Below are 141,720 nucleotides of genomic sequence, written 5' to 3' on the forward strand. Positions count from 1 at the left end.
AAAAAAATAAAAATTTTTGAGGGTTTGCAACGATAGTGGCGGGGAAAGAAGGATTTGAAGGAAGAGATCATGTCATGAGAGGCAGTCCTATCAATTGTTTTCCTTCTTTTTTTTTGCAACACATGGCCCTCTAAGACGGAGAATAGGTGAGCATGGTCTTCTGGGTTTGGGATTCAAAGAAGAATTGTTGAGGTCAACAAGGGCTGATGGCGTTTTGGGGTGCAGGATAAAATAAAGAAATAAAGCAATGGTTGAATTAAAGTTAAAGAAAAATCAATGAGATCGAACGAGACCGGGCGGACGGCCGACGGCTATAGCAGCCGTCCGCCGGAGAACGAAATCAACATTGTTGTGGTCAGGCCCGGATTGGATCTTCTTGCTCTGATACCATGAAGAATTTTGGAGATTTTCACTTATCTTGGATGACTTACAATAGAGCTCAAGGTGTGCTTATATTAAGCACATACATGATAAACATAGAAAGAGATCAAGCAGACTATGGAAAGAGATAATGATGGAATATTCTAATCTAATCTACTTACTAATTAAATCTAGTTGCCTATTCTAGTGGGTTGCCTCATTAACCAACTTGCCTAATCTCCCACAAGAAGATCTAACGGTGAGATCTACACCTAATCCAACGGTGGATCTCACATATTCTAACAAGGTTTATCCTCTGGAAATGATTTTTGGGGCACAAACCATTTACATTGTGTTCCACCACATGGACGGTTTGGATCATCCTATGACGTGGACCGTACTGTACTCTTTGAAAAATAAGGGACTATAAGGGCTTACACCATATAAAAGCTCATAAAAAGCTGTCAATTATAAAAGCGTTTAATAAAGCGAGTTTTATCGGAACACACCATATAAAAAGCTATCAATTATAAAAGTGTTTAATAAAGTGTTAATAAAGTGTTTAATAAACCGTTTGATCTCTTTTAACACCTTCTTAGGTAATTGGAAAAGTTTAGAAAAAAGTTGGGGGTGCCTATATCATTTTCTTTATTTATTGCATAAGAAACAATATAAAATGGCTAATAAAACCACCGGATTGTGGTTTATTTTGGTATTGGCACTCTGGCTTATTATTAGTGATTATTGCTTTTCAGTCCAGCTCTTTGGTGTTTGCCTTGTTTTTTAATTCCATGCACTCGGGTGTAAACGGATCGAATTCGGAGCGGATATGGCTATATCCGAATTCGATTACAGTATACACTATCCGAATTCGGATTCAGATTCGAATTCGACGGATATTTAATATCTATTACCGAATTCGTATCCGTCGGATATTGTTCGAATTCGGATATTATCCGTATCCGTTTATCCGGTAAATTCGAACATTTTATTGCAACACTTTATCTTTTTTCTCCTACTTACTCGAATGAATTTTCCAAACCTTAAAACTAGACCTCTACATTATCTTCACAAAATTAACTCTCAAATCCTAAAATATATGAGATCCTCTTCTTCCTTTTAAAACAAAGGCAGAGAGAGAGAGGGAGGCGATGGGGATGGATGATAGTGTTGGTAGTGGTCTTTGGGTTTTTCCTTTTTTTTTTTGTATATGATGGAATGAGTTTGGGCTATTTTGATGGAATGGGTTTGGGCTATTTTTGTTTTTATATTTTTTTTCTAAAAGAATATTCACATTTCTTATAGAAACAAAAGATAGTGTGTCATTACTAAAAATAAATATTAATGATATTATTAATAATAAATAAAAAGGATTTACTTCTCGGATTCGGATGTTAAACGGATCGGATATACCATTTACCAGATTCGCATCCGCTAAGAGCCGGATATCTCATAAACGGATTTGGATAATATCCGCTTGAAACGGATTCGGATAATATTCGCTTTAAACGGATTCGGCTGCGAACGGTAATTGAATTTCCGAATATCCATTTACACCCATGCACACAGCTAACTTTCTTGCCTGAATGATGCATAATACATAATGTTGATATATCTTTAAAGATTATTAATGGTTGCTGATATCCGCACTACTATTTTGATAATGGGGCGAACTCACCTTGTCTTTTATTATTTAAACAGCTGTCATAGGTTATTGTAATTCCTAAAAAGCTCTCAGAAGCCAATTAAAAAGAAAAGGCATGGTGAGTTCGTCCCATTATCAATCATGGTAGTGCAAATATCAGCACCCTTGATAATAATATCTTGTCAGTTGATACACTCAAAATATATAGTATATTACGAGGAGAGGTCTTTGTTTAATGATCCCAATCATTTATTTGTTAGGGACCATCTTATGTGGAAGCCATTTAATAAAGTGTTTTTAATTGAAAAGATACTCCTACTTTGCTACACTTGTTTGGAACAATTCTAAAACACGTGTCTTCATGTCATTATAATTTGAGATTTGGCATATAGATTGACAATTAAAATGAAAATGTCCCACATTTCAAATTCATTTTATTCTATTTCCTCTTCCATATTTGAAAAAATTTCACAGTTTGCATTTTTTCTCAGTCATTTAACTGTATCAAGAGTTTGAATCTATTCGTGGTAAATTCATCTATTTTATGTGATGAAAAAATAAGAGAAAGTTCTACAATCAGCTCTTGTATTTATGAGGATATTGCTCCAAAATTTATATAAAGGAGCCTTCAATTACTAAAGTACACAGAGTTCCCTACCAAATACACAGATAATATACATTTAGTAAATAATTAAGAGAGTGACTAATTTTTATGAATTCTGTCAATAGAAATTTGATTATTTGAAACTAAAATGCAAGTACTGAAATTGTTCACTCAGAAGATTTGTTTCTGTTTATTTGAAATTGCAGATTCAATCGCACTGGAATTTACAAGGCATTCATGTTTGGAAGCCCAACCATTATGGTTACAATACCAGAAACTTGCAAGCAAGTTCTTATGGATGATGAACACTTCATACCAGGTTGGCCAAAATCAACATACAAACTCATAGGAAGGAAATCATTTGTCGGAATTTCATATGAAGAACACAAGTGGCTCCGTCGGCTTACGTCGGCTCCTGTCAACGGCCATGAAGCACTTTCTTTATATCTCAAGTTTATTGAAGAAGTTGTAAAATCTACCTTGGAGAAATGGGCAGTGATGGGGGAAATTGAGTTCTTGACTGAGCTTAGAAGGCTTACTTTCAGGATAATTACATATATATTTCTCAGCTCTGAGGGAAATTCTGTAATGGAGGATCTAGAAAGAGAATATACAGCTCTGAACTATGGAGTAAGAGCAATGGCCATTAATCTACCTGGATTTGCTTACAACAGAGCTCTCAAGGTGAGTTCTAGGCTTCTTTTACATTTGTACTATTTCTTTTCTACAAAGTTAACCAGTAAATCATTTAGTTAATCCTTACTTAGAAAATACCAGTAGTATTTCAGTTTTAGAGAAGATGGGGTGTTGCTCAAAAGTAGAGCAATTCAGTATCCGACATCACTATACATATAAAACATATTCATTGAAAAGAGTCCTATGAAGTTATTTATTTTTAACCAAATTTCAAAAGTCTCTCTCAAACTTGAATTTTCAAGGCTATTGGACCTTCACTACTAATTAGTTTAGCTAATTTTCTTCTGTGATCTTCTATGATCCATCTTTAAGATTTTTGTTCCACTTTGGGTAAGCGAAAGCAAACTCACCTCATGATACATTGGAGTTAAAAAAGATTTGAACTTCCCACATTCTGTCAGTGTATGTGAAATATCAGCCCATCTTCAAGGGTACAGAGTACAGACATTCCAATCTGGATCTTTCAAATAACTCACACAAATCAGGTTGAAATTATTCAAATAATAGAACTTTGTTTAAGCTTCTGAAAACGAAATCCACGGGTTTTTGTGAAGAAGAAACTGAGCATCAAATGAGCTCCAAAACACCAGAATCACATAGATCGGCATTACTGGACTCCTATCTTCTCACATAAGATTCAGAGGTTCATTAATTCATAATTACGCCACCCATTCCCTTGCGGTACTCCTAATGTTGAAATGTGACAGTCACTACAGTTATATTTTCTGCCTGTATTATTTTTGTCGTTAAAAATCCGAACACCCAGAAACAAAAATATTATACTACTTGGGCACCAATATGTAGGAAACACCAGGAAAAAGAGGTCTCACAAAGGAGAAGTGGAGGTAGTTTGTGGAGAGAGATCCCAAAACGTGATTAAGGCTACCTTCCTTCATTAATGAGTATTTCTACTTGTGGTTTACAAGTATTACACAATATTACAAGTATATCATCTAGTTTCTTTACACTGGACACAACAAAACATCAATAAATAACCCTGATATGTAACCTGCAGAAAAAGAGTAGAAAAACAATGTTAATGATTTGTCAAGTACTTGTAGGCTAAGCTTCCAATGGCCCGAGTGTTAGTTAAATGAACGTACATGGATCTTAATAATGTCTTAGTAATGTGGATTAGGACGACAGGCAACTGAACTTATCTTTTGCCCAGTAATATGTCAATTTTCTCTTGGACAATGTTTTTTGTTTTCTGTGGGATTTAATTTGCAGTTTCTTGATTTTTAGGCTCGGAAAAAGTTGGTCGCGATTCTTCAATCTGTTGTTGATGAAAGAAGGGAGAAGAGGGCAGGAAATGTACCAATGGCAAAGAAAGACATGATGGATGCTCTAATAGATGCTGAAGACGAAAATGGCCGGAGATTGACAGATGAGGAGATCATCGATGTTTTGGTTATGTACTTAAATGCTGGCCATGAATCTTCTGGCCATATCACCATGTGGGCTACAGTCTTCCTGCAAGAACATCCAGAAACTTACGAAAAAGCCAAGGTGTTTTTGGACTCCAGCACATATTAAAGCAACTTTGGTTCCTTTTCTTAAGATTTTTGGTGGCACTTCCTAACTGCATCTTTCCACTTGATTTCAGGTAGAGCAAGAGAAGATACTGAGGAAGAGACCAGCCACGCAGAAGGGACTAACTCTTAAGGAAGTTAAAGAAATGGACTACCTTTCAAAGGTTTTTTGCTTCAATAACAATTATCCAATAGGCCATGAGGCTCTTATTTAGAATGTTGGCACTAAAGGCATTGCTTTTGATTTTGAAGGTGATTGATGAAACTTTACGCATTGTTAATATCTCATCAATGGTTTTCCGACAGGCAACTTCAGACGTCAATGTCAGCGGTAAGTTTATCCTTAAACTATGTAGCAACTGTTTATTTATTGATTGAAGCCATGCTATTAAGGAGTGGTTCAAAGATTAAGTGATGATTTTGTGTTTCCTTCTCAGGTTATACTATACCCATGGGCTGGAAAGTTCTCATTTGGTTCAGGAATGTTCACATGGATAGTGAAGTTTACCCTGATCCAAAGGAGTTTAAACCATCCAGATGGGATGTATGTACAATGATATTTCTACAGCATGTGTGTTTATGTTAGCATATATGTAGTTACAATCTTATATATTACCGAACCCCCAAAAAAACTTATATATTATATGCCTAAATTGGTCCAGGAATACGTGCCCAAAGTAGGATCTTTCATTCCCTTTGGAGCAGGAAGCAGGTTGTGCCCAGGAAATGATCTTGCCAAGATGGAGATCTCTATATTCCTCCACTATTTTCTCCTCGATTATCAGTGAGTTATATTATAAACTTTACTCTTTGTTCTTCCGAATGACAGGATTATTCAAATTATTACCTAGCTTGCCATGGCCAAAACATTATCTGGTTTTTTTCTTGATTAAAAATACTGATTATTTAAGAAAAAATAAAAAATCAATGGCAGATTCATCATTCCTGTGGAATTCAAGTTTATGCAATATGTCCTATCATAACTAACCACTGTAGAAAAATATTTAATTTTCACCGATGCTATCTGATGTATTATACTATTATTCCATTTGTAATGTGATACTATTCCTATTTTTTGTCATATTTAGCATTTGACTGTTCAAATGCAGGGTCAAGCGGGTTAACCCGGAATGCCCAACAAGGTACTTACCGCATCCGAGGCCCACAGATAATTGTCTTGCAAGAATTATGAAGCTATCAGCGCCATTTGTGTAAAAACAAAAGATGCCAAAAAGTATTGTAATAAAAAAAGACTTCAGCCAATGTAGACTTCGTCATCTCAAAAGTTTGCGATAAAATTCATGATATGCTGGTTTTACTCCTTTTGTGGATGTGCTGTAGTTACAAATTAGTTATTAGATAGTTACTTATGCTAGGGTTGTGGTGTTAGTTTTTATTGTGTGTAATGTTAGTGGGTAAATGGGTTGATGATGCGGCACTCTCTTTGTGCTTGTATTTAAGTATCTGTATTTCAATGAAAATGAGAAGAAGATAATTTTACAGCAACAAAGGAAACTTTGTTCTTGGAGAGTCATGGTTCCTCTCAAATCGAGCCATTAGGAGCTCCGGTTGCCTCGAATCAACCCCTCTCCCCCTCTTTTTCTATTTTCCGTTTGTTTGTTTGTGTTACGGCCAATTAGGCATGTAACAAATTGGTACCAGAGCCGTCGATGCCGCGCCATGGCTAAAACATGGGAGATTTTGGATTCAATGCGTGACGATTTTCGAAAGATCAAAGCACTCGTTTTGGAATTGATGGATGGTCAACGACAATTTATGGAGGGATTGAACAAAGACGATCAAGGAATTTCGCAAAGACGAACAAAAGTTGAATCTTGAGAAGGTTGATCTTGTGGTGGAGAAAAATGCCAGAATTGATGACGACGAAGATACTGTTGGATATTTTAATCATTTAAAGCTTTTATGACTTTTGACTTTTTGAATCAAAATTCAAACGTTTTTGCTAGCTTTTATTATTCTTTAATATTTTATACATTTTGCATTTTGTTGTTATTTATTGCAATGAATTGGTTTTAATGAGAGAGACGTTGAGGTGTTGATTGGCCATATACCCTTCTTTGGTGTATATAAAGCAAGACATTCTTCCTCTTGTGAGATGCACACAGTCTCTTCTCCTTTTTTTTAAAAAAAAACTACTGTTCACTTCTTCTTGATTGGTAATTTTAAAAGTTTTAAGCTTTCAAGACTTTGCAAGCTTTGGTTTCATTTGGGCAATTTGTTCGGCATAGATTGTGTTCGCAAGGTCCGAGCCGGTGCATGCACACCGTCAATGACAAAGATAGTGGTGTTGTATCCTGGAGATAGGTCGTAAGAGATCCCGATTGCATACCAAGCGTGGTGGGGGCGATAATCTATCTTAAGGGTAGCGTTATTCTGTAACGTGCCTCTACCACTAAACTCTTTTAAATTTCTTTCATATTTGCTTTGATCTTTGCGTACTATTTACGGGTTCCTTACAAGATCATCAAAGGTAACTCTTTCTTTATTCCATTTCAATTACATATATCACTAGTTTTGTTGAACTAATCTATTTGACCCAAACTTTTATCCAACAATCTTAAGATAGATTATCGGATTAGTTCAACATGGCCGGTGAAGATTACACTCGTCCCGAGAAGTTTGATGGATTGAACTTCAAGCGTTGGCAACAACGCTTATTCTTTTGGCTTTCAACTCTTAAAATTGCCTATGTCTTGACCACACCCAAGCCTAGTCCCGAAGAGCATGAACCCGCTCAATCCGAGGTTACTCAAAGATGGGAAAATGATGACTTTTTGTGTCGTGGTTACATAATTAGTGCCATGATGAATTCCTTGTATGACGTGTATTGTGGAATGAAGACCGTAAAAGAAATGTGGGAAGCTTTAGATAAAAAATACAAGACCGAGGATGCCGGAGTGAAAAAATTTGTAGTTGGAAACTATCTTAGAATTGAGATGGTAGATGGAAAACCCGTCTTAGGACAAGTTCATGAATTCCAACTCCTATTGAATGAGATCCTAGCGGAAGGAGAATCAAAATTGATGACCGTTTCCATTCGGCGGCCATTATTGATAAACTTCCACCTTCATGGAAGGAATTCGGAAAAAGTCTTAAACATAGAAAAGAGGAATTATCTTTAGAAGATCTCCTAGTAACACTCCGAATTGAAGAAGAACATAGGAATCGTAATAAAATGACAAAGAATCAGAACTCCTTTTTAAGGCCAATCTTGTTGAGACTAGTGAGAAGAAAACAAATAAAAACTTTGGGTCTCATCAAAACAAGAAGAAGATGGAGAACCGAAACCACTTCAAAAGTAACAAAAAGATAGACAAAAATAAGAAGAAAGAGGGTTGTTTCAATTGCGGAAAACTTGGACACTGTGCTAGACAATGTTGACATCGAAAGGGGAAAGACACTTCCCAAAATATCAAAAACTCTCAAGCGAAACCCACTCCTCAAGCCAATATGGTGGAATCCGGAACTGTTATTCACGGAACCGAAGTGAAAAAGCTTATAACCGTAGACTCTGAAGTGAACATGGTGTTCAATGTGAGTGATTGGTGGGTAGACACTGGAGCCACTATACATGTCTGTTGTGACATAAGTGCGTTTGTCACCTATCATCAAGTAGATGAAAGCGAAATGCTTTTCATGGGTAACTCCTCAACGGCTAAAGTCATGGGGAAAGGGAAGGTTGATCTCAAACTTACTTCCGGCAAGATTGTCACACTGCACCAAGTTCTCTATGTTCCAGAAGTCAGGAAGAACTTAATTTCTGGCTACTTGTTGAACAAGCACGGTTACAAGCTTGTCTTTGAATCTGATAAGTTTATTCTTACCAAGGGTGGGATGTTTGTGGGAAAGGGTTATGCTTGTGGGAGTTTATTCAAGCTCAATGTATCTATGAATGAAATCAATAAAATTTCTGATTTTTCTGCTTATATTGTTGAATCTTATGATATGTGGCATGGTAGATTAGGACATGTAAATTCACAATCTATAAAAAGAATGGTGAACTTAGGTATGATTCCAAATGTTTCTATTGAACAAAAACCAAAGTGTCAAATATGCGTTCAATCAAAATTTAGCAAAAAACCATTTAAATCAATAGAAATAAATTTAGAAATCCTAGGACTAGTACATAGTGATGTATGTGACCTAAAGAACACTATTACTAGAGGAGGAAATAAATATTTTATTACCTTCATAGATGACAAATCAAAATTTGCAATGGTATATCTTCTTAAATCTAAAGATGAAGCTTTAGAAAAATTTATAACCTATAAAACCGACATGGAAAACCAGTTAGAAAAAAGGATTAAAATACTTAGATCAGAATCGAGGTGGTGAATACACCTCAAATAAGTTTTCTGAATATTGTAGAAAATATGTAATTATTCATGAGGTGACGACACCTTATTCAACACAACAAAATGGAGTTGCAGAAAGAAAAAATAGAACTCTAATTGACATGGTAAATGCTATGTTAAATAGTTCAGGGTTACCACTCAACATGTGGGGGGAAGCCTTGTTATCAGCTTATCATATACTAAACAAAATACCCTATAAAAATGAAAATGGAACTCCATTCGAGTTATGGAAAGGTAGAAAACCAAGTCTTAAATACCTTAAAGTGTGGGGGTGTTTAGCTAAAGTAAGCTTACCTCCCCCTAAGAAAACTAAGTTAGGATCTAAAACAATGGATTGTGTATTCATAGGGTATGCACAAAACAATGCAGCTTATAGATTTCTAGTGGTGAAATCTGATCATAATTCCATAGATGTAAACTCTATATTAGAGTCCAGAGGTGCAGAATTTTTTGAGGAGATGTTTCCTCTTAAACAAACTAGTGTGAGTCAAACTGTAATACCTCCAACAGAAGTTGCATCTAGTAGTCGTCCTCAAACGGAAAACCAAGAATCTAAAGGAAGAAAACGAGGTAGAGAAGAAGGTAACCTAGAGGTAGAACCTAGAAGAAGTCAAAGAGCAAAGAAAGCTACTGACTTTGGCTCTGACTTTTATACCTTCTTGGTAGAGGATGATCCATCTACTTTTAAGGAAGCTATGTCTTCTTTAGATGCAAACTTCTGGAAAGAAGCTATAAATAGTGAAATAGAATCCATTATGTCAAACAACACATGGGAGTTAACTGATTTACCTCCAGGGTGGAAACCAATAGATTGTAAATGGATTTTAAAAAAGAAACTTAGAACCGATGGATCCATAGAAAAATTTAAGGCTAGATTAGTAGCCAAAGGTTTTAAACAGAAAGAAGGGATGGACTTTTTTGACACCTATTCTCCTGTGACTAGGATTACAACTATAAGAATGTTGATAGCTATATCGACTATCTATAACTTAGAAATACATCAAATGGATGTTAAAACAGCTTTCCTGAACGGAGAATTAGAAGAAGAAATTTACATGGAACAACCCGAGGGATTTGTTGTCCCTGGTCAAGAACAGAAAGTGTGTAAACTTATAAAAATCCCTTTATAGTTTAAAACAAGCGCCAAAACAATGGCATGAGAAATTTGATAAGGTAGTGTTATCAAATGGTTTCACCATAAATGATTCTGATAAATGTGTATACAATAGATTTGAAGGTAATTCTGGAGTCTTAATCTGCCTGTATGTCGATGATATATTAATCATCGGTACGAGTATAAATGTTATAAATGACACCAAGAATCTTTTGTCAAAGAACTTTGACATGAAAGATCTTGGATTGGCAGATGTAATCTTAGGGATTAAAATAATTAGAAATTTAGAAGGAATTAATTTAACACAATCTCATTATGTTGAAAAGATCCTTAGAAAATTTAACAAATTTGATAGTACTCCCTTGAGTGTACCATATGATCCTAGTTCAAAACTTAAGAAAAATACTGGAAAAAAGTATATCCCAATTAGAATACTCCAGGATTATAGGCAGTTTAATGTATCTAATGAATTGCACTAGACCAGATATAGCTTACTCAGTTGGTAGGCTAAGTAGATACACTAGTAACCCTAGTCAAGAACACTAGAATACACTTATCAGAATTTTAAGATATCTGAATGACACAATGGAGTTTGGACTCCACTATAGTTGTTATCCCGCTGTATTAGAAGGATATAGCGATGCAAATTGGATTTCAGATTCAGAAGAAACTAAATCCACAAGTGGATATGTTTTCACTTTGGGTGGTGGTGTTGTCGCTTGGAAATCTACCAAGCAGGCCTGTAGAGCACGTTCCACCATGGAATCTGAATTTATTGCTTTAGATAAAGCAGGTGAAGAAGCGGAATGGCTTAGGAATCTGTTAGCAGATATTCCTCTGTGGTGCAAGCCAATTCCAGCTATTTCTATTCATTGTGATAGCCAAGCTACAATAGCAAGGGCTAAGAGCAGAACATATAATGGTAAATCCAGACACATACGTCTGAGGCATAATAATGTGAGGCAATTGCTTTTAGATGGAGTGATTGCAATTGACTTTATAAGGTCAGAGAGAAACTTGGCAGATCCACTGACCAAGGACTAGCTAAAAAGCTAGTGGCTGAAACATCAAGAGGGATGGGGCTAAAGCCTATCAAATAGAATCACCGATAACGGCAACCCAACCTATATGACTGGAGATCCCAAGAACTAGGTTCAATGGGAAAAACAAGTTATTCGAGTGATCGGTGAAAGCACTCTACTTAAATTTTTAAGAGAATGAAAATCTTCTCTTGGCCTATCCCTAAGATGTAAATAGTGCTAACTGTAACGATATGGAGGAAGAGCTTTGCTCTGAATGAGTCTATAGCTGTTTATAAGCGGGGTGCGTGGTTACAAGTACCCTTGATAGACTCACCTATATGAGTGTGGAAGTGGGGCCGCTTCCTATGAGAATTAAGGCTTATTCTCTAGAGCGCTCATGAAACAGGATCAGTGCATGGCCGAAATGTGCTACCCCGATAGAACACGGTTACATTGCCGGTATCGTGTGTGTAATATGTGAAGGTCTATTACTCAAAGTTCTTTGTTCAAGACGTAGTTCACTTGGAATCTTTATAGACTGGAATATATGAACACTAAGTGAAGGTTCAAGTCCACAAGACACCTTCGCACATTGCATGATATTACAAATTTGCCCATATTTAATTTGATTTGAATTTTGATTCATGTGGGGGATTGTTGGATATTTTAATCATTTAAAGCTTTTATGACTTTTGACTTTTTGAATCAAAATTGAAACGTTTTTGCTAGCTTTTATTATTCTTTATATTTTATACGTTTTGCATTTTGTTGTTATTTATTGCAATGAATTGGCTTTAATGAGAGACGTTGAGGTGTTGATTGGCCATATACAGTTCTTTGGTGTATATAAAGCAAGACATTCTTCCTCTTGTGAGATATACACAGTCTCTTCTCCTTAAAAAAAAAAAAAAACCTACTGTTCACTTCTTCTTGATTGGTAATTTTAAAAGTTTTAAGCTTTCAAGACTTTGCAAACTTTGGTTTCATTTGGGCAATTTGTTCGGCATAGATTGTGTTCGCAAGGTCCGAGCCGGTGCGTGCACACCGTCAACGACAAAGATAGTGGTGTTGTATCCTGGAGATAGGTCGTAAGAGATCCCAATTGCATACCAAGCGTGGTAGGGGCGATAATCTATCTTAAGGGGAGCGTTATTCTGTAACGTGCCTCTAGCACTAAACTCTTTTAAATTTCTTTCATATTTGCTTTGATCTTTGCGTACATATTTACGGGTTCCTTACAAGATCATCAAAGGTAACTCTTTCTTTATTCCATTTCAATTACATATATCACTAGTTTTGTTGAACTAATCTATTTGACCCAAACTTTTATCCAACAGATACTTTAGTTGAACACCATGCCTAGTCATTCGATGAATCTATCGTTTCGATGTGCCTTCACGAAAAATCACTTTTCTTTCCAACTTTGTTGACAATGGATTCTGGAGGGATTCAAATGATGGCGGTCATTATGATTTGGACCCTGGTTGATTATAAGTATTTTCTCCGACAAATCAACCTTGAGGACAAGGTTGTTTGTAAGGGGGAAGGAATGATACATACTTACTACTTAGTATGGTGTATGTGAATTAGTTATAAAGTAGTTATTGCAGGATTTTGCATTTTAAATTTGTGGATGTTAGTTATTTGCTGGGTGTCATGTAAGTGGGTGTTGGTTACTTTGTTATGGGTTATGTAAGTGGGTTAATGGGGTAGTGATGTGGCACTCCTTCATGCTTGCATTTAAGAAGTGTATTGTAATGAAAATGAAGGGAGGAGAAATTTTACAGCACAAAGGAAGTTCTGCATTTTCATATTCTTGTTCAAAAAAATGCATGATTGATAAAAGCTTGTTGGCAACTCTGTTTAATTCTCTGCAATGCAGCATGTTTAAGAAAATAGTGGATGTTAAAGGGCAATGACAATGCAAAAGTCTATGGAAAACCCATTATACCAACTTGAATACCCTTTAACGACATTAGGAATTGATTTATTATGTATTTTATGAAGTTTGGAACTTTCACTTGATTAACTTCTTAAAATTTAGCTTCTAACAAGGCAGGGGTTTGCAAAAATCTGTACAGCATCTGCTTAAAATGTTTGAGCTGAAGTAGAGAATCCCATATTTTCCAATTATGTTCCTATTCAACCTTGTTTTAGTTTTTGTGTTACGACTAGGCTAGGTTGAAAATCTACATTAGAAGGGCAAAAAAAGTAGGCAATTGCAGCTGAAAAAGAAAGGGTAGAGTAAAACAACATAGGGATTTAATAACATGAAGGATAACATTTCCTGTTATCCAACGCAAAGGGAGTGAACAGAGGACAACAAAAAGATTAAAAGTAGACAGGAAAAAAAAAAAGCAAACACAGAGATACAAGGAAAAGGGGAAAGGACAAAAAAAGAAAGGTGAATGGCTTCATGCCTTCAATCATTAATAGCCTCATTTGGCAAATATTTTCAACTTAGGGGCGGTCCAAAACCAGTTAGCGAGACAAGATACCAAAGCCATATTTTTATCTAATGAGCAGCATCTTCTTCCTCGCAAAATTTTGTATATTCTTTTGAACCCATTAAAGAATCCAGTTCTGATGGGGCAGTAGGCCGCACCTTGATCATCCATCCCTCATCATATGGCCTTGAATTGATCTGAACAAAAGAAATGATGAATTACCATTTTGATGAATAAATTATTCTGTGACAGCATTTGAACAGAGAGAGAGAGAGAGAGAGAGAGAGAGAGAAGAAGAAGAAGAAGAAGAAGAAGAAGAAGAAGAAAACACGGTAATGCCAAATTAAGAAACCTATTAATGAGCTGCAAGCAGGCGAAAATGATTGTTTCTTAAGTACATGATGAGATCCCCACTTGGGGAAAGCTCTAATTTTTCAAAATTGCTACTAAATGAAGGGATATTAGCTTTGGAGCTAACTTTGAATGAAATATTTACAGTTAGCTAACTTTTCTCCAAAGCAGTGAATTACTTTATTTCAAAAGTTAAGGTTTAATTTCAATGCCCTAGTCAGCTACAAAAGCGATACACCAGAATAACTTAGGAATGTAGCTGCAAAGTTCAGTAACAACAAAGAAAAAAAAATGAAATTTCATTGGGGCTGTGATGTGGAATTACCAAACCAGGTGTTTCACTGAGCTTAGTATTGACCTCAACAACCTCACCAGAAACAGGGGAATTAACATCACTGGTTGCTTTCACACTCTCCACAGCTCCAAAGCTGCCGCCTTTCGAGACTGAAACACCCTTTTCTGGGAGCTCCACAAACACAACCTCTCCGAGATGGTCCTGTTGAAAATTCAAATGAATATATGACTAAAGATGAAATAAATAGCAATGACAAACCTAAAACTGTTATGATGGCTTCTCTTAGTTCTCATGTGTAGTTCCAGAACTGTGACTGACGAAACTAAAATGAGAAAAGGGTACTGAGACAGTTGTGGTTGGGACGACAATAAGGATCTATAATGCAGTTTACCATAATGATCCAAATGATATCATGGTATCAGAACAAAATTGGTGAACAGCAGACGAGATAATTTCAAAATAAATTTATCCAAGTAATATAGCAAATCCCAAGAAAAGCTTATCCAAGGATTGTTATCCCTAACATATAGACCATAAATTTGTCCTAGGTCCACTTTCAACATGTGTATGGAGACCTGACTCTCAGATCTCAGGGTGCCATAGTTTGAAACACACCACAAGTAGATACACAAGAACTCAAAGATTAAAAAAAAAAGGCATAATAATGTTTAAAAAGTTACCTTTTAAAAAAAAATGTTAAAAAGTAGAAAAAAAAAAATCATTGATTTCCTTTTGGATGGTGAAGAAAGAATAACCTGAGCATGGTGACTGATGCCAATAGTAGCCACTGGACCCTCATGCTTCACCCATTCATGGGAAGAGGTATATTTCAACCCATCTAAAACTGCAAAAAATGAAAAACAAATACATAAATATACTAAAAATGCTATTTTACATTCTTTCCTTAAATTATGTTGAAATTAACAAGACAAAAACAGAGTTAATTATATATAAATCTAGAAAAAATAAATGCAAAATTCTCACAAAAAACCAATACAATTAGAAAGAAAAAATCCAGTGTAACAGAGTCAACAGACTCTACAAAGAACAAAAAAATACCCACATAAAAAACCCTAAATAAAACAGAATGCAAAATGACTTAAAAATCTGGATAGCTAAGGAGAAGGACAGAAGAGACCTACATAACAAAAACTAAGCAAACCCAATTGCAATATAAAAAATTTAAGAAGACCCATTAAAGTGAAGCTAAGAAGATGAGAGAAGAATACCAGTAGAGAAGCATTTAGAGAGAGAAAAAGTGGGAGAGAGAGAAGTTTTAGAGGCACAAGCGATACTAAGTGCATTGGCTGTTGAGGATGCCCACAGTCTCATTGCCATTATCTTCTTTTCTATCTTGTTTCTCTTTGGTTGGCTGAAGCTAAATGCAAAGAGAGAGTTGAGATGGGTCCTTTTATGTTACACATATTTTCTCGAGTGGATTACATGGATGAGTTTGGACGATTGGTGGACATTGAGAACCTCATCCTTAAACCTGACATCCTTTTCTTTTCATGGTAAAATTTCGAATTTCCCTTGCGTGGATTCGCGAATGACTGAGATTAAATTCATCAATGTAAAAAAATATTCAACTATTATTCTACCGGCATATATGTTTTTAATCTCACGAGAAGTTACCAAAATGCATCACATAATAACTCGCCCGAGTTGACTCATTTTACATTGGCTGTGTTCCTGATTGAGTTCGTGTTTTTTCCGACTAAGTCAAACAAAACTCATTTGACTCTCCCCAGTTATGACTGCATCGACTAGCAGTGCAACTTGGGTCGGGTTTGGGTTGAGTCCAATTCATATTTTTACAAAAGTTCAACACGACCTGACCCAAGTTGCACCCCTAGCATCAACCAAGTACTCGACTCCGACAATCTAGTATTCGATTGTGTTGTGCTGAGTTGACTAGGGATTTGCCTCAGTTGCATTTTGGCCAACATCCGTATTTTAAAACATCGATTTATCAGCTATTCCAATATGGGTAAAACTACATGGGTTGCATCTAAAATTTTGGACCTTGACTGGCCTAAGCAAAATCGCCAGTGCAATTGAAAAGCTATTGTGTATGGACTCCCACATTGCAAAAGCCTCTAGGTTGAGCTGTGCCCAACCTCTATTTCCACACATCAACTGAAACGATTTCATCCAGTAGAGGAGATCCAACCTCTATTTCCACACATCAACTGAAACGATCCATCAGAAAGTTGAACATGACTGGAGGCCAACATCCTATAGGTTGTGCGAAGTCTTTTCCCACACAACAAAGGAGTGCTTCCCCAAAGACAAGGAGACCAAGCCAAAGCAGGAATGGAAAACAGTAACTCCATCGACCCCATTTCAGAAGGTGAGGTTAGCAAATCCAAAAATGAGGATAGAAAGATGGATAGCAAAACAAATCAATCATGGCAAAATGACCAAGGAGAAGGTGGCGAAAGCATCGCCCCTTAAGATATTAAATTGAAAATTGCCATTCAATATTAGAAGACAGTGAAAGATGGCCCATAACTGGAGGAATCCATTGTATCGCACATAATTATAAGAAAAGGGCAAGGAAAAGATAGGAGGAGCGGAGTCACCCTCCCAAGCAAGTCTTGAGGGGGAAACTACGGGGAGAGAAGTGGATAGATCCAGGTTCAAAAATGCCTCAGAAGAAGAATTATCAACGAACCACAACGACTCCGAAGGTGAACCATGGTAGAAGGTCCCAAAAATGAAATACCGCTGCATTCCTTGCCTAAGACAACTCCCAAACATCCCAACATGCACCCATCAAGCTAGTTGATTATATAACTCAACACTCATCTATCGAGTATTGAGATACATCCACAACATATATTGGATCATTTGGACATCAATTGTTTTCCTTGTTTCCCCTAATTACTCTCTCTAGGGTTAGTTTGAAAATTTTGGATCGCCTCTTTTGTTATGATCCCTAGGAATTTAGCGTGGTGCTTTGTGCCCGTGATTGTAATATCTTTCTTTTCTACGTAGGGTTCCTGCCTCTATTTGTTTGCTTATGTTGGGAAAGTTGCCTTATTTCCCACCATGGTCGGTGGGAACATGGTTTTAAATTTCGGTTGAAACGTTTCGTTTCGGCCGAAATATTTCGGTTTCGGTGAAAAACGAAACGAAATTCACAGTGAGTAGGAAAAGTACCAAATTTCGCCGAAACGTTTCGGAAATTAGATTTCGGCCGAAATTTCGTACCGAAACCGAAACGTTTCGATTTCGGTGATGACCGAAACTGAGATTTAAAACCTTGGGTGGGAAGGCATAAGGCAAAAACGGCATGTGAATGTCGTTGAAAGGAAAATGCCAAAAATAGAAAAGCAAGCTATTTTGGGTTTTTTGAAAGTCATATGAGAGAAGGGTTTCTCCAATAGGCAAAAGGCAAGAGGTGTGTAGGCTGCCTCTTGGGATAAAGAGAGTGAGGAGAGAGAAAAAGAGAAGGGAAGAGAGAGAGAGAGATAAAGGGAGAAGAAGAAGAATAGAGGGTTTTCTATTCGGATTTTCTTCTTGGGGTATTCTCTTGGGTTTCTCTTGGTGTTTTCTCTTTGGTTTCTCTCGGTATACGGTCTTGAGTTTGAGAAGCAAGGAAATGATTGCGGGTTTGATATTAATCCATTGTAATCCTTGTATTTTGTTTATCTCATATTGGAAGATTGTATTTCTCGCCCGTGAAGTAGGCTTTGCTGAACCACGTAAAATCTCGTTGTTCATCTTGTGGCTTGTTTATTTTACTTTTTTGTTATATTTGTGCACGATCGGATCGGATTGCCCGACGGATTTTCTCAACAGTTTACTTAGATAGAAAAAGGGCGATGATATTTTCACCCCCTTGCAGTACGCATTCGCCCCTTTTTATCGTGATTTGACATTAAAAAGCGTTAAAGTTGCCCATTGTTCACGTTATAAGGGAGCGAATGCGTACCGGAGAGCGGGTGGAAATATCATCTTCCTAGATAAATTGTATCACCTACAAAAAATGGAGGGCCATCGGATGATCCTAAACCATTAGGCCATGTCTAGTGAGAGAGGGGTAGTGCAGATCATCCCACGATTCATGTGGGCCCCACAGTCCTATATCAATATTAGGGCTGCAACTAATCCCGACCCGAAAATGACAAGGGTTCGGTTTAGAAATCATGGAACCGATCTTTGGTAGGGCCCGGTTTAAAGAGCAAAAACCTGAATCCTGACTCGACTCATATGGGTGTACTGTGACTTTCTTAAATATCTTTTGAATAACATAGAAAATTATTTTCCAATATATTGATACAATTGTTTTCGTTGAGGTGATCACGTCAAATTTAGAGATTTTTGGTGTAAAGATTTGTTTTTTATGCAATCTTTAAAATTAGTCAATGTACTATGGTTAAAAAATGAAAACCCGACTAGGTCCAACCTAACCTAAGAAACTATCTTGCGTAGGGTCGGGTTTTTGAACCTCGGGTTTTCGCAAAAAAATTAGACTCGACCCGACCCCCCGACCCGACCCGAGACGAGACGAGATGAGATAATTATCACGTAGGGTAGGGTTTTGGAAAACCAGAGCTGCACCCAATATTTTATAAAATCCCACGTATAAAATTCAAACGCAAATCGAGCAAGAAGTTCTCCCGTTTAAAATTCCATGAGAGAGAGATTTTTAGGAGGAGAAGTATAAGCTGAGTTTAGAGACGGATTCTAGGGCGGGTGCAGAAGCAAGAAAAGGAAATAAATGGCAGCCGAGAAAGAGGTCGAAATTACCCTCAAAACCATAGGCCCTATTCGTCCTTCTCGCCTTCTTGTCCCTTCTTCTATCAAAGTAAGCCCATCTTTATCTTTCTTAATATTACTCTCATCCTCTCTATCTCCCCACTCCTTTGTCTTCCGATCTTGGATCCTTAACGAATTGGGTTTCTCGTTTGAGAAACCTAATCACTTATTGTTTTTAAAAGAATTAGGTTTCTCATTAACAATTGTATTGATAATCACTTTTTTTGTTCTTATAGAAACTCCACATAGAATGAATTGTTGTTTATTAATACAACTATTTTTTAGGTGCATGATTTGAGAAAACTGATTGCTAAGGATGGTCATCAACCGATGGAGCAATTAAAGCTTGTTTTGCGGGGTAAAATATTGCTTGACCAGGAAAGTGGGGATGAAGTGTGTCTCAGACTAAAACAAGGAGGTACTTCTTGATTCCTCTCTATATCATAGCGCGTTTGGTTGTACACTACAGAGAAATTATCGAAGTATTTGTCGATGTTATTCATTTCTAATTTATTAGTAATGCCGTAGGAACAATATGTTCTTTAGATTAATCTCAAGTTCATGCTGAAGGAAAAAAAAATTCCTATATATAGGGTATCTACTTGCGGAGGGCCAATCGGGCTCGCAATGTAACCTGTGATCCTGTACTGTAATTGTACAGGACCCATATTTGGGTGTTTCATTTTCTAGCCTTAGCTGTGATTAAGTCTGGCCCATTGACAACCCTGCAATATGTTTACTATTTTGTTTATTAGAGTCTAGAGAATGACAGGAATAGAAGCCAATGTCAAATACTTTCTGTAATCATGATTTAGCCTCCATAACTAATGGCAATGGAAACAAATTCAAGAGGCGGGATGAACTTATCGGATTGAGGCATGTGTTAGACACACTGTCCTGAAGGTAGATTTTGATTCCTCTAGGTAGAAATCCTCATGCAAAAGGGCTCTGTAGTGTACCTCCCAAGATGCATCAACCCATGATGGTGAAGTGTGCAGTCACAAGTTCATCATGGAATAAATACATATATGATCTGTACACTTGAGACTGCCTTTAAAGAATGACAGTTCTAAATAACAGAGAATATAGAAGCTTTTGTGTTGTGGAAAAGTAAGATGTTATGCATCTCTATCTTTTTGCAAAATAGGAGTCTTGCTTTTAGACTTCAAAGTCCTAACTAACTCCACTACTACAGGATTGGAAAATGGTTAAAAATGGCTAGTAAATGGGGTCACTCAATTAAGATAAGCTAATAATTAAATAAGTTAATAAATAGTATTGCCATTAAAAAAAGTTAATAAATAGTATTAAAAATATAAATTTACATAATGTTAAAAAGAATCAAACGAAAAGAGGGACGTGCGCTAAGCCAAGCCACATGAACACGCCACACCATGTCCATAGCCTGGCTTGGCTTGGCTTAGCTCAGCGAGCACGCACGGTGTAAGGATTTACCCGAACAACGAGGCACTTCTTTCTCATGGGTTCCCATCCATAAGGAATCACACCCATATAAAAGTTCTCTAAGTTCAGTCTCCCAAACCGATGTGGGACTTAATTTTTGAGTCGCAACAATAGAAAAAGTAAAATGAAAGTGAAAATTAAAAACCCCCCATTTAAAATTTTAGAACAACAACTACTTTATAGCCTTATAACAAAGGGAAGAATTAATAAACTCGTTTACAAAAAACAAATGAAATAAACTATCAATATTCACCTTACAATAGAATGAATTAGAGATTCGGAGATAGGTTACCTTATGCCATCTTTTTTCAAGTTTCTTCTTGTGTTAACTACTATCCTTTTTTTTTTTTTTGGAGATTGGTGACCGGATTTCATTAAGAATGAGACTGTACAAAGACATAAATCTGCCAAGAAAATTATGAAAAGGGTAGAGATTGGCCCTCCATGGGCATTGGCGACTAACTCCAGCTTGGTCTACGAGTCAGCAATCTCGTAAGTCTTTCTAACAGTATGAGTAAATGAGCAATTGTCTTCTCTGATAATGTCAACGATTGCGTTAGGCCCAATCTCCCGGTCCACTGCTATTTTGATATCCTCACCATACTGTGTTTTGAGAGCCCCCTTCCACCACAAATCTTGATTTGCATATCTTTAGACTGCTTAGCAGTGTTTCAGCTTCTGCATCATTGGAGTTAGTGGCACCAATGGGATTAGAACACTCCCACAATTACGATCCTTGAACATTACCCCAATCTTTGCTCGTCTGGGGTTGCCCATGTTTTGAGAAGGGGCGGAACCCATGGAGCCAATTCTCCATGAACACATGACCTTTCCACCCACTTTCTTATGCACCTCTCACTAATGCAAGAATGGTAGCACCGTGGTCTGAAATCAACCTTATAATGGCTATCTAATCGCACCCAGGATAGTTCTCTTCCGAATTTTTTGAGATGAGAAATCTATCATGTTGTGCTAGAATTGGGTTTGTTCTACTACTAAACCAAGTGAATTTTCACTCTTTGAGTGGGATTTCAATAAGTTCATCGCTCTTTGCTTTCTTGGATTGCCTGGTGCCTCATGCCCCTCACAAGATTAATGACTTTTGTTGGACGACGTGTCTTGACAAGATTCTCCCTATGGTTCACATTCGCAGTAGATAGATGATTATTTTGAATCATTATGCTCTATGCTTAACTGATGTTGAGTATGTTGATCAACTTTACTCCATTACAGTTTTATTCATGGGGTTTGGCATTTTATTCTTGGTCTCTTTGGGATAAGAGGTTCTTCCTGGACTTGTAGATCATTTTGAATCCTGGGCCTTTACTTCGTGGCCTCCCAGAGATAGAAATCTTTGGAACCTATTTTTTGTTACTTGACTTTTGCTGGTTTGAAAGGAAAGAAATATGAATGCCCTTAAAGTGGTCTCTAGAGGTGCTCACAGCATTTAGAGGGAAATCTTCTCTGTGGTTGCCCGATGGGTGACGACCCTGCCTACTTTCAGTGGTATTTCCTTGAATTTTTTAACAAGTCCCAAAGAAGAAATTCGGGTGAGCAGGTGTAGTAAGAAGCATCCTTGCCCTAGCTAGGGCCCTCCACCTCCTGGGTTTTTGAAGCTAAATTTCAACAGATCGATTCTTGGCAATTTGGTTCTGATTGGTAGTGAGGAACTTCATAAGAATTTCCATGAGAGAGGTTAGATGGGGTTTTTCTGGGCCTATCAGTGAGAACTCTAACGTCGTGCAGGTCCAGGCGCTCCTTAGTGGAGTTCATCTCATGGATCATTCTCAGTTATTTTAACAAGGGGATGAGTTAGTAGGTTAGGGTTTTAGAACTTTCTAGGCTCTTTTCATTTACTAAATATGTAGGCCTCAATGCTACCTCTGTCACATGTTATGTTATGAATGCACTTTCAACCTCTTGCTTATGGTGAAATATTCTGCTCTTTTGATCTTAATGCGATGTCTTGACCGCCCTTTGGTATAAGGCCTTCGATCCAAAGGTGTGATGCCAATGGGTTTATCCTTTTTCCTTCCTCATGATCCAATGGTGGGATCCCCATAGTCATGGTTGGCATCAATTAAGTTAACTCCTAATTGTGAAATTCGAGCCATATTGGAGGGTTAGATTTGAGCATTTTTTAAAAGTATCTATAATCTAATCTAGCCTCATAATTGGGTAATTTACATAATAATAAGATTGATTTGGTGTTCCAAAAAAGAAAAAGAAAAAAAAGAGAAAGATTGATTTGGTTTCCCTCTATTAATCCTTCACCAATCATCGCATATGGGTTAAATGTGGTTTTAATAGGCTTTATTAGTCGTATGTCCTTCCAGTGGCTGTGAAGATCATTCTCTAATTGGATTATTTAGAATTTCTTTGGCTATGTATATATATTTTTTTTAATCCAAGCAACACGAGTTCATACTCAATTTTCAAACCATCTTTTATTTCTCGTTCTTATTTTAAGATGGTTGTACTTTATTTTCTTCAGTTCTTAAAGAATATTTTTGCATCTCCCAGATTCTTTGATTGTAGCTGTCACACCAAAGCCACCTGTTAAGCATATTCGTGATGGTGATGATGATGACGACGACGACGACGACGATCTGGTTAGGATGGGCTCTATGGTTCCATGGAACTGAGTCAATACTTCTCTTTTATTTATTTGTTTAACCGATAAATATTTACCACATCTTTGGCTTTACTTTTTTTTTTAATGTTTTGGATATTTAGAAGTTCCAGATTCCACAATCTGCAAATCGGTGGAAGAAGAAACTTTTCACTCTTCTCCATGACAAATTTAGGCTCCCTGGTAAGCATTTATTTTGAATTTAGTTTGTGTGCTCAAAGATGCTTTGCGGATTTGATGACTATTTTTTTCTTTTCATTAACATCGATAGATATCCTGTTGATGGCAATTTTCTCTATCAGTCTAAAGGCATGGATTGCCATCGTTCTGTGGTTTATATTGTCTCCTGTGGCATACAAAATGGACGTTGGTCCGCTATACGTGAGTAGACCTATTTCTCTTCTTTTGTTATTGTCCATATTATGAATAAAAATTCATTTAAATTAGTGGATGTGCGAGCTTGCAACTTACATGATAATGTTGAGGAAGAGCGACTGTCTTTTAACAGATTCAGTGGCTACTAGTTTATCCATTCTTACCTAATCATTAACCACAAAAAGCATCCAAATTTTGTCACTTAATGTTGTTACTGTTTAATATTATTTACATATTCCTTGTTACTGTTTGATATTTACTCAGATACTCGCAACTGGGTTTTCAATTATACTTCTAAATCTTGGAAAGCGGCCACATGGTGATCTCAGGTACATCAGCACCTTGATGTTGTGGCATTAAGTTTTCCTTTTTGGCTCTCTCATAAAAACATAGGTTTCATGTTTCAGATTATTCTTAGTCTGATTGAGAACTACCCGATTGTTGTACTTCATACCTCTCCTTGATATTGGTTTTTTTTTTTTTTTTTTTGAGGTTTACTTCTGTTTTAGATTCATTTGCTTGTTTCATGTTTCTTTTTTATTTCCGAAATGGCCTGTTTCATTTTCTTAGGCGTTGAATATCATTTCAGTATAGAGGTTACATTAGTTTTCTTGCAGTCCTGAGAATGCAAAGGAGTTGAGCAACGTGATTGTTCACAGTGTGTGTTTATATGATGCCTTAGGCGGCACTTTCTCCACCTAATGTTTACATGCACAGAAGACACTCACCCCCAAATGTGATTTCCATTAGTTTTTTGAATAACTTTACTGGATATGGATCCCATTATTCAGCTTTCTAGTTCATCATCTAACCTTCTTTACCTTGTCAATTCAATCCATCATAGAATTTCATAATATCGCACATGCCCTATGCACAGCGGATGACACTCTTGTAGCCCACTTCCCTTTACCACCTTAACATCACTACATCCACTGGATTCTTGGTCACAGTCCTATCAGGATTCCCCACTTAGCCACTTGACAATTTCAACAAATGACAGCGCACAAAGCCGTCAGGATGACATTGTGACACATGTGCACAATTCTTTCTCACGTGCCAATCCTTGTGTGTTCTGACTGTTAGAAAGTATCTGGGGCTGAATCTCTACATGTGCTGTGTCATAGCAATGGCACAACTCCTCATTGGGGAGGACAAGTTTTGGCTGACCAACATGATGCGTGAAACGTGTGCGGATGCCTCCCCACGGGGTCGAACAAAATAAACCAATTGTCCTTACAACTAATCATGATGTGCAGTGAGCTGGACTTGGAAATAATATGATGAGTGATATGCCTGTGAATCCCTTCCTGTGTGAAATGATAGATAATACAAGTACATGTGAGGGTATTTTAGTCATTTGTGATGTATTGTGTAGAAGTCTTCTCTCTAAAAAAAATTGTATATAAGTCCTGTTCAGTTTGTTCTTCTCTATTTCATCTCTTCCTATTTTTGGAATCCCTACTTTTCTTCCTCTTTCTTTCTTCATAATCGTATCCATTCTTCATTTTTTTTGAAATGGTAAAATTATATATTGAAGGAAGAGAAACCGAGATGGTTCTCAATGATTACATTAAAAGATTAACAACAAAATAAAATGACTCAAGGCGGAAAATAGTCGAACCATTCCAGACCCAACCTAGGCACACCCAATCTAGCTAGAGCATCTGCTTCACCATTAGCAGATCTCCTTATATGATTAAAAGCTATAGAAGATCCGAAGGTTAAGTCTGAGATCTCATCAAAGAAGGAGAGAAACCTCCAAGGAGGGTCAACCTTTCCCGAAAGCCAACTGATCACATTTAAGGAATCCCCTTCTACAACCACCTTATTATAGGACTCTTTATTCAGATGCTTGATGCCATGGAAAGCCGCCCTAACCTTCGCTTCACTAGAATCACATCTTCCAATAGGACCAGAATAGGCCCACATAACCAAACCAGAAGAATCTCTGCATAGACCCCCAACACCTGAAGGACCCGGATTGCCTAAACAAGAACCATCAAAATTTAGTTTAATAAAATCATTAGGAGGGGCTTCCCACTTTTGAACATTCATGGATCTTCTCTCCCTATCATTGCACACTATCCGCCAACCCTCCCAGAGATCAAAAGCCGATACAAATCTAAACAAAGGGGTACTTCTAGCCCACAATATGGAGACCGCAATAATTTTTATTTAAAGACTATACGGAGATTTAGCCACCCCATCAAACACCCTAGAATTCCTTTCTTTCCACATAACCCACCAAGAGGCCAAAAGACAAATCTTCCATAAAACCTTCCCTTTCTTCTTCCAAGGGTTCGACTCCCAACTCTTAATCACCTCGGGGATAGATTTCGAAAAAACCCAGCATATTCCAAACCGCAATAGAATAAGGCCCCAAACCTCTCTAGTAACCCTGCAGTGGATAAAAAGATGATCTATAGACTCTCCATCTTCCAAACATACGGGGCAATGGTCCACTAACCACATCCCTCTTTTTCTAAGAAAATCCATAGTTTGAATGCGACCATGACTCACTGCCCAACCCAAAAAAGGAAACCCTAGGAGGGCACTGAAATGACCATACCTTGGTTGAAATAGAAGGTAAACCGCAGGGCACAAGTTGAAAGTAAAAAGATTTAACTGAAAAGAAACCCGATGGATTCCAGATCCAGATTCTTCTATCAGACCCAGACCTCTTGATATAACACCCTTCAATCAACTTTCGCACTTGAGCTAAGCCAACTCTCTAACAAAGAAATTCCTTCTGAAACTCGGATTCCAGACCACCCCAAGCTCAGACCGATCAAAACAATCGGCAACCAACGCATTCTTTTGAGAAGCAACCATAAATAGATCTGGAAAGAGCTCCTTAAGCGGCTCAGCCGAGCACCACGGGTCCAACCAAAATCTGATACGATCACCCAAATAAACTTTCAACCGAATACCTTTCTCAAACTCATGACTCAGCCTTCGAATATCTCTCCAAATTGTCAACTTTTTATTTTCAAAACACAGGCAGATTGCTAGTTCCCATTCAGAAAACCATACTTGCTCCCAACCACCTTAACCCACAAAGAGGATTGCTCCACTCCAAGACGCCAAAGCCATTTACCTAAGAGAGCATGATTAAATTCTTTTACTCTTCTAATACCCAAACCTCCACACTTGATCGGAAGACAAACCGATTCCCACTTCACCAGAGGGATGCCTTTCTTTTTATCAGAGCCTCCCCAAAGAAACCTACGCTGGATTTGCTCAATTCTCAACACCACACTCGCAGGACATTTAAACAAAGAAAGATAATATGCAGGAATATTAGCCAACACTGCCTTAACCAAAGTCAACCTTCCTCCTTTAGATACTAAATTTCTTTTCCAAGTTTCCAGTCTTCTCTCAATTCTTTGTACTATAGGATCCCATAAAGATTTATGCGGTCTACCAACCCCCAAGGGAAGACCTAAGTAAGAAGAGGGCAGGGAATCCAAAGCACAACCCAAAATCTTTGCAAAGCCACAAGCAACAGATGGAGAGGTGTTAAGAGCTTACAACCTAGACTTTAGAAAGTTGGAGCGTTGGCCAGTAATCATTTCATTACATCTAAGAGTTGCCTTAAGGTTTAGAACTTGACTAATATCAGGAGCACAGAAGAGGAGCATATCATCTGCAAACTGTAAGAGAGACACTTCCACTTTATCTTTCCCAATAAAGAATCCTTCAAACAAACCCATCCTGCTTCCTTTATACATCAATATACTCAGAGTCTCAGCAACAATAACAAATAGAAAGGGGGAAAGAGGGTCCCCCTGCCTTAAGCCCCTAGATGACTTGAAGAAACCCTTAGGAGAGCCATTAATTAGAATAGAGAACCAAGCTGAAGAGATGCATTTCCTCATCCATCCTCTCCACCGACAACCAAAACCCATTTTCCCAATTAAGTAATCCAAGCAATTCCAATCCACCCTATCATAGGCTTTCTCCATATCAAGCTTACATAACACCCCACCCTTACCACTATTTAAGTAAAAATCAATAGCTTCATTAGCAATTAGGGAGCAATCCAAAATTTGTCTCTTACTTACGAAAGCACTCTGACTATACGAAATAATAGAAGGAAGAACCATCTTAAGGCGCTCAGCCAAAACATTTGCTAGCACTTTATAGAGGCACCCCACCAAGCTAATCGGGCGAAAGTCAGACACCTTCGAAGCACCCTCCACCTTAGGTACCAACGCTATGAAGGTAGCTCCTGTTCCTCGATCAAGAGACAATCCCTCGAAGAAATCTTTAAAAAATATTAGAATATCATCTTTAACAAAAGCCCAACAAGATTGAAAGAAGACTAAGCTAAAACCATCAGGGCCAGGGGCCTTGTCTTTAGCTAGAGAGAATACTCCTCTTTCAATATCTTCTTCCTCAAAAGGCCTCTCTAAGATATTATTTTCTTCCAAACTCAGATTACCAAAAGCCACCTCTTCCGGAATAGGACGGGTAATGTCATCAGCGGAATACAAAGACTTAAAAAACTCAAGGATAGCCTTTGAAACATCTTCCTTACCAGACAATATTTTTCCATTCTCATTGAGGAATTCAATTCTATTCCTCCTCCTTCGAGCACTCGCCATAGCATGAAAATATGCAGTGTTTTTGTCACCTTCAGCCAACCACTTCAGCCTTGATTTTTGCCGCCAAGAAATCTCCTCATGAAGAAGCACATCTTTATATTCTAGCTTAACCCTCCCAAACTCCTCCCCATCCTCCTCTGAATCCAGACCACTCTCCTCTAAAGCAACCAACTCCAATATACGTTTCTCCAATCATTGTTTTCTCCCAAAAGATTGTAACTTCTTTTACCTTAACCCACTCTTTTAGCTTTTTCTTCACATATCTTAACTTCTTACCAATCACCACATCAGCCGGGCCCTCCGCGTGACAAGAAGCCCACCAACCTCCCAAATTTTCCTCCATACAAGGATCTCTAAGCCAAGCAATTTCAAATCTAAACGGCAGAGGACCCCATGATTCCAATCTGGGGTCAAGAACAAGTGGACAATGATCAAAGACCGAATGAGCAAGAACTTTCTGATAAACTTTCGGAACCGCCTCAACCCAATCTTGGCTGAGAAGAAAACGATCAAGTCGACTTCGACTTCGACTCTGACGTCTAGACCAAGTAAAGGATGCACCTGATAATGGTAAATCTACTAATTCGAACATAGCTATGAAATCAGCAAAATCTCTCATATACTGATTAGCCCTCCTGCAACCCAGGCGATCCCCCACTTCTTTCGTTTCATTGAAATCCCCCCCCCCCCCCCCTATACACCAGGGGAACGAGCACAAGTCCCTCAGCTTCCCCAGCTCCTCCCAAAATAACCCTTTCTCTGATTTAAGAACAGGACCATAAACACCAGAAAATAGCCACATCGAGTTGTCCATCACTTTTCGAAGAGACACAGATAATGAAAATTTACCCCGCCATTCCTCCTGTTTCTTCCAACTGATTTTATCCCACAAGATCAGAATACCACCTGAAGCACCTGATGAAGCTACAAACACGAAATCCCAATCTGCTTTAACCCCCAAACTTCTTATAACAAGCCAATTTATAACCTCTAACTTGGTTTCTTGTAAACAAATAAGATCATGTTTCATCCTCCGTACAAGTTCTTTTACCTGGATTCTTTTTTCCTGAGACCCCAACCCATTAATATTCCATGACAATATCTTCATAGATCACCAATATTTCTGGTCTTCCTCCCCCTCCTAACACTCTTTTTCCGACCCACAGACTTAGGTGATGAGCCATTACCATTCACAACAGCATCATAATTTATATCCGACTTCAATCTATGGAGTTCCCTGGCTCTTTTTCTGGCACTCTCCTTTGGACAGTTTACTGGCTGTCCAGAACCTTCAGACTCCCTTAACTCAGCAGCCATGATTTCAGATCTGAATTCCTCTTCAGGGCCTGCATAAATCAGACCCAGCTTCTTACTAACACCTAGAGTATGACTGACAAAGAAATCACCAGCTTCTTCAGAAGGATCCTCCCACTGCTTAAAGCAATCATAGACCTCCTCAGAATCTGAAGTATAATTTTGCAAAATAACCTTATTCTTAGGGAGACCAAGCCCCACTTGGCGGCTAGAATCGGGGGCTGCTACCACAACAACTGCCCGAGAAACTAACTGCTGCCTAGAGAAATTTGGAGGCTGGTGCCCTCCCAAGAACTTCCCCACTACTTCAGACAAACCCAAAAAACTCCTACTCCCTGCCAGCAAGCCATCAGAGTCCAAAGAAGAAGATCAAATCCCCAACGAAATCTTCACAAGATTATCGAAGGACCACACCATAAGATGATTCCGGATTGCCCAACTCTCCCCCGAACTATCACATAGGTTCAAAGAAATCTTCCTCAAACCACAATAGAAAGTAAAATAAGACGAGTGCGAGCTGTGGCAAGAAACATGACCGGACCCACCACTGAAAATAGAAACCTCTTTCCTGGAGCACCAATTTATTTCAGAGCAACAATTTGCCTGGATATCAACCGCAGACAGGACATCAGGATCTTCCATGTTACTGAAATCCAGATGAGAAACAATACCACTCCGAACCATCCTAAGATGAAGGCTCTCCCTCCTGCTACCCCTCCCCAAAGAGTCTTGATCCACAGTCTCCGCAGATGCAAAAGTTGAAGACCAAAAAGAACCATCGTCAACCCCCACAGATAAAACCCCAAAAATGCGAGCCTGATCCAGAGGTGAAGAAAAAGATCCTTCCTTAAAACTTCTAACTGAGAATATCATAGTAGGGTCTTCAAAATAACACTCGCTGGGCTGGTATCCAAGCCCACCGCTACCATCCGAATGGTCAAAAATCCTGGGCCCGCTATCAATTTCTAAATGGGCTGAGGCCCAGATCTGCAAGATTCCTTCCATGTTGCCATTTGGGGATAGAGAAGGGTCCACTAACGTTGAATTCTGACCATCAGGGGTTGGCTCCACCGATGGACCGACAGACCTCGGAGAGATCGCCTGCAATATATCATAAAAACTATTTATAGCAACAGTGGGGCCCACAACATCAGAGGTAGAGCCATCTGCACCACACATACTCCATCTGTACCCCAACTGGGGACACAGAGTTTTGAATTTCAAAAAAGTTGCCAGATGGGCCACTACTATCTTGCACCACATGCAGCACAGGATAAAGACAATTGCTATCATGAGCCAACGGTTCCATCACCACCTCCGGCAAGACGCCAATCTCGACTCCGGCCGCCTCACCCCCCGAAGGCACCTCCACACCCAACTCCAACTGCCCACCAATAGACCCATCATACACAAGGCCTCTTCTCTCTTCGGTCCACTCCTCGGTACCACTTTCTGAGACGCTGCAAAGACTCTTTGAGCAAGACTCACCACCGACCACCTCTTTTTTCAAAAGGACCCATCTAACAGATCCATCCATAGAAATTTGTATGGAAATTTCATTTCCTACTTCACCTGATGAGATTATTGACAATCTAGCAGAGGAGTATCCCGCACCAGCTTGACAAGAAGGATCCAGATCTGCAACTTTACCAATTTTTTCCCCTGTTCTTCTAAAATTGTCTTCACACCAAGCTTCCGGAGGCACCCCAAAAATACTCCACCAGAAAGGATTGCCCTTCTTCGGGAATTTAGAATCCCACAAAAGCAGATCAACGAAAGGGGAATTCGATGCAGACTTCCATGATGACATAAGTTGAAACCTATTTACGCCGATGGAAGGGGTAATAAGCACCTCCAGCTCGGAAATTTTATACACCACCACCTCGCAGGAAACAATACTTTTCTTTACAAGCCATCTCTCAAGAGCTGCCAAATCTCCAGGCCATCCTGGTTTGATGCTACCCCAGATTCCAATATCCGCATTGCTAATGGATTTGATAGGCACCACTTCAATATTAAAAGCAACTCCTTCCGATGTTAACGGCAAAATCATGCCTCCTCTCGGAGCCAATGGATTCTGCACTCTATTTTTAGAAACTTCTATTCTACTCTTGTTTGCTGGGTTTAATGGAGGAAAGTTGAAATCCAGATTTGACCAGATCTTCTCAGCACAAAGCCCTTTTTTGGAAATTCCTGAAACCACACCGACAACACCTCGAATCCCCAAGGGATCCAGCCCTCCTTCTTTGAATAACTCTATCAATTCTTTTTTCTTTCCTATTCTTTGCAAAGGACCACCGATTCTCTAGAACGACTCTCCTACGAGAATTTTCTCCACCTGAGACTAAATTAGCACTATTATCTGCAAAAAGGATTCTTCAAAACCTCCCAAAGGCACCGCATTAGCCCTAGACGCCACACACATTTCAACCCTACCGACATCTCCACTCTCCCGGTTTTGGCAAGACCATCCCTCCGAACGAATCTGCAAAACCCCTAAAGGAACAAGATTTGCACCACTCGCCCACCGGGGAACACAACGATCATCGCTGTCAAACACCATTCTTAGGCAAACACCACCCCGGTCCGAAGCCTTTTTTCTGAGAAGGAGCCAAAAACAAAAACTACCCTGAGAAGAACCCAATCCCCAAAGCCCTCTCCAAATCAAACCCAAATCTCAAAAGCTTCCAAAAAACTTCCTCGAGCAAACCCTAAATCAAGGAACACTTTCCCCTGACTAAAACCCAAATCGCCAAAATACTCCTCTAGAGAAACCCCAAATTAACAAAATCCAAATCACCAAACCCCATTATCAGAGAGAATAAAAGACAAATACCCAAAACCAAAATCAGAAAACTCACTTCCGAGCGGACCCAAAATCATATACCTCTTTACTGAGCGAAACCTAAATCCCCAAACTAACTAAATCTGCAGCCCTTTTCTGCAAAGCACATAAACTATTCCTTGTTGAAGAGGAATCATATGACGAGATTAGGGGTGATGAGTAGAACCCGACCAAAGGATGCACTGACCCAATGCCGGAGATTTCTGTACACGCCATTGCTAGAGCAGAAGCATTACTCTCCTAATATTTCGCCTGGTTGGAGGGAAGCCGTCGGAGGGAAGCGCCCAAACCATACCAGACGAGAGGGGTTTGGAGGCGAGAATGAGGAAAACGATGAAACCCTAGATTTCTAAGCCAGTCCCTCCTATAACAGACGTTGCCCAATCTTCTCTAGAGACTCCGTGCATATTGTATCCATTCTTCATCTCACCTTTAAAAGCCTAATTTCTCTCTTTTCTTTCATCCAAAATCTTTTTTTTTTGAATGCTTGGTGCCTTCATCTCCACCGTCACAAATTTACTAGTTTTTCTTTTTCTCATTCTTTCATCTGATTTCTTTTCGTTTCCTCCTCTCTAATGTGCACCTCACTTATTGCTCATGTTAGCATTTAACTTCAGTAGGTGCTTTAAAACACAAAGATAGACCCCACCTCACTTAAGTTATGTGCATTTTAGCATCCTACTTAAATAAAAAGTTGTGTTAGCACCCTCTCGCCTTCTCAACGAAAAATAGCCAAACCCCACAAAAAAATAGACAAACAAAAACCCTAGGTTATTCTTCATTCAAATTCTCCTAATCCCATTTTTCCTCCAAGTTTCAAATCTTAACTCTTCCTTCCTACTTTGCTTGATAGATCTCTTCCCCCTCTTTCTTCTCATATCCATTTTGTTCATATACTCTCATGGCCTCATTTCTCTCATTTCCTTCTTCATCTCTTATAGCTACTCCTTCCACCATTCTCCCTCTCCCTCATCCATTGGCAATCAAGTTCATCAATGATAATTACATTTTTTTTGGAAAGGCCAAACACTCTTTGATTGAATGTGCTCTGGGCAATCAAAACCTGATGAGTATGTGAAGAAAGGAGGAGGAGAGAGTTCTTTAGACGGAGCAACTTATTATTGGGACAAAAATAATGCTTATGAAGCGTGAGTGCGTTACATATGAAAGATAAATATGTGATTTCTCAGTTATACTCTACCTTGTCTCCAGGATTTATAGGCCATGTTCTAGATATCGCATTGGCACAGGAATTATGGAAGCATCTTGAAGAAACCTTTTCCCAGCAGTTCGAATCTCGCATTGTGCAACTTTGAGCCAAAGTATATAACTGCCAGAAGGGTAATATCCCTACTCAAATTCCTTCTGAAGATGAAAAATATATGATCAGTTCGCTTCCATTCGAAAACCACTTGATGAACAGGATAAAGTTAGATATGTTTTAAATGGTTTGGGAGATGACTAAAAGGTGTTCACTACTTATTCGGAAGGCTTTTTCCACTTTCTTTGAGGTAATGATTTTGTTCTTACAATATGATGGATTCATTTCCTCCACATCATCTGTCTCCAGAAAATTCATCAGACTCCTCAAACATGTTTGAGGAGCTTTATACACCATGGTCTTTTGTAATAATCAAGGCAGAGGTTGTGGTGGACCACACTACTACCTGTAGGGCTTTTGGAACCCAAGGTCTAAGCCTCCGTAACCTTGTCCTACATATGGACGGTCCCATCACGGGTTTTTCTTACACCATCCTCTACTGGATATTCTACTTAGTTTTGAGGTATTCCTCTTGCCCTAGGTACTACTCAGTGTTTGAGTAATAGCAATGAGATTCTCCAATACCATGCTAAGCTAGGATTTCCAAAAGAAGATGCCATTAGTTTTTTGAGAAATAAAAAGGCATATTGAAAATTCGAGTGGCTGAAGCTGAAGCAGCTACTTTCGAAGTAACAGATAGAAAAGCAACGACTTGGGAGAGTCAGAGTCGAAAAGAGGATTACTCTCTTCCTTCTCTCATTCAAAACCGTGCATGAGACTTTCATATATGTGGCTCACCTCATCATACAATTATTACATGTGCTTGTTTTTCTTTTTACCACATCTCCTAGAAGTCTCCTTTTTACCACAATTTTATAGTTGTGCTTGTCGTTCCACTCGAAAACCATGAGATGATTAGGCTCTCTGTATCCTGTGCAATTAACTGGGATATTTTTTTTATTTGGATTGTTCCCTCTTAATAGACTTAATAATTGCCTTTGGTAGCTATGGATGAATCAACACTTACAATGAAGCGTGCACCAAAAAACCGAACGACTAGCAGAAGACAGTGAGATGGAAGGGACAGAACATCCATGACTAAGCAGAAGATAGTGAATCAGCAAAGCTAGTAAGCTCCTTAACTACCCACTTCAAAACCCGATTTCCAGACTGAACCACAATTAGTTACTCTGTGCCCAATCCAAAAATGTGCATCTTCTGCCTAACTAAACCCCATGTGTTAACCTTTCTTTGAGGACCATCATACAGCAGTCTGTCTAACCTTTCTGGCTACGCCCTTTCTATGTTGGGGCCCAACAAATGAACGGCTCAGATCACCCAACAATGTGTGCCCTCCAATTTGTAGAGGTTTAAAATGGATGGTACAGTATAGAAACCTCCACGAATCGGAGGGTTAGGATCATCCTATGGATAGAAATTTAGGAGCACGGCTTATCTACGTTGGGGCCCAACAAGTGAATGGTTTAGGTCACCCAATAATTCGGGCCCTATTATATATTGTTTTTGGCTGCACGCACATGCACAGCTGTCCACCATTATAAAAACTCCGTCTTATACTGCTCTGTAAGAGCCTGACAAGTTATGGACAAGTTCAGTCTTCTTTCAGCTAAAAGGCCTCTTGTTACTGGTGCCAAAATGACAAGCTTATGATGCTTGCCTTGGATTGATTAAGTTAAATGATCCTAAATGGCATGAAACATTCTCATTTTTTGTTAAACATCTTGTCACAGACCTTGTTCTTGAGCCTTTGGGACAAACTGATGGTTTCCTGTTAATCTTCGAAGGGGGGTTGAACAGATAAATATTCTAAATCCCTGTTCGTTAGAGATTGTGGCAACCGATTGTCACCTCCAACCCGATTATTGGACCCAAAATTAATGTAATTTTGGGTCCAATAATCGGATTGGGGGTGGCAGTCTGTTGTCATAATCCCAAACGAACAGGGCATAATTGTATGCTTGAAAACTGAAAAGATAAATGGAATAGAACAAAGCGAGGGAAATACTGTGACATCAACCAGACACCAAATTTGTTCTAGGGACATTCTCTGGACATGAAGGATCAAAGAAAGTGTAGGATAACATAATGGATGAAACCTCTACAAGAATAAACTATTATATAATAGATAGTCTAATATAAATGCCCAATTATTCTCTAGCTCATTATGCTTGCATTACGGGGCAACAGCTGAATCTTCCTTTCGTTACCTCATGTGAAGGACAGTTTAGTTATTTTAGTTCACTTTTTATACACTGTTCTCTTTCTCTTTGATTTTTTTTACCATGTAAATTTGAATTTCCTCCTCTATACATAGAAGTACATAGAAGTAAAAGAAGACAGTGAGTCCTTTGTATCTTTTCTGTTCTGTTGTGGAGTGACTGCTCAAGCACTCTGTTTGTTTGCGTGCAGCGCATATTCGATCTTCAATGAAGGGTTCAGGGAACTTCCCGGCACGCTCAATGCGGAACGGCTCGATAGGGACATAAGGGCAGGTCAGTTTTGAGTCCCTTTAGACATCCTGGATGTTTTAATCATCGTGGATGGTGGCATGTGCATAGATATAAAGCTGTGAACTGAAAGCTTGTTCAGTATATGTTTTTTTTTTTTTTTTTTCATTTTGCTCCCCAAGTTCTGCTATTTGATACATGATGGTGAATGGCGATTGATTCCAATAGTTCTGAAGAATCCAAACAATATAAGCCATTTATCTGAAAGATTTTATGAGTATAACCCAAAAGCCAAGTTGCTTTTAGCGATCTCTTCCTCTTGATTCCTAGTAAACTTTAAAAGGGTAGTTGCAAACTTGCAATACATGGTTGTATGAATTTTCTCAAAGGCTGTGTGAGAATTTCATTGTTATTGGGAGTTTTTGATCAATGCATGGCATATGGGAAAGAATTTTTTTGAAAAAACTAGGCATATCATTTGAGTTATGAACCATCCTAAGCCAGTGAAGAATTTTGCACCATTGCCTACCTTGCTACTTTTTGAACTGTCCATTTTAGGAACGTTGAAACCGACTGTTAGGGGTTCCCACTGCCACGTGTACTATGAGATCACAACTCCGGCCAATTGTTCTTGATCCCACCCTCATCGGATGAATCCGGACCTTTGATTAAGCATAATGAAAATCATTCTAAAAAAAAAAGCATAATGAAAATGCTCTTAAGCTGTTGAATTTTTCACACCTCAATCTTGAGGACGAGATATCCGTTCAACATCAGATGTGGACCCACTGGGTCACCCCGTGGATGATCCATTAGATCAACAGTCCCGATCACAAAGCGCATGTGCCATGGCCATTGGATCATGGTTGTTTTCGTTCATCAAGATGAGATCATCTTGCTAGTCAATGTCAGGGATTTGCTAGGGACCTTTGCAGTAGGCATTTCGTGGGCCGGATGTTGCACGAGAGAGCAGCCACATAGGCTTACTTTTGAACAGATTTTGTCTAATTCACTAAATTCATCTGAGATGGCTGCTCTCTCATGCAACAGCTGACCCTCATCTGATGAAAGATTTTAAAATAACAGAAAGATGGGTTTAGCAGTAAAAAAAAGGGGTGTCAATGTCAATCAGGGACTTAACTATTAAGGAGTGTGGGGAGATAATGCAACGATGCCTGTGTCATGGAGTAGAGGGAAATATTATCTGTAAAGAGCACCGGTGGTCCATTCTCTGTATCAGAGTGTTGACCCTTGTTGTATTCTTGTAGAGAGAGAGAGAGAGAGAGAGAGGAATTGTGATTCAGTGCTGACCATGCAGAAGTTGACTTGGTCAGATGTCACGAGCAGTTGATATCCACAGCTGCTTTCATATACTATACCCAAGCCCCACGTCTCGAAAAAAAAAATAAAAAAAATTCTTCCATCTCAAGGCTTAGAGCATGTTTGGCCGCCATGAAAGCTTTTTCCATGGAATATTGATTTATCAAGTGGTGGCAGATGGGGAAAGGAGTGTAAGAGGGTGTTCGATAGATGTCATATTGGTACTATGGCCCACTAGGATCATATACTGCCATGTGTAGTGCATTATTAGTTAGTACAATAATTAAATTTTGATTTCGTAAACAAGAATTATAATATCCGTAGAGAGTAGATACTGATGGCGTATCAGGCTACCATATCCCTTTATTTAATGAAAAGCAGAATTGAAAAAAAAAGAAATGTAAATGTTAGGGCACGTAATAAATAATATTTATTTTATTGAAGTTGTTCTGCACCTACTCTAATACCTGGTTGCATCTCACACGTAACTCCGTGAATGATGCCTGCACATATTTTATTTCTCGGTAGGTAAAGTGGCTTCAACCCACAAGCTCCTTGTTGTGACGTACGAAGCACATGTAATTCAAACCTTGGATACCACTTGTCAACCCAATTTGGTAAAACACTTATTTTACCTTTCATATTAACAATTCTTATTGGGCCCCACTTTTGCCTCGTTTACCTGCTTGGATTCGTTGCTCAAAACGACAAAAGTCCGGCCAATGTCATTGACACACCACACCACACCGCCTTCATCCAGATTATCCTAAACTCCTTATCTATAAACCCTCGACAACATTTGGTTTGAATCTATGTAGTATTGAAGTAGAAGGAAAGAAAACATGGAAATTTTTAGATTTTGGACAAAATTTCGAGGGAAAATGAGTCAGAAAGAGGTTAGAAACTCACTTCCCCAAAATTATTTCTCAAGTAAATATTTTCCTATAATCCTATACCCAAACATTGCACTGGAGAGTGTAGGAGGGTGGAAGTTTGGCTTACCTTTATAAAAGGATTTTTATTTTGAGAGGAGAAAAGCCCCTAAATATTGTTTATGTGGGGTTTTGGTGCCTTTTGACTATCTCATGTATGGGTGAAATATTGATCGTTTTTTCTTTTCATGGCATGTGGCCTTATTAGGTTTTCTGGGGAAAGAATAAGAAAGACTTTGAATGTGTGTGACCCTCGAGCTGCATAGCATAAAAGCTTGGGATTTGCTAGGCAATTTCGCAGAAAGTCATTGTGTGGCTGAACTATGCAGAGAGAGAGAGAGAACTCTAAATTAGCAAATTACTCCAAAAGCTTAAGCAGAGTTGGTGTTATTTAATCAATTATACTTCAACACTCCCTCTCACGTGTGATCCCTTTTTTTTTGTTGGCTGTACATGTGGATTTTTAATATCAAGCAGTTGTTGGGTTTTCCACTCAAGACCTTCCGCGACGGGCATGCGTAGCTCGCATTTGGTTGTACGGAGCAGGCCCCGGGACCTGACTCACAAGGGACCGAAACAAGCAATTCCGCAGTTAGAGTTGTCAATGATCTTTTCAAGGTTCCGGAACCCGTTTCTTCCGCGCAATAGCTTTGATACCATGTGAAACAACCAATTACTTCAAAACCTTAATTAAGCTATTCGAGTTGGTGCTATTTAATCAATCATAATTCAACAGGAACAACCACCTCAGATGAATCAAATGAATAGGCTGAGGCCCTTGCAAAAACCCAATTGCAAGGGCAACCCGACCGTTGGGTCTACGCCATCCAATTGTATTTATTATTTTTTAGTTATTGCAAAGGCGCCCTTGTATATAGGTAATTCCAAGGGGCCCTTCAATTTAGCATCTTTCTCTATGTATAACCTGAAAATTGAGGTTGGCATGGCTCATACATATACTAGAGGGGCTGTCCCAAGTAAGAAAAGGTGGCCATTATAGAAAATATGAAAATTCCTCTTCATTTCGCACTCACATGACCCCACCCTCTCTCTCTCTCTCTCTCACGTAAGCCCTAGCTCTCTTTCAATTCATGGTAGACTTTTTCCTTCACTCATGCACGTAGGACAAACAGACGTGGTGTGAAACCTAATTTAAAGCTCTCTAAACAGGCCTTGACTACGTGCCCTAATTCCAAATCAGGTAATTCAAAGTCGTCAATTCGTAGCCCTAGATCTCCGCAGATTTTAATCCAGAAAATCTAGAAAGTGGAAGATTCTTTATTATAATATAATTAAAATAATATTTACGTAGGCGAGGAAAAATAATAACATAATTAGTAAGAAAAAAGAGTAGGAGTCTTCTCCGCAAATAAAGAAAGAAAAGTAGTTGTCCTAACCGTGACGTCATGTCTTCAAGGTTTCTTTTGGTCGGGACCCACACCTCTGTACCTGTCACCCGTTCGTTGACTGGGATGATGGTACTGGGACCCACCTCATTAAAAGTAGGATTAAGTGGGAATTTTTTAGTAATAATCCATGGTTAAAACTTAAAGAGAAAGGATTAGGGGGAGTGGATGAGCATCGTCTCTCTTCCGTCACTGCACAGAAGATGTGTTTTGTCGTGTTTTGTGAATTACAAGGAAAATTGAAAGACAAGGGTGTGCATTGACTTGCACTCTTTTTCTCTTTTCACGGTTTCAATAATTAAAGAGACTTTGGATTTTGACTGAGTGGGAAAGCATTCAATGTGGAAGACATACTACCAAAATATACGCGGGAGACACACCAAATCCGTGTATTTTGACTCTCCGATAGTGACATCCCATTCTCCATTATTCAATCCTCACCGTCCGATCTCCAGCCAGGGATACAAATTTAAAAAAAATAAATAAAAATTGACGATAATGTCCTTTCCTAATAAAACATTCCACAATGTTGCTAAGACTACGAGAAGCCCCTACCATGATCTCAACCCTACATTTGTCATGTCATCACGAAATCACACTTGTTGAATGAGAAGCGAATTTTAACATTTTGTCGGGTGGGCCCTGGAATGGAGGGTGTAGATCACGTTGTGGGTGGGCCCAAATGAAGATGCTTTTCTTGCCTTTTCTCATTATAAGATCTTCTCGTCTCATCATTCCTCTAAAGCATGAAAAGCTTCACGTGGGCAATGATCTCATATGATGATTGCAAAAATCAACGGTTTAGCTTTTCTTGGCACTAATGTAAATAGTGCTTGATGGATCAAGGGCTTAGACTCTACCGATCAAGATATCATAAACGGCTTTTTGATGAAATCATTTTCATCGTTCGGATCAACGGACCTGATTAGAAGGATGTGGTATGAAGAAGGTCCAAAAAGTGACTGTTAGGAAGGAGCCTAACAGTCCCAGCCTTTTTAGTTTTTAGCATTTTTCCTGACTATCAGGACACATCTGTCAAAATCTGCAATGTCAAGGGGCAGGACAAGATGACAAAAGAGAGCGTCGAGGCCACGGCATGCATTTCGCTGACATGGCGAATCACACTTAGCCCAACTGCCAACGTGGAAGTATTACGTGGCACCAGATTATAAAAACGCCACGGAAAAAAACGCCACCTGTGACCGTGCCAGGGAAGACCGAAAGAGCAAAAGCATAACAGCAGAAAACTCTACACCGAGTCTTACTCAACCTCTCTCTCTCTCTCCTCTTTCTCCACACTCCCCAAGATATATAAAAAAAAAACCCTGCAAAAACTCAAATCGAGCCCCCTCTCTTCCCCTTTTTTTTTTATTCTCCTACATCGCCGGAAAACCATTTTCCGATCTCTCATCGCGGCCCTGAAAACCAGAAATCAAATGCCATGGGGAGCGGTTTCTCCCATCTCGTCCTCCCTTCCTGCCTAAAAACCGCTTCTCCAAACAACCAACCCGATCTGATCTTCTCATCTGAGCCGTTAGATGAAACCCTAGGCCATTCATTCTGCTACGTTCGATCATCAGCTAGGTTTCTCTCACCGTCCCATTCAGATCGTCTCGTCTCGCCGTCTCAATCCCTCCGACTCACCGGAACTGAAACAGCCTTCAAATCGATATCCGGCGCCTCCGTCGGAGCAAACACCTCCACTCCAAGAACGGTCATACAACCAGATGTTATTTACCACAATGCCACTGACACTCTCCCCAAATTCAATTCTAGCTTATTCGAGAGCACCTCCTCTTTCATGTCCGGTCCGATCGAGCGTGGGGCCCTCTCCGGCCCGCTCGACTCTGATAATGGCCGAATCCATTTCTCGGCTCCTCTTGGTGGGATTTATAAGAAGAAGGGGAAGGGTTTTTCTAGGGTTAGAAAAGCTTTTTCTCGGAGTTTCTCTGAGAAGAAGCGTCCTTGGGTTGTGCCTGTCTTTAATTTCATTAGGGGAAAGGAGGAAACCCTAGATTCTGATGTGAAGATTGAAGGGGAGTTCAACAAGAATGTTCAGTGGGCCCACGGGAAGGCGGGCGAGGATCGAGTTCATGTTGTAGTTTCTGAAGATCATGGATGGTTATTCGTAGGGATTTATGATGGGTTTAATGGTCCTGATGCGCCTGAATTCCTCATGGGTAATCTTTATCGTGCTGTTTATAATGAGCTTGAAGGGTTATTTTGGGAAGCTGAAGATTGTTCTTTGGTTGTTGGGGAAAAAGAGAATAGGAATGAGAATTTAGAGAATGTGGTTGAAACAAAAGATTTGCCTCCTCCTTTGAGTTCTGGGTCGGTTAAGAGAGTGACATTTCAATCTGAACAGATGGATTTGCGTAGACGAAAGACTCTTTGGGAGTTTCTTGCTGAGGGGGATGATGATGATGAATTGGATCTTTCTGGGTCGGATCGTTTTGCGTTCTCCGTTGATAATGCTTTTCGTGTAAATAACTCTTCTTCTGGTTTAAGGAGAAGATCAGTGTTGTTTTCTAAGCTGAAATATGGGTTTACTAGGCACAAAGAGACTCAGAGGAAGTTGTTTCCGTGGAGATACGATTGGGAGGATAAGGAGAAAACTGAAGTGGAGAATAGAGTAGAGGAGAGATTACAACAGAATTTTAGGAAATGTAAAGTGGGCCCTGTTGATCATGGCATGGTTTTGGGAGCTCTCTCAAAGGCTCTTGAAGTTACTGAATTAGCGTATCTGGATATGACAGACAAGGTTCTTGATCGGAATCCTGAGCTGGCGCTTATGGGTTCGTGCTTGTTGGCCGTGCTCATGAAGGATGAGGATGTTTATGTGATGAATGTTGGTGATAGTCGTGCTATAGTTGCGCAGTACCAACCGCAAACAGTAGACTGTAGTGTTGAAATAAAGGGAGGAGGAAATGATGGATCAAACGTGGAGGGTATTGTTGAAGAAACAAGTGAACTTGGTGAAAGGACGAACCAAGTGGCAATTGGGGCTCCTACTCAAATAATGAACTTGACCGCATTGCAGTTGTCAACGGATCACAGCACCAGCATCGAAGAAGTAAGATTTAATTCAAAGGAACAGTTATTCAATGCTTGCATGTAGCAATTTTGCATATATTGTGGAAATTTTTAAGCACTTAATCAAGTTAACACCTGACTATGCCTGGCCTTTTTTCTTAACATTGTACGTTTTAGGCTTTACAAACAGGGCATTGGTTACAGTTAAAGGGGATGTGTTGCAAATTTCCCCCCTCACGCATGCCAGTATATTGTAGGTTGTGAATCGATAAGCTTTTATGATTTTTTTTCTACATAATGAGTGTGTCTTTGACAAAACAGGCACTTACTTTGTTTTGTTTCGTTAAAAAATTTTAGTCATCAATCTGCTGACTCATTTTGCTAAACAATTATTAACAATTATTAGCGTAATTCTTCTCTTGGACATAAATTACTATTCAGAACTGAAGAGGATAATGCCTATAAGACATGGAATGGAGTAGTTATTTACATCTTCATATCACTGTTCACAATTTGTCTTTAGTTATTTACATCTTCATATGTCCATCACCTTTCATACATTTGTCTTCTAATGAATGCCTTGTCTATGCAGCAATGTTAGTTTGATGTTGCCAGCAATATAAAATGCAGTTTGTTACTATTATTTTCAAAACAAAATCCAGAAAAAATATCAGGTTCCTCTGGCAGGTCTCTGTCTGTTAGCACTGGTGCCTAAAATTCAAACTTCTGGGCATCTCTTCGGGGGAATGATGTAGCATAAACTAAAAGGGGATGCTTTCTTGTGTTCCCTGATAAGAGGGAATTGACACGTCTGGATTGCAAACTTGGCCATGTCTAGTGCTTCATATAAGATGCCTATGGCTAATTTTAACAAAGCACATGAGTTTTTGCACTTTGACTAAGAGAACATTTACTGTAAAGCATGGTTAGCCTATTCCAAAAGTTTTGCTTGAGGCTTTGACATTTTTTGTCATACTTGGACCATAGAATCATAAAGCGGGTGTGGGGAAGCGTGGGGTCTAGAAAAGTCCTTCATCAACAATGTTTCTATGCAAGTTGATGAAGGAAATTGCAAAAACAGCCATCAAAATAGAGAACTAAGAATAGATTAATAAAGGACAACATCATTAATCGACCATTCAAAAAAAAAAAAGAAAAAGAAAAGAAAGCATCATTAATTGAAACCACTAAGATTGCAACAACAAAAAATCTTATGTACCATTCACATAACACTTAAAGTATAAATTAAATCTCTACCTAGATCTAAAACCTAGATGGTTTATCAACGTGCTGGAACATCTCAAGAGAAGAGGGTTTTCCCTAGCTAACAGGTGCTCTTTCTACAAGGCTGAAGATGAGGGAATCGACCACATCTTCATTCACTACTCCACGACCAGCAAGATATTGATTCGTGTACTAGGATGGTTTGGTCTTAGCTAGTTCATTCCTAGATCAATTGGAAATTTATTGGAGACTTAGAAGTTCTATCACCTTGGTTCAACATTTAGAATCCTATGGAAGATGTTTTTCTTCTCTGCTTTATGGGCCATCTGGATAGAATGGAATCAGAAAATGTCTACAGAGACGCAGTTCAAGACACTGGTTTGGAGGATTAAATCTTCAACAATCATCTGGGTGCTGTCTAGAAGAGAATTTAGAGGATACTGTTTTCAGGGTTTTACCAGGAAATGGAGTGAGATTGTGCAGGGGCATATAAACAAAAAATAATCAAGAGCTGCGTGGAGAAAGTCACTGGATGAAATCAAATTGAACTTTGATGGGTGCTCTGTCGGCAGGGGCGGAGGCACATATAGCATGAGGGGGCCCATGGCCCCCCAATGACTAGCAAAATCTATTTTATATTGCATGCATGCATAGCTAGTTTAGTGGCCATGCCCCCCCCCCCCCCCCCCCCCCCCGCGATCAATGCAGCCAAGTGTAAATTAGTCCGGCTCCCCCAAGTGTAAATTCTTGGTTCCGCTCGTCTGTCGGCTTTGCTAGCAGGGGTGGGAGTGAGGTGCATTTTGGGTCAGGTATTGAAGTATTCTGCATTGATTTTCAGGGTCTATAGGCAGGGCAGATTCAAACCAAATCGATATTAGGGCTCTTCTATTGGGTTTACATTTTTTTAAGAGGAAGTTTAATGGTCCCATCGTTATAGAGGGAAACTTGTCTAATTCAGTTACATGGGCGTAGGGGCTGTAGCAACGGACGGTGGAGGTTAGCGCGATTCATTGAGAAAATCATGTAGCTTTGTGGAAATGAATCTCACTCGTCTGTTTCTGTTCCTCTAAATGTCCACGATTTAGCTGATCTTCTTGCTAAATTGGGTGTTCTTTGGTCGTCTTTCTATGACGGACAACTGATGCAGTATAACTTCCCACCCCATAGTTTTACCCAGATTTTGACCCACTATTGAAGGCAAAGCATTAGCCAATGAGGGATGAAAAAACCATTGTTCGTGACTTAGGCATGAAACCCAATTCTGACGCAGAAGGGATCAGTTCAATGTGGGACAATTTGACGCAGATGGGGCCCATCCTCCACAAGCATCAAGAAAGAGACACTTAAGTGAATTAGAATAAAAGAGGGCCCACCACACTTCCACGCCATTATTTATGTCACTGTTCAAAGGATTAGAGTTTGGGACTGAAGTTGATATATTTCTGTTTAAAGTCAATGGTTAGAAGGTTTAAGTGTTTAAAAAAAAAAGTCCTTAGTTTTGTAGGTCTGTTATGTTTCTTTATCTTTTTTTTTATATTAGAAGTGCAGTCTGATCAGAAATCTCACTATGGGGTTATATATAATATATGTAATTGGGACTGGGTTTTATAAATAGTTTTGACTTTTGATGGCTTTTGGAATAAAATGTGAAAGAAGATTGGTGCAGGATTTTCTGGAGGATTTTTTCTAGCTATTTGTGGGGTTTTCTTGGGAAAGAAACTTCCATACAAAATTTTATGCGGTTGTATTTTCAGGGTTTTCATGAGATCAGGCTACAGATGTGATCAATCTAGTTTATGATATCTTTTGCAACAATTCATATCTTGGATTTGTTAACAACAAAAGGTTAGTGCTGTAATTTTTTTTTCCGATTGAGAATTATTTAATAGTTGAATCAAGATCTGGATTTTCATGTTAAAATCTGTGAACAAAAGAAATCCATCGACTTTCAGTCCTTATTCTGTGTAAAGTTGCATCGTAAATTGGTATTAGAGCAACATTGGATATCAATTTCTACCCAGAGTTAGATTTCTTTCCCTATCGGTCCTACTGCTGCATCATTTGGTATCGAAGCGTCGATCATAGATTTGCTCTACAAGGAATTTAACGTTGAAATTCCTGAATTCTTTGGAAGATTAAAAGATGAAGTATCCTATGAGGATTTGAGTGAAGAATCCTATACGGGTGTGTGAATCATTTCTAATACCACAAACTGATCTAGGCGAAGATCCATTTAATGCCACAATCACCGAAATTAATTGTGAGAAAATTGTGTCATATGGATACCTATCAAAAGAAATGGTGTGAAGAAAATTAACATATAATCAATCAACTTGGAGTATATCTATCGGCAAATGTATGACCAATCGGCGGTAGAGAATGTAGATCTGTTGGACGGGATGAATATTGAAGTTTCATTCATCGACCATCCAATCTTGGAGGAGTTTATTTATATAATTCACGGCTACATACCATTAGGGTTCCCATCGGAGTATTCCCTTTAAGGGTGTCAATTTTGGCTCGGGCTCGGAAGCTCGCTCGAGCTCGGCTCGAATCCTTAACGAGCCGAGCCGAGCCCGATTTAGGCCAGGCTAGGCTCGGCTCGTTAGGGCTCGTTAAGAATTTAATATATTTAAATATATATATTATATATTAATATATACATTAAAAGGGTTGTCCATGGAGTGAAAGGGGGGAGCAAAATATGTCACTTCATTTTTGGAACCCCATTTGTTACTAGGACCACCCCCCATAGTGTAAAAAAAGTAGTCAAATTACACTAGTAGGGCTGTCCAGGGAAGATGAGGGGTGTGAACATAATATAACCCGAGCTCGGTAAGGCTCGCGAGCCTGGCTGAGCCGAGCCGAGCCCGAGCCTGGTTCGAGCCCGAGCCTCACTTGTGAGCTTAACGAGCCGAGCCGAGCCTGACCAAGCTCGGCTCGGCTCGGCTCGTTTACACCCCTAATTCCCTTTTCAAATAAATTTTTTTTGGAATAGTGGCAGAATCCTTAAGTTCATAGATCATTGCTACAAAATTTTTGCCGACCGGCAAATATCTTTGGAAGAGGACGACTTGAACTCGAGTTTGGCTTCCTTTCAAGAGGTGACTGATGTAGTGCAACTTCTCAGCCTATATTTTTACCTAAATTTTGACCCAAGATTGGACCCAAAGAGGGGTGAAAAAACCACTTTGTGACCCAGGCTCGGAGCCCAGTTTTGATGCACTAGGGGCCATTTCAGAAGAATCAAGAAAGAGCCACTTAATTCACTTAAGAAATAAAATAAAAGAGGGTCCACTGCACTCCTACAACACTATTCACGTCACTGTTCATATCCCTACTCATTTCGCTTTTCACGATACTATTCACAGGGTTAGAGTTTGGGGATGAAGTCGATTTATTTCTAGTTAAAGTCAATAGTTAGAACTTTTAAGTGTTAGGGTTAGAGTTTGGGGATGAAGTTGATTTATTTCTATTTAAAGTCAATAATTAGAAGTTTTAAGTGTTAGGATTGTCAGTGTTTTAAAAAGAGTTCTTAGTTTAGTAAGCTTCCTATCTTTCTTTTATCTTTTTTATTAGAAGTCTATTTATATTAGGACTCTAATTAGATGTTCACAATGTCGAAAGAAGATTGGCACATGATGTCTCTTCAGGTTTTTTCTAGCTGTTCGTGGGTTTTTCTTGGGAAAGAAATTTCCATATGAAAATTTATGCAGTTGTATTTTGTAGGATTCTCTTGAGATCAGCTACAACTGTATTCAACCAAGTTTATGATCTGTTGTGCAAAAGTTCCTCATCTCTTAGATTTGTTAACAAAAGAAGGTGAGTGCAATAAATTTTTATTTTTATTTTGCTGGGAATTGCATTTTAGTTGAATCAAGAGATCGGTTTTGTTGTTGAAATCTTTCACTACAAGCTATCCATCGATTTTTTATCCTTATTCTTGGTAAAGTTGCATCAGCAACCCCCCCCCCCCCCAAAAAAAAAAAAAAAACACCCCCACTCCACCCCACCACCATTTAGAGGATACTGTTTTCAGGATTCTACCCAGAACTGAAGGCTGATTTTACCCAGAAATGGAGTGAGGCTGTGCGGGATTTTGCATTGCTTTTCAGGGCCTATAGGCATAACCAATTCAAGCAAAGTTGAAATTAGAACTCTTCTATTTTCGGGTTTAAAATTATTTCAGAGGGAGTTTAGTGGTCCCATGATTATAGAGGGAAACTCATCTAATGCATTTACGTGGATCAAGGGGCATAGCAAAGAGGACTGTGGAGGTTAGTGATGCTAGATGGAATCTGTTAAGGTTGTTGAAATAGAAGAAGAGATTGAGGAAGAGAGAACCATCATGTGAAGAACGTAAGGAGAAGACATGTGCTCATTTTCCTTATATTAATCCACATAAGATACATTATTATAATGACTAAAATACCCTTAATGAAGGGTAAAGAATAACAGCATAACATACTCCATAATACACTCTATAACACACTTTGCATATACATCTAACAACACTCCCCCTCAAACTAGAGCATATGACTCTGACAGGCCTAGCTTGATACATGTATGCCGAAGAAGTGTGGGCCTTACTTCCTTTGTAAAGATGTCAACAAGTTGATGTGATGAGGGAACATAAGGACAAAATAGAACATCATCACTGAGCTTTCCCTGAGAAAGTGCACATCAACATCAATATGTTTGGTTCGCTCGTGAAGAATAGAATCATAGGCTATTTGGAAGCAGCTTTATTGTCTCAATGAAGTGGTATTCTACCATCTATAAAAAGTCCCAACTTACTGATCAGAGAATGGAGCCACAGAAGCTCGCTTGCTCCATGGGTGTAACCCTGTATTATGCTTTAGCGCTAGAATGAGAGACAACAGACTATTTCGTGCTCTTCCATGCAACTAGATTTCTCCTAAGAATGCACAATATCCAGATGTGGAGTGGCGATCAATAGCTGAGTCTGCCCAGTCAGCATCAGTGTAACCAGTGATATCCATATGACCGATGGATGTTATGAGCAGCCCGATGAGGAGATTGAGGAGGATGTATGAACTGGCTAACCATGCTTACCTCCGAGGAATGGGACGTGTAATCGGTAGGTGGGTAGGTACTTCTGAGGATTCAGAAGATCTCACTAGCATGGAGAGAGAGCTTTGGATACATGGGGTTTTTTGCTATTCATGGGAACCCTCAAGGTTGCCTGTGGTTGAGAACTGGACGATCTCACTAGCACGGAGAGAGAGCTTTGGATACATGGGGTTTCTTGCTATTCATGGGAACCCTCAATGTTGCCTGTGGTTGAGAACTGGACGACTTATCATGGATAAGATCTCATCACCTGCGATGAATGTGGGGTAGACATTTTTTTGGGGCTGTTTATTTTCCTCTTCTGAGCCAGAGTATGACAGGTAAGGTTTCATATAGTATGCTTGGTTCAGCTTCTTGCAATTACCATAGTCACTTTTGGTATAATTCAGCTAGGGAGTGCTCCTACTTTATAGTCTTATTGCAGTCTGTAGATTATTTTTTTAATTTTTTTTTTATGGCAGTCTGTAGATAAAATTTAGAAGTTGCAGTTTCTGGTTGTCATTAATATCTGGTACTAAATCTTACAAATTCTGGAATGCCTTATCTGACTCCTGTTCAAATACCTAATTTAACAACTATGAAAATATCTTTCTCAACTCGGCTCTCCACAGAAGCTCGGATGCCGATTTTTCCGAAGTCGTTGCTTCAGATTTACAAGTGTTTTTCATATACTTTATATTCTTTGACATATAAGCTTCACTTAGGGGAACTATATCAAGTGGAATCCTTTTTAACACAGTATGTGGTGTAGCTGGAAGCTTTGTCCTACATGCCCTAGGTTTTAAGGTATATAAAAGATTGGTGCCATTACGAAATACTTTTTTCTTTGCTTACGCTTGTCAACATTGATGAGTCCATATAGTGCCTTGTTACTTATATGTGTCGATTTGTCTATGCTAATGTATAAAAAGATTAAATAACACCATCTCCATCAGCATAAGCTTTTGGAGGAACTGGTTATTTCACATGGTATCAGAGCCAAAGTCCTGAGTTCAAAACTCCCCGATAACAAAATTACACATTCAATGGCCAAACCCAAAAGTGGGGCCACATGTGCCACGTGTAGGCCAACCCTAGAATGAGGGGCCACCATGAGGGGGAGTGTTAAACTATAAAAAGATTAAATAACGTCATCTCCATCAGCTTAAGCTTTTGGAGTAACTGGTTGTTTCGAAGTCTAGGTATATCTTCTCTCTGTAGATGATAAATGCTTTTGAATACCGATGATCAGTACTACTATTCATTTGGCTCGGTTTTTCTATTTTATTATTGACACATATTAGCTTAGACTTAGAATTCTTTCCTGTTTGCTTGATTTGCAGGAGGTCTTGAGAATCAAGGAAGAACACCCGGATGACAGTCAGTGTATTGTCAATGACAGGGTGAAAGGTCGTCTTAAGGTCACACGTGCCTTTGGGGCTGGATTTCTGAAACAAGTAGGTGAATCATGGATTCTTTTTTATACATTTTCATTCAAGATTGATCCTCTTGCCACTCAATAAGTAACAGCTTATCAGGGGTTATTTATTTATGTTAACACAATTTACTAAATAAATTGTGAATATGTATGAACAAATAATCTTAAGTGGAATAAGTCCGTCTGTATATGTTTTCAAGAATTTAATCATTCAAAAAAAATGTTATCAAGAATTTATATGTACATTTTTATTACTTACTACTTCTGCATGTTGGTGCAGCCCAGATGGAATAATGCGTTGCTGGAAATGTTTCGGAATGAGTATATTGGGACAGCACCCTACTTATCGTGTTCTCCTTCTCTTTGTCACCATAAACTTGGCCCAAATGACCACTTTTTAGTCCTCTCGTCGGATGGCCTTTATCAGTATTTAACCAATCAAGAAGTGGTTTCTTTCGTTGAGAGTTTCATGGAGAAGTTTCCAGATGGAGATCCTGCACAGCATTTAATTGAGGAGCTTCTTTTGCGCGCAGCCAAGAAAGCTGGTAAGATAAATTCTGGACCTGGCACGTTTGTTAATGCAAAGTTGCAAACTTATTATTCATAAGCTTTCAATATTTCTACCCCATATGTGCATCAGAACAATTCGGAGTATGAATTTTGAATTTTGACTCCAAAAGCATTAACCAATCGCTAGAATCTCTTCTTCATATTTGGCAAATATTGTTAAACAAGATGGTAAAATACCAATATCAAGTAATCTAGAAACAAGCGAAACTTTATTATTACTCACTTATTCACATCATCTGAAATGACAAGATATACATGATGATCTGTTCTTTTCTTAATGTTTGTAATCTTGGGTTCTGAAATGCATGTCTTTGTCTCTCCGCTAGCTGCCCTCCTCTGTCCTATTGCCTTGTGCTGTTAGACAATTTCTCTGTTGTGTAGGAAAACCACTCCAGTTTCAATCCTTATTGTGGGAGTCACCAAAATGGGATCCGGACGCAAATCTAGAGCTCACGCTGAGTAACTTGGTCACGGATTCATGTGGTGTGTGGCACATAGAAGGCCAAACATAGTTTTTTTTAAAAATGGTAATGCCATACATAGGTTACCTAAGGAAATCTTAATACCAACTCATCCATACGTATGCTTTATGATATTAGTAGTGACACATATGTAATACAAAATGTGATATAGACATTTAGTCAATTCTCAACGATAGAACTACCAGAATCGATAGGGACAAAGTTATCATCCGGATTCAAAAGCTCAAGATCTGATGCTACAACAATAGAAATTGATGGATGCACAAAGGAGTATGGACCAGGATCTTTGGAAATCATGGTGCCAACCGGACTATTGGAATTTCTTATGCCCACTGATGTATCCTGCACATCACCACAAGAGCAGAAAATGGGGAGGCAGATTCGTTTGGTTTTGGGTGGGGGAAGCAGTCGTTTGGTTTTGGAGTGGTTTTATTTCCTTCCTCCGTGAGAGTTGTATTGCTTTTTCCGGTTTTTTTATTGTGTTTCTTGTATCTTGTTGTGGTCCTCCTCGGCCCACTCCCTTTTTTCATTTATAATATTATTCTGCCATTTCAAATAAGAAAAAAAATAGACATATAGTCAATTCTTTTGCAAGTGCCTAGTGGCATTGTAAACAATTATCAATCAGCTTGGGTGTTGGTGTCTATGGATTTTTAAGTCAGCATTAAAAAAGAAATTGGCTTCTGTTAACAGCTGTCTTTGTTTTGCATGGGGGTTTATTGAAAGGAAAACAGCTGCTTGAAGTGGTCACTCTTTGGTAGGTGCAAAGAAAACCACCCACCTCCATCCTTTGTGATGTTGATAAGAGAATATCAATATGTTGTTGGTGACGAGTTAGAGGATTCATGTGAAATCCTTGATTTAATCACTATATTGACATTTCAAATACTTGAATTGTGGACCCAAATAACTTGGTGCCAAGTGATTGAAATGGATCCTTTGAGACTGTTCCTAAGGTGTGTGGTGTGCCTCTCAACTTTCACCCAATGGTTATTAAATTGGTTTACATTAACATATTCCCACAATATGTGCTGTAAATTTTTTCTGCAGCACTTCCCACTTGTGATTACTGACATATTTTATACTCTTGGTTATCTCTATGCTGCTTGTCAGAGTAAAGTTGAAGGTTCGAGGATAAATTGATCCATTATTGATTATTCCTCACTGTATTTTACTCTCTTTTTTCTTAACCTGGCTTTAAACCCAAAATCTGCACCCCATTTGTGGCTCTTATCCTGTCTTTGTTTCTATTTGTCATTATTTACAAATTTAAAAACAAAACTGTTCAATAACCACTTGAATTGATTTGTAACTTGTTGCGAAATAGCTCTGGCACAAGGATAGAAAAATATTCTCTGAACCATTTCTTGTTCTTTCTCGAATTTCCATTAGACACAAGTACAATATTGTAAGTTTGATCATTGATGATGGATATTCTAAAGCTTACAAGTTATAACAGTGCAAGCCAATTTTGTGATTTATACAGTAAATGCTCTAACCAAGAGTCATGTTCACAGATTTTGGACCCTTTAACGCCCCACAATTGAGCATTTGTTCAAACCCACTAATCTTTTCCCATGTCATACTATCAAAATACTGGGTCATACTAAGTTAACCAGCACCATTCAAATAAGTAAATAAACTAAGTTAACCAGCATTCGTCCCTGATTCAGTCAATTTTAAGCTTGCTAGCTAGGTAAAAAAATGTGATGTGGAGCATTTCTTTTGTATTCAGAATCACACATTTTCCTGTAATGATGATCCAAGTTACTTATCTTTTACTAGTTTGAAGCTAATGATCCTTGGCTGCAGGAATGGATTTTAATGAATTACTGGATATACCGCAAGGAGACCGCAGAAAGTACCATGATGATGTAACAGTCATGGTCATATCTCTTGAAGGAAGAATTTGGAAGTACTCGGGAAAGTACTGATGAAACACTTCAATTAACATGCGGCATCTTTATCGGTTTCTTCTGGATACAAGTGACTGTGTCTTGTCGACAATACATCTTTAGATTGAGTGGAAGGCCAAGCCTCAGCACTGACCCATTTTTCGTAAGTCCCATAGGGATGATTTTATTTCATCAAGCACAAGGGTGTACCAAGTACGCGGAGGGAACCAGAGGCAAATTGGTATGGCCCACATGCCAAAGTTGCTTTCAGCATGGAGATTATTAGTTCAGAGAGGAAAATGGAGTTAGCAGATGGCTTGCTGGGAAGAGTTCTTTTGGAGGAAGATTTAGTTTTGTTGTTGGGAGTGCAGAGAAGTGGAGGCTCTGCCATATGGTTTTGATTTTTTGTTTTTGTTCTCTTCTGTTTTTTTAGAGGAAAAATGTCTTTCGAGGGGGGAAGCTCTTTCTGATCTTCAGGTTTCCCATCTTGTTGAAAGTGAGCATCTGTAATCTCTAGGTGGTGGTTTCACCAAAGCAGTTTATAAAAAGTGGAAATTTTTATCAGGACTCCTGTGGAATCTCTCACCTACATGCCCGATATAGTTCAATATAGCAGAAAAATCTCAGTCAATCAAATGGTTTGAATTCTCTAATGGAGAGATTTACAGGCGATCGGAACCATTGATACTATGGGCCATAGGGCCTACCACCCTGTCACCTAGAGTCTCAATAACCTTGTCAATGGAAACATCGGGCACACAAGATTAAAGCGTGCAAACAACCAATGAAATAATGGCTTTTTCATCACCCTTGATCAAGGGGCTAGGCTCATCGGATGACAAATTAACCATGGGCCCTGTCGCTGACGTGTAAAAATTCACAACCCCAACAAGTAAAAAAAATTAAAACCAATTAGACCCAACAAGAAAACGGGTGCAATCCGGTGAGGTTGGATCGGGTTGAAGCTAACCCTAGCCTTGCCCTAGGGAGGACTCCTTCAACCCTAACCCAACCGAGCCTCAGGTTGAGGATGGTCAACCCTAACCCTAACCCAACCCGCCTCTAAAAAGGAAAAAAATTGGTAAGATCCACCCAAGCGGGTAGCCTTAACCATATGCGAGGTAACAGGTAAGCCCAAAAGTTGTTCCCATCCCTGTCAGGGGAGATGCCAACCGGTAAGCCCGAAAGCCTAGCCCCTTGATCAAGGGGCTAGGCTCATCGGATGACAAATTAACCATGGGCCCTGTTGCTGACGTGTAAAAATTCACAACCCCAACAAGAAAAAAAAATTAAAACTAATTAGACCCAACAAGAAAACGGGTGCAACTCCGGTGAGGTTGGATCGGGTTGAAGCTAACCCTAGCCTTGCCCTAGGGAGGACTCCTTCAACCCTAACCCAACCGAGCCCAGGTTGAGGATGGTCAACCCTAACCCAACCCGCCTCTAAGAAGGAAAAAAATTGGTAAGATCCACCGAAGCGGGTAGCCTTAACCATATGCGCGGTAACAGGGAAGCCCGAAAGCTGTTCCCATCCCTGTCAGGGGGGATGCCAACCGTCTCTCTTTTCAACAAACACATACTCTTAGTTAACAAATATGTTTTATAGTGAGGTCTGTATCTTTTTGAACTTCCGATGTGGGACTAAAACTGCTGCATACATAACAGGCGTCACCATCGTTCTGTCTACAAATAGATATCCGAGCGGGCTCACTTGTAGCCAAAAATACTGAGGTGAGAATTAGCAAATCTAATTTACACTTGCAGCCAAAAAACTCAGGTGAGAATAAGCAATAAAAATGTAGGTTTTCATTGTACTTCTTCTCTTTGAAACAGGCAGAATCATCTCTCTCTCTCTCTCTCTCTCTCTCTGTGTAACTGGTGAGAATTCACAAATCTAATTCACACGTGTATCCCTTTAAATTAATTATAATGAACATATTATTTCCCTCCTCTTGAGAGACGGTTGAGGTTTTGGCAACACGACCCGAGTGAAACTTGACATTTTTTTTATACTTTTCTATTTTTTAAGGCTTAAAAACTCGGGTTGAAGTCGGGTCAGGTCAGGTTGGGTTGGAAAAATGGGTTCCTCGGGCCAGGTTGGCCTCAACCCGACCCAATTCGACCCGAGTTGCACCCCAATCTAAAATAGGGGTGTGGGATGACACGGGGGTATTTTGATAATTTTCTATGAGGTAGTCTATTTTCTTCTCTTAGAAATTTTGAAGTCAAAAAGCACCTTTTGAAGATTCAAAATTGTAATTCCTCTTGTTTTCAAAAGCTCTTGTTTTTTGTGATGAGTTGAGATTTGAACCCAAGACCTAGGAGTGTGTGAAGTGGGTTTCAACCCTAATGCAGGAATATTTAGTTCCACATTGGAACTTTTAAGAAGGTTTCTCCTCCTTATAAGAGGTGGAGTAGAGGAAAGGCTTCGGCTTTTTAGGGGGCATTGGAATTTGTTGGGTGACCCTGTTTTATATGAACCAAAGTTTTTATAAACACACAAGCACGCGCTGAGCCGTGGCCCGAGGTTTGAGGTCCAGGTCCGAGTTTAGGTTTGGGTAAATTCTTACAGTTGTGAAGCGTTTCATCTTCTCGAACAATCACAAAAGTATCGGTTAAGCAAGGGAGAGAGAGACGTTTCCACTCTTTAGTGGGGAGTTTTCTACTCCAACAGTTATATTTTTCATCTATAAAAGAGAGAGAAGGAAACCTCTCTGATACACAGATTTGCCAACACAAAAGTGTACAAATTTTACATAACATAAACACAATTTTCTTTTCATTTTTTGCTCATTTTCCTCTGTTCCGTGTCTGAACACAGTTTCAAGGTGAGTCAAAATGGACCAATTAGCAAGTGCACATGGACTGGAGCCTGTTTGGGTTGTTTTATATTGGAGCATCGATTAGCAAATCCCGGCTGCACCGTATATAAGGGCGGATACAATTCTTAAGGAGAGTGACCATATGGCACGACTCACCCTTTCTTTCATCAACAATCTGATTTTTCAAAGGATTTTTCGTAAAAAAATATGATAGTGCATTCTGTTTTACAGTTTCAATATCATTCTTGAATATTTTAACAATACATAATTGTTGGGTTCAAGTTACTCAAAATTCTGGTTTGACTAACTGGATTAGGGTTTGAGTTGCACCAATTTGAGTTCGACCAAATACGGGTTCAAGTTTCACCAATTTGGGTTCGAGTAAGCCATAGACCAGTCCCCTCGTCATTATACTAATTCCAACATGTTCATTCTATGAAATAGGGATTTTTTTTCATTTTTGCCTTGTATAGGTGAAACTCCTCTCAATTTCAGTTGTCATCATTTTCTAATGGTTTATGTTCGATCGAGACAATTATTCAACAAATACTCAGTAATTACTTGTTCTGAATTAGGTTCTCCCTCCTAAGAATTATCCTTCAATTAAATAAGCCCAAAGTTTTCAAAATACGTTTGCACGTTGATAGGCTCCAATATCTGTTGTTGTGCTCTCTACAGTGTCTTTTTATCGTTTTATATAAACTTCACGTGCATTCCATGGCTATTTTGCTTAGTTTTAGATAAACAAGAAGGCTTAACAACATTTTAAGATGAGAAACTGCTATTGTTGTACCACAATTAGAGTCCCCTTAGCGACAAAAATAAACAGGCACATTAGAGTTAATGATGAATTTGATACAATGGTCTGCCATCAGTGGGAGTGTGTGGGCACCATACGTGACATCAATGGGCCCTAAAGTCGTGGATCCACGCACTCGATAATGACAGGTATTATCCGAGATGAACTCACACTTATATGTAGATTGTAAGCAATGTTGAATTTCCCTCTACTTGGCATATTTTTCATCACAACGTAATCTTGTAAAGAAATGGGGAAAGTGGGAGCCCAAGAGGTTTAGGGTGCTTTGGATTTTTACTATGTAAAACAGAGGTTTTACCAGGAGTCATTAAAAACCACTGATATATTACTTTTGTCCAGGTGTACATTTGTCGACCGTCGATAAAAACCACTGGGCATATCACATTTCTACCTTAGGTTTCATTTGACCGCCAACCGCCGTTACTAAACAAAATTTTTTATTAGTCTTCCAGTAAATGTGCCCCAGTGATTTTTTATTTTATATATATATATATATATATTTATATATATTGTAACGTTAAGCCCGGACCCATGTTGGAAAATAAAAAACACCAGGTAATTCGGTCGAAGTCGACAATCTATAACACCACTAGCTTGATTTTACAGTCCTAAGTGGGGGCCTGCCTAGGTATGAGACTAGGTGGGACCTAGCCTGGCATGGGACAGGTTTAAGGGGCCTTGCCTAATGCTTTCCATATGCTCTGGAGCTTTTGACGTATTGGTAAGGTACCTAACACTTGGCACATTGCCTTTTGTCCAATTGTGATCTAATGATCCTAAGCCCACCAATCAACACGGTGATAAAATCATTTTACATAGAAAAATGGGAAGCTTTGGTGTAGTTATTTTTTCTCATGACTACTAAAAAGACACCTTACATACTCATGCTGTGTATACAAAAACAAATACACTAATGTCGTGTGTTTCACGAGTCACTGTAACACTAATACGAAGTTCGCTTGAAAAGCCATGGGGACACTACTTTTCATTAAATATACAATGGATGAGCTTTTTGGCTGTTGGCTTTTGGCATTTTAGAATGTGGGCTTTTTCCAAATTTCCAATTTGATTACTAAAGAAGCTATCAAATAACATAAAAAGGTGGAGTAAGAATCCAAGATTAGAAGTAGGAGATAAAAAGAGTATCTGATGAAGAAAAGCCAAGCAATATGGAAGGAGAAAGTTGCTGGGATTAATGAGGATCGTTGGTGATACATCCCACTAAAGACAAAGGTGACCGAAAGTGTAATGGTCAACAACGACAAGCAAGGGATAAGGTGTGTAATCCCAAAGCCAAAACACCCACCTCATTTTTTTCTTCTTATGGAAAACATCGTTTACTTTTCCACAAGCTCATTCCAAATTTTCATACCTATAGGTTTGGGATTAGGATTATATTTCAGAATAACTTCTCCTGCTTTTCTGCAAATTACCCTTCGATCCTATAAATTTTCAACAATTGCAAACCAATGATTTACTTTGGAGAAGGTATTATTATGAGTTTATGACCATTTGGTGGGGGTGGGCTATAACATTGCAAAGATTTGAGTGGTATGGCCATTTCACATGTTTGATTCATAATTACATAGTTACAAAGTTCGGATTCGAGAATAGTTTGTTGAGACAGACGTCCGACAAATTCGGGAAATGTGGAAAAATTCATGTGCGTTTCTATTTACAACATTTTTGGACTCACAATCGGTTCTCAAAATCCATACGCCATGTTCGTTTAAGATTATGACAGCAAATTGTGAATCCAAAAACCAATTATTGGACTCGCGATCGGTTTTCATAATCTTAAACGAACAGGGCCATAACAAACAGGGGCTTGCAAGAATTAAGGCCTTGTTCGTTAAATATTATGCCAACCTATTGTGTCCAAAACCAGTTATTGGACTCAAAATTAAACTAATCTTCAGTCCAATAATTCGTTTTGGACTCGCAATCGGTGGCCATAATCTTAAACAAACAGGGTACAGGGCCTACCTTGTTAATCCCGGAATTAACCAAACAGCAAGATAGAGGGTAGTTTGGTCATCCTACACAGCTCCAATTTCCAAGCATTCATGTAAGAGATTCTTGTACTGGAGTGGCATTTTAGTTATTTCATCAACATCACAGGTTTACTGTCAAACTTTTTGTTTGTCCGACTCAGGATTACGTGGATGAAACTCGGACCAGGGGTAAAACTAGAAAGAAAGGTGCCACTAACGGTAATATATTATTTGGAGGGAAACGGATAGAGTGTGAACTCGTTTGGCCTTTGGGGCCACAACATTGGAAAATTTTCGTATCCATTCAGACAATCATACAGAACTTTCGGTGTATTGAGTGCTCTCCAAGGCCCTATATAAATCCACTCATCTCTAACCTCAGTCCTTCCCTCCAACTATCTCTATATTCTACTTCAAGCATTCAATTCAAAATTTTCAATTAAAAATTTTGAATTTAATGGTTTCAGCTTCTGGGTACTGCAAAAGATTCAAATTTTGGAAGTTTTAATTAGTTTTGAGGTCTTCATTCTACTTCTTTCAAGGTTTTAGTTGTGGGTATTTCCTAAGATTTACATTTTAAATTTCTAAGTAGTCTCTTTTTTATTAGGGTGTTTGTGTTTGGGTTGGGGGGGCTTCCCATTTCAGAAAACTTGAATTTCAGAAAGAATGATTCTGTTGTACAACGGTTGCGTTCTCTGGAAGCTCTGTTCGGTTTTGGTGAAAGTTTGTGTAGCTAAAAGCTTTTATTTCTGGATTTTCCAAATTTTCAACAGGTACAGTTCAGGGACATAACTTCTTCTTTCTTTCTTTTTTTGTGGTGAGAAAAGTTGTGTTTTTTGTTTTTTGAGACTTGGATAGTTTGGGAGTGGAAGAATGGGTGGTATGTCATTGCCCCCTGGTTTTAGGTTCCACCCAACTGATGAGGAGTTGGTGAGTTACTACTTGAAGAGGAAAGTAGATGGACTGAAGATTGAGCTTGAAGTTATTCCCGTGATTGATTTATATAAGTTTGACCCATGGGAGTTACCAGGTATCTATTGTTGCTCTGGCTTTGCTAATATGAAATGCAATGTGACTTTTGTTTTAAACATCGAATGCTGCTGATAATAGCTTCTATTAACTATTATTCCCTTCAAAGTTCAGACTAGATTTTTCCACATTGTTCTTAATCTGTTGTTTCTGATAGAAGTTGTATTGCATTGATATTAAGATATTTTGCATCCTTCTTTAACTGATTATGTTTACATGTATAGCATCTATCGTCTTTGCTTCCATGTAGTATAAGCTTGAGTTTTCTCGATCGGCATTTTCTCATTAATAGCAAGGAATACGTGGGTGCTTAATTTCTTCCACTACAGTGATTTTTCTGAGAGCAAATGGACACATGACATGTTGTGTTACGGACAGAACTTCTACAGAGTGTTTTGGATGAATTGTCAGCATTTTCTGTTTAAAATAGCAAATTATAGCAGTATTTTTCTATATTTTTCCATGATGGAAGTACACAAAAATGAACATTTGTTATGATCTGCATTCATTTTTTCTTATTGGAGAGAAAGTAGTTGTGAATCTGACCAGAATTGCTGATTTTGTTTGTATGGAAACTGTTCTTCAGTTTTTCCTTCTCTGTGAGCTATATGCAACTCAACTCAACTCAACTAAGCCTTCGTCCCAAACTAGTTGGGGTAAATCAGTGGAAGAATTCTTTTTGTCAAGCATCTAACTTTTCCTTTTAAAAGTCAGTAGTCTAGCTGGTTTCTTTTCAAGTTTTCTTTTGCAAAAGGCTTGACACCATAGCCATGCAGTACTTGCCATTCTCTTTCAAACCAGAAAATCTGCTTCTACGAGCTTCATGCATAAAAGTATTTATAAGGAGATTATAAGCTTGTTAATCATCTGCATTTATTTTTAAACCTGATACTCCTATTGTCTCTTCTGTTTAAAACTTTAGATTCTGTCTTCATTTCTGATTCAAGATCTTAAGCAATTATGGGTGCCAAAATGGTATTTTACTATGGGAACTTATGAACTCAGAATTATATTTTGGTCTCACAGACAAGTCTTTCCTTCCAAAAAGAGATATGGAGTGGTACTTCTTCTGTCCCCGTGATAGGAAGTATCCAAATGGTTCGCGAACAAATAGAGCTACTGCAGCAGGCTACTGGAAAGCCACTGGAAAAGACCGAAAAATCGTCTGTCATTCTGATCTGACAGGGTTAAGGAAGACCCTGGTTTTCTATCGTGGAAGAGCTCCTTTAGGAGATCGAACTGATTGGGTGATGCAAGAATATCGTCTCTGTGAAGATCCTTCTAAAGGATCCTCTGGTTTCCAGGTAGCACATATCGTTTCTGTAGTTATGACTCCGTGGCTTAGCTTCAATGGGAGTAAAATTGGAATAACTTTTGATGCTTGAAATTCATTTTCTCCAGGGAGCATTTGCTTTGTGCCGCATTGTCAAGAAAAATGAACAGGGACATACTCAGGGAGACTCCAAGACTAAGAGGGGTGCTTCTTATTCCTTAAACGACATCAGCCCAAGAAACTTTTCGAGTGCTATACAACCATTCTCAGATGAAAACCCATCTCCTGCAAGAAACATATTCAATGAAAGTAATGATTCAACCCCCATCACTTCTCCATCTGAAATCAGAAATGAGATGGAGCCTGAGCTGATGGAGATTCATCCGACGAGCCTTTTCGTGTCACCTGGTCAATTCTCAAATACTTCAAAGGTAGCATGCTTGTAGAACAAACCAATAGAATTGGTTAACAATAAAAAATTATAACTTGTGATGCCATCAACAATTAATTTAGGTGGACACATTGGATTATTTTTCTTAAATATTGCCATTGGCACAAGAAATCTCAGGTGAATGGTGGCTTAAATGTCTGACAACAGATTTCTGCAGGCAGGGGATATCGCAAATGAATATTTGCTCCAGAACGAAGTTCCAAACATGACAACTGTGTGGCAATCATGCCATCCCATGGTCTCTCCCATTTCCTTCTACACAAACTTCAGTGAGAAAGTTGTTCTAGATGAAGATCTCGGTCGAATTGTCTCTCTACCACCTTCCCCAAGACCCTTAAACTTCATGGAACTGTGTGGCAATGAGGATACAGTGTTTCAAAGCCTTGAATGGGCAGAGGAACCTCGATATATGAACCAACTGACTGATGGTATGAAATTAGTTCGCATTTTCCAAAACATTTGAGAGTTCTTTTACTGAAAAAAATGGTAAAAGAAAGTATTTGCTGTTTAATGGCTTCTTTAAATGCAGGTTTTGAAGCTTGGAACCCAATGACACCTCCTTCAATTTGCAGACAGACCAGTGGTGATGGGAGTTTTGGAGAACTGTACAACTTATGGTTGCAAGATGACAACTTGATGGTTGCAATTTGAAGGGTTATATCGAAACTGTGGCTGGCAGACTACATTAGCCTTGAAATGGCAGGAGAATGCCATAAGTATCTGTAGGTCGGGGATATACACTAGTCTATCATGTAATGTGGGATCTCTGAGACAACGCGTTTTAATGTTTGTTCTTGGAGGATAAGTACAAGTACCACCTTATTAGTATCTTATGAAGAAAGATCTTCAAATCAGTCCCTTCTAATGATTGATATTGGAGATGAGATTTCACAGCCACCCTCTATGAAATGCTTCTGTTAGCTGCTTCGTGTAAGTTACTACTAAAAATCAATCCACTAATATAAGTTCTATTATGTTCCTGAGTCCACAATTGACTACTATCATGTTTCTTTTCCCTAACTGACAAGTATCTCTATCGTTGTTCATCCCTGGCTGTAATATGAAAATTAAGGGTTTTTGGACTTCATCCACAGAAGTAAATAATGGACAAACGATTGGACGAAGCATTTTTGTACCAAATAATGAACTTTTTCTTAGTTGATGTTGGTTGTGGAAATTAGTCTTTAGCATTGTGGCTTGTTTTTTCTAAATTTGGGGTTAGATGGAGTTACGTTATCTTCAGGCTTCCCTAGGGGAGGAGCAAAAATAAGAGCAACCAAAATTAGGCGAAAATCATCTCTTATTCTAGAAACCTCATGAGATTTTTTTTTAAGATTACAGACAATCTGTATTATTAGTTTATTACCACTTGTCTAATGTTCCCAAAAACTACTACACCCCTGGTATATAAATAAAATAAGTAGGGGACAGATTAACAAGCTGATGAGAGCTTTTTGGGAACTATAACAGCCTTTGACAGCTGGTTACAGCATGTAAAACACGGTGAGTTCGTCCCATTATCAAAACATGTGCCAATATCAGTAGCCAAAAAGTAATGTCTAATATGCGTAATAAACATATATGTACATGTCTACTAACAAGGAGTGCGTCTTCATTCAGAATTAGGTATCAGTAAATATACACTTGGTTTGCAGTTCAATTTAGGGAAACCAACAAAAATCACTGATGATTTAACAACTGATAGAGATGCTATTGAAATGTCATGGGTGCCCCTGAAATAATGAGGTTTCTTCACCCGTGAGGAATTTAAATTTTATTTATTCTTATTTCAGAGAGAGCTTTAGCACTTCTTTGAATTCAGGCAGATAAGGTTATAGTAATTTACAGTTTTTCTCATTATCATATTTTGTGGCTGGGAAATTGGATTTTGCAAGATCCAAGAAGAGTAAAAAACCTGGGACTTTCACTTAAGTGGTGTGACTGTTGAACCACTATGGGTCTAGTTAACACTAGTAATCATGACTTTGAATACATAAAGGAATATGGAAAGCATCAAGTTTTAGGGTTAACGTCTCTAATCCAGTACACGTGGAATATATGATGTGATCTAGACCATTCATCTGGTGAGCCCAATCATGGTTTGGTCAGGATCACCTGATTGGTGTTTTTGGACTATGGCCATCCAAATTGGGGTTCACCAGATGAATGGTCTAGATAATGTACAGATGTGCCACATGCACTAGAATAGAGGCACTAATTCAGAAGAGAAGAAAGTAACTAACACTGGATACTTTCGGAAAGAAATAATTCAAAAGTATGTTCCAATTCCAATCTTCAATCTGTTATTAACCAATGAAGCAAGGGAGGAATATTAGAAACACTGCCTTATTGAAGCCTTGGAAAAGATGGCGGGCAAAGAGAATCAGAAGAAGCATCTGTTTTTTTTTAAGCTGTGACTTTTGAGAAAAAAATACATGTTCCAACTCTCCCCTTTTGAAGAATCTTTAGTAAAGAAACTAGGCTCTCATCTATCTTTAAACATTCTCTCCGAAAGAGACTCCAACCAATTACTACGTTTTTGCAGCACTACTATTTTATGATAACATATTCTCTCCACGGTTTGTTTACCTAACCATCTACTACCTCTGTGAGTGCCCATTCGTGTAGTTAGACAAAACCCAAGGCTCAACTCAACTCAACTCAACTAAGCCTTTGTCCCAAACTAGTTGGGGTCGGCTAATGAATCCTTTAGAAAATTTTCATAAAAAAAGTGAAAGAGTCTACCCAGCTCAAATTGACTAAGTCTAATCCTGACACTAGTTGGGTTCGTTTACATGGATCATTTTCTTCCATTCACTCCTATCAAAGTTATATTCTCTGTTATGTTCCTAGCCATCAAGTCTTTCCTCACTGTTTCTACCCAAGTTGTTTTCGGTCTGCCCCTTTCACTTTTTACTCCATCAACTTGGCACAAGTCACTTCTTCTCACTGAAGCATCGAAAGGCCTACGTTGGCCTGAACCATCTAGTTGGGTGTAAAATTTTACAACCATTTTAGCCCAAATAAATAAATAAATAAATAAATAAAAAAAAAAAAAAAAATATATATATATATATATATATATATATATAGTTGGTAAGTATGAAGTGTTGTGTAAAGAGATAATAGATCTTGATCAAACATATATGATGCAGTGCCAACATGGCAGCCATGTCATGCCTAGGTGGTTTTAGTGGAGTTCCAAGGTGCAGTCCCTCATTAATGTTGCTGGCCCGTTTTGAACCTGATTTTTGAGCTTCTAAATGGAAGAATTATGGAAAGTGGTAAACTACAAAGTTGTAGGTCACTTTGATATCTTTCTAACAAGTATTTGTGCTTGAAAATTGGATAAGAGGGCAGAAAGTTATTGCAGTTTTGGTGGACTGTGTCCTTGGGTTCCCAAAACAGTCAAAGTTAGTGAGTTCCAATGCAATTAATGTTATGTTAGTCCCTAAGCTAGCTAATGGAGGATCTTGAACGAATTTGCTTTGGTTTTCTTTTATTTAAAGAGTTAAAAACCATCTTTAGAGGGGATTTTGGATGTTGATAAACTTATGTAATTGATGGAATATCAATTGGGTTGAGCTTTGCTCCCATTATCTTCTTCTTCTCTAAGTTGTGTTCTTGTGTTCTAATTTTCTTCTTCTTCCCTCTTAAGCACCCGCATTATATTGTATCAGAACCAACGTTACTCTCTTGGGCTAGCATCGATTTGATTTTCATGGCGGCACGAAGAGGTAGAGGGAGGCGTGGTAACCAAATGATGGAAGATTTGAAAGATGAAAAAGATGATGAACTTCAAGCACTTCGAAGACAAGTTGAGCAACTTACCATGCGACTTGAACGCCAAGAGGCTCGTATTGAGCATGGTAGATCAAGCCGTGGAGGTTCTAGTGATGAATCCGATGTGAATCCCTTTGCCAATACTCGTGAAGAGACTAGGTTGGGAGGGTTCTATCGTGATTTCGACACCGTCAAGATTGACTTGCCGGAGTTCCATGGTCGTCTACAACCTGAAGAGTTTCTTGAATGGCTTACTGCCATTGAGAAGTTCTTTGATTACAAGGAAACACCCGAAAGCTAACATGTGAAGCTTGTGGCTACAAAACTTGTGGCTACAAGGCTTCGCGGCTACGCTTCAACATGGTGGGATAAGGTTCAAGAGATGAGAATCCGCAAAGGAAAGTGTAAGATTTCTTCTTGGGAGAAAATGAAGTCAAGGCTTAAGGAGAAATTTCTTCCGTTGGATTTTTCCCAAATTATCTTTTCTTAATTCAACAACCTACGCCAAGAATCCAAGAGTGTGTTGGACTACACCGAAGAATTCTACAAACTCATGGCTCGTAATGATATTCAAGAGGGTGAAGATCAACTTGTGGCAAGGTATGTTAATGGTTTGAAGTTTTCCATTCGTGATGAGGTGGAAATGCACCATCATTGAGCGTCAATGATGCTTATCAACTAGCCTTCAAGGTGGAGGCTAACATTTCTCGTTGTGGTGCTAAAAAGTATGTGGATGTTCGTAGTCTCTATCCTTCTTCTAAAGGTGAATCTTCACATGGTGGAGGTACAAAGTCAAGGTCTGACTATTTCAAAAAAAATTCTACAAAATCAGCCCCTACACATCAAATTGGAAATCAGCCCAATCGTCCCAACAATTCAAATGCTTGTTTCTAGTGTGGTGAAGTTGGCCATCGTTTCAAAGATTGTCCAAAGAGGCAAGTAGTTGCCTTCGGTGATGAAGAAAATGATGATAATTTTGTTGATGATTCAAATCAGCTCATATATGATGACGATCTTATTGACTATTCAAATCAACCCAAATATGATGAGGAAGATGGCATACAAAATGAAGAAATCGAACCCGAAGAAGGAGAAAGTTTGGTGATCCAAAGAGCACTTGCTACACCAAAGGTTGAATCCGATGATGATTGGCTTCGTTCCGATATTTTCAAGACTCGATGCGAATCTCATGACAAGGTTTGCTCAATTGTGATCGATGGTGGGAGTTGTGAGAACATCGTATCTCATAAAATTGTTAACATGCACAAGCTCAAAACCGAACAACATCCAAAGCCGTATCGGATTGCATGGTTCAAGAAAGGATATGAGAGTAACTTTTTTATTTCAAAGAACGAATTTGATCAAGAGACCAATGATAATGGTAAATTCAATTCTCTACTTGTTGTTGAAACTAACGAGGAGTACGACGAACTTCAACGGCAATTCAATGAATTCATCACCAAAGAAATTGGATCTGATTGCATATTAGGTGAACCGATGGATATTGAAGTGATGGGTGAATGGAAAAATATTACATCGATTTTTTTCATCCAATTACATCGATCAATTTTTATTCGATCCTACATTGAAGCTCACAGTTGATATTTATATATTCAAACATGTTCAAAATCTAGACAAATTATCACTTCTTCATGGAGATTATGAAGCGGAGTTTGATCTTGGGAAGTTTCAATTGATGATCATTCTTCGATATTTCAAGGTTCGAGGGCGAGTTTTCTTGAACCAAGGAAGTTTAGCAAATTTCAAGATAGTATGGATGCCCCTTTTCAAGTGCTTAAGAAAATTGGGGATAATGCATTCAAGATTGAGCTACCTCCAAATATTAATACTCACCCAACTTCAATGTTAAAGACTTGACAACTTATCATGGAGAGCTTGATGAGAACTCGTGGGCGAGTTCTTTCTCACCGGAGATAATGATGCAGTGCCAACATGGCAACCATGTCATGCCTAGGTGGTTTTAATGGAGTTCCAAGGTGCAGTCCCTCATTAATGTTGCTGGCCAGTTTTAAACCTGATTTTTGAGCTCCTAAATGGAAGAATTATGGAAAGTAGTAAACTACAAAGTTGTAGGTCTCTTTACGATCTTTCTAACAAGTATTTGTGCTTGAAAATTGGATAAGAGGGCAGAAAGTTATGGCAGTTTTTGTGGACTGTGTCCGTGGGTTCCCAAAACAGTCAAAGTTAGTGAGTTCCAATGCAATTAATGTTACGTTAGTCCCTAAGCTAGCTAGTGGAGGATCTTGAACGAATTTGCTTTGGTTTTCTTTTATTTAAAGAGTTAAAAACCATCTTTATAGGGAATTTTGGATGTTGATAAACTTATGTAATTGATGGAATATCAATTGGGTTGAGCTTTGCTCCTATTTTCTTCTTCTTCTCTAAGTTGTGTTCTTGTGTTCTAATTTTCTTCTTCTTCCCTCTTAAGCACCCGCATTAATATAGATACATGGACATAACTTATACATGGGTGCATTAGTAGAGAGACTACAAATACAAATAGCTAATAGCAAAAGCAATGCCTATAACCAAGCTCATTCATAGCATCTACAAGCATTCAAAACAGAGAATTTTACCAAACAAGACAGAGAAAAAGAAAGCTACCAACTTGAAAAAACAGAGCATTGTCAATCCATAAATAGTTGTAACTCCAACCAACTCAGAAGCATCTCAGTCTTACCAAACCAGGGTTCTGATCTGAACACACTTCTCCTAAGCGCTTTTACAATCCTGCCTTGTTCTGCTTCTCCTCTCACCACCACCTCGTTCTTGCTTAACTCAACCATCATCCTCTTCACCCCTTCAAAACCTATTAACTTGACTATGCTTAAAAGCCCATTTCTCTTTTTTATAGGAAAGAGGGAAGAACACTGAAATAACTTCATTTTCGGAATGCCTTCTAGTTCTACTTTGTGAGATTGGGCCACGGTCCATTTCTAATTGGACCATCATCACAGCGTCCTACTTTCGTTTCATAGGGATTATCGTCATCGGAGGGCAAGAGAAGAGAGTAAAAAATATTTGGAAAAATTATTAAAAAAATGTAAAGTTTTCTCTAAATTGTGAATAAAGGGTAGTGATTTGAAATTTATAAAAAAAGTGTTGTCAGGTGAGAAAAGATGGCTTTTAGGACAAATATACCCCTCCTACCTCTCTTTTCTCTCCACCTTTTTGCACTTATTACCTTCTCACCTACCACTTTCTTCTTCCTCAAGACTTTTCGAACGTGGAAAACTCCATGGAAGGGTTTTGAAGGTTGCCATTTACAACAGGGTTTGGTATTCGTGAGGGTTTATTCATGATAAACTTATCAAAGCAGTGTTACAAAATGCAAAGAAAATGAATTTTGAGCTTGAAACTGAATTTTGTTGTTTTCCTCATTTTCAAGATAAATCCATTTTCTTTGTATTTTTTTATTCTAAAACATCAAAACCAAGCTTCAATTTATGGTTGCCTGTATGACACTAAGATCACAATGTATATCCCTATTATCCTTAGCATTATTATTCAATTTGAAAATAAAAATCTTTGGAATTATCCTTATTCTACTAGCTTCCGTCGGAAGTCCAAACAAAACTTCGGAGTATACGTAACCAAAATACTGGTTCCATTCGGAAGTCCGAAGATTTGTTCGGACTTCCGACGGAAGACGGTTGGACTTTGTAGTTCGGTAATTGTCATATGTTAGTACAACCTTTTGGTATTTTTTTTGTAATTTTACTACATTGATTTCATTTTTTCGTAAATTTTCATTTAAAACTTAGCACTTCAGCCATAAATCCGTAATGATTACTATTTTTTGCAATTATGTTTTTGCTAGCCACCTTTGCACCCCCAATCTTTGCATCAAAGAATGGGCCACAAGCCGAGAAATTGCCTCGGCGAAGGTGGCTAGCAAATTTAAATACAAAAAAGGGAAATGTTTTCCACACTATTGAGGGCACTCCTCACTTAATTAAAAGTACGGTATGGCCCCCCCATAGGATGATCCAAAGCGTCCATTAGATGGGCCACAGTCTCTAACATTCTGATCAAAGGGTTGGGATCAACCTACGGAAATGCTTTTTGGGGCACAACCTATTTAGGTTGTGGCCCATCTAATGGACGGTTTGGATCATCCTATGGTGCAGGCCATATCGTACTTTTAATAAAGTGAGGAGTGTCCTCATCAAAATACGGTAGTGCAGATAACATTTCCCAAAAACATCTTAAAAAATACGGCAAAAATATGGGTGACCCGCGGGTCGACCCGGCCCGTACGGGCCCGGCGTGGGAACCACATTTTATACCCCGGAACCACTAGAGAACCACATTTTATACCCCGGAACCACTAGGGAACCACATTTTATACCCCGGAACCACTAGGGAACCACATTTTATACCCCGGAACCACTAGGGAACCACATTTTATACGCCAGAACCACTAGGTGGCTAGCAAATTTAAATTAAAAAAAAGGGGAAATGTTTTCCACACTACTGAGGGCACTCCTCACTTAATTAAAAGTACGGTATGCCCCCCCCCCCCATAGGATGATCCAAAGCGTCCATTAGATGGGCCATAGTCTCTAACATTCTGATCAGAGGGTTAGGATCAACCTACGGAAATGCTTTTTGGGGCACAACCTATTTACATTGTGGCCCATCTAATGGACGGTTTGGATCATCCTATGGTGTGGGCCATATCGTACTTTTAATAAAGTGATGAGTGTCCTCATCAAAATACGGTAGTGCGGATAACATTTCCCAAAAACATCTTAAAAAATACGGCAAAAATATGGGTGACCCACGAGTCGACCCGGCCTGTACGGGCCCGGCGTGGGAACCACATTTTCTACCCCGGAACCACTAGAGAACCACATTTTATACTCCGGAACCACTAGGGAACCACATTTTATACCCCGGAACCACTAGGGAACCACATTTTTTACCCCGGAACCACTAGAGAACCACATTTTATACCCCGGAACCATTAGGGAACCACATTTTATACCCCGGAACCACTACCGAACCACATTTTATACCTCAGAACCACTAGGGAACCACATTTCTACTCTGAAACCACTAGAGAACCACATTTTCTACCCCTGAACCACTAGGGCACCACATTTTATACCCCAGAACCACTAGGGAACCACATTTTATACCTCGGAACCACTACGGAACCACATTCTATACTCCGGAACCACTAGAGAACCACTAGGGAACCACATTTTATATCCCGGAACCACTAGGTAACCACATTTTCTACCCTGTAACCACTACCGAACCACATTTTATGCCTCGAAACCACTAGGTTACCACATTTTCTACCCCGGAACCACTAGGGAACCACATTTTATACCTCGGAACCACTATGGAACCACATTTTATACCCCGGAACTACTAGGGAACCACATTTTATACCTCGGAACCACTACGGAACCACATTTTATACCCTGGAACCATTATGGAACCACATTTAATACCTCAGAACCACATATAATACCTCAGAAACACTAAGAAACCACATTTTCTACCTCGAAACCACTAGGGAACCACATTCTATACTCCGGAACCACTAGAGAACCACATTTTATACCTCAGAAGCACTAGGGAACCACATTTTATACATCGGAACCACTAGGGAACCACATTTTATACCCGGGAACCACTAGGGAACCACATTTTATACCTCGGAACCACTAGGGAACCACATTTTCTACTCCGGAACCACTAAGGAACCACATTTTATAACCCGCAACCACTACGGAACCACATTTTCTACCCCGGAACCACTAGGGAACCACATTTTATACCCCAGAACCACTGGGGAACCACATTTTATACCCCGAAACCACTAGGGAAGCACATTTTCTACCTCGGAACCACTAGGGAACTACATTTTATGCCCAGGAACCACTATGGAACCACATTTTCTACCCCGGAACCACTACGGAACCACATTTTATACCTCGAAACCACTAGGGAACCACATTTTATACCCCGGAACCATTAGGGAACCACATTTTATACCTCGGAACTACTAGGGAACCATATTTTCTACTCTGGAACCACTATGGAACAACATTTTATATCCCGGAACCATTAGGGAACCACATTTTCTACTCCGGAACCACTATGGAACAACATTTTATACCCCGGAACCATTAGGGAACCACATTTTATACCCCATAACCACTAGGGAACCACATTTTATACACAACAACCACTAGTGAACCACATTTTATACCCCAGAACCACATTTTATACCCCGGAACCACTACGGAACCACATTTTATACCTCGGAACGACTAGGGAACCACATTTTCTACCCCGGAACCACCAGGGAACCACATTTTATACCCCGTAACCACTAGGGGAACCATATTTTATACACAACAACCACTAGTGAACCACATTTTATACCCCGGAACCACTAGGGAACCACACTTTATACCCCGGAACCACTACGGAACCACATTTTATACCCCAGAACCACTACAGAACCAAATTTTATACCTCAGAACCACTAGGGAACCACATTTTCTACCCCGGAACCACTAGGGAACCACATTTTATACCCCGGAACCACTAGGTTCTAACATGTAACCAGACATGATTGTATACATAGAGAGAGATAGAGAAAGGTCAAGATAAACATGGCAACCAAACAAAGAGTCTCATAAATAGGGTGAAAAAACCAAAACACACAAAAATGAAAACATGAAGAAAAGATGTTAAACCTAACCGAAGCTATGTTTATCACCCAAATAAGCAATGGAGATTTTTTTCCAAACTACAATGGCAATGGAGCTATATCACGTTGGCAATGGGCTTTTTACCAAAAGTACAATGGCAATGGAGCTTTATCACGTTGCAAATGGTGTTTTTTTTTTTCAACACTACAATGGTAATGGAGCTTGGAAACGTTTGCAATGGAGTTTTTTTCCAAAACTACAATGGCAATGACAAGCTTCAAAAACCTTCCATGAAGCCTTGAGGAAGAAGAAGGTGGTAGGTAAATGGCAACCTTCGAAACCCTCTCATGGAGTTTTCCACGTTAGAAAAGCCTTGAGGAAGAAGAAGGTGGTAGGTGAGAAGGTAATAAGTGTATAGGGATAGGTGAAAAAGGTGGAGGGAAAAAAGAGGTAGGAGGGGTATATTTGTCCTAAAAGTCATCTTCTCTCACCTGACAACACCTTTTTTATAATTTTCAAATCACTACCCTTTATTCACAATAAAGGGATTTGCTCCCAGAAGGCATTTCACACATGGGTTATTGCATGAGAGACTAAACACCTCAGATGAGTTAAATGAATAAGACAAAATCTGAGCCTATGCTCTCTCATGCAACAGCCTGCCGGCAGAATGTTTTCTCCGATGGTATTTCGCACCTGGGCTGTTGCATGAGAGAGAAGGCTTCTCAGAAGGTCCCTAGCAAAATCTCGAAATAATTTCGAACCTGACAATACTGATCTAATAGACACGGTTCGGATCCCAACTAGTATGCCCAGATCCTATCCATTAACGTTCAGATCCTTTTGGATCCAACAGACCGGCTCGGTCCATTGACACGCCGTTGATCCGAGCTGGCATAATTATTTTTTGGAAAAAATACAGTTACGCCCTCTCAACTTTTTGATACATTAAACGATAAACTTGTAGTTTCAACTCATCAATTACCCCTCCTGACTTTTTGTTGTGTATAGGGCATGGTTTAAATTTCGGACTGAAATTTTGGATTTCGGTGAGGACTAAAACGAAATGGCACCGAAACCGAAATTCCTGAAATTTACCAAATTTTGTTCTAAATTTTGAAAATTTTAGGAATCTCGTCGAAATTTATATTAAAATAATTTTTTTTATTCCGTCAAACAATTTCGAACATTTTAATCCAAATTTTGTTCCAAAATCGGGGATTTCGTGCGCTAATACCAAATTTTGCACGAAATTTCGGTTTCGAATAAGTCAGTAATTTCAGCCGACCGAAATTTAAAACCATGGTTTAAGGTAGACCCCCTCAGTTAACAGTCCGTCCACAAATGAAGGGTTAGGATGATCTTATGGAGGTCATTTTTTGGGCGCATTCCATCTATGTCAAGCCCATCAAATGAATGCTTTGTATCATCAAAACAATGTGGCCCTACTATGTTTTTGGTTGGTGGACTATAGAAGGTTTTCTGGTGGACCGACTACAGGCGAGATCTTAATTAGTATTGATCTACCTTGTACACATTGAATTGAAGAGCGGGTGTAGATGAGTTGACGGGGGTGTTTGGTGTACCCAAAATTCTCCAATCTCCTTTAAAAATTTCCCGCCAATGGCGACAGCAGCATTGGGCAGGCGAGTGGGTGCGGCCGTTAAGGAGGCAGCGGCAAAGGAAGGGTGGGGATGGTTCACTCCTCACATGGCAGCAACCTCTCGCGCCATTCTCGACCGAATTCCTATGGTCGATTTTACCCTCGAAATCAGAGACTCTCGGGTAATGCCCCTCCCCCATTTCTCCTCTTCCTTTCCTTTCCTTTCCATACTACATTTAAGGCTATTTTCAGAAACAAACACAGTACGGCTTTCTGTAGCTTAACCAAATACTTCATTGCTCTCTCTGTTTGATGAAATTCCTGACAGAATTGGGTTATAGTTTATTCGAGGTTTCCTTTTTTTTTTATTCTATATTTATGCAGATACCCTTTTCATCTGCATATGAATACGGGTGCCGCTTTCCATCTTCATCCAAGCGTATGATAGTCTTGAACAAGATAGACCTTGCAGATCGTGCTCAGACTCTGGTAATCCTATTCTTTCCAAGTTTCTTTTTTTTTTCGGTGAAGCAATTTGTTCTGTACGTCAAATTCATAGGCAATGCATTAATTTGTTTTAGTATGGATTGTTGCATTTTTTTTTATCATGGGTTGGTCGGCAGATTGCTCACTCTAATTACCCTTTGGTTTGTTCTTTGTATTTTATAATGTGCCCGCTAAGAAAGGATTAGATTGCAAAGTTTGTGGAATAAAGAGTTCTTAATGAGTTAGCTGGCATTACAATCATTAAATGTTTCATAACTACTAAAGCCCTGTCCGTTTAAGATTCTGACAACCGATTGTAACAAATACCGATTATCGGAATCAAAATTAAACTTAATTTTGAGTCCAATTATTGGTATTTGAGTTACAATTGGTTCTCATAATATTAAATGAACAGGGCCTAATAGAAGTGGCTTGTCGATATTGATTTTGGCTCTACTTACCGGGCCTGTTCTCTGTGGTGATAGAAATCAAGGTTTATTTTTGTGTTGGATAGGCTTGATAAGGTATATACTATACAAGCAGGGTAGCCAATCCCAGGAACAGCTTATCCAAGGATTTCTATCCCAGTGGAGATCAGCCCCATTGATTTTAATGCTTATCAGAGTTTGCTTTAGCTGGAACCCACTGCCAGAGTACTGAGTATTGTTTGCTGGCTACTCACATGCTTACAGAAGTGGATAAAGCATTTTGAGGAACATAACTGTATATGTTACGGGGTCAATTCCCACAACAAAGATAATATCAAGGAGGTAATTTGCTAGTTCGAATACCTGTGTCTGAAGGCTTTCCTTTATCCATCAGCTCTTTGTGTTGGTATCATGTGGCATGTCTCCTTGGAAAATATTTTTATTTTATGTAGAGACTAGGCATGTAGAAAGAACTTGTCTAATATGGTTCACAACTGGAATATATTCCCAAATGCACTTTAAGTATTTTAATAAGTTGCTTAAAACTTTGATTGCTTTTTCTGTCTGATAGATGCTTGCTTTGTACAGTTTCTACGTTTTCTGCAGGCACGAATCCGAGAATTAAAGGTTGGTCAGTCTAATTATACTGCAACAGTAATGCTGGCTGGAATTCCCAATGTTGGCAAGTCAGCTATTGCCAACTCTTTACACCAAATTGGACGGATCAGTGCGGCAGGTATCTGTCTCATGTTTTCTATGCTACAAAAAAACTCTGACCCAAATACTTTCTGAATAATATTTGATCTCATGGAACCCCCTTATATTATCGGCATGCTGATTCCCTTATATAATATGTATACTGATTCAAGAGAAGGGAAAGCTGAAGCATGCAGTAGTGACTCCATTGCCTGGAGAGACTAAAGACATTAGCAGTTTTAAGGTGATGTTTTCTTCTTTTGACTCTTTGATTATCACCTGCTATCCTCCATCTAATCATATCTATTATTACTAGTTTCTTGTACTAAGCAATTGGAGTCCGATAATCTGTGCAAACAACTACCACGTTATTTTGCTTTAGTTTTTTTTTCGTGAAGATTGCTCTTGAATCTCCAACAAAATTAAACATATGGCCATAGTACATCTATATTTTGTTAACACAAAAACGAGTGCTTGTAACATTCTGAAAATAATTGTTTTGGGGGGTTTTGGAATTTTCTGAAGATTGGAAAGTCCCTCTAGCTATTGGCAATTAGACGAAGTGTCACTCGTTCACGAGAGTGTCTACCTGTGATTCAGATCAAATGTCTCAACTTGCATTGATATAACTGTTAATGCCAAGTAGTTCTGGTTTACAAGTTGTATGGTTCCCAAGAACTGCCAGATGCTGATGGTGAGAGGCTGATGGCCGTATCTTTCTGTGAGTTGCAGTCAGTACCACAGGTATATTCTGATTGTCACTCTGGTTTCTCAGCCTCATATCTTCATGGCATGCTACATAGGAAATAACATGGTGGTGATAAAAAATTTCACTTAACTTCTCGCCAATGGGGCGGAATTCCATACACGGTGGGCATGATCCTTAGAGAATGGGGCATAGTTGCTAAGGAGATGAAGATATCCCCCCCCCCCCCCCCCCCCAAATTGCACCGAGATGGGAACCCTATTGCTGGTTCCCATCTCGGATGGGAGACACATATTGTTGGATGTGAAGCTCTCAACTATTGCCTGGGCCCGCTGATCGGGCAGAATTCCATACACGGTGGGCATGATCCTTAGAGAATGGGGCATAGTTGCTAAGGAGATGAAGATATCCCCCCAAATTGCACCGAGATGGGAACCACCACCGGAGGGTTGGTTTAAGTTAAATTTTGACGGCAGCTCTTTGGGGAATCCTGGCAAAGCTGGTATAGGCGGAATACTTCGGAATTCGGACGGACACTCCATCATGACTTTCTCGGGTCCTGCTGGGATCTGTGATGCTAATGAGGCCGAGGCGAAAGCCCTCTTAGTTGGATTGCAATGGTATGTGAGCCATAATGTGGGACCATTGATCATCGAAGGTGACTCTACCAATGTAATTGGATGCGCAAAGAACTTGGGAGGTGGGCCCTGGCGGCTCCACCAAATACTCAATGAAATTCGGGATTTAGTGCGGGAGGATCATCCATTACTGCAACATCGTCGGAGAACGGCAAACACTGTAGCGGATGTCCTGGCTAAAGATGGGGCACATCTACCCGATACTCGATTCGTAATTCAAATCGAGTAGGGTATTGAAGGCCTCCTGTGAAAACATTGTAATTTTTTCTTTTCTGGGGACATCTTGTCCCTACCTGCTTGTACTGTTTTGTTATTAATAAAAGTTAACTTTCAAAAAAAAAAAAAAAAACTTCTTAACGGGTATCCCAGCCTCGCATCACCCTGATGTGCTGATTTCTGTAATTCCCTTTTTTCTGATGAGAATGGTTAATTAGAATTCCATTTGTCGGATATTGATAGCCGTGCAGGGCGTGGGAGAACTGTGATCCAAACCCCAATGGAGTGAGTAGTTCATCTGAGGAACTCATCATTATACTTGATGAGAATCGGAGACCTGTAGAGGATAAGTCATCATCATGAATGAGTCAAGCTTTAAGTACTTCCCTTAGTTTATACAATTTTCTGATCCCCAGGAGCAGGCACAGATTCAGCTTACAACTAGTGCCTTGCAGATTGAAAATGCATTGTAGTTCGGGACACTGTACGGGGTAGAATTTGATGGGAAAGGGAACACGGTATTTGAGTTGCTTCACCAGTTACAAATAAGGGATCTAGGGGGTGCATCAACAACCATGAAAGGGTCAAGCTCTTTGAAAGGCAAGAGTCAGAGAGGTGGATAGATGCTCGGAAGCAAGCTCTATTGTAGTCGGGAACAGTGTAGGGTTTGGAATTTGATGGGTAAGAGAATAAGGTATTTGAGTTGTTTTGTCAGTTACAAAGAAGGGATCTATGGGGTGCATCAACAACCATGAAAGGGGCGAGCTCTTTGAAAGGCAAGAGTAGGAGAGGTAGCTAGAGGCTCGGAGGCATGGTTTTCCAGTGAAATGTCAAATCTGAGTTTTTGTTAGATTTTAGGTTTAGTGACGGTTGGATTATTAGTTTTTGGATGTACATAAAGTTAGCTAGTTTCTCTCTTTGCCATGCTTTTCCAAGCCTCTAGAGATTTTTATGGACAGAGGATGGAGATTTTGGATTGTTATGAAAGAGTATGTGAGAGGGTGGGTGCTTTTCGAGAACCTCAAGGATTCTTGATCTTCTTTGTATTCTTGAAAAGATTTTTGTGCCTCAAGTGGAAGACAGTCAGAGATTTTGGCCAATGAACTCTCAGGTGGTTTTTAGAAATGTTTTTTTTTTTTTTTTCTTTTGTAAAAGAAGGTCAGCGGCCAATGAAGATTTGGAGAAGGATATAGAAAGCCTCAGCTTCTAGAGTCCAAGGTCTTGGTTAGACGATGCTGTTGGAAAGGATTACCACCTTGGACTCGTTGAAGAAGAAGATCTGCTTGGCGAGTAGGATCCGTGTTGCGTAAAGAAGCAGAGGAGTAGAGGAATCATATTTTCATCCATTGGAAATGGGTAAGAAGAATTTGGGGTTCTTTTTTTTGGTGGAATTGGGGATATTTTAGACAGTGATAAAAGTTATGTACTATATTCATGCTAGAGTGAAGTGGCAGGATGCCATTCCTACTTTACTAAATATACGGTAATCAAATTTAATTTCATTCCTTATTATTCACTTTATTTTGTTTTCTCCCAATCTTCTGCAAGAAATTTGTTGTTACTGTATGCTTGCAGAATTCAATATGGTAGCGGAATTGTGTTTTCTTATGGCATCTTGGGCATCATAAATTCAGGCATATTAGTTCTGTAACTTCTGCTTAGGAGAAAAAAGTTGTATATTGGGTCCATGGCAGTGCCTATGAGCCGTCATTGTCTCGATACTCTGTGTTAAAAAATGTCTTTATTTAGATAATATACTTTCTTTTATGTACTAATATTTATCTAATAATATATTTTGTAATATCAATATATAACTGTATGGACGTGTCACCATGTTGTGCAAGGATCGCCATGTGTGATACCTTGTGTTTGTCTGACACTGATACACGAAATCCCATGTTACATAGGAGTGCAGTTCCTATTTCCTTAGTATAAATTTAGCTTCAGCAATGATACTATCATTAGTTTCTTGGCATTAAGAAAGGTAGTGGATTGAAATGGATATGAAACACTCCAGGAAGTTTCCCAATCGTTACAGATTTGGAAACTCCTGGTTATGTTTGTAGGTGGTTGGTCTTCTTCAACAACCAATGTGTCTTGCTCGTTTAGAAAAGTGAAGCTATTTCAATTTTCTTTCTGAATTTGAAGTCCTGAAGAGTGGAGATCATAGAATAGTTTTATTGAATTTGCATACACACCAAAACAATTAAATAAAGGGATGAAGTAACACTTCTGTTCTTACCTCATGTGATCAGTTAATGAAGTGGTACAATTGTGATCATTAGCATAGCCTTTGTGACCGCATTGCCATTTCTTCCGAAACAGATTAAAATAGTTGGTTTTCCTTTCAGATTGCAAGCCATCCCAATATATATGTTCTGGACACGCCGGGTGTTTTAGCTCCTGAAATTTTTGATATCGAGATGGGTTCCAAACTGGCATTAACAGGTAACATTCTGCCTAGAAATTTATCTGCCTTTCTGCATGTATGCAAGCATTCATGCTTAACATGGCATATTTGTTTTTTGTATTGCATGCTATACTGTTGTCATACATGGTTTGACTCTCATAATGGTTGACAATTTTTGGGCTTGCTGTCAAAAGTGCAGATCATGCAATATATTTGAACTTTGTGTCTACCACTCAAGATAGTACCAACATGGTATTACTTCATTAGTTTATGTGCATTTAGTTCAGTTGATCTTCCTTCTCTCTAATATGTCCTTCCAAATACACACTAAAGGTGTATATATGAAACTTCAAAAATTGTTTCAAGTTTCAAGTTAAAGTGTAAAATTCAAGTGAAATTTTATTCAAGAACTTACCATCTCCTGAGAGGAGAAAATGGTGTGTGTGTGGACTTGTTTTAGTCTCGGTTCTATATTTGGTTGCATTGCTTTGATATTTAAAGTCATTTATTTGTTTTGCTATATAATTTGCCACACACATTTTGAGTGCACCCATGCATATTCATAACATTTTTAGTTCCCTTCTGAAATACAGGAGCAGTTCAGGATTGGTTAACTGGGGAATGTGAACTTGCCAAATACTTTCTATCTATACTCAACTCGAGTGATGAATACAAACGTTGGGAGAAGTTGAACACCAAGGAGGATGACAGGTTATCCATGAACCACGAGGACAAAGTCTTGAGTAGTTCCAACTCAGACAAGAGAAGGCGGAAGCAGTATTCCACAGATCACACACAGGTAATAAGAGTTGTTGTTCTATCAGCTATTTTAGTGAATTGATTCTTAATTTATGCACTAATAGCGCTACTTAATTCATCACTCATTTTGCTTCTGAGAAGTTTCTCCAAACTGGACCTCTTTGAATGATGAAATAGACTTTGCTAATGGACGAGCTTTCAGTTTTTCTCACCCTTGTTACATTTAGAATTGGCCTTCATTTGTATATTTGTACCAGGATTTTATTGTAAGGGCTGTCCGTCGAACCCTTTTCGAGACTGTTTTGTCCTTCACAGGGAACATGGAAAATGAAGAGGAAATGGTTGGGTTAATCAAAGCTCAATTGATGGCCTTGCATGAGGCTTTCAGACTGCCTTTAGACTCAGGTGAAGATGGACATAAGAGGGTTGCTACAAAGTTGCTCAACCTTTATCGGACTGGGAGACTTGGCCATTATACTTTAGATCCTGTTCCAGTAACTGCTCAAGAATCCATTATATAATACAACAGGTGCCATAGAAGCAACATGTTTTAGTAAACAGAAAAGAAAAAAAAGAAGAAAAAGGGTGTAGATTTCATGAATGCCTTATTGTGACAGGTATAGGGTCAGCAATATGCATCCCAGAGCAGCAGTGTACATTCAAGTTCTTCGATCGAATGGCTATAATGTTCGATCAGAATGGTTTTCATGTTATGTCATCCAAAAGGTGGAGCCTCCCTGATGATGACTCCCGATCATGCTGATATCAGGTGAGTGGGCCCAGGTGAAGCTTCTCAATTGGACATTGTAGTATGGAATTTTATATACATGTGAAGTTTCTCTAGAAATATACATGTGAAGCTTCTCATCTTAGACGTTTAATATAATAAAGTTAATGCTATTTTTAGGATTTTGATTTCACATATACAAGTTCCTCAATTAAAAAAGAGTTTGATAGTAATACTCAATACTGCACTTTTACTAATTAGTAATTAACATATTAATTAGAGGGGGTCCCATCACACCCACCAATCAAAAGGGTAGAGGACAACCTCCCCCGATTAACAAAAGAAGGATAATACAATACTTTGCTTCCTAAATCCAATCTTACATCTAAAAGAAGTGAAACCCTTTCTTATAATCCATCCATGTGAAAATGCATGAGTGCCCAATATACCTCACTCTATGGCGTGGGAAACCAAATTGATTGGTGGTTTCAAGGGGCGCTCGGCATTCTTCTGACAATTCCCTTGAATTTTAATATCTAGTTTCTCAGTGAACTCTCTAAAGCATGCTTTCCTCCCCAATTCTTCAACTTCCTCAATAACTACATCGAGCCTCGCCACCATCTCCAGTAGCAAGGAAGCAAATGCGGCAAATGGGAGTGCCTCGGAGAATTCAAGACTAGTAATTGCGATCTTACTCAATGTCGGCCTTAACATTTTTCGATCAGAATCTTTGCATTGGTCAATGCTTCTTTTGCTTCGCCGTTTCCACTCAATCAATGCCGAAGAATCAGTCTTTACGGAAGATAAGGAGACACCATGTTCCTTGTCTACTTTTCGTTCAGCAGCTGCGGCAGCTGCAACCAGCATGCTAGTGGCATGTGCCTGGTTGGAGCCTAGGAAGAGTCGGGGTTGGGATTTGAAGGCTGCATTGAGGTCACGCAAAGCTTCATGGAGCTTATCAGAGAGTACATCCGGAAAGCAAAGGCGCCGATTCCTGATACTATCTGCAAGTTCTAGTAGAACCTTCGCCACTTCTCCGGCAACCCGGACGCAAGGATCTCTAAAGAGTGCTCGAACCGATCGTGGAGCCTAGAACAGTCACCCAGATAACCATAGGGGATCAAAATTCATGTACTTGAATACTATGAGATAAATTCTTCAAGCAAGAACTTTTGTAAAGTAAAACGATGAATATATGTTTCTTAATGAAACCCAGCTATCATATCCATATATTGTCACAATTGGTAGGAAGTCTTAGAAGTATAATATGGAGAAATTATCCAATATGATGGTTCTGGAAGCCTCATATTCAAATACTGAATCAATACAGCTAGAGAATCTTTTGGTTCTCTAATAATCAGCTTTAGATTCAAAATCAATTCTCAATATCCAGAACAAACATGGCCTTAATGTTTCAATGCCATTTAACATCACAATAAACACAATAACAAGATGGTGAAAATGCCAAGGTTTTGAAAAAATGAAGAATATCTGTAATATACCTGGATTTCAGATTCTAGACAGCCATGTAGAGCTACTACAGTGTAGCCAAAATAGCGCAGAACAGATCCAAATTTCACATATTGTTGCCATGGATATCTATGACAGTGTCTTGAATGTCTTGGCTCCCAGCTTGCAAAAATTGCCTGAACAATTTAGAATAAGCATTATCATGGTTGCTGTCATTATAATCATCCTTTACAAGTCACCCTTTCAGCCACGACTAATTAACATTGAACTAGAGAAATGTAGAGCAAAAGAAGATGAAAAATCCAACAAGATGTAACTTTTTTAATGTATTATCATGTTCAACAATAAGCAGGCCCATGAATTCTCAGTAATCAAGTAAAAGAAGAGAACTTACTAAGGTTTCTTCCATGGATTTGGAGTCTAGAACATTTTTATAACTCCTTTTTTGATCCTTAAACGATTCACATCCAATGAGTTCAATATCCGCATCATGAAAATATCCTTTGACGCAAGCTGTTATGTGAATGTCTATGAATTAGTAAATTTTCTGATAATGGTAGTGATGAATGTAATAGCCATGGAATGAAAGTACAGAAGTATTTGATATAAAGAATTTACTTTATCTACACTCACATAGAAGTATTTGACATAGAGAATTTATTTTATTTTACACATAAATCATCATGATGGCAGGAATAAATGGTGACATTTCTACACAACTACGATTCACTTACCTTCAACTGAACTTGCCAATGCTTCGAGCTTGAATACCATTGAATTATGGAGATCTTCGCCGGACCAATTTGGAAAAACCAAAAGAGTCATGAAAAGGCAAATACCACAACCAATGGCTATGGTGTAGAGACGCTCATGAGCGATTTTTAACACATTATGGACACGGAAGCTCGATACCGTTATCAGATTGAAGGTTAGAAGAAAAATAACGATACCATAATCGTAATTCTTCTTTAAGTTAGGGAAAAACCTCAGATATGTGGCTATAGCTCCTACAAAACCAAAAACAAAAGAAACAACATTAATTTTTTTTTATGCCAAAGAAAAGATTGGAGATGAAGTTCAAATAGCTATAGAGAAAGAGAGAGAGTTGCCATTAATTAAATGCCAACTTTGCTACTTCTAGATATAATAGAAGCATTCACAAAGCAATTATCATTTCATTTTCAAGTGATTTTAGAGCCTCTTCTTGGGAAACAAAAGAATTGAAATGCTAAACTAAAAACGAGAATAATACCAACTAGAAAGACTGAAGCTCCAATGAAGACTGCACGAAATACTTTGCCTGATTCCTGCGCGATAAACTCAATAAAAAATGCCAAGGAACCCGCACAAAGCGTCCCTACACCTCTATTCAATCCCTTGCATAGAGTTGCACCTAATATAACCAATGGGAAAAAAAAATCAGCAATGATAATCAAGTTATGTAAACTCATCATTCTTATATAAGGTTTGCTATATTGATCTACACTTAACTAGAACCATCTCACACAAACTCTCACCAGCAGTGAATTCAAGCACAACAACCACAGTCATGACAGCCCAAATTGCATTCTGTCCAACTCCTTGAAACAAAGGCTCCATAAGGTACAACAGGGAAACAAGTGTCAAGGCCAGACCAACTTTCAGTGAGTGAATTACTCGTCGCGGGTCTTCCCTGCCCACTTCCCATATCCTTTGTCCCACAGATTTTGGAAATCTTCCCACCCTTCTGATAAAAACTCCCCTTTGAGCATTCGTTTCCGCGCCCTCGCCTTCACCAAAAACTTGGTTTCCAGCCATGGGAGCACTGCTAAGGACACTAACCTCAGATCACAAGAAGAGGCTTTCTTAAAGAAACAGGAAAGGAAATGAAAATAGGAACAATGACACCAACCTTAGTGTAGTTTAGAACTTTAGATGACAAGGGTCTTAGAAATTAGTACTTAGTATAATAGATATGATATGGGTCTTAATGAGTGCTTGCTAAATAAGAAGTACTAATGAAATTATGAGGGAGAACATGGCCATTCTCTTAAATAAATTGAGATTAGCTTGTGGGGTCCGTTTGGACTGTTGTGCATCCCTTTCTTCCTTTCTCTTTTGGTAGGTAAGTGGGTTCTCACGCAGACCAAAACCTGTTGTGCATCCCTTTCTCAAAGTCAATCAGAGATCTTCCCGTTTTTTCCAATTGAGTAAGACACCACGTATGCTTTCATTGTTTCATTCACATGCACCCCGTTTAAAGTTTTATATTTCTCAGGAAAGAACAGCCACCTCAGATGAATAAAATGAATAAGACAATCTGTTGCTAGATGGTGTTTCTCTCCTGCAAAAGTGAGCTGCGAAATGGCATTCCGTGAAATTGCCTAGTGAAATCCGAAGCAAAAACAATAAAATTCTGGTGGGGTCCTTGCCTAAACCCCAACTTACCTTACCGACCCAACAAAAAAATAAAATAAAATCCCAAGCAATTTCGCGGAAAGGCCTTTAGCAGCTCACTTTTGCACGAGAGAATAGCCGCTTCAGATGAATTAAATGAACAAGACAAAATCTACTAAAAAGTGAGCCTGTGGCCTGGTTTCTCATGCAAAGTGGACCAGGAATTTCACGGAAAGGGATTGTTTGGCTGACTTTTGCAAGATAGAACTGCACCTCTTAAATGAATAAGACAAAATCTTCTGAAAAGTGAGCTTGTGTGGCTGTTCTCTCATGAAAAAGTAAGCAGCCAAATGCCTTTTGGTGAAACTCCCTAGCAAATGTATAAGATGGAAAGGATGTTTTCATATTTTGTATATGGATGTTTTTATAATTTACTTGCATGGGTTTTTTAATAATACTTTCCATTTACTTATGTGCATCTTTTGTCAATCAGTTACTAAATCCATGGACTGATAATCTATTTGTAATTTTAAAAAAAATGGAGGAATAGCATTCCTTAATTAAGGGAAATCAAAGTTCAACTTTCCCAGTTGTTTGTCTTTCTCCTGTAGGATCATCCGCCCCCTTGTAACGTGAATTGTGGGCAAACTTTAACACTTTTTTTTATGTCAAATCACGTTAAAAGTGGGGCGCATTATCCTAAGGGGGGGCGGTCATCGCCCTAAATATATCAAATTGCTGGTTTGAAAGAAACTAATCTCCCTCATTTATGCATGGCAAATGAGTTGTTACTATTTTTTTCTAGGCATTAATTTCTCCAACTATACGGCCTGATATTTGTATTAGAAATACTCTAAAGGCAACATGCCAAAGTCACGAGGCTTTCTGCTTCAAACCCCACAACTGTATTCTCTACTACTAGATCAAAAAAAGGTGTTATGGTTGTACTACATTTCACATGTATGAGAACTATGGCGGTGGTTTTCCTACCAGCCATGCTCACAGTCTAAGAAATCGCTAGATTTAGACGCTTCAATGTGATGTAATTGCTAGTCAAAACCCGTGTATTCCATAGGAAAGTTATGAAGCCCATGTTTTGCCATGTGTTGGGTCCAACCGTAGACAAGTGGCAAGAACGAGTGCCTTGTGTTGCGGTGTTCGAGCCAAGGGGTTCGGGTTCATCGGAATGACAAATTCGGGTGGTTGCAGTTAGGGGCATAGTTGTGTGCATGGTGTAAAATTTCGGTTTCGGTAACCGTTTCGGACCCACCGAAAACCGAAGTTTCAGCAAAATCCAAAATTTCAGTCTGAAATTTAGTAATTTGGTTCGAAATTCCGGACTGAAATTCCAAAATTTCGGCCGAAATTTTGTAATAGTTTTTTAAAAAATAAATAATGGCATCTAATCGAAATTACCGAAATTCAGTAAATGGCAAAAAATGAAATTTCGGTAAATCTCGGTTTTGGTCCCCACCGAAATCCGAAATTTCGGATTTCAGTCGAAATTTAAAACCATGGTTGTGTGACTACGGTCCATAGTAAGATGTGATTTGGCAAAAAAATAGGAGAGAATAGAAAAATTCGAGTTTAATATGCTATTGGTTAACCTATTTCAAAAAAAAATATGCTATTGGTTAAATATACCGATACACAAAAAAAATGTGTTAAAATTTTGTAATTTCCAAATGGGATTTGCTAGCATCCATCGCAAAAAGGCATTTCGCGGATGGTCTGTTGCATCTGATAGCAGCCACCTCATGAATGAAGACAAAATCTGCTGAAAAGTGAGCCTGTGTGACTGCGTTCCGATGCAACAGACCATCCGCGAAATGCCTTTTGCGATGGACGCTAGCAAAGCCCTTACTATGGTGTGTAAAGTTTGAAAGTTGGCCAAAAATGCATTTAATACGTTTAAAATGCATCTTAATGTAAAAGTTAGAAACAGAGTACTAAATGGCAAACCTTTAAAACACGTTTCTCTTTCGGGAAAAAAAAAAAAAAAAAAAACACCATTTAAAACGGCATTTTGCTAACTATGACATAGTAGATGTATCAATTCAGCTTGGTTCGTCTTGGGACTTAAAAGGCTCCATTTCTTTCCACGATGTAAAATGGGCATAAAACAAATTTTACACATATTTTAGAGTGAAAATGAGCGTAAAACTTGTTTTACACCCATTTTACTTCGAAGGAAACAGAGCCTATACAGATGGGGTTGTAAAAGTTTACGGAGGTAAAAATTTTCATTGTAAAATTTTATGCTCGAATTATTTTCAGCTACTTGTTGGTCCGCAATGTGGGATATTAGATGGTTTTTATAACAATTTTCCATATACATCCATCAATCCAGGTCATTAGACAGTGCAATTTTGGGTTATGATCAACCAGCCCAATCAATGAAGCAAATGCTACACCTGGTTTGCAAATTGACTCTCAATCTATAGCTAATGTAATGAAAATCCACTCTTTCTAACATATTTTCTCAGCCTATTGCTCCCATTCCACCTCTCAGGTGAAGCAATATATTAGCTAAAAGAACACAGAACCTACTTGCCTAAGCCTTAGGCTACAGCTCAATGTTTTATTATCATGCCTTCTACCAAACCAACATGGTTGTAGCTACTCAAGAGCCCAATGAAGGTGATTGAATTTGGGCTAATCTTTGCATCAACCATCTCTCCAAACAACCGAATTGTGTCACTAACTTTCCCATTTATCCCACAGCCCATGATCAGTGCCCTATAAACAACCAAATCTCTCTGTACTGGGCCCCATGATGATAGACATTGTCCCTCTGCCACATGCCCCCTCTTGACATATTCGACTTCGTGCCCCACCCACACAATAAGTGGGTTCGCTAAGGCCGAGCCAATACCTTTCCACACATCATCTTTAATCTCCCTCTCCTTGTGGGTTCAACCTTCATCCTCCGATCATTCCTCGCATCCATCAGGCATTATTTCTCACCCATAATAGTAATATTTGTCATGTTTCCCATGAAACATCTATGCTGCATTCATCACACAATATTAGTGATCTCCCATTCCATCTTCATAAGACCCAATACCACATCCTTCCAAATACAATCGCTTTCTAGTAAAGGCCTCCTCATTAGCCCCCACCAAATATCTCCTTCTGATGTTTTGCAAGCTTTTCCTTCCAGCAGCCTTCATCAAAGCAACCTCTCTGTAGGCCTCCTTTGACGCCTAACTGCATTCATCTCTTATATCCCGCTTTGTGTTTCATGAGCCCAAGATGGAATAAGTGCTCTCTTGTTGGTCGATCTTATCCCCCCATCAACATTGATTCACCACTCCCTATAACAGCTTTTGCACCAACCCTATAGCTAAAGTTCATGTACCTCCAGTCTTTGTATTTGCATTCCCCATCCCCCCATCTCGAGAATCACCAAACCCTATAGCTAAAGTTCATGTACCTCCAGTCTTTGCATTTGCACTCCCCATCCCCCCATCTCGAGAATCTCCTTTGGTGATTCATAAACTCATTTCTCCTTTTCCTTCTTTGAACCGTCAGCCAACCCTTTTCATTCCCTTTTTCTATTTTAGCTGTATCTTCCTCCTTCACCTCACACTACCAGCAGCCTCTAGGTCCATACAATTACTACAGCCCCTCATCCAGCCTCTTTTCTTCAAACATTCATTATCAAGTGAAAAGGTATCCTTGTAGGAAAATAAAATGATATAGGAAACAAAAAAGAAAAAGAAAATAAGACTCGTGTACACTGACACAAATTCCCATGTCTCAATCCATATATAAAAATTGGTTCCGGGTATAGTTTCAAACTCAATGCAAGTAGTCCATACGACTATCAACTCAATGCTAGTCCATACTACTGCCACCAAAGTACTAGGGGAATGTCTAAATGTTCTCATGTATGCATGCGTAAGTGGGAAAATATTAAACAAATAACGATTCGGGACTGCCAAAAGGAAAATGATAGACATGCTCTATAGATTCTTGCACTGATAGAAGGAGATCTGCGAATGTGATGGCAGATAACTTGGCCAAGAACGGTGTGGTGCGTGATGACACTGTCATTGGGGAAGCAGAATTAGTGGAAGGAATTGTGCAAAATTAATTGTCTCTTAATTTTGTTTGAGATCTTCAATGACCCATCCTCGGGGACATCTTGTCCCCTGTACTCGTTTTTTTTTCGTTAAATAAAATCCATTACCGTTTCAAGAAAAAAAATAGATTCTTACACTGAGGAACTGCCCAAATGTTTCTGAGAAATACTACGTGAAATCCATTTAGAACAAGTGTTTGTATAGGGATGTATAGTGAGAAGGTAATATTAACTGACCTATCCATTGTAGATTCCCAGACTGAGAACTGCCCCTGTTATCCAGCTCATCAACAAAAGGATTTGCATCTGTTTGTGAGAAACCCTAAATGAACATTTAGAACAAGTGTCAAAGACTGCTCTAAATATGCCAAACCTTTTAAATGGCAAAGCAACCCTCTACCTTAATCAAACACGACATCAATTAAAACGATGAAAATGAAGACCTAATCCAAATGCCTCTGCCTTCGCCACAATAATGGTTAATGTCCAGATGCATCATATTAAAGAATTACCAACCCCAGTGAAAATGGAACACAGACATAACCGACTTCACCCATATCTGCCTATTGCCCCTACAAAATTTGATCAAACCAATTGTAGGAAACATGTATCAAGGGGACAACCAAGAAAGTACTCAATACAACCAACATGAAATTGAGAAACCCAACTCAATCAAATCAAAGCTAAAGATGTGCTCCCACGACCAACTCCAACACCACTTAGACACCTAATCACTCATCAAACTCTACACCCTTAAGATTCAATTGTACAACTCAAGCGAGAGTACAGAAAATCGTATAGTTAGATTACACCACTGACCTGCCTCCTCCCAAGGATAGAGAACTGCCATCCTACACATATCTCCAACCAAGGTTTCAACCAATTGACTAGCAAGTCCCAGCCCTGATCATGATGCCCAATCTCAAGAGAGACATGGTAAAGATTCTTAAACACATCATGCAATAACTGTGTTTACATAAAACAAACATGTTGATCATGGATACCACATTCTCAAACAGATTAATATGTGATCCATAATAACATCAACCAAAAAGAAGATCAAGAATAAATTTACATAATGGTTCAGCAACGGCTCAATAAAGATCACAGTACTGCCAATGTAATGCAGATAGCCAGATAGGAAATGATAGAAGGGAGTCAATGGACCCTAATGAACACATTAAAATTGATCATGCTGAAAGTTTCAAAACTCCTCAAAATGGAGCTAATGTTCAGTTCCAAATTCCGAAAACTCCTATGGCTAGCAGCTCAATTTCAGATGACAACCATAGTGTTCTTGGACAGCTAGCTAGTTTTTTTTTTTTAAAGGTCACAAATTTTATTAGAAATCAGGGGACAAGATGTCCCACAAGTTGAAACAGTACAGAGTGCATGGGCACCAAATGGCCCCAAAAATAAAAAAGAATTACATCGAATTCTCATCCGCAGAAGGGTATACTACCCTTGGCTCCGTTAAGAAAACTCCCGCCTTAGCCAAAGCATCTGCGTTTGAGTTTGCAGATCGGTGCTTGTGGTTAAGCAACGGTTTTAAAACCCGAATCAAATCTCTGATTTCATCTATAATCTGATATAGACGCCACGGACCGCCACATCTCCCTTGTGCCCATGCGATGACATTGCTTCAATCGCCCTCGACCATCAGCGGCCCAAGATTGTTCATTGCAAACCACTTTAATCCCAAATAGGAGGCCCTTCGCTTCAGCTTCATTTGCGTCGCAAATCCCCGCCGAACTCACGTACGTCATTATGGTTCTACCATCCGGGTCTCTAATTATCCCGCCAAAGCCCGCCAATCCCGGATTGCCTAACGAACTACCGTCGAAATTAAGCTTTAGCCATCCGAAGGGGGGAGGGGACCACATAGGTTTAATACAGGAATTGCTTTTTTTTTTCCGACATCACCTGATTCCAGTTCCTAAGGATGATGCTAACCGGATAGGCAAGTCCACCCTTAGCCTTTATCCAAGCAATCAGTGAAAGTTTTACTTCTAACGCGATATGATAGAATCCCCTACTTTTGTTTAGGAAGATCTGGTTGTTCCTCTCCCTCCATAAGTTTCACATTACAGCTATAGGGATTGCCTTCCATAAAGATTGATCCAGACAACCATTAAGACTACCACGCCAATTCAGCACTATATCGCTTATGCTTCCTTGGAACACCCAACAACATCCAAACGATCTCATGATGGCCATTCACAAGCTATAAGCATACGGGCACCAAATAAATAGATGATCGATGCATTCCTTCACCTTATTGCATAAGAAGACGCACCTACTCGCCATCTGGATTCCCCTTCTTTTCAATCTTTCACAAGTGTTAATACAATCAGATACCACGGTCCACGCAAATGCAGCAACTCTACGAGGGACCGTCGTGAGCCATACACGTGCCTTCTTAGATTGATTGCCACTGCCTTCATTCATCGTTTTAAAGAAGGAGCGAACCGAGAATACTCCATCAGCATCAGGGATCCATATCCACTCGTCCTCGCGGAAAGGAGATAAGTAACATTTTGACAAGGTGCTCAATAAGTTTTCAAAATGGATGATTTCATCATCTTTTAAATTCCGACGCATTCTGATATCCCAGAATCAGAATATTTTAGAGGAGCCAGAATCACGCACCACATAGTCAGCAATTGCCGCATTTGGATTAACGGCCAATCGGAACAGATTCAGATATTCCTCCAATAGAAGACGCTCCCCACACCATAGATCACACCAGAATCTAACCTTGGTGCCGATACCCACTTTAAATCTGACGTTTCTGTGGAATTGATCCCGCGCAGAGGTGATAGATTTCCATGCTTTTGAGCCCTTCCCCGCCACTGCACTGTTGCAATTCCATTCTCCCCAACTACAACCGTATTTTCCTTTTATTAATTGGTGCCATAGCACTTCCTTCTCCACCCCAAATCTCCACAGCCATTTACAAAGTAGGGCTTTATTACGCACCTAATCTTTCCAATGCCTAGCCCCCCATTCCAACGAGCTCTATAGACCTTTTCCCACTTCAATAAGTGCTTCAATCTATTTCCCTGCTCCTTTCCTTCCCAAAGAAAATCTCTCTGAAGCTTTTCAATTCTTCTAGCGATCTTAACCGGAATTCTAAAGATTGACATAAAGTACCCCGGCATATTGCTCAGGGCCACCTTGATGAGGGTGATTCTTCCCCCAAAGGATAAGTATTGTTTTTTCCAAGTGCTAAGCTTTTTCTCCACCCTTTCCACAACAGAATCCCACAGCGATGCTTTTGGAATACCGAAACCCAGGGGTAACCCCAGGTATTTAATAGGTAAATCAACATGCAAACAACCCATCACTGAGGCATATTCATTAATACGACCCGGGTCCATATTGATACCTGCCACCGCGCTTTTTTTGAAGTTAATCTTCAGTCCCGATATAATCTCGAACCACCACAAATTCTTCCGATATTAACTATCTGCTCAGGTCCATCCTCCAATAATAAGATGGTGTCATCAGCAAATTGAAGATGAGATATTGAGGAGACATTTGAGCATGGTTTGAGGCCCTTCAATTCAGCACAAGATATGAGGAGGCTTAACGCTTCAGTGATCATGATGAATAAGTATGGTGATAACAGGTCTCCCTGTCTTAAACCACGGGAGCTTTGGAAAAACCCTGCCGGAGATCCATTAATTAGTATAGAGAAAGATATAGACGAGATGCACCCCTTCATCCACATACGCCGTCGCTCATCCTTCCCAACACGTAATCAAGAAATCCCCAGTCGACATGGTCATATGCCTTTTCCAAGTCCACCCGCACAATTAATCCGTTCAAACCCTTACATTTTGAAGAATCTAGCACTTCGTTAGCGATAAGAATTCCGTCGAGGATTTGGCTATTGTTGACGAAGGCACCTTGGAATTTATATGTAATGTCCCCCATGACAAAAGATAATCTACGAGCCAATATCTTGGACAGCAACTTATACAAACCGTGGATCAAACTGATAGGACGGAAATCCGTGATTTCAACTGCTCCGTCGATCTTAGGAATAAGTGTAATGAAGGTAGTATTGGCCTCCTTATTGATTACACCTCTCTCGTAGAATTCAGCCATGAAGTCCGCCACATCCTTTTTTATAACATCCCAATGTTGCACATAGAATGCAGCCGGAAAACCATCCGGGCCAGGTGCTTTATCCTTTTTAAGGTCTTTCAGGGCCTCTTCAATTTCTTCCAATGTAAAGACACGTTCCAACCATTCCTTCCTATCGGCAGATAGAGTCTTGAATTGGATTCCATTAATTTTCGGCCTCCAAGAATCAGACTTTGAGTAGAGCTTCTTGTAGTACTCCACAATGATCTCCTTGATGCGATCCGGTTCTTCCACCAGAGACTCCTCCACCCAAAGACAATTGATCTTATTCGTCCGCCTCCTAGCACTCGCCATTCGATGGAAGAATTTCGTATTATTGTCCCCTTCTTTTAGCCACACAGCACGGATTTCTGGCTCCAGGAGATTTCCTCGCGCCGAATGATATCCTCAAGTTCTGTTTTTAACTCTGCCCTTTGTTGTTGATTCGCTTCCCCCATTACACTTTCCGCTAGCTAGTTGTTAATAATTGGGAGTTGCTTAATTCCCGTTCCAACTAATAACCCCTACTCCTTTGTTAACATTTTACGAAGCCATTCTGATTTTTTAAAGTGACAAATCAGTCTTGCGCCAGCACCACCCCCCACCCCCCCACCCCCGACCCAATTCTGATTTTACGACCCTCTTAGGCAACACTAGCATAATGCTTTCGCGCCTTCACCTGCATTGGCATCCTCTTGCACAAACTATATAGTGCATGTTTTCCACCTTTAGATAGACTTCCTAGAAAAGCACAGTTAGTGAATCATGTCAAGTCCAGTTTTATATTATTGAGAGACACTCTCTCTGCTGGTTCAAATTGAATGTGGCATTTTTCTAGTTGCAAAGTTGGTCGACGTCTCTTTGATTCACTTCATCGGCTTTTTCTAAGGGCCTTAAGTTTAGGAGAGAAACCAACACTAAGTGAGCACAAAGTTTCAACATTATGGATAGGTAGTAGGTACTGATTAAGGTAAAAAAGCAACATCAACTCAATGTGAAACAACCAATCTAAATGAGAAGAGAAGCAACAAGAGGGTAAGATGTAAGGAAAGAAAGAGAAAATGATGGCAGAGTCAAAAAAACTTTCCCTGATGATGGAAACATAATGAAAACAAAATTCAAGTAAGAAAGAGATCCGCCATACAAAGCTCCATCAATAGGTGCACTAGGCCACTAAAAAGAATACTCAGTAGACAACACAAAATTGACGATAAATTGATACAAAAAAATATAGCCAAGATTGATCATTAAACAGTGAACCAGGGAGAGGCGACTGGAATGGCTTCCATAGACCAGTTACCAAAACCTTCACCAAAAAAATTGCATACACTTAACCGATGAGAAATGATAGTTAATAGTAGATGAAGACCATTAACTTATGTTAGGTGTGCTTCACCTTGCTGCATATAAAATGAAATGAGCCATTCACAGAACCGGATTTTTGAGTTAATTTTTATTGTGGCAGAACTTCATTGATATATGTCACAAAGTTCTAATTCCTATTATGGTAATAAAAGGTGTAATATGAATCAAGAAAATGTTCAACGTGACAAGAACAAACCCATCTATACATCATCCATCTGTTCGCAAATACTGTTATGATGCCATCAGAATATATAACTTATATTGCACTTCTGTCATCATCTGCATCAACAGTTTCTCTAACAAGTAATGTAAACCAAATATGAAAGTATTTGGCAGATATCTTTTTGTTCAAAAATTAGTCTTTCAAAAAAAATTATGAAAGTAGATATGAGAAACAAATATCAAGCTATGAAAAAAGGATCTGCAATATAAGGCTAATTGCAAGACCAGTTTTATTTACCAACAGCCATTGTAGCTATCAAAAGTAATAGCATGAATCTGAGACAGAAACTATCATTTATTTACGGCAATGATGCTCATGCACACTAGGCATGTTCTGTACTGACACGAAAACAACAAAGCCAGAAAAACCAATGACTATAACTTGGATATGAGTTTCTTTCACGGCTAGTCTTACTGATCCATGGCTCACCACCGCATAGCTGCCGATCATTCAACTGGAAACTATGAACTTGCACCGTAAACATGGATTCTCTGTTCAATCCGGATACTACAACATGGGCAACTAGTTTTGCCCTTCTTCTCATGGTCCTCATTGCAATTGATGCAAAGAACCTGATGTGCACATGGAAGGAAAACAATTGAAACTTCATCCTTCATGCAAATTAGGCATTCCCTACCATGGCTCGCTTCTTTTTGTGACGATTCTTGTAGTTTATGCAATTCATAAAGGATCCTTGCATTTGTTTCCTTTGGTGTTTTTGTTGTATCTGTATCTCCGGCAGATAAAGTATTTGATGGGACGTTCAGTTGAGTCAATTCTGCAGAAGCTTTGAGGCGGGAGAGTTCCTGTTCTAGTCTTTGGATGTCATCCTTATGCCGCTGGAAGTCTACCTCTAACTTACGACGCAACACTTTCTGCCTTCTTTTAACTGAAGCTTCGGCTGCTTCCTTGGCTCTTCGTTCCTCCTCTACTTGTGCTATGGCTAGCTCTTTAGCCTTCACTTCCAGTTTCCACTTTATCTGAAATCAACCAACACCACATATATAAGGATTTTCTGGGATACAATAATTCCAAAGGGAAAGTCTAGTTTGTTGACTTATCAACCTACATAAGATTTGAAGCCAAGGGAAAAATGCAGCCTCAAATAAAAAGGAATGGAAAACATATAGTTACGTTTTTGTGTCACAAACCTCAGCTTCTTTTTGTGCCTCCGTGACAAGCTGTATCTGTTGTTGTAACTGTGCTATCTTTTGTTTTTCCTCAGCAACCTCCTCCTGCAATTTAGCTTTCTGCTTCTCCCAAGCCAAAAGTTTCTTAAGGCACTTCTTCTCCCTCTTTGCAACTTCCAAACAAGTTGTAGCAGACTCTGATGCACTCAATTTGCAAGCTTCCATCTCTGCCCTGATTTCTGCATTCTCTGTCTCAAGCCTTCTAACAGCTGCATTCGCACGGTCAACCTGACCACTTGCTTTCCTCAGAGCATTTTCCATCTCAGAGAGCCTCTTCATGGTCGTATCCTCGAGAGATTGCTTACCTTTCTTTAGCCGTAGGGTCTCCTCCCTCTCCATTCTCAAAATCTTCAGTTCAGAGAGATCGTTGCTTAGCTTTCTGGCAGCTTGCATTGCTTTCTGATGAGCCCACTCCCTCCGTTCCTTAACTTGTTCCTCAAGCTCCCTAATTTGCTGCATAAGATTCAATATCATCTCGTTCTTTGGATCGGACACCCCATCCGATTTCTCTTCAATGCTCATGTCACCCAAGCTATCCAATATCGAGCTCACCAAATCTGAGTTCTGAGAATCTTTTGGCTCCTCATTTTGCTCGGGCGAAATGTCTGACCCCGAGGTGATCATCAGAGGAGGCTCATTGGTTGATGAAGTACTCGGGCAAGCATGTGACTGTGACTGTACAATTGCCTTCGAATTTGCCCTGAACCCGGCTGCAAACATAGCAACATTCCTTTTCAAAAGAGACTTCATCGATGGAGACAAATTGAATCTCTTCGGACACTCAATATCGCTCGTAAGAATAGGAGAGAAATTCATTGGAGCAGCATCATACGACAACCCATTAGCAGGCAAATCAGCTCCTCCAAAACCCCAACCCGCGTGAAATTTACAAAGCCCAGGCACACTACCCACATTGGAGCTTACACTTTCATCCTTGCTACTCCCACCAGGAGGCAGTACAGGGATTTCCATGGTGCTCGCTCGGCCGACATGGAGATCGCTCATGAGTAGACACCACATGGCATCCCCTTTACTTAACTGGGGCCTAACCTGCTGAAGCAAACAAACCATGCCCGCCAATGAGTACTCTTCCAATTGCCTCAAATCATTGAAAGCCAATTCGGGTTCATCCGAATTCCCACTATCACAACCACCATTACTCATATACGCAATCGCATTGTGCATGATATTCGTGAGCACGTCCATACCTCCATAGCAATGACCATTCCTAAGTATTGACTTGAGGGCAATTTCTTCATCGTACCCAAGAGATACAAGCTTAGAAATAGCTTCATTATATAAAAATTCTAAATTCTTTAATAGCAATTCTTCTAATTGATCTTCAGTGCAGTACCCCCAACCGCTCTCATCGAAATTAGGGTTAGGGTTAGGGTTTCTTCCATCCTTCTCCCCATCATTGGCAGCGTCCGAATGATTTGTAGGCTTCGGGGCCGATCCTAGGGTTGAAGATCGATCTAATAGATTGTTATCATCAGGCTTTATTGATGATCGGAGTTTTCTATTGTTTCGGATCGATTTTTCTCTTACAGTGCAACCCATTAAAGAGTAATGAAAATTGGGAAGAAATTAAAAAAGAAAAGTAGTAATCAAAATCAAGAATCTCCACAGAGAATTGAGAAAGGGAAATTAAGTTAATCAAACGAAGAACGAGCTAAAAAACTTACCGATTCGGATGAAGTTAGGATTGAATTGCATAAAGATATGTAAATCGATTAACCTTTTTTTGTACTTTTCTTCGTCTTTTTTCAAAGCTGATTTGGGAATTTGGCTGAGACAATTGGAAAATGCGAAGGAGCTGAGCCCTAATTATAATGCTTGAAAATTCCCAAATATTCTCATGACTGGGATTTGCTATCGTCCATCTCAGAAGGGATTTCGCGGATGGTCTGCTGCGTGACACAGGCTCACTTTTCAGATGATTTTGGTCTTCATTCATGAGGTGGCTGCACTCACATGCAACAGACCATCCACAAAATGCCTTCTGCAATGGATGCTAGCAAATCCCATCTCTAAAAGATCTAGAGTTTTATTTTAGAGAGATCTGGATTTAGCGTCAGTGCGACATCGTTTTCAGGACCAAATATTATGGCGTGGACCCTCACTGCCACGTGTAGGCCGATCGGGGTCCACAATTTGGACTAAAGACGTCTTGAAGTCCGTTGATTTTTGCACATATCAATCTTGCCAATGAGATATCCGTTCAGCATCAGAACTGGACCCACTGTGTCATCCTATGATGGCCCATCAGATCAACGGTCTAGATCACCTAGCACACATGGCGGGTATGATGAGTTGTGTTTACTACGTTGTCATGTACAAAAATAAATGATATGTCCACAAAAAAGGGGTGGACATATCATTCATCTTATTTCCATGCTACAACGCTTAATAATCTCATTAGTCACTTCCATACAACCACGCTTAATTATTAAAACTTTGTATAAATCTTTCATTAATAAAACATGAGATTTGCTATGGACCATTGCAGAAGGCATTTCGCGGACCCACTGTTGCACTAGAGAGCAGCCACCTCAGATGAATTAAATGAATAAGACAATTTGTTGAAAAGTGAGCCTACGTGGCTGCTCTCTCATGCAACAGTGGGCCCTGCAAAATGCCTTCTGCTACGGTCCCTAGCAAAGCCCATTAAACATATATAACATAATTGCCTTCCGTTAAACTTCAATTAGTTGATCTACACTTTGATCCAAGCTCTCTTGGTATATTCGTCGACGCAGTTTAAAAAATATTGAAAGCCCTTGACCTCCAACACTATTAAAAGCCTTGGATCTCAATTTGTTGCAAGCCAACGTCTCACTTTCATTAAAAATGGCGATCAAAACTATAGAGATATGATAAGTTGAAATCAAGTGATAAAATTTCTTTTTAAAAGTATAATGTTTGTTCTGAAAGAAAATGGTTCCTCCAAACGTGTGCAGGTAAGGCCTCTCTGTGGATAGGGTGTGGCCCAAAAATCAGCCACATTGGATCATCCTAACCCTGCCATTTGTGGAGGGAAAAAATGGACAGAAACATGGACACACAGTGTCTTACAAACGTGTACAGGTAACTTACCTCCACACGTTTGCAGGAACCATTTTATACTTTACCTGCTGAGATATTATGTTTATACTTTACCTCTAAGTTATAACTCATGGCAAACCAAAATTTGTACATATGGTGAGTTACTCTGATCCACGGAAAATTATCGACTGATTATAAAATCATCCCTTCATTATGCATACATATATGTTATAATTTTTGAAAGGCAATTGACATGATATTCTCACTACCATGTTTTGATAATAGAGTGATTACATGTTGTCATTTCTTTTTTAATTAGCTGCTGAGAGCTTTTTTGGGAATTATATTAGACTTTTGACAGATGGTTATATAACAAAAGACAAGGTGAGTTGGCCCGTTATCAAAACATGGTAGTAGGAATATAAGTAGCCTTTTTGTAAGTGACATGTCCATGTTGAGGAATAATAAACCCCATCGGTGCCCTTGCAAAAACTAGCTACATGGAAACCACCTTGGTGCCATTGCAAAAACTAGTTACAAGGAAACCCCATTGGTCGATCCCAATAAAGTTAATTTATAATGGTAAAAAAAAAATGAAAATGGCAAATACAAATCTAAAATTAAAGGAACAAAATTGGACAACTTTGTGAAGGTTTTTACACGTCCATTTTTGCCTCAACAAATCGTAGGGTTGGGATGATCCTATGGAGCTGATTTTTTGGGCACATCCTATCTATGTGAGGGCCTATCAAATGAATGGTTTGCATCAAGAAAGCAATATGGGGCCCCTGTATTTTAAGGCGTCGGTGTAGCTAAGTTATCTACACACTAGCTTAAAATACAGTGGGGGCCCACATTGCTTGGGTGATCCAAAGCATTCATTTGATGGGCCCTCACATAGATAGGGTGCGCCCAAAAAATCAGCATCATAGGATTATCCTAACCCTTCGAACCGTGGAGGCAAAAAATGGACAGATTTGTAAAGGTTTACACACGTCAATTTTACCTCCACAAAATCGTAGGATTGGGATGAACTTACGGAGCTGATTTTTTGTGGACACCATATCTATGTGAGGGCCAATCAAATGAATAGTTTGGATCATCCAAACAATATGCCCTCCACTGTATTTTAAGCTAGTGTGTAGATAACTTAAGTACTGTAGAAACTGTTTTCTCATTTTGCAAGGGCTCCCTTCAATTTATCATTCCTTGGATATGTTTAAGAAACTTTTCTCGGACCGGACCCGGACCCGGACCTGGACCCATCCCCATTCCTTCTTCCCACGTCTAGTAACTATGGTTTGACACTCGTTTTAGGCATGCTTTGACAGTTAGGATTGCCCGATAAAATGGTAATGTTAGCCAAATAACTCAATCATCGTAGGGCCACTGGGTGACGAGTTTCTATCATGGGTGGGCCCAAACGTGGTGGAGTTTGATGCGTCACTATTTGTGGTCTTCGTGCCGGTCACCTTGCTTAATTTCCTTTTCTTCTTCTATAGGAAGTATCCAAAAAACAAAAGGAAAATGACACGGGGATTACTATTCTGTTTTCCATTAACGAGGATTGCAATGGAACATGTCTATATATGTTGATCTCTGCCGTTGATTTGTTGGGCCACTGCTATACCAATGGTGCAATCGGTGGTCGACTTGTGTTGATGGACCTGACTCACATTGTAGATGTGGTGGTAATGTGGAGGCAGCCCTATCCTGTCTACTGAATTCTCTCGTTAATAAAAATACTTGTTCAAAAAAAAAAAAAAAAAAAAGATTTTTCTCATTGATAAGTCCCTACCTTTTTTTTCGAGTTCTGGATTATTGACAGGGGGAATGATAAATGATAACGCCACCCACTTTGTTTTGATACTTTTGGGACATTAAGCCATTCACTATATGAAACCCAATAATCATGTGTCACCATCAATCTTCTTCATTGTTTTGATAATGTAACTGATAGGGTCCGGACTCAGCACTGAGGGAATCCGGACTCAGCAATCCGGACTCAGCACTGAGGGATCCGAACTCAGCATCCAATTAGCTTTCGGCACGTGGCCCTCACAAGGACCGTTGAAAGGCCAACACCTGTCTCCCCTAGGTGTGGCACCTGGACCAATCAGGGACCTCCACCTGCCCTCCTTAGGCATGAGACCTGGTCCATACAGAGGCCACCACCTGTCTCACCACTACCACCTGTCTTAGACAGGTGGCTCAGAATCACTATAAATAGCCTTCACTTGTTCTAAGGTGAGGGTCCTGAAAATCTGAGAACCAAAACTCAAAAGCTTTTTGCTCTGACATTGCTCTACACTCCTGCTCATACTGACTTGAGTGTCGAAGCACCCGTCCGGAGTATCACTCCGGGTTGGTCCTCTGACCCTTTTTCTTTCTTGTCTGTACTTTGTGCAGCGCAGGACTCAACCAGCTATTCAGCCGTGGCTCGTTAGCCTGGACCACCCAGTCCTACCATAACCTGTTACCGATTTTAGGCCTAACAGATTTGGCGCCATCCGTGGGACCCCGCCACAAAAAGCTGTTCGAAATCTCACTCAGACAAAAATGGTAGGACGGATTGGCGCGGAGAACACACGCCCCCGGACCGGAATCAGACTCGTCATTTCACAAGACGAGACAACAGCCTCCGGGACAGGCATGTGCGTCCTGAGTCTAAGTGTTTGCAATGCTTGCAGACTTAGACCTCAGCAGCGGTGCAGAGGTTCACTCCGTAGAACCTGTTTGCAGCGCAGACTCAACAGCGGTGCAAAGGTTCACTCCGTAGAACCTGTTTGCAGCGCAGACTCAGCGGTGGTGCACTCCGGCTCATCCTAGTGGCTTGGAGATCAGTTCCAGTCGAGGACGCCAATAGTGTGACCCCACCCCGGCTCATCCTAGTGGCTTGGAGATCAGTTCCAGTCGAGGACGCCAGTAGTGTGGCCCACTCCGGCTCATCCTAGTGGCTTGGAGATCAGTTCCAGCCGAGGACGCCAGTAGTGGAAACCACTTTCAAAGACTCTAAGTGTTTGCATACTTAGCTTTCAGCTCGGTGCTTGCAGACTTAAAAGCCCCGCAGTGGTGCACTCCGGCTCATCCTGTTGGCTTGGATATCAGTTCCAGCCGAGGACGCCAGCAGTGAAGACCACCTTGAAGACTCTAAGTGTTTGCATACTTAGCTCTCAGCTCGGTGCTTGCAGACTTAGAAGCCCCGCAGTGGTGCACTCCGGCTCATCCTGTTGGCTTGGAGATCAGTTCCAGCCGAGGACGCCAGCAGTGAAGACCACCTTGAAGACTCTAAGCGTTTGCATACTTAGCTCTCAGCTCGGTGCTTGCAGACTTAGAAGCGCAGTAGTGGTGCACTCCGGCTCATCCTAGTGGGTTGGAGATCAGTTCCAGTCGAGGACGCCAGTAGTGTGGCCCACTCCGGCTCATCCTAGTGGCTTGGAGATCAGTTCCAGCCGAGGACGCCAGCAGTGGAAACCACCTTCAAAGACTCTAAGTGTTTGCATACTTAGCTTTCAGCTCGGTGCTTGCAGACTTAGAAGCCCCGCAGTGGTGCACTCCGGCTCATCCTGTTGGCTTGGAGATCAGTTACAGCCGAGGACGCCAGCAGTGAAGACCACCTTGAAGAGTCTAAGTGTTTGCATACTTAGCTCTCAGCTCGGTGCTTGCAGACTTAGAAGCCCCGCAGTGGTGCACTCCGGCTCATCCTAGTGGCTTGGAGATCAGTTCCAGCCGAGGACGCCAGCAGTGAATACCACCTTCAAAGACTCTAAGTGTTTGCATACTTAGCTCTCAGCTCGGTGCTTGCAGACTTAGAAGCGCAGTAGTGGTGCACTCCGGCTCATCCTAGTGGCTTGGAGATCAGTTCCAGTCGAGGACGCCAAGTGTGGCCCACTCCGGCTCATCCTAGTGGCTTGGAGATCAGTTCCAGCCGAGGATGCCAGCAGTGGAAACCACCTTCAAAGGCTCTAAGTGTTTGCATATTTAGCTTTCAGCTCGGTGCTTGCAGACTTAGAAGCCCCGCAGTGGTGCACTCCGGCTCATCCTGTTTGGTGTGGAGATCAGTTCCGGCCAAGGACACCCAGTGAAAAACCACCTTATAAAGCTCAAGTTCTGAAGACTTGGATCCGACCAGAAAATGAGGTCATCTCAGGCCGACCAGAAAATGAGGTCATCTCAGGCCGACCAGAAAATCTGGTCATCTGAAGACAACAAAAGACCTGCCCGGCTGGCCGCACACAGCCTTAGCCGGACAGGATATGGCGCAATCGCTAGACAACAAAAGCGCTAAAAGACAAAAGACCTGTCCGGCTGTCCGGACTGGATATGGCGCGTTCGCTAGACGACAAAAGCGCTAGACGACAAAAGACCTGTCCGGCTGTCCGGACTGGATGATTCAAGACGACAAAAGACCTGTCCGGCTGTCCGGACAGGATGATTCAAGACGACAAAAGACCTGTCCGGCTGTCCGGACAGGATGATTCGAGACGACAAAAGACCTGTCCGGCTGTCCGGACAGGATGATTCGAGAGGACAAAGACCTGTCCGGCTGTCCGGACAGGATAATTCAAAAGACAAGAGACCTGTCCGGTTGTCCGGACAGGATATGGCGCGTTCGCTAGGCGACAAAAGCGCTAGGCGACAAAAGACCTGTCCGGCTGTCCGGACAGGATGATTCCAGAGGATAAAAGACCTGTCCGGCTGTCCGGACAGAATATGGCGCGTTCGCTAGACGACAAAAGCGCTAGACGACAAAAGACCTGTCCGGCTGTCCGGACTGGATATGGCGCGTTCGCTAGACGACAAAAGCGCTAGACGACAAAAGACCTGTCCGGCTGTCCGGACTGGATGATTCAAGACGACAAAAGACCTGTCCGGCTGTCCGGACAGGATGATTCAAGACGACAAAAGACCTGTCCGGCTGTCCGGACAGGATGATTCGAGACGACAAAAGACCTGTCCGGCTGTCCGGACAGGATGATTCGAGAGGACAAAGACCTGTCCGGCTGTCCGGACAGGATAATTCAAAAGACAAGAGACCTGTCCGGTTGTCCGGACAGGATATGGCGCGTTCGCTAGGCGACAAAAGCGCTAGGCGACAAAAGACCTGTCCGGCTGTCCGGACAGGATGATTCCAGAGGATAAAAGACCTGTCCGGCTGTCCGGACAGAATATGGCGCGTTCGCTAGACGACAAAAGCGCTAGACGACAAAAGACCTGTCCGGCTGTCCGGACTGGATATGGCGCGTTCGCTAGACGACAAAAGCGCTAGACGACAAAAGACCTGTCCGGCTGTCCGGACTGGATGATTCAAGACGACAAAAGACCTGTCCGGCTGTCCGGACAGGATGATTCAAGACGACAAAAGACCTGTCCGGCTGTCCGGACAGGATGATTCGAGACAACAAAAGACCTGTCCGGCTGTCCGGACAGGATGATTCGAGAGGACAAAGACCTGTCCGGCTGTCCGGACAGGATAATTCAAAAGACAAGTGTAGACACCCCATTTTGACAGGGCCCTAAACCCGTTTGTGTGGGGCCCGCTGGTGTGGGACCCGCTGGTGTGGGACCCGTTTGTGTGGGACCCGTTTATGTGGGACCCGCTTGTGTGGGGCCCGCTGATGTGGGACCCGCTGTGTGTGGGACCCGCTAATGTGAGATGCGCTTGTATTCAACGAGAGAATAAAGAATGTCATCATTTTCTTTGTTTTTTTAAATGGCATAATGAGTAGGTTTTGGTTTTCGTATGGCATCCAATGCCATGTGATGATTGTTTTTTATTTTATTTTTTTAATTTTTGCAAAAATACGAGGGAAATGGGGGGGACATGAGGGGGACAAGCTCATCATGAGTTCCTCTCCTCATGATGAGTCTTCCCACACATGGGATTTCTCTCTCGCGAGGAGGGAACTGAAAAAAAAAAAAAAACCAGAAAAAAGGAGCAGAAACCAGAGAAAGAAAAAAGAAGGAGAAACCAGAGAAAAAAAAAAGAAGGAAAACCAGAGAGAAAAAAAAAGGAAAAACCAGAGGGGAGAGGGAGAGAGAGGGAGATCTGCAGAGGGGAGAGAGAGAGAGAGAGAGGAGAGATCTGTAGAGAGAGAGAGGAGAGATCTGTAGAGAGAGAGAGAGTCTTCTCCTCCGGCAATCCAGCCGGAATCCGGCGAGGCCAAACCCATCTCCGACCGGCCATCCACCGATCACCACCACCTTCTCCGGCATCCTCCCAACCAACCACTGGAGCTCCACCGGCATCCACATCTCCTCCACCCCACCTCCAGCGGGCTCCACCTCCAGCGGATCCCACATCAGCGGGTCCTACATCAGAGGGTCCCACATCAGCGGGCCCCACACAAGCACGACTCTGTCAACACCTTCCTGGATCTCTTGTTCCTCCCATAGCTGGCGTAAGTTCATTTTTTTTATTTTATTTTATAATTATTCATTCTTCGCACTACACGGGTCCCACAGCGGGTCCCACATCAGTGGGTCCCACATCAGTAGGTCCCACAGCGGGTCCCGCAGCGGGTCCCACAGCGGCGGGTCTCAGCGGGTCTCAGCGGGTCCCACAGCGGGTCCCACATCCGCGGGTCCCACATCCGCGGGTCCCACAGCGGGTCCCACAACGGGTCCCACAGCGGGTCCCACAGCGGGTCCCACATCAGCGGGTCCCACAGAGGGTCCCACAGCGGGTCCCACATCAGGTCCCACAGCGGGTCCCACATCAATGGGTCCCACATCGGCGGGTCCCACAGCAGGTCACACATCAGCGGGTCCCACAACAGCGGGTCCCACATCAACGAGTCCTACTATGAATAGTAGTTTTGAATAGTACTTATAAATAGTAATTATGAATAGTAGTTTTGAATAGTACTTATGAATAGTAATTATGAATAGTAGTTTTGAATAGTACCTATAAATAGTAATTATGAATAGTATTTTTGAATAGTAATCTTGTATAGTAATTATAAATAGTAATTATAACAGTCTTCAGCACAGGAGTCAGTCCTTCAGTCAGTCCAGGAGTTTTTCCTATCATCATAGGGGTTAGGATTCTGTCCATCCTCTCATCAAGTCGTGATCTTTACCCGCTCCTGCAAGGTATAGGATGCTGTCCAACCCTTGCCGAGTTATTTTCCTGTTCGTTCCCCCGCAAAGCATAGGATGCTATCCAACCTTTGCGGGATTCCAGAAGTCTCCCTACCCGTATGATGATAGGATTTTATTCTCTGGTGTCAAAAAACAATAAAAACATTTCAAAAATACTTGAAAACAACAAAAACATTCCAAAAAACACTTGAAAATTCAAAAACATCTCAAAAACAATTCAAAATCCAAAAACATTTTAAAAATCAAAAATCTCAAAAAATCTTGAGTCATTTGCAGAGTAGTTAGGAATTCAGTCCGAACTACGGATGGCTTGATCCCTAGCTGAGGGGTACGTAGGCAGCTCAGGCGTGCTGCTGGCACCCTGAGTTCAGTCACCATTTTTAGACACCATTTTTACACCCTTTCACCATTTTCAGTCACCATTTTTTGTAAATATTTCTCACAACTTTCACCATTTTTCATAACTTCAAAACCTCCAAAAAATACAAAAAACTTCAAAACCTTTTCAAAAAGATCTTCCCCTAGATTTAGGAGTCTGTCCTAGATATTTAGGGTGTTTTAGAGTTAGGAGTCGGTCTTGATTTGTATTGATGTGGTGTGTCCTGTCGTGTGAGTGTCCCTAGAGTTAGGAGGCCTCGAGTCGATCGGTCAGACATTTAGTCGAACCGATGGCTAGACTAGGAAGCATATAGTCAACCCATGGTTTTCCTTAGAATGCACAGCCTAGATACACATAGGATATAGGGCCCACCTGCATTAGCTTAAGGCTAATCAACTTGCATTAGTTAGGGCATATAGAGTCCTAAAAATTACAATCCACTTGAATTTAAGCAATCGCACAAAAAGCTTTAAACATCAGTCGAGTCTAGTGGATCGAGTCTAGGATAGCGGTCCTAGAGTTTTAGGCATCGTAGTTTAGAATAGGGCACCGAACTACGTTGGCTCTGATTCTTCCCGAGGCCGGGATACGTAGTGCAGCTAGGATGGATGGCCATTCTGGTCCGAGTCAAGTATTGCATTAGAGTCTAGGGTTTGTCGTGTCGGGTCGTGTGTCGAGTCGTGTTGTGTTGTGTGTTTTGCTGTGTTTTCTTATTTTTATGTACAGATCTTATACCTTTAGCTGTAACATGCATGTGCTTGTCCACCAGAACTTAGACACCAATTAGGCATGGCACTCATAACCTAGCTATTCTTAGGCGACATATCTTTCATTTCTTTTGTGTGTGCTTTTTATTCATCTCCGAGACATGCATGATTAGCTAGACGTTATCTCGGAGATATTCGTTCTCATTTCGCATGATTTTCGCCCAAAACTCTTCAAAATTAATAATAAATGGCATAAGAGACCAGGTGCTAGCACTTGGGCGAATTGGGGGCGCCTAATCCCTTCCCCATTCGTCATCAGGCACGAACCCTATTTTATATCTCTGGTTATCCGTTGCAACAGAGCACAGCATGGGATCCAGGGCCCACTTCCTTGGATGGCGACTCTTCTTTGTTTAAGGTACGCCTCGAATCTGGGCTAGTCCCCGAATCGAGAGGTATCTCACTTTACATCGCCGCTCATGCTGTGAGGGGCACTCTTTCGAGAGTTCCTTGGTGGGGCTCTCCTTCACGTGGACGATCTAGAGAGACTCGCGCGGGGGCCCGTCCTCCACGCCCGTCCCGGATCTGGTTCCACAGGCTGGCGACTCTGCTGGGGAGTTCTTGAAACATTGCCTAACTCTGTAAAAATGCCATTTTTACTAATTTTGAAGAAATTTGGGTCAAAACCAAGTTAAATGGGAACTTTATCGTTAGAAATCCAGGGGCACCAAGTAGGTGCGTAAATAAAACGAGGGATTCACACACTGCACATCATATGTTGCCATATCCTTCATTCTTTATTTCTTTCGTTGTTTTTTATTATTGGCTCCACGGGATAGATTCGATGCGTGCCCGACTGGGATGTCATTACACCCTGATGGTGCTGTTGAATCTATTTCCAAGCTATGCGCCAGCGCTGCGGCCGTAAACACTCGGTGCACTTGTGTTTACAGCAGCCGATGAGCAATGAAGCATACTATGTATAACACTCGGTGCACTTGAGTTATACATATTAAGTATGTTTTATACGCATAGTACCCGATAGATTGAGTTCGGAGCCCTACTTTGTTTTATATATTATGTATATACCTACTGGCTTAGTGAAAACCAACTAGGAAGTACCCGTGTTTATATACATCTATATTGCATTCATATGAGGACGAACATGTGTTACTTACACATGTGAAGCCTAGAGTTAGGAGCCTTGTCCAATTTGTAGACTAGGGTAGCTCACCTTGCGTGGCTACAGCGCGGTCCTAGTACACTCATCAGTCTGTCACGAGTCGAGACCTCCTTGACTCCGCTAGATTAGACTAGGGTTGGTGTCCCTGGTTAGGATGTATATATGTGTATACATATTTGTTATTAGATTAGGGTTTACTTCCTAGTTAAGTTTTCCTTCATAATCGAATCAATTATTCCTCTCTCTCCATTCTATGGATTATCATCAGATGCTTGGCTCTTTTAGCCATGATCTATCTCCCATGTGCTTGATCATTTGATTGATCCTGATCAGGTGTACTCCGCATGTCGATTATGAGTCTATCTTGCCATTATCATTATCGGAGTGTATTCTTGCTGAGAGCCCTGCTTTATCTTGACCATGACGGCATACTCTTCATGTTTAATTGCTGAGACCCTCCTAGTATAGCCGTTATGCTGCCGATTTTTTTTCAGAACCCTTGAGCGTAATCATTCTCCTTTTGGGTTCGTTGACAACCATGTGCTTACCTTACCACATCTCCTGGTATAGCCGTTATGCTGCCGAATTTTTTCTAAATACCTTAAGTGTGGTCATCATCCTTTTAGGCTTGTTGACGAACCATGTACTTGCCGTACCACATCTTCATGTACAGTTGTTATGCTGTCTGATTTTTATCCAAGGGGAGGATGTGTTTGTGCTACCTTTTGCTTCAACTTGCACATTACATTGTCATGCGATTAATTCTCATTGAGCCTAGTGTTTATGATGTCCATGACAGGAGTCTTAGTCACTCGTCTACCATCAACCCCAAAAAAGCTTTCATCTCTAAACTCGCTTGGTCTAGCCCGCTACCTGGTAGACAGGGATTCCCTCATTCTTCTTGAACTCAAATGCTTCTGAGAACCCTGCACATAACCATGTTGCACTTCTTTCACCCACCATGGGAACCATTTCACCCATTCAACCCTTCACATATCTTACCACCTTTACCTGTACCACTTCTGGGCTGGAAAATAATTGGGAAGGAAAAAGAAAAATGTCAGAGCTTGAACTCCTTGAAAATATCATACTAGAGAAAGCCTTGCCATTGTCAGGTGCTAAAGAACAATTTGAGCTGGGTCAACAGAAACTTGAGAGGCCCTCCCTTCTGAGATTCTAACTCCAGGATTGCTCTCTCAAATCATTATCATCATTAATGAAGGCACGTTGCCCTTGAACTTTCAGCGCCAATCCGTTGCCTCCGATGAAGTGTCTCATCTTTGAAATTTGTTTGGAAGAGTGTATACCAACCCTCCTGTCAAAGTTGGTAAGCCTAACCATGTCAATATCAATTCTACGTACGTTGTGTTTATTGGTCTCTCTCATTGTGAACCAATGTCCAATCTTTTGTTGAATTTGATGGAGAGCCTATCGTGGCGCGTCAAAAATCAATGTATGTACTTCAAACATTCAATGCAACGAACATTTGATTCCAGTGTCGTCATTATTCTTGTATATGTTCACTCTTGGATCTAATGTTAATAAACAAATTAAGACACCCTCCTCAGACGAGGATGCCGATGAAATTCCCCTCGAGATCTGAAACATGGTCAAACGAGAGGAAGAGCGTCGAGCAAAGCCACTTGCAGATGAAATCGATACCGTGGATAGTGGTATCGAAATCCGAAACTCGGGAAGTAAGGATTGGAAAAATCTCCCGAAGAGCGCAAAGAATCGATAAACCTATTTAGAGGGTTCAAAGGAGTGTTGCTTGGTCCTATGAGGATAAACCAGAAGCGTGCCTTGGCATCGTTCAATGTGAGTCACCCTCGGCTTCAGACAGGTCAAAAAAGCAAAAAATTCAAATGAGGAATACCAAACATCAAATGCAGTGAATGAAAAATTGAGAGAAGACTTTCGGACAACAAAGTCATGAGCATAGAACATGAACCCCAAAAAGAATACTTGGGCTATACATTACGATGGAATTCTAAGTCAAAGTAATCAAAGGGTAAGGGCATTCCCGCATTTCAAATGAACAAAAAAAGAAAGATAGAATCCAGAGACGAAAGGAGAAGGGAGCATGCCCCACGTCAACTCCTTAGAAATATCAGAATCCCGAGAATTTGAGTCGGTTTTAAAGCATCTTCAGCATATAGAGAAGACCCTGAGTCTTAGAATACTGAGCATCGGTGCAAGATCCAAAAGACAAAGTGGGAATTCAATCAGTCAAGTTTGCGCAGTACAGATGAAGTCTTGCCAGGAAATGCCGCCAGACTCCTCAAAAAAAAAAAAGGGACAAGAGAAAAAGTTTAAAGCCATTGAACCTTAGCCATTCAAGAAGCTTGTATGCCAAAACATCAGAAGGTCATCCTTGGACGCCAGAGCCTTAAACGCCACAAATCCCAAGTTTGAAGAATCCTTTTACAAACACCTTTGAGCCTCAACCGAATCAAACATTCTTTTCAAACACCCGCAAACCAGGGGCATTTCAACCCGAACTACGTCTGACCTGATCCCCAACTCTTCGGGGGTACGTAGGCAACCTGATCAATTCAGGTTCGGTCAACCTTTGGGATAAAAATCAAATTATTCCCTTTCAACCTTTGGGATAAAAGTCAAATTATTCCCTTTCAACCTTTGGGATAAAAGTCAAATTATTCCCTTTCAACCTTTGAGCTTAAAAGCCAAATCATTCTGTTCCAAACCTACCCGAACTACGCGGACCTGATCCCCAACTCTTCGGGGGTACGTAGGCAACTTGATCAATTCAGGTTCGGTCAAATCCTTGGGGATAAAAGCTAAATCATCCCCTTTTCAAACTTTTGAAGCTAAAAAGCTAAACCATTCTTTGTTAAACCCAAAGCGAACTACGCGGATCTGATCCTCCATTTTTGGGGTACGTAGGTAGTCTGGCAAGACCAGATTCGATCCAAATCGTTTGAACTTTCGATATCTAACCCTTTTGAACCCAAGCCCGCCTAGAAAGTCCTTCTGGTGAACAAGCAGAGGTTCAAAGTCAAGAAGAAAAAATGATGGAGTTTGAAGACCCGCTAGGTTGAAAACCCGGGAGGGGGGTATAGGCAAAAGTTAGGGTAGCAGGCCCGCTGGATTGAAAACCTGAAAGGGCGAACCAGGCAAAAGTTAGGGCAAGCGGTCCGTCAGATTGAAAACCTGAAAAGGCAATCTGATCAATGGCAATGACTTCCAACAAAAAAGCGAATCATTGAGATGGAGAAACAGCCTTCAACCAGCGTAAAATCTCGGGGTCCAAGTAGTGCCAGCAAGCTTACTTTAACATTCATCTAAACTAGGGGCATTGAAACCGAGCAATCCGAAAGGGATAATAATCATGACATAAACACCGAAAAAGGAGAATAGTGCCTCTTGACACGGTCTTCGAAATACTCTAAGAGTGGCTAAGCCATACCCTTGAAAAATAACACATCAGATCCAAGAGTGAGTCGAAAGCGAGTCGAGTCCTCCGAGCAATAAGAGTCTTCTTTGATTGAGTCCTTGGAAATCTGTTCCTCCTTCATATTTGTGTTCCCTTTCCTTGCAAAGTCCAAACTGTCGGGTGCAGAATGGGAGCGTGTCCTCCAAAATGCGAACAAAATTCAGAGTAAATCCTGGTTTAGGTATCAGAAAAGGCGGGAGACATCTTGTTCAAACCTACCCGAGACCTTAAGCCTCCAAAAGTGAGTCATGCGAAAGAAGAGATTTTCAGACTCAGCCATCATGGTTATTGTCCTATTCTCTCCATACAAAAGAACTTTGCATCCTCAAGCCTTCATGAAATGAAACATCTTTTCTTCAACCATCATTGTCCTGCCTCCTTAAAACTCCTGTCATGGAAACACAATATACTAGGGGCATCTTTTATGACTCGCGTCATAAAAGATGTCAAGCGCACAAAGGCAATCAGTAACAATGTCTCAAGCAAGTAAGGATAAGAGGGGTACAAGCACATCTCAAGCCTAACCTCTAAACTCCTCAGTTGAGTCCTCTCTTCAGAAGAGTCAATTCTCTAAGAAAATCAGTTTCCCAAGCGGAGTCTAGAATTTGCTCGCGCAGCCTTCAATCCCCGGCAAAATCAGAAAAAATGGTCAATATCCAAATCCCTGCAAGTTATCTGAGTCCAATTCTCAGCAAGGAACTCATACTCCCAATTTCCTCGGCAAGAGGCAATCAGTCTAAAAAAAAAAAAATCATCATTCGAAATCAATCAATTCTCAGCAATATCACTGTCCTTCCAAGGCTCTTCGTGGTTTGTCAGGCAGGCACATCATGGACCCTTGCTCCCTGAATGGCTCTTCGTGATCTGTCCTTTAGGATATATCATGGACCCGCTCTCCATGCTCATTTCATTCATCTCCATTACTTGTTATTCTTGTTGGGCTCTTCGTGGCTTATTGTCATGGACCCCAAATTTCATTCTAGGCTCTTCGTGGCTTATTGCCATGGACCTTAGATTCATTGCGTGGCTCTTCACGGTTTGTTGCCGTGGACCCTCGATTACTTCTTGGCTCTTCATGGTCTACCATTCAGGTATACTACGGACCCATGCTCCCCGATTGGCTCTTCGTGATATGTCCTTCCAGAAATATCATGGACCCACTATTCATAGTCATTCCATTCATATCTTTTACATGTCATTTGTTTCTGCATGTTGGGCTCTTCATGGCTTATTGTCATGGACCCCAAATTCAATGTTTGGCTCTTCACGGAGTATTGCCGTGGACCCTTGATTCCTTTCTGCTGGGCTCTTCATGGTTTCTTGCCATGGACCTTAGATTCATTGCGTGGCTCTTCACGGTTTGTTGCCGTGGACCCTCGATTACTTCTTGGCTCTTCATGGTCTACCATTCAGGTATACTACGGACCCATGCTCCCCGATTGGCTCTTCGTGATATGTCCTTCCAGAAATATCATGGACCCACTATTCATAGTCATTCCATTCATATCTTTTACATGTCATTTGTTTCTGCATGTTGGGCTCTTCATGGCTTATTGTCATGGACCCCAAATTCAATGTTTGGCTCTTCACGGAGTATTGCCGTGGACCCTTGATTCCTTTCTGCTGGGCTCTTCATGGTTTCTTGCCATGGACCTTAGATTCATTGCGTGGCTCTTCACGGTTTGTTGCCGTGGACCCTCGATTACTTCTTGGCTCTTCATGGTCTACCATTCAGGTATACTATGGACCCATGCTCCCCGATTGGCTCTTCGTGATATGTCCTTCCAGAAATATCATGGACCCACTATTCATAGTCATTCCATTCATATCTTTTACATGTCATTTGTTTCTGCATGTTGGGCTCTTCATGGCTTATTGTCATGGACCCCAAATTCAATGTTTGGCTCTTCACGGAGTATTGCCGTGGACCCTTGATTCCTTTCTGCTGGGCTCTTCATGGTTTCTTGCCATGGACCTTAGATTCATTGCGTGGCTCTTCACGGTTTGTTGCCGTGGACCCTCGATTACTTCTTGGCTCTTCATGGTCTACCATTCAGGTATACTACGGACCCATGCTCCCCGATTGGCTCTTCGTGATATGTCCTTCCAGAAATATCATGGACCCACTATTCATAGTCATTCCATTCATATCTTTTACATGTCATTTGTTTCTGCATGTTGGGCTCTTCATGGCTTATTGTCATGGACCCCAAATTCAATGTTTGGCTCTTCACGGAGTATTGCCGTGGACCCTTGATTCCTTTCTGCTGGGCTCTTCATGGTTTCTTGCCATGGACCTTAGATTCATTGCGTGGCTCTTCACGGTTTGTTGCCGTGGACCCTCGATTACTTCTTGGCTCTTCATGGTCTACCATTCAGGTATACTATGGACCCATGCTCCCCGATTGGCTCTTCGTGATATGTCCTTCCAGAAATATCATGGACCCACTATTCATAGTCATTCCATTCATATCTTTTACATGTCATTTGTTTCTGCATGTTGGGCTCTTCATGGCTTATTGTCATGGACCCCAAATTCAATGTTTGGCTCTTCACGGAGTATTGCCGTGGACCCTTGATTCCTTTCTGCTGGGCTCTTCATGGTTTCTTGCCATGGACCTTAGATTCATTGCGTGGCTCTTCACAGTTTGTTGCCGTGGACCCTCGATTACTTCTTGGCTCTTCATGGTCTACCATTCAGGTATACTACGGACCCATGCTCCCCGATTGGCTCTTCGTGATATGTCCTTCCAGAAATATCATGGACCCACTATTCATAGTCATTCCATTCATATCTTTTACATGTCATTTGTTTCTGCATGTTGGGCTCTTCATGGCTTATTGTCATGGACCCCAAATTCAATGTTTGGCTCTTCACGGAGTATTGCCGTGGACCCTTGATTCCTTTCTGCTGGGCTCTTCATGGTTTCTTGCCATGGACCTTAGATTCATTGCGTGGCTCTTCACGGTTTGTTGCCGTGGACCCTCGATTACTTCTTGGCTCTTCATGGTCTACCATTCAGGTATACTACGGACCCATGCTCCCCGATTGGCTCTTCGTGATATGTCCTTCCAGAAATATCATGGACCCACTATTCATAGTCATTCCATTCATATCTTTTACATGTCATTTGTTTCTGCATGTTGGGCTCTTCATGGCTTATTGTCATGGACCCCAAATTCAATGTTTGGCTCTTCACGGAGTATTGCCGTGGACCCTTGATTCCTTTCTGCTGGGCTCTTCATGGTTTCTTGCCATGGACCTTAGATTCATTGCGTGGCTCTTCACGGTTTGTTGCCGTGGACCCTCGATTACTTCTTGGCTCTTCATGGTCTACCATTCAGGTATACTATGGACCCATGCTCCCCGATTGGCTCTTCGTGATATGTCCTTCCAGAAATATCATGGACCCACTATTCATAGTCATTCCATTCATATCTTTTACATATCATTTGTTTCTGCATGTTGGGCTCTTCATGGCTTATTGTCATGGACCCCAAATTCAATGTTTGGCTCTTCACGGAGTATTGCCGTGGACCCTAAATTCCTTTCTGCTGGGCTCTTCATGGTTTCTTGCCATGGACCCTAGATTCATTGCGTGGCTCTTCACGGCTGGTCACCGTGGACCCTCGATTACTTCTTGGCTCTTCATAGCTTATGGCTATGAACCCTTGATTCTCAGTTTTTCTAATCCATTAATCACTCAATATCTTTCTTGCAAGGTTCTTCGTGGCTTATTACCACGGACCCCGGATTATGGCTTGGCTCTTCGCGGTTTGTTGCCGTGGACCCTCGATTTCTAGTTTCCTAAAAATAAAAAAATATAAATAAATTTCGTTCCGCGAGGCTCTTCGTGGCTTACTACCATGGACCCTCGATTCCCGTTTGCTTGGCTCTTCACGGTTCACCACCGTGGACCCTCGTTTTCTGCAAGGCTCTTCATGGCTTATTACCATGGACCCCTGATCAAAATTTTCATTCAACTGTTGTTCTTCCTTGTCTAATTTGGTGAAAAGCTGGATAACAACTCTCTCTAGTTATTTTGTTGTCAAGTCATGGTCCGTCGTTCCACAGTGTGCCGTCACCCAAGTGCGGAGTCAGGAATACCTGTGTGACCGATGTGTTACTCGAGTGTGACCGATGTGTTACTCGAGTTATTTCTCTGGTGGGAGGCTATCTCACCAATATGTTTTGAATGCTGAGTTATGTGTCCAGCATTTCACCAAATTAATATTAAGTCATGTTGAATGTGAAATTTTAAAACGAAAGTCTCTCTGAGAGCATCTTTGAGAGCATCAAGCCAATAATCAAAATCCTTTTCATTCAAAACCCCTGAGGCATCCCTTCCCTCCAATTCGAGTGAGACCCCTGAGACATCTGTTCCCTCCACGAGTTCAATCTTTGTAAAATAAATTTTGGGCCAGTCAAAATGTGTTGTCTGTTCAGCTTTGACATTCGCGCGACAAGCACACTCTGCCAAAGAGGGGCATCTGTAGACACCCCATTTTGACAGGGCCCTAAACCCGTTTGTGTGGGGCCCGCTGGTGTGGGACCCGCTGGTGTGGGACCCGTTTGTGTGGGACCCGTTTATGTGGGACCCGCTTGTGTGGGGCCCGCTGATGTGGGACCCGCTGTGTGTGGGACCCGCTAATGTGAGATGCGCTTGTATTCAACGAGAGAATAAAGAATGTCATCATTTTCTTTGTTTTTTTAAATGGCATAATGAGTAGGTTTTGGTTTTCGTATGGCATCCAATGCCATGTGATGATTGTTTTTTATTTTATTTTTTTAATTTTTGCAAAAATACGAGGGAAATGGGGGGGACATGAGGGGGACAAGCTCATCATGAGTTCCTCTCCTCATGATGAGTCTTCCCACACATGGGATTTCTCTCTCGCGAGGAGGGAACTGAAAAAAAAAAAAAAACCAGAAAAAAGGAGCAGAAACCAGAGAAAGAAAAAAGAAGGAGAAACCAGAGAAAAAAAAAAGAAGGAAAACCAGAGAGAAAAAAAAAGGAAAAACCAGAGGGGAGAGGGAGAGAGAGGGAGATCTGCAGAGGGGAGAGAGAGAGAGAGAGAGGAGAGATCTGTAGAGAGAGAGAGGAGAGATCTGTAGAGAGAGAGAGAGTCTTCTCCTCCGGCAATCCAGCCGGAATCCGGCGAGGCCAAACCCATCTCCGACCGGCCATCCACCGATCACCACCACCTTCTCCGGCATCCTCCCAACCAACCACTGGAGCTCCACCGGCATCCACATCTCCTCCACCCCACCTCCAGCGGGCCCCACCTCCAGCGGATCCCACATCAGCGGGTCCTACATCAGAGGGTCCCACATCAGCGGGCCCCACACAAGCACGACTCTGTCAACACCTTCCTGGATCTCTTGTTCCTCCCATAGCTGGCGTAAGTTCATTTTTTTTATTTTATTTTATAATTATTCATTCTTCGCACTACACGGGTCCCACAGCGGGTCCCACATCAGTGGGTCCCACATCAGTAGGTCCCACAGCGGGTCCCGCAGCGGGTCCCACAGCGGCGGGTCTCAGCGGGTCTCAGCGGGTCCCACAGCGGGTCCCACATCCGCGGGTCCCACATCCGCGGGTCCCACAGCGGGTCCCACAACGGGTCCCACAGCGGGTCCCACAGCGGGTCCCACATCAGCGGGTCCCACAGAGGGTCCCACAGCGGGTCCCACATCAGGTCCCACAGCGGGTCCCACATCAATGGGTCCCACATCGGCGGGTCCCACAGCAGGTCACACATCAGCGGGTCCCACAACAGCGGGTCCCACATCAACGAGTCCTACTATGAATAGTAGTTTTGAATAGTACTTATAAATAGTAATTATGAATAGTAGTTTTGAATAGTACTTATGAATAGTAATTATGAATAGTAGTTTTGAATAGTACCTATAAATAGTAATTATGAATAGTATTTTTGAATAGTAATCTTGTATAGTAATTATAAATAGTAATTATAACAGTCTTCAGCACAGGAGTCAGTCCTTCAGTCAGTCCAGGAGTTTTTCCTATCATCATAGGGGTTAGGATTCTGTCCATCCTCTCATCAAGTCGTGATCTTTACCCGCTCCTGCAAGGTATAGGATGCTGTCCAACCCTTGCCGAGTTATTTTCCTGTTCGTTCCCCCGCAAAGCATAGGATGCTATCCAACCTTTGCGGGATTCCAGAAGTCTCCCTACCCGTATGATGATAGGATTTTATTCTCTGGTGTCAAAAAACAATAAAAACATTTCAAAAATACTTGAAAACAACAAAAACATTCCAAAAAACACTTGAAAATTCAAAAACATCTCAAAAACAATTCAAAATCCAAAAACATTTTAAAAATCAAAAATCTCAAAAAATCTTGAGTCATTTGCAGAGTAGTTAGGAATTCAGTCCGAACTACGGATGGCTTGATCCCTAGCTGAGGGGTACGTAGGCAGCTCAGGCGTGCTGCTGGCACCCTGAGTTCAGTCACCATTTTTAGACACCATTTTTACACCCTTTCACCATTTTCAGTCACCATTTTTTGTAAATATTTCTCACAACTTTCACCATTTTTCATAACTTCAAAACCTCCAAAAAATACAAAAAACTTCAAAACCTTTTCAAAAAGATCTTCCCCTAGATTTAGGAGTCTGTCCTAGATATTTAGGGTGTTTTAGAGTTAGGAGTCGGTCTTGATTTGTATTGATGTGGTGTGTCCTGTCGTGTGAGTGTCCCTAGAGTTAGGAGGCCTCGAGTCGATCGGTCAGACATTTAGTCGAACCGATGGCTAGACTAGGAAGCATATAGTCAACCCATGGTTTTCCTTAGAATGCACAGCCTAGATACACATAGGATATAGGGCCCACCTGCATTAGCTTAAGGCTAATCAACTTGCATTAGTTAGGGCATATAGAGTCCTAAAAATTACAATCCACTTGAATTTAAGCAATCGCACAAAAAGCTTTAAACATCAGTCGAGTCTAGTGGATCGAGTCTAGGATAGCGGTCCTAGAGTTTTAGGCATCGTAGTTTAGAATAGGGCACCGAACTACGTTGGCTCTGATTCTTCCCGAGGCCGGGATACGTAGTGCAGCTAGGATGGATGGCCATTCTGGTCCGAGTCAAGTATTGCATTAGAGTCTAGGGTTTGTCGTGTCGGGTCGTGTGTCGAGTCGTGTTGTGTTGTGTGTTTTGCTGTGTTTTCTTATTTTTATGTACAGATCTTATACCTTTAGCTGTAACATGCATGTGCTTGTCCACCAGAACTTAGACACCAATTAGGCATGGCACTCATAACCTAGCTATTCTTAGGCGACATATCTTTCATTTCTTTTGTGTGTGCTTTTTATTCATCTCCGAGACATGCATGATTAGCTAGACGTTATCTCGGAGATATTCGTTCTCATTTCGCATGATTTTCGCCCAAAACTCTTCAAAATTAATAATAAATGGCATAAGAGACCAGGTGCTAGCACTTGGGCGAATTGGGGGCGCCTAATCCCTTCCCCATTCGTCATCAGGCACGAACCCTATTTTATATCTCTGGTTATCCGTTGCAACAGAGCACAGCATGGGATCCAGGGCCCACTTCCTTGGATGGCGACTCTTCTTTGTTTAAGGTACGCCTCGAATCTGGGCTAGTCCCCGAATCGAGAGGTATCTCACTTTACATCGCCGCTCATGCTGTGAGGGGCACTCTTTCGAGAGTTCCTTGGTGGGGCTCTCCTTCACGTGGACGATCTAGAGAGACTCGCGCGGGGGCCCGTCCTCCACGCCCGTCCCGGATCTGGTTCCACAACAAGAGACCTGTCCGGTTGTCCGGACAGGATATGGCGCGTTCGCTAGGCGACAAAAGCGCTAGGCGACAAAAGACCTGTCCGGCTGTCCGGACAGGATGATTCCAGAGGATAAAAGACCTGTCCGGCTGTCCGGACAGAATATGGCGCGTTCGCTAGACGACAAAAGCGCTAGACGACAAAAAGTCTCACCAACAAAGACCTGCCCGGCTGGCCGTTCACAGCCTTAGCCGAGCAGGACCCCATGACTTCCTGAACCAAGGACGTTCAGGACCCCTGGCCGCCCAGGCCCCTGGTCAAAAATTCAGCCATGCTGGATAGTCAAATGCCTTCTGCCCGGCCGTACCCCTACAGGCTAAACGCCAAGGCCAGGCCAGGGCGCCAGGAATCTCCTGTCCAGCCACTGTTTCTCTTAGCTGAGTCTGAGCCCGGCCTCAGCTGCCTGGAGGTTTTAAGGCCGGCCCAACGCTGTTTTTACCTTCTCTTTGCTTCTTCTAGCCACTTTCGTGGCTTGAAGAACCAGGGGGCAACTGATAGGGTCCGGACTCAGCACTGAGGGAATCCGGACTCAGCAATCCGGACTCAGCACTGAGGGATCCGAACTCAGCATCCAATTAGCTTCTGGCACGTGGCCCTCACAAGGACCGTTGAAAGGCCAACACCTGTCTCCCCTAGGTGTGGCACCTGGACCAATCAGGGACCTCCACCTGCCCTCCTTAGGCATGAGACCTGGTCCATACAGAGGCCACCACCTGTCTCACCACTACCACCTGTCTTAGACAGGTGGCTCAGAATCACTATAAATAGCCTTCACTTGTTCTAAGGTGAGGGTCCTGAAAATCTGAGAACCAAAACTCAAAAGCTTTTTGCTCTGACATTGCTCTACACTCCTGCTCATACTGACTTGAGTGTCGAAGCACCCGTCCGGAGTATCACTCCGGGTTGGTCCTCTGACCCTTTTTCTTTCTTGTCTGTACTTTGTGCAGCGCAGGACTCAACCAGCTATTCAGCCGTGGCTCGTTAGCCTGGACCACCCAGTCCTACCATAACCTGTTACCGATTTTAGGCCTAACAGTAACAAATTTTTTTAACTACTTTTTCTAATTGGCAATTGAAAGCATCTTGGAAACGGCGAATATATCACTCCATATGTTCAGTCTATTTTTAAGAGATGTCCATATTAGTTCACTTTCCGAACTATGCTTTCAAGAGGAGGAAAATGACGAAGACTACTCCTTTTACACTAGAAGAGGGTGGCCCGCGGAAGAAATAGGGACAAATACATATTTTCCTTACAAGGAGACATTATATGGCGTAGGCGCTTACATGCACGCAATAGGGTACGATAGGAAGTGCCTTCCTTGAGAGGGGCGGAGGCACATACAGCTTGGTGGTGTGGGGGGGGGGGGGCAATGACTTGCAAAATCCCTTTTATTAGTACTGATATGACCACGGCTCCCCAATGACCAATGCAGGCAGAGTGTAAATTAGTCCGGCCTCCGAAAGTGTAAATTCCTGCCTCGCCTCTGTCCTTGATGTTTGATCAAACAACAACATCTTAAAAAGTTGGCTGCTGTAAATGCCGCTTTTAAGGCTTGATCACGCACCCTCATAAAATTTATTTTTCCTTCTTTTTTAGCCACTTCTCACCCTCTACTCATTCTTGTCCTGTCAAGTCTCTCTTTCACCCACGCTCCCTCCTCCTTTCCCACCACTTGAGAAACTAGTACTGATATGTGCCCACCCTCCCTACGCCTCTCCCACCACTTGAGAAACTAATTTATTATTGAAAAAACATTCATGGCTGTCAAAAATAGCCTCAAAGAAAAATGCTCAAACAACGATATTTTATACGCCAAGTGCGCATGAAGTCCAGTGTTTTTCAAAAAGTACAGTATTTTTCAAAAAGTATTTTTCAAGATGAGTTAGTGCAATTATCAAAACATCATAGTTCCAATATCAGTAGCCGAAAAAAATTAAAAATAAGAATCTGTCTTTGTATTTTAGGAAAGATGAATGCATGGAATTGTGGGTTCTAGAATATCCATTTGGGATGAACCCTGAATGCGGAGAAAAGCCCACCAAAAGACAAAGTGGTCCTTCAAACTCTATCTCTACACTGCATGGAGGTTTGTCAGCCACTCCACACCTCTGAAAGCTACCTTCTCTTCCCTGAAACTTCTCCTTGTCTTTTTCCTCTTTTGCTCTTCTTTTAATATCTTCTCTCCTCAGTATTATTGGTTTCTCTCTTTTTTGACTAACTTGGTAGCCAAAGAACTGAATGCTACGGGGTTTTTCAGTATTCTCTTTTTAGTTTCATTTATTTGAAAATTGCTAAGTTTAATGTTTTAATTCTAATTAATTCCTTTTTTAAAAAATAGCTGAAAATATGAAATCTTCAAAAATTAGTAGTGTGCAATCTAATTAGTTCTGTGTTCAATTTGTGCCTCGATAATTCTTCAAAATTGGAATAAAAAACCCTTCATTTTTTTTTTTAAAGGTCCTAGTTTGAGTGATAAGAAGAATCCATTGGAATTGATGGCATCATTGATAAGTCACACTCAACAATTAATATTCAAAAAAGCATTGTTGGCTTTTAGTGCGTATAAAAATGACCTTTTATTTCATAGTTTGCCCTTTAAACTTAGGGAAAAATATACTTAGACCCCTTGTTGTGGTTTCGGACACATTCAACTTAACCCGTGATGTTTAAAAAGTTGCACGTAGACCCCTCTGGTTTCAATTTGTGTAAGGTAGACCGCCTCAGTTGACGGTTCGTCCACAGATCGAAGGGTTAGGATAATCCTATGGAGTTGATATTTTGGGCACATCCTATCTATGTCAGGGCCTATCAAATGAACATTTGATGGGCTTTGACATAGATAGGGTGTGCCCAAAAAATCAGCTCTGTAGGATCATCCTAGCCCTTCAATCTGTGGACGATCCGTCAACTGAAGGGGTCTACCTGACACAAATTGAAACCACAAGGGGTCTACTTGTAACTTTTTAAACATTAGGGGTTAAGTTGAATGTGTCAGAAACCACGGGGTCTTAGTGTATTTTTCCCTTAAGCTTATTCGAGGAATGATATCTTCAGTTTCGGAAGACTGTGGCAGGTGCATGCGGTATGAGGAATAGCCACGTGGCCTACTAACAAACAACCGTTTTTAGAGATCAGAGGGCTAGGATAATTTTCGACCTACTTAAGATGGGTCCCTAGTCCCAACAAATGAATGGCCTGGATTATCAAATCATGTGGACCCCATAGTATTTTCCAAGGCCCTGGTTGGGTTGCAGGAAAAATATTTTCACAGAAAATATATTTTCTTAAGAATTTTTTTTTGTTTCCACACTTTAGAGAGAGAGATTATAAATTAAATGACGGCTAAGTTTTAATAATTGAACAAACTAAACTTGTCTTTTCAGCTTTCCGGGAACTGTAGTAACACGTGTCAGCTGTTTAAAAAAGAAAAGGCAGGCTAGGTTTGGGCAATTATTAAGACATGGCCGTGCCATTGTGCCAACATCGGATATTGTAATAAATTAAGGATACTGATATTGGCACTACCATACTATGTTTTGATTATTACACTAACTAACCTTGTCTTTTGTTGCTCTTGAAAGCGAGTAACTTGAACTGTTCAGTTTTGTTGCGTGTAATCAGATAATGACAAAAGCAGCAATGTCGGTAAAAGTTTGAAACTTTGAACGCTCTTTCAAACTTGTCCGACTGCGTCCTCCAATCCAAACTTCTATAACTGACTCGGAACCCGAGAAACAATAATGACCCGTGGGCCGTGGACAATAGAATCAAGAAAATCTTACCGGGGGATTTCGTCTGGTAAAGGGAGCGAGCTTGTATACCCCCACCACCAAGGTTTTAAGTTTCGGTTTCGGTACCTATTTTGGACCCACCGAAATCCAAAATTTCAATGAAATCCGAAATTTGGTTAATAGTTAAAAAATATTATTTAATTAATTTCGAAATTTCGGACCGAAATTTTGTAATCTCTATATTTAAAAAAAAAATAAAAAAAAAAAAAAAAAAAATATATATATATATATATATATATATATATATATATATATATATATATATACATTTTCTTGAATTTTCAGCAGAAATTAATGAAATTCCAAAATTTCGGATTTCGGCCGAAATTTAAAACCAAGCCCACGAGTTTTTATACGATGAGAGGCCTTATAAGTTATATTCATTGTTTTTCAAAAAGTACACCATAGGATGATCTAAACCGTCCATTAGTATAGGCTGTGCCCCAAAAATCATTTCCAAAGGTTGATCCTAACCCTTTGATCTATAGAGGGACCGCACATTAGAGGGTTGATCCTAACCCTCTATAGGTCAGATGGTTAGTATCGACATGTGGAAATGAGTTTTGGGGCACAACCTATTTAGGTTGTGTCTCATCTTATGGAAGGTTTGTATCATCTTGTACTGTACTTTTTGAAAAAATAATAGACTATAAGGCCTTTCATCATATAAAAACTCATAAACCAACAAGTGCAAAAAAAAAAAAAAAAAAAAAAACCTTTCAATCCGTTCTTTATATTCAGCAAGGGATCCCATTTTGGAACTGTTTTCGTTATTAAAAGTATCCAATTGAATTTCAAAATGAATGAAACACCCTTGCTCTCTCGGCCATGATAATGGGTTCCCCTGTCGGTCATGCCTTCTCTGCACGTATAGCATCATTCTTTAAAAAAAAAAAAATATTTTGGCTGCATTGTTTCAAAGAATAATACGTGCGGGTAGAAGTACAAATGTGGAAAATAATGACCTATTAGATACCACTATGGAGTCGAATAATCATAAGATTTAATTAACCAATCAGAAAAAAAGATTTTATTTGTGGAGGTTTTCTCATTGATTCTACACAAATCTAACGGTTAAGATCATCTAACGAGGGAATTTTTGAGGTATGGTGCATCCATATAGCATCGACGCGGCTGAACTATTCAGATCATCAAAACTGTTCTTCCAAACTTGCTAAGAAGACACGCCAGTTTAATTAGGGAGGTCCTTAATAGCCGTTCATATTATGCCACTTGTGTAACATCATATTGATTATCGTCTTTTCTGGACAATAATCTATTTTTTAATAAAATAAAAAAGTACCCTCACTTTTTTTTTTGGTGGGCAACGTACCCCTACTCATGGTTTTAAATTTCGAGCGAAACGAATTTCAGATTTCTGTCGGGACCGAAACGAAATGGGTACGAAACCAAAATTTCCGAAATTACAAAATTTCGGTCGAAATTTCAGAAATTTTGGTTAAATAAATGCTTAATTTTGATTATTTTTTTACCTTACCAAATTTCGACCGAAATTACCGAAATTTCAGCTGAAAAAACCTGAATTTTGTGGGCCAGTACCCAATTTCGACCGAAATTTTGTGATTTTGGTCGAAATCGAAATTTAAAACCTTGCCCCTACTTTAATACAGCATGTATGTTTGAACCATCTTAAAAGAAGCGTATCTTCATGTCGTTTTCCTAGTTGTCTGAATGGTATGAGTAGTCAGTGTATGATTCTTCATTTCTTCTGGTGTATGGATTTGTTAGGAAATTTTGCGAAAAGCTACTTCGTGGCTCACTTTGCACGAGAGAACAGCCACCTTAGATGAATTAAATGAATAAGACAAATGATCTAAAAAGTGAGGCCCTGTGTAAAGGGGTGGAAATGCAATAATCATTAGAAAAAGACAATCGAATGAGGTCGAGAGTCCGGAAAAGGGGTCGAAGTATTACACCTCTTAATAATACTGCATTTCCTAGCCATTTCTTATCTTTTTTTTGATGGGTAAGCTGGGGTTAGGCAGGACCCCTACCAGATATATTAATTGAAATCGAAAGATATACAAGGAGCAAGAGAGCAATCCCTAACATAAAGGGGAAAACAAAGAAGCAACAAGCCAAACAAAAGCAACAAAACAGGGCGAAACCCCAAGATACAAGACAAGCCCGAAACATGGGCAAAGCTCCCACACTGCAGGGGGGACAATAGCAACCCACCAAGCAAGGACCGGAGAAAAGTAGCTACTGCCCACTGAGGATCAGAACCTTCCAGGGATAAGGCCTTTGAAAGCTGGTGGAGTTCGAAACCCAGGTAGGAGAGGAACAAAAGGTAAAACCTTCCCTTTCTTTTTTGAGACTAAATTCCAGGGTTCTCCATTGGAAGAAGAGGGAATAGAAGCTGAATTAGATAATGGGCTATCTAATGGGGGCTTACTACTATTAATCACATTTGTTATCACAGTTGCTTTGCCTTTGTCAATTGCGTCTGGGGGAATCGGGGTGATGGTTTCTCCCTTGGATACCATATTTCCTTGATCACAGAGGGCATCAAATCTGTTATAGAGAAGTTTCTGATTAGGAGGCAAGCTCCTACAGGTAGGAAGAAGATTTTCGGGAGAAGACTTAGCTTGCTCAGGGACTACACTCTTTTGGACAGGTTTCCAAACCTTTTTGGGGACTACATGAGAAGAAATTAAGGTACAATTCTCCAAAGAATGGCTGAAATCTTTGCACCTAGAACATGCCTTGGGCTTCCAATCATAAACAATTTCTTGAATGATCTCCCCAGAGGAAGTTTTAAGCTTTACAGAATCAGGGAGGTCTTGCTCAGCTGAAATTTGGATGCAAATTCTTGCAAAGTGGAGTCTTGAAGTTTCAGCTGTGTGGGTATCCATGTAAAGTGGCTTTCCGATCATGCTTCCAATTCTACTCAAGCAGTGAGGGTTCCAGAATTTGAGGTGAAGCCCAGGAAGACGAACCCAAATTGGGATTTCTGGCAATTTTTTCTTTTCAAGTAAGGAATCAGAATCCCACCTCTGCAATATAAGAGGTTTTCCTCCATAATGGAGGTTGTTGCCTTCCAGGACTCTAGTACATTCTTCAGAGCAAGAGAACTTTAGCAAAAGGAATCCATTTTGCAGAGAAACAACTTGGAGAGGGCCAGTAAGGTTCCATTTCCTAGAAAGGGTATCTTTAAGAGTGGAGAAGAATGGCCGTCTCCCAAGGAAATACCCCACCAGACAATTTGCCCACTGATTTTCATACCTTTGGATCTCTTCATCTTGAAAAAGAATTTCCAGATTTGATTTTTCTTCCTCAGCTGGTGAAATTTCTGTGAGTCTTTGTTTTTCTTTTTTGTTTTTATTTTTATTTTTATGGGTAGTCTTTGTTTTTCCTGGATAACGAAAGGGGTGGAAATACTGAGACAGGGGGTTGAAATATAATTTCTCCATGTATGACCAGACTCGAACTCGTGTAGGGACCAGCTGCTAGATTCTATTCTCTAAATGCTACTAGTCAGAGCTCAACAACAGCCTATTTTGCATGGTTCCGATGATCTTATGGCTTACGTAGCATAATCTGGACCGTCCATGGTTTAGAGAAGAGGAGCTTGCGGTTGGCCATGGAATTCACGTGCATCCAATGAGGTTAGAGTAAATGAAAGAGAGAGACTGACAATGCTGAACTTGAAATCCCGCCAGCATAAATGGAATGGAAAAAGCCACCCTCCTTCACACACATATACCTCTTCCAAAAAGCAACAATTGCACCAAAAAACAAACCCATAAAGAAAAAGTAAAAAAAAAAAAAAAAAATCAATCTCATTTAATTAACACCTTTTTCTTTCTTCTCTTTTCTCACATAATTATCCGAACTTTAGACTTTGATTCTCTTTGGTAAAGGTAACTCCTGTTCACTTTGGTAAGTTTCAACTGATATTATATATAGCCTTTTGTTTTCCTTTCTCTTTTCTAAAGTGTTTTCTGGGCTTCTTGGTTTCTGGGTATGTGGAGTTCAGCTTCATGAAGTGATTGTAGTTGGAAAATTTTCATATGGGTAGTAAGTTTTTTGGGTCTTTTTACTGGGTCTTCTCAGACTTCTTTGTTTTTTCAGGGGTAGGAATGGGGTAACTGGTGCTTCTCTCTTCTGCTTGAAGTTGCAGAGTTTTGGAGTTGGGAGGAGGAAGGAAACCCGTGTCGGATAAGCAATGCCGGTTCCTCTCGCTCCATATCCAACTGCTCCAGCCCCATTTACACCGCCTAATGGTAGGTTCGGTCGAATCAATGTAATTTCTATTTATCTTGTATTTGATTTGAATTCCCTTTTGTTCTGTTTAACTGTATTATATAAACTTCTGGTGCCATTTATGTCACCAATGGTTTGTCTGTTCGGGCCTGAAATTATTTATTTTGAAATTAACTCTATTTCTTTGTATTTTGTCCAATTTTGGAATATATTCGTCACATTTTATTTAAATATATGCACTTCCTCACCAAATTCTGTATGCTGAATGTTATTGTGGAAAATTTGAATCTATCCTCGAAATTATCTTTGGTTTTGTTTTAGGCTTAAATGTTACTATCTTAGGATTTAGAGATCAGGTTCTGCAGTTGATTATTTCTTGAAGCCTTTCTATTGAAGGTATTTGGACTTCTGGGAGAGAGTTAATGGTAAATTTGATATAAAGCTCTGTTCTGGAATGCTGAAACTGCAATATTTCAGAAATCAGGATGTGGATGTTGGTGTAAACTGCTTGTAGAAAGTTTTCTAGGCCTAGTTATAAATCATGAACATGTTTGTAGCTAAGCAGAACTGTTTCAGTCACCCAAAAAAGTGCTTGTTTCAGGGATGATCCTTCAAACTTTTGCTTCTGTATCAAAAAGTGCGTATATAGCTTAACGATATAAATAACTTCCACTACTATTTTCCATTGCTTCCTCGTTTTTGGTTCTTTTTTATCCAATTGCTTGCACGTAGTCCATTTATACTTGGAGAGGTGGTCATGGAGATATTAAGCTTGACAAAATGTGCAAAATCTGCTCACTCTCAGGTGTTCAGAGCCAACTTGTTTGTTCTGGCTGTCGAAACCTCCTCCTCTATCCGCTTGGAGCGACATCTGTATGTTGTGCTGTTTGCAATGCAGTGACTCATGTACCACCTCCTGGTATGTATTCTTTCTTATGTAATATTTTTTCCTATCACAATTCACACGTGTTTCTTTGTGTACTGTATCAACTGAAACTCACTTGCATGTAATGATAGTTCAGTTTTCAAGATAATGACTATCAAAAGGGTTGAGCATAAATTCCATTCTCTTCTACTCCTCATAGAATGTGGATTATTACCTTACCTTCTATTCTACATTTTCAATAAATTCTACAATCATCATTGATGAGTGGTGATTATAGATTTTGATTGAATAGATTAACAAGGTAGCAACACCTAAAAGTACATATGGCTGATTGCTTCTTGTATTAAGTCTGGATTCAAAAACAGGATTGCTCAATTAACGAGTTTTAAATAAAATGGGGGCTCCATTCAGAAGATACAAAAAAAATAGTTTGCAATATGTCCCCTCAAGGGCAGTTAGAGTTATTTTATTAGGCTATACATACTGTAAACTAGTGATTTGGGGAATTTAAAGAATAAACGTACCTCAGAAAACTATTGTTGCTTCATTGACCTAAGTGGATTTTATTGTCTTACACAGCCGCAGTTAATTTATGAAATTGTTACCAAGGAAGATAAGCATGTTATGAATTGCAATAACCATATATAAAAATGAATAAAAAAATTCATCACTGTTCTCATTGGAGAGATATTCATGTTTTCCTTACTGATTTATCTTAAACTGTGTTGAACTTGGAACAGGGACAGAAATGGCTCAGTTGGTTTGCGGAGGCTGCCACACTCATTTGATGTACATTCGTGGAGCAACAAGTGTACACTGTTCTTGCTGTCACACAATTAACCTGGCTTTGGAAGGTGAGTTGATTATGAGGGCACATATGACTTTGTAAGGGATAGTAGTTCACATATCGTGAAAAGATAGAATTACGTGTGCCATTCAACTTATCCTACTGATGAGGTATGGTATGTTTGAAGAATGGAAATTGGAGAACTAGGAACATGTGAAGTAATACCAAGAGAAAATGAAGGGTGGAGCAGGTTAAGAGATGACGAAAAATTACCTGAGTCTCAAAATGATGGAATAACTTGTTCCCTTCCAAAACAACTGTTAATGTTTACATCGTCGATGCATTAGTTTTAATTCTTTGATTTTTTTTTAATGGCTGAAATTTTCATTCAAAAGAGACCAAGTTGGTGAGGATACAGAAGGAAAGAGGAAAAAAACCAAGAAAATACGAGTGCATCTAAAGAAAAATAAGGGGCATCTCATGCCACAGAAGATCAAGGAGGTAAAAAATCGAACTGTTAAAGAGCTTCTTTATGCACCCCTTCCCTAGCAAGCCTGTCTGCCATGCCATTCACCGATCTTCTCATGTGGCAAAAGGAGATGAGTGAATTGCCCGAGATATCATTAATATCCTCAAAAAATTCGGCAAATCTCCAAGGGAAAATGTGGGATCCCCTTAGCCATCAGATGACATTTAGGAAATCGCCTTCAATCATCACTTTGTCTAATTTTTCTCCCTCTAAGAATTTGAAACCTTGGTTTACTATACGTACCTCTGCCTCATTTAAATCTGCCACCCCAATTGATCCTGGAAAGGGCCATTTTCCATTCCCCCGTTGTCTCTCAGAACACCCCCTATACTTGCTAATCCTGGATTACCAAGACTTGATCCATCGAAATTAAGCTTTAAAAAACCCAGGGGTTGAGGCTCCCACTCCTGTACTATATGGATGCTCATCTCCGAGCTATCACACACCTCTCTCCATCCATGCCACAACTGAAAAGCAAAGACAAATTTGAAGCTTGGAAGGGATCTTACCCAGAAAATTGTGAGGGCTATAACCTTGTTGAGCAAGAAAGAGGGGTTATTGACGAATCAAATTTGTAATGTCAGTTCTGTTTCAGTTCTAAACTAGTGAACTTTTATATAGGAAATGCAAATGAGGCCTTCATACTCAAGGCCGAACTAATCTAGGTAACTTGAAATTATGAATATTCTTTCATGAGAGTTTGTTAGTTTCTTGCAACCATTTGCCTTTGAGTAACGGAATGTTTAGGAAAATCTAAGCTCATGAAAAAGAAGCATGCACACCCCAGATACTGAAATTGCTTATTTTGTTACAGCAAATCAGGTAGCACATGTGAACTGTGGAAGCTGCCGTATGATGTTGATGTACCAATACGGAGCACGATCTGTTAAATGTGCAGTTTGCAATTTTGTGACATCAGTTGGGGTCAGTATTATTGCAATTGTTTTTTTCAAACAATAAATCTTACTCTAAAATATTTGCATATGCGGTTCACTTAATTATGAAAATTGAACTTGAGTATAGCACATGACCATGGTATTGATTCTCACTAAGTGAATTGGTTCAGAGTTTTAAATAGGTAAAGTAAAAGGACTGCTTACCTATGGGTCAGCCTTAGGAACATGTTAAACTGAAAACTAGCATGCAATCCCTTACTGTACCTCTGCAAGTTTCAGGCTTTCTTTACATACCACTTCTATATCCAATTCCCCAAACCAACAAAAAAAAAAAAAAAAAATCACCACTGTTTGGTTACTCAGAATAGGCATTTAGCCCCTTGCATTTCTATCACAATTAGAATTATAAGTTCCTGTTGAGAGCCATGTATCATGCATCTACTAAGCAATCCTAAGTGCATGGTTATATGAAACTTGCTCTGCCCCATAGCGTAGCGGAAATAGTAAAATATTATGAAGAAGGAGATCGAGTCTTCAACCTCCAACACCACCTTGAATCCATGGGGTAAAAGTACAAACAGTATTCCAGAGAAAAAAACTAACTTCATTTTGGTTTCAATGCACAACACATACCAACCATAGACCCCCAAAATTGAAATTTGATCCTTGAAATGGCCTTTTTTTGGTGATCATACAAGTCCCAAACCAATGCAATCATTCAAACATAGAGTAAAAATTTGCTCATTGTCCAGATGGTTGATGTCGATTACCCTATACTTGTGCGATTCCTATTTTTTAGGGCCTTCATGATTTTTATAGTGGCAAAATCAAATTTGTAACTTGGTTGTTCCTAGAAAAAGCTAGTGAATTTGTGCATCTCTATACTATACTATTCTCTGGATGATGTTTTATAATGCGTTTGTTAACTGGACTTTACAGGCTTCACCCAGCACCGAGCAGAAGTTCAATAATTGAAAATTTTGGAAATCTGATAGTTGGTAAATTCAGATTTCTAAAGTTGGTTCTTTCTTCATTTGTTTCCTAAACAATAATGTCTATCAGCAGGTGAAGAATTCCGTATTTCAATCCATTCCACTCGAAAAGTTAAATGTAAAACGTTCTTTTACTGGAATTTTTGTTAAATAACCAGTTTTTGGAAGGTTCAATGAGTGAGGATCATTCCATTGAAGACAAGTTATGAGTGCAGTTAGAAAATTAGGATTTGGGCATTTTTCTTTCATCGTATCTGCAACTGCAGAACAAAGTTTCTATCTAATAGTAAGCCGTGTAAAAGGCATTCTATCTAATTTGTATGTGCATGCCAGAGGCATGAAGTCCATGCTGTGTTTTCATTTCCTAATGTTTACTATTCCTAAATTTTATAATAATTCGAATATTAATCTGCTAGCGTTCTGTATATTTTTTGGATATCTGTTCTTTAAAGCATTTGTGATCATGGTTCAACAAGAATATGAAGTCCTGTCTTTGAATGAGAGAAACACTTTCCCTTTTTTCCCCTGTTTTGTTGAAACTGAAACAAAAGTTTTGAAAAGAACGAAAAAATGTTGATCTGTAAAATCTCAGTCCAGTCCTGTCAAACAGTTGATCTATAAGAAAAAAATGCTCAAGCCACATATACAGTTAAACTCATAAGAAGCAAATGCTCAGGGGTATTATAGAGAGAATTCAACGTTTTTATTTAGTCATTATAATGATTATGGAATGCCCCAAAACTAAGCACTCAATATCTCTAATTTTTCAATCGTCTGGTTACATGTATGTGGTTAACGAGACAAACTCACATGCCGGTTGAAAAGATATATGACCCTATTACACTTCTTTAACAGTTACAGTCACTGCACCAGTTAGTGAATTCTCTGCACAGATTAGTGAATTGACAATGAGCTTTGGATTTTGAGAACCGACTGCGAGTCCAAAGCTGATTATTTGACTTGAATTTATTTTTAATTTTGATTCAATAATCATTTTTGGACTCACGAGAAATTATATGGCGCCCAACCGTCAAGTCCCGTGTGGGCGGTACTGCCCTTTATTTATGATCCAATAGCAGCCTCCTTTAAAAAGGAGGCTGCTATTGAATCAAATATCAAGGGACATGGGACTTGACCGTCGGGCGCCATATCAAAACTCTTGGACTCACAATCAGTTCTCAAAATCCAAAAGTACAAACAGGGTCTAGCTAAATTGCAAACTGTTCCCTTGTTTTTCACAAACCCACCATTTGATGATATTCTTCAACTCAATGTTCCAAAAGTGCCGAACCTTATCTAATTGTTGAGTTTGATAGCTGTAGGGCTTACAACAGACCAGCACTCAGTTCTATTTGTTGTCTCCTGGGTCCTCCATCGTTGTCATGTCTTCTGGCAGTGGGTTTAAAGATTGAATACAGTTCATGAGTCTCGATCTGAAATTCTTATCACTTAGGCATACGAATGTAACATCTTCTGTCAGTATCTTCTTGTGCCAACCACACTTGTGCCCACCACATATATATCTTCATTGATGTTTGGAGGGTCTTTCGCCCCACCACACTGGCACCCATGACACCTACATTGTACTCAACATTTTTGTGGGTCTTTTGCTATTCGTAACCTACACTTCGTTGTATGGTTCAAGGTTGGAGTGTGACCGGACCGAAGCTGATTTATAGGCCAGTTCTTTGTCTACCCTCTTCCAGAAAAAAAAGAGTGAGCATGATCTTCATAAAATCTCTAAAGCGAGAGTTTCTAATTGCTAAACTATTTATTATTCATTCAGTCTAATGGTTGCATTGTTCTAAATGAGGGGTTTTTCTCCTTGAAACAACCAGTTACTCCAAAAGCAAGCTATCGGACAAGGCGTTATTTAATCTTTTATACTTTAACACTCTCCCTCTTTTTAGTGTTGTCCTACACGTGGCACATGTGGCCCCTCTTTTGGGTTAGGCTCTTGCATGTGGATTTTTGCCATCGAAGAGGTTTGAACTCAGGACCTTTTGCTTTGATACCATGTAAGCTTTTGGAGTAATTGGTCGTTTTACATCGATCTCATTCAAGTCAACTCGTTAGCAGATAACATAGAAATTGAGGGAAATGATGATGTCTCTAAGAACTCAGGTAGGGTTTCTAGTCTCGCTCTAAAAGAAGAAGGGAAAAGAGGCAAAGAAGTTTGAAGTTACAGAAATACCTGATCATCGGGTTGATTAATAAGATTGTTAGAGGCCATGGAGCTCCGCAAAAGCTGTGAAAAATGAATTCGAAAGGAAAAAAAGGTGAGATGATTTTATAACTGCAACTGAAATCGTGGGAGAGAATTCGGTTGGTATATTATCATGTAAACTCTTTTTGGCTTTTTGAGCCTTTTTCAACAGGTGTTAGTTAACAACGTTCAGCCTTTCGATATGTGTGGCCAACCAAATCAACGATTCCGATCACCCTAATCATGAGCCACATGTACAATGAGATGGCAATTCAAGACATAACCATTTTTTTCAATATTATTCCTCCCATCTCTTTATCACATGTAGTGACTGGACCCTCCATGGCATTTGAATTTGATTTGTAAAAGAAGGAAAAAATATCCCTCTCCTATGGAGGTGCCAATCCAATGTGACTACCAAGTCATGCTATTTGTGAATTCATTGTAATAGTAGAAGTCAATGTAGAAAGGATAAATATCGGCCATAAGCAAAATAATAAGATAAAAGTTCAAGATACATTAATTAACATGCAGCTTCTTTCCCTTACTGGATACATTATAAAAATAGTACTTGAGGTTATGGCCGTTGACATTTGACCCATTTGGATCCTAGAGTTTTGCTCTATATGGGCCGGAAGTAGCAGGGAGCTGTAGATCTTCCCAGTCTTCGTCATCCACTTTGGCAAAATATTGATCCACCATTTCTTTGGTAACTAACTCCAGTTTCGAAGGATTCCACTGTGATTCACAAAAATAAAAATTTAGTATCACCAGGTATACTAGAATTGGATTAGAAAGATAAAAAGAGTGAGTTTATTTCACCTTAGGTTGTTTATCTTTATCAAACAATATTGCCCTGCAGCCCTGCATTTGGAAATTGTCTTAGAAAGATTCAGGTGTATAGCAGGAAATTCCATTAGTAACTACAAGTGATCCATCATAGTGACCTCAAAAAAATCATTGTTGACTGTTCTCCGCAAGGAATGAGAGGCCATTCGGTAATCTCGTATCAAACATTGATTGATTTCTTGCACTCGACCTTCTCTGATCTGATTATTCATTTGAGTATAAGTAATTCATTACAGAAAATATGCAAAAGATATTTGCATACACACATATTATCATAAATATTTTAGAACTTATCATTAGTCGTCACAATTTTCAATTATAATCTATTCAAGTCCATGGATTAATCTATATGAAAAGAGAGTGGCAATTTTTTTGAGAATAATATTGAAGCTCAGCCTTTTCAAAAGCAATTGAAATGAAGAGATTGATACCGATCTAAGAGAAATTTTAAGGCTTGACGGTGATGCCGCTTTCAACCACTGGATAGCTGCAAGAATCCACTCGGTTGTCACACTTTCAGCCTCATGCTCCTATAAGGAACAACAGCAGTGTTAGTGTTTGTGCTATTGCAAAGCTAATGCTCTTTTTGAATTTCTAATTCTCACTTCATTCATTATATATGTAACTGATTTGTCTTCTTCATTGATTATGATTTCCATGGGATGTATGGTGTATTTGGGCTTTTTTCCATTTTGAAAAAATTATATTGTTTGGGATCATAGTAGGGAATCAAGTGTTGTGGTTTGGACTATGATGCCCTATGGATTGATTTTTCGCATCTATGCAAAATTGCAAATACTCAAAATGGGACTGAAACACCTCACTTATATGTTTGTTATATTTAGTGTGGTCTTTCTTAGTCATGTGATTGGTACTCCACATCCAAATGTATAAGCATTCATGCATGCACACATTGGTCTAGATTGCCTCGAAGAGGAACACCTTAAGTCGCCACCAGGGAAGGATCAGTACCTTATATGCAAAGTTGCCAAAGGTCTCAAAACCTGTGATATCTATTATTCTTTTGAATTTCTTATCTGTTAATTCTTGGATTTGGGTTTCTCAATGTGAGATCAACTTGTTCAAATCCCTAGATTAGGTCCTAGCAATAAATAAATGTAATATGAGTACAAACAATTAAGTAGAAACAATACATTTCACTTCCAAATGAATAGAACATAATAAAATCTAGGGATAGGCAATGACCAATAGATACCAAAATGTGAGTTCAAATGCTTACTAGTGCCGATAGAATTTCTTCAACAGTTCCTTTTGAGAAGTGCCTACTGATAATCTCTAAGCTGCAATTTCATTAAAGAGTAGTGTGAGCATAAACTATGGTGATGAGAGTGCAGCATGTGAATTACTTTCACAGAAATGAGCTTTGTTAGCGTTGTAAAGACCATAATCAAATAGTTTTCACTCCTTGATTGATTATTAGGAGTCTAGTTTCTAACTGAAAATCTACAGTAATTTTTGAAACTAATTGTAGACACCCCATTTTGACCGGACCTTAAAATCCCAAAGTCGAATAAATTTCCGAAACCAAACCTCCAAAATTTCTGAAAAATTAAGCCCAGAGTGTGAAAGAACCTGAAAAAACCCGAAAAATGGCCATTCACAAATAATTTCAAAATCTTTTGAAGCCCTAACGATCCCCAAATCCGTTAGGTCCCTTTGTTTAGTTGCCCCAGTCTTTCCCTTTGTTTTGCAAAAAAAAAAAATCGTAAAAGATGCAAAGTAGCTTTTGGTATTGGCACTCCTAATTGAGTCCTTGAACTCCAAATGCTTGACTACAACGTGAATTTGATATTTTCGCTAATTCACCTTGTCCGTTCGGGGTAAAAGAGCTACCAAAAGGTCATTACCATTTTCAAAAATGTCCCTGACAAATTATGCCGAAAATGGACTAAAAATTAAAGAAAAGATGAGCGGAATTAGTGCTATTATCAAACATAGTTATACTAACATCATTTCAGAGGAATGATATGTCCGCTCCTTCTTCCTACCTAGACCACCCCTTTTGCAATGAAAAATACACCAAGAGTGGGTTGTCTAAAGAAGAAAAGGAGGCAAGCATATAGCTTTCCTTTATTAGCATGCCCCTGTTCTTACCTAGAGCCCATCTTATGAGGAGAAAATCAAGCCAACCAAATGTAAAGCCTACTAAAGGGCCTGTCCATGGAATGAAGTAGGGGTGGAATATATCATTTCCCTTTGGATAAAAGGATCGGCTAGGATTTCTCCGAATGGGCGGGGGCTTTTCATTTTTGGTGAAGAAGAGAACAATAGAACAGAGAGAGAGAGAGAGAGAGAGAGAGAGAGAGAGAGAGAGGATTTGGGCTTTCTTCTCCGGTGGTTTCGCCGGTGCCGGCCACCACCACCTCCATCCTTTTGCCTCCATGGCAGCCAACTCCTCTCCGCCCTTAGCTAACACCACCACCATTTTTACCTCAAACCCACTTCAAAACCGATCTTTTTCTCCACAAGATCTAGTGCCCATCCATCACCCCTCGACTCTGTCTCCAATAATTCCGGCAACGACCATTGAATCCGGCCACAACCTCCATCAAATCCGGCCCTACCCCCACCACCATAGCCTCTTCCCACCTTCTCTACACCTCCTCCATCAGCTCTCACCACCACCATTAGCCTTCTCATTTACCCTGTTTTTTTTCAACCTTAAACCCATCTCAGCCCTCTCTTTCACCCAAACCCTAACTCCGGCAAACCCTCCTCCATTTCCTATCTATGCAAACCCATTTTCTATCACCATCGTTTCTCTACCATACCATCACTACTCTCCTTACCTATTCCGATCACTCTCTGTAATTTCGTTACACTCCGCCAATTCCGGCAACCCACGGCAAAATCCATTGATTCTGGCCGGCCAATTTGCAGAGGGCATTGGAGAAGAGGATTATAAGAGGCTTAAACTTCATCAAAAAAGAAAAAAAGGTAAACCTATTACCCTTGTTCTCTTTAATTCTATTCTTGGTGCTGTGTTTTGGTTTCCTGGGCTTCAACTTTACTCTTGATTCTAGTGGGGTTTTCATCATATCCCAATCTCATTTGCTGATAAAAATTGTCTGTATCAAAACCTTGATCTGAATCTGTCATTGATGTGTTTACATCCCATTGATCGTGATAACTTTAGTTGGTTTACCCACTAGATGACTCTTATTATGATTTTCATTGGATTACTGAGTAGCCTTGGGACTTTCAAATCATATCCATTAGAGATTTTGGGACTGCACATTAAGTGACCTCTATTGTGTTGCCAAGTTAATGCCATGTACACGTTCCTTAATACTACATTTATATTCATGGGAGACTTGGGTATAGAATCATTGAATTCCTAAGTATTCGTTCCTTGAGCAAAGCTGTTTAAATAAATCCCACTGCTCAGCTAGTCCTAGCTCATTTCCTGTGATCATTTGGGGGTACAGGTTGAGCTGAGTTTGAAGCAATTATTAAAATACGGTAGTAAACTGCATTTATATTATGATCCACTGATACAAGTGCTACCATGTTTTAACTCTCACCCAAGCTGCTTATGACTATGTCCTTCTCCTAATCTGTTTGTGGGGTTACTACAGTGTTTGATCACTCTTTGGAAATGTGTTAAGGAAGTCTATATCTTTATCAAAGGTAATAGTATCACGTCAATCCCATTGCGCTAAGTTGAACCATGGTTAAATTTTGGTAGCAGCTCGAGTTAATCTGCCATCATCTCCCATTTTTGGTTGATTTTGTCTACATGTTTGGAGTTTGAGATACATGTTTGTATCTTAGGAGCCTCAGGAAATCGTGATTATTTGTTTGCTATTTTACGGATGTGTGCGTCACTTTATTCATTTGCTCATTCCATTGAAAGCAGGTGTTTGGATGAGAGTGTGGGCTCCCCTTTTGAAATCCAAGGCATGTTTTGTGCATACTACACATTCTAGTTTCAGATAATCTTCTAGAGATGGGGATCAGAGTGCATGTTTATTCATTCGGCTTAGAGAGTGGGTGTAGTTATCAAAAGAGAGCAATGCTCACTTTAGCTTTCCCAACAGTGGCCTCGCCATGACTTGGTGATTATACCCAATTTGCTCATTTTCTTCTTAGCGCATTTGTCTCATAAGGATAATAACTGGATTAGCTCTTAGGAATTGCAGGAGCTTGGTTAACAAAAGTCCTTTCCTTTGGATTCCGGATATATTTCAGGGTCTTAGAGATTCCTCTGGTTGTCAAGATCTTCATTAGAGTTCAGGATGACCGTTAGCATTTGATATTATCATTAGTTTTCGGAATACTCCTTCGGGTTGAGGCTATGACGGAATGTTTCTTGAGCCAACCCCTTCCCTTCCTGCCTTAGAGCTTTCACAGGTTAAGGGATCTCGTCCTTGTAGAGTTTAGGAGTCTGTCTTACCCTTATAGAGTTTAGGAGTCTGTCCTATCGTTATAGAGTTTAGGAGTCTGTCCTACCCTTATAGAATTTAGGAGTCTGTCCTACCCTTTATAGAGTTAGTAGTCTGTCCTATCTTCATCGAGTTTAGGATTCTGTCCTACCTCTATAGTGTCATTATTCTGTCCAACCTTTACAAAGTCATAGGATTCTGTCCTACCGTCATATAGTCATTAGGAGTCCGTCTTACCGTCGTAGTCATAGGAGTCTATCCTACCGTTGCAGAGTTAGGAATCTGTCCTACCGCCGCAGAGTCAGGAATCTGTCCTACCGCCATAGAGTCATAGAGTTTAGGAGTCTGTCCTACTGTCGTAGAGTCATAGGAGTCCGTCTTACCGTCATATAGTCATAGGAGTCTGTCCTCACCGTCGTAGTCATAGGAGTTTGTCCTACCGCTGCAAAGTTAGGAATCTGTCCTATCGCCATAGAGTCATAGGATTCTGTCCTACCGCCATAGAGTTAGGGATATCTCCATAGAGCCTAGGAGTTGTCCTACCGTCATTAGTCTAGGGGTATCGCCATAGAGTCATAGGATTCTGTCCTACCGCCATAGAGTTAGGGATATCTTCATAGAGCTTAGGAGTTTGTCCTACCATCATTAGTCTGGGACTATGTCCTCTTGAGTCAAAAACTCTCTTTTTAAGCAAAAATAACAAAAACGTTTTTCGAAAAGCTGCTCCGAACTATGTTGACTTGATCCCCTTCTACGAGGTACGTAGGCAGCTTGAGGTCTTCACCTCAGGTCCAGTCACCATTTTGTAAATATTTCTCACAATTTTGTAAATGAATAAACCAAAAATCCTTAAAAATCATTAATGAATTCAAAATCCTAAAAAAAAGTGAAAAACTCTTAAAAAACCAAATATTTTCGAAAAGCTCTTCCCCTTAGATTATAGGATGGTGTAAGAGGGGGTTTAGATTGTCTAGAGTTTTGTTTGGTCTTGTTTGTTGTGTCTTGTTGTGTGAGTGTCCCTAGAGTTAGGAGGCCTCGAGTCGTGGTCGGTTAGACACTTAGTCGAGCCGATGGTTAGATCAGGATGCACTTTGTTAGCCCACTTTTTAGAGTCTCAGCCTAATTGCACATATGATGTAGGGCTCACCTGCATTAGACTAGATTGACTTGCACTAGTTTAGGACCATATAGGCGTATCTAAAATACTTAAACAACTTAAACATGAGTCGAGTCATGTCGTGCCGAGTCTAGTGTGGTCTAGGCACATTTAGGCATCGTAGCTTAGAATAGGCCACCGAACTACGTTAACTCTGATTTAACCCGAGACTGGGATACGTAGAGCAGCCGGGATGACCATCCTGGTCCGAGTCAAATTTCACATTAGAGTCTAGGTTTGTCGTGTTGTGTCATGTGTGGTGTCGAGTTGTGATGTGTGTTTTGTTGTGTTTTCTTACATTCATGTACAAACCTTATACCTTTAGATGTAGTATGTATGTGTTTGCCCACCAGAACTTAGACATCAATTAGGCATGACACTCATAACCTAGCTACGCTTATGTGACACTTATTTCATGTATTTTGTGTGTATTTATTATTTCCATCATTGGGTCATGCATGTTTAGGTAGACGTTTTCTCGGGGATATCTGTTCCCATTTTATATGATTTTCGCCCAAAACTCTTCAACGTTAATGAAAATAGGATAAGAGACCGGGTGCTTGCACTCAGGCGGATGGAGGTGCTCTCCAGACCTTCCTCACTCGTCACCAGACACGGACCTTTGTATCTCTGGTTATCCGTTGCGACAAAGTATCTTTTGGGTTCCAGGGCCGACTTCCCTGGATGGCGACTCTTTTCTTTGTTTTCAGGTACGTCTTGATTCCGGGCTCTGTCTCCGAATCAAGAGGTATCTCATATATATCACCACTCATGCTGTGAAGGGCACTCTTTCGAGAGTTCCTTGGTAGAGTTCTCTTTCACATGTGGAGATCTTAGAGGCTGTTGGAGACTCGTTTCCTCATCAATCTCGAGATCGGGGTCCACACTAATCCTTTGGTGGCATTACAAGAAATTGAGGTATCGCAACCTTCCTTTGAAATAGATGGAGAATTTCTTTATGCAGAGAGATATAATCTTGAAAAGGATGGATCCATTACTTTTTAATTCCTAATGCTATAAACCAATTATGTTTTTGGTAATATAACTAGAGGGAGATGTATTCAGGAATTAGTATACAATTTCTATCAATTATGATTCAGTTCATATCGATTATGCTTTATAGAGATGACCCTTATGCATGCAAGTATGACTCATATTCATATGATGGCAACATCTAGATGTGTAAACCCATTGATTTCTCACCTCAGGAAAGCACTATTTTTCTTCAAAGGTGGTTTCTGTGCAAACACATCAATAATGGCACAAACAACAGCTGGATCTAAGGAATCCATCTTGACCAGTGCCTCTTCTAGCATTGGTAAATCCTGATCACTAACAAATTCCAAGTCACAAAAACATTC

The 141,720-nt window shown here is 40.1% G+C and overlaps 11 protein-coding genes, 1 long non-coding RNA gene, 1 other non-coding gene and 1 pseudogene across 22 annotated transcripts in view; 8 read left to right on the forward strand and 6 right to left on the reverse strand.

Annotated features, from left to right (window-relative positions):
• The window catches only part of LOC143876510 (ent-kaurenoic acid oxidase 2-like), a 10,728-nt gene extending 4,573 nt beyond the window's left edge, over positions 1 to 6,155 (forward strand). The window contains exons 2-8 of the mRNA XM_077378211.1: positions 2,816 to 3,293; positions 4,551 to 4,814; positions 4,912 to 5,001; positions 5,090 to 5,168; positions 5,275 to 5,381; positions 5,500 to 5,621; positions 5,947 to 6,155. Coding sequence (XP_077234326.1) covers positions 2,816 to 3,293; positions 4,551 to 4,814; positions 4,912 to 5,001; positions 5,090 to 5,168; positions 5,275 to 5,381; positions 5,500 to 5,621; positions 5,947 to 6,052 — 1,246 coding nt within the window. The 3' untranslated portion in view covers positions 6,053 to 6,155. The remainder of the gene's footprint in view (positions 1 to 2,815; positions 3,294 to 4,550; positions 4,815 to 4,911; positions 5,002 to 5,089; positions 5,169 to 5,274; positions 5,382 to 5,499; positions 5,622 to 5,946) is intronic.
• A 2,153-nt stretch (positions 6,156 to 8,308) lies between these two features.
• LOC143876948 (uncharacterized) lies at positions 8,309 to 10,343 on the forward strand. Its single transcript, XM_077378625.1, has 2 exons — positions 8,309 to 8,813; positions 9,562 to 10,343. The coding sequence occupies exons 1-2, from the start codon at positions 8,309 to 8,311 to the stop codon at positions 10,341 to 10,343; spliced, it is 1,287 nt and encodes a 428-aa protein (XP_077234740.1).
• Positions 10,344 to 13,589: 3,246 nt separating this feature from the next.
• On the reverse strand, positions 13,590 to 15,856 carry LOC143877227 (glycine cleavage system H protein, mitochondrial-like). Its single transcript, XM_077379151.1, has 4 exons — positions 15,672 to 15,856; positions 15,198 to 15,286; positions 14,473 to 14,643; positions 13,590 to 13,993 (listed from the first exon to the last, which is right to left on the reverse strand). Exons 1-4 carry the CDS (start codon positions 15,778 to 15,780, stop codon positions 13,865 to 13,867), a joined length of 498 nt encoding a protein of 165 aa, XP_077235266.1. The 5' UTR covers positions 15,781 to 15,856; the 3' UTR covers positions 13,590 to 13,864.
• A 3,159-nt stretch (positions 15,857 to 19,015) lies between these two features.
• LOC143876511 (ubiquitin family protein) lies at positions 19,016 to 36,484 on the forward strand. Its single transcript, XM_077378212.1, has 7 exons — positions 19,016 to 19,258; positions 19,495 to 19,627; positions 23,197 to 23,285; positions 23,410 to 23,488; positions 23,577 to 23,686; positions 23,945 to 24,009; positions 36,138 to 36,484. Exons 1-7 carry the CDS (start codon positions 19,172 to 19,174, stop codon positions 36,229 to 36,231), a joined length of 657 nt encoding a protein of 218 aa, XP_077234327.1. The 5' UTR covers positions 19,016 to 19,171; the 3' UTR covers positions 36,232 to 36,484.
• Positions 36,485 to 41,055: 4,571 nt separating this feature from the next.
• Positions 41,056 to 54,115, forward strand: PLL1 (poltergeist like 1). 2 transcript variants are annotated; one of them, XM_077379152.1, is made up of 4 exons: positions 41,062 to 42,906; positions 50,507 to 50,620; positions 50,882 to 51,146; positions 53,466 to 54,115. In XM_077379152.1, exons 1-4 carry the CDS (start codon positions 41,275 to 41,277, stop codon positions 53,585 to 53,587), a joined length of 2,133 nt encoding a protein of 710 aa, XP_077235267.1. In that variant the 5' UTR covers positions 41,062 to 41,274; the 3' UTR covers positions 53,588 to 54,115. The 2 variants fall into 2 exon arrangements, with proteins under 2 accessions (XP_077235269.1, XP_077235267.1); XM_077379154.1 differs by lacking the exon at positions 53,466 to 54,115 and having other exon boundaries at positions 41,056 to 42,906; positions 50,887 to 51,030.
• A 503-nt stretch (positions 54,116 to 54,618) lies between these two features.
• On the reverse strand, positions 54,619 to 54,722 carry LOC143878039 (U6atac minor spliceosomal RNA; annotated as a pseudogene).
• A 277-nt stretch (positions 54,723 to 54,999) lies between these two features.
• On the reverse strand, positions 55,000 to 55,124 carry LOC143878038 (U6atac minor spliceosomal RNA). Its single transcript, XR_013250866.1, has one exon. It is a non-coding gene; the product is annotated as a U6atac minor spliceosomal RNA (small nuclear RNA).
• Positions 55,125 to 59,563: 4,439 nt separating this feature from the next.
• LOC143877229 (NAC domain-containing protein 71-like) lies at positions 59,564 to 62,911 on the forward strand. The gene is made up of 5 exons (XM_077379155.1): positions 59,564 to 60,214; positions 61,240 to 61,517; positions 61,615 to 61,917; positions 62,095 to 62,365; positions 62,467 to 62,911. Exons 1-5 carry the CDS (start codon positions 60,058 to 60,060, stop codon positions 62,586 to 62,588), a joined length of 1,131 nt encoding a protein of 376 aa, XP_077235270.1. The 5' UTR covers positions 59,564 to 60,057; the 3' UTR covers positions 62,589 to 62,911.
• Positions 62,912 to 73,792: 10,881 nt separating this feature from the next.
• On the forward strand, positions 73,793 to 83,632 carry LOC143877231 (P-loop containing nucleoside triphosphate hydrolases superfamily protein). Of its 6 annotated transcripts, none has more exons than XR_013250578.1 (10): positions 73,795 to 74,203; positions 74,406 to 74,510; positions 75,200 to 75,277; positions 75,524 to 75,671; positions 75,805 to 75,875; positions 79,543 to 79,639; positions 80,195 to 80,400; positions 80,618 to 80,889; positions 80,978 to 81,129; positions 83,251 to 83,632. XR_013250578.1 is itself a non-coding variant. In XM_077379159.1 (9 exons), exons 1-8 carry the CDS (start codon positions 74,042 to 74,044, stop codon positions 80,879 to 80,881), a joined length of 1,113 nt encoding a protein of 370 aa, XP_077235274.1. In that variant the 5' UTR covers positions 73,793 to 74,041; the 3' UTR covers positions 80,882 to 80,889; positions 80,978 to 82,331. The 6 variants fall into 6 exon arrangements, 4 of the variants coding, with proteins under 4 accessions (XP_077235274.1, XP_077235275.1, XP_077235276.1 ...); XR_013250579.1 differs by lacking the exon at positions 83,251 to 83,632 and adding an exon at positions 81,628 to 82,328; XM_077379159.1 differs by lacking the exon at positions 83,251 to 83,632 and having other exon boundaries at positions 73,793 to 74,203; positions 75,542 to 75,671; positions 80,978 to 82,331.
• LOC143877230 (aluminum-activated malate transporter 12-like) lies at positions 81,219 to 84,658 on the reverse strand. Its single transcript, XM_077379156.1, has 6 exons — positions 84,075 to 84,658; positions 83,810 to 83,950; positions 83,292 to 83,564; positions 82,952 to 83,070; positions 82,590 to 82,733; positions 81,219 to 82,176 (listed from the first exon to the last, which is right to left on the reverse strand). The coding sequence occupies exons 1-6, from the start codon at positions 84,352 to 84,354 to the stop codon at positions 81,538 to 81,540; spliced, it is 1,596 nt and encodes a 531-aa protein (XP_077235271.1). The 5' UTR covers positions 84,355 to 84,658; the 3' UTR covers positions 81,219 to 81,537.
• Positions 84,659 to 94,923: 10,265 nt separating this feature from the next.
• LOC143877232 (RING/U-box superfamily protein) lies at positions 94,924 to 97,755 on the reverse strand. The gene is made up of 2 exons (XM_077379162.1): positions 95,891 to 97,755; positions 94,924 to 95,719 (listed from the first exon to the last, which is right to left on the reverse strand). Exons 1-2 carry the CDS (start codon positions 97,487 to 97,489, stop codon positions 95,201 to 95,203), a joined length of 2,118 nt encoding a protein of 705 aa, XP_077235277.1. The 5' UTR covers positions 97,490 to 97,755; the 3' UTR covers positions 94,924 to 95,200.
• A 29,551-nt stretch (positions 97,756 to 127,306) lies between these two features.
• Positions 127,307 to 132,178, forward strand: LOC143877233 (protein LSD1-like). Of its 2 annotated transcripts, none has more exons than XM_077379164.1 (6): positions 127,307 to 127,328; positions 127,521 to 127,672; positions 128,458 to 128,571; positions 129,279 to 129,392; positions 130,669 to 130,778; positions 131,690 to 132,178. In XM_077379164.1, exons 2-6 carry the CDS (start codon positions 127,615 to 127,617, stop codon positions 131,723 to 131,725), a joined length of 432 nt encoding a protein of 143 aa, XP_077235279.1. In that variant the 5' UTR covers positions 127,307 to 127,328; positions 127,521 to 127,614; the 3' UTR covers positions 131,726 to 132,178. The 2 variants fall into 2 exon arrangements, with proteins under 2 accessions (XP_077235279.1, XP_077235278.1); XM_077379163.1 differs by lacking the exon at positions 127,307 to 127,328 and adding an exon at positions 127,340 to 127,410.
• Positions 132,179 to 134,411: 2,233 nt separating this feature from the next.
• LOC143877234 (3-hydroxyisobutyryl-CoA hydrolase 1-like) overlaps positions 134,412 to 141,720 on the reverse strand; it is a 19,981-nt gene continuing 12,672 nt past the window's right edge. For all 3 annotated transcript variants that reach the window (XM_077379168.1, XM_077379165.1, XM_077379167.1), the window contains 6 exons: positions 141,563 to 141,684; positions 136,038 to 136,098; positions 135,229 to 135,327; positions 134,896 to 134,997; positions 134,771 to 134,812; positions 134,412 to 134,686 (listed from right to left, as the gene is read on the reverse strand). In XM_077379168.1, coding sequence (XP_077235283.1) covers positions 134,558 to 134,686; positions 134,771 to 134,812; positions 134,896 to 134,997; positions 135,229 to 135,327; positions 136,038 to 136,098; positions 141,563 to 141,684 — 555 coding nt within the window. In that variant the 3' untranslated portion in view covers positions 134,412 to 134,557. The remainder of the gene's footprint in view (positions 134,687 to 134,770; positions 134,813 to 134,895; positions 134,998 to 135,228; positions 135,328 to 136,037; positions 136,099 to 141,562; positions 141,685 to 141,720) is intronic.
• The window catches only part of LOC143877235 (uncharacterized), a 5,461-nt gene continuing 683 nt past the window's right edge, over positions 136,943 to 141,720 (forward strand). The window contains exons 1-2 of the long non-coding RNA XR_013250580.1: positions 136,943 to 137,755; positions 141,568 to 141,720. The exon at positions 141,568 to 141,720 is cut by the window's right edge and continues 683 nt beyond it. This is a non-coding gene — a long non-coding RNA (uncharacterized LOC143877235). The remainder of the gene's footprint in view (positions 137,756 to 141,567) is intronic.

This window comes from Tasmannia lanceolata, unplaced genomic scaffold, assembly GCF_043159265.1.
Source record: "Tasmannia lanceolata isolate RefF3 unplaced genomic scaffold, GAP_Taslan_0.1 ptg000005l, whole genome shotgun sequence".
Lineage (NCBI taxonomy): Eukaryota > Viridiplantae > Streptophyta > Magnoliopsida > Canellales > Winteraceae > Tasmannia > Tasmannia lanceolata.

Coding starts and splice junctions, on each gene's coding strand:
- LOC143877231 (XM_077379158.1), top strand. CDS start 74,042: ATGGCGACAGCAGCATTGGGCAGGCGAGTGGGTGCGGCCGTTAAGGAG. Junction 75,278..75,523: donor ACAAAGATAATATCAAGGAG/GTAATTTGCTAG, acceptor TGCTTTGTACAG/TTTCTACGTTTTCTGCAGGC. Junction 75,876..79,542: donor AAGACATTAGCAGTTTTAAG/GTGATGTTTTCT, acceptor TTTTCCTTTCAG/ATTGCAAGCCATCCCAATAT.
- LOC143877229 (XM_077379155.1), top strand. CDS start 60,058: ATGGGTGGTATGTCATTGCCCCCTGGTTTTAGGTTCCACCCAACTGAT. Junction 61,918..62,094: donor AATTCTCAAATACTTCAAAG/GTAGCATGCTTG, acceptor AGATTTCTGCAG/GCAGGGGATATCGCAAATGA. Junction 62,366..62,466: donor TATGAACCAACTGACTGATG/GTATGAAATTAG, acceptor CTTTAAATGCAG/GTTTTGAAGCTTGGAACCCA.
- LOC143877227 (XM_077379151.1), bottom strand. CDS start 15,780: ATGGCAATGAGACTGTGGGCATCCTCAACAGCCAATGCACTTAGTATC. Junction 15,287..15,671: donor CTCTAAATGCTTCTCTACTG/GTATTCTTCTCT, acceptor CATTTTTTGCAG/TTTTAGATGGGTTGAAATAT. Junction 13,994..14,472: donor TCAGTGAAACACCTGGTTTG/GTAATTCCACAT, acceptor TCTTTTGTTCAG/ATCAATTCAAGGCCATATGA.
- LOC143876948 (XM_077378625.1), top strand. CDS start 8,309: ATGGTGGAATCCGGAACTGTTATTCACGGAACCGAAGTGAAAAAGCTT. Junction 8,814..9,561: donor ATCTTATGATATGTGGCATG/GTAGATTAGGAC, acceptor GTGTATTCATAG/GGTATGCACAAAACAATGCA.
- LOC143876511 (XM_077378212.1), top strand. CDS start 19,172: ATGGCAGCCGAGAAAGAGGTCGAAATTACCCTCAAAACCATAGGCCCT. Junction 23,286..23,409: donor ACGACGACGACGACGATCTG/GTTAGGATGGGC, acceptor TTGGATATTTAG/AAGTTCCAGATTCCACAATC. Junction 23,489..23,576: donor TGACAAATTTAGGCTCCCTG/GTAAGCATTTAT, acceptor TAACATCGATAG/ATATCCTGTTGATGGCAATT.
- LOC143877232 (XM_077379162.1), bottom strand. CDS start 97,489: ATGGGTTGCACTGTAAGAGAAAAATCGATCCGAAACAATAGAAAACTC. Junction 95,720..95,890: donor AGGCACAAAAAGAAGCTGAG/GTTTGTGACACA, acceptor GGTTGATTTCAG/ATAAAGTGGAAACTGGAAGT.
- LOC143877233 (XM_077379164.1), top strand. CDS start 127,615: ATGCCGGTTCCTCTCGCTCCATATCCAACTGCTCCAGCCCCATTTACA. Junction 128,572..129,278: donor GACTCATGTACCACCTCCTG/GTATGTATTCTT, acceptor AACTTGGAACAG/GGACAGAAATGGCTCAGTTG. Junction 129,393..130,668: donor AATTAACCTGGCTTTGGAAG/GTGAGTTGATTA, acceptor ATTTTGTTACAG/CAAATCAGGTAGCACATGTG.
- LOC143877230 (XM_077379156.1), bottom strand. CDS start 84,354: ATGGCTGGAAACCAAGTTTTTGGTGAAGGCGAGGGCGCGGAAACGAAT. Junction 82,734..82,951: donor AATCCATGGAAGAAACCTTA/GTAAGTTCTCTT, acceptor TAAATTGTTCAG/GCAATTTTTGCAAGCTGGGA. Junction 82,177..82,589: donor GTCTAGAATCTGAAATCCAG/GTATATTACAGA, acceptor TGACTGTTCTAG/GCTCCACGATCGGTTCGAGC.
- PLL1 (XM_077379152.1), top strand. CDS start 41,275: ATGGGGAGCGGTTTCTCCCATCTCGTCCTCCCTTCCTGCCTAAAAACC. Junction 42,907..50,506: donor ACAGCACCAGCATCGAAGAA/GTAAGATTTAAT, acceptor CTTGATTTGCAG/GAGGTCTTGAGAATCAAGGA. Junction 51,147..53,465: donor GCGCGCAGCCAAGAAAGCTG/GTAAGATAAATT, acceptor CCTTGGCTGCAG/GAATGGATTTTAATGAATTA.